General features: G+C 38.6%; 1 protein-coding gene and 2 pseudogenes across 4 annotated transcripts; 2 read left to right on the forward strand and 1 right to left on the reverse strand.

Annotated features, from left to right (window-relative positions):
- Window positions 1-19221: 19221 nt before the first annotated feature.
- LNPK (lunapark, ER junction formation factor) lies at window positions 19222-119307 on the reverse strand. 4 transcript variants are annotated; one of them, XM_062188186.1, is made up of 14 exons: window positions 119216-119307; window positions 112669-112757; window positions 110100-110141; window positions 108462-108649; window positions 91085-91143; window positions 81167-81207; window positions 71881-71964; window positions 71751-71802; window positions 53143-53352; window positions 33019-33124; window positions 28773-28843; window positions 27877-28047; window positions 26261-26343; window positions 20643-20736 (listed from the first exon to the last, which is right to left on the reverse strand). In XM_062188186.1, exons 2-14 carry the CDS (start codon window positions 112693-112695, stop codon window positions 20728-20730), a joined length of 1143 nt encoding a protein of 380 aa, XP_062044170.1. In that variant the 5' UTR covers window positions 112696-112757; window positions 119216-119307; the 3' UTR covers window positions 20643-20727. The 4 variants fall into 4 exon arrangements, with proteins under 4 accessions (XP_062044163.1, XP_062044189.1, XP_062044170.1 ...); XM_062188179.1 differs by lacking the exon at window positions 26261-26343 and having other exon boundaries at window positions 19222-20736; XM_062188196.1 differs by lacking the exons at window positions 20643-20736; window positions 26261-26343 and adding an exon at window positions 26366-26777.
- On the forward strand, window positions 65368-65453 carry LOC133768381 (U4 spliceosomal RNA; annotated as a pseudogene).
- A 13537-nt stretch (window positions 119308-132844) lies between the features above and the next one.
- Window positions 132845-133412, forward strand: LOC133763134 (large ribosomal subunit protein eL18-like; annotated as a pseudogene).
- Window positions 133413-144179: the final 10767 nt, after the last annotated feature.

Consider the following 144179-nt stretch of genomic DNA (forward strand, 5'->3'; position numbering starts at 1 on the left):
ACACCACTCTAGGGCAATTCTAAAATCTCCTTTTCACATGTTTTCCATGAAGTTACACAACGCAAGGGTTTCAAAGCAATCTCCCAAGTTTCCCAGAAAATAAATACATCTGATTTGAGAAATCTTACATCAGCAAGATTGTCCGTATATTATTTGTACCAGCTATTTCTTAAATAAATAAATAAAACCCCAGAAAATCTTTTTAAAACATCGTTTCAAATGCTACAAATAGAAATGTCACCTGTGTGGCATGGCTGGCTATTTCACTTGTACTGTGTCGCTGCTTCATATTCTGAACAAACAGAGGGGCGATTTTCCCCAAAGGGTTCAGGAGGGCAGGCGATTTCATTTCTTCAGAAAATTGTTTCTCAGGATTTCAATCTTCTTAGCTGGAGATGACAAAACATAATATCAGAAACACTTATGCTTCTTATCTGCTATATTTTCAAAGCATAAATAAAAGCTCAGTATACATGTAAGACAGGTGGATCCAAAGCTAGCAATAAATCACCTACATATTGCAAAATCATTTCATAGCATAAAGACATTTTAATTTTAAAATGTTAAGGAGAAGATTAATCCAAAAACTAAGCACGGTAAAAATATTTTTGCATTGTCACCCTTATTTCACTCAGGTCACATTCGATTTTCTAAATCTTAGGGTTAATGAGACAAGTGATAAAAAATTAAATTGGATTTTTAGAAGAGGGGATTCAAATGGGCACCATTCAGCTAAAGCTCCTTTTTTCTATTTCTATGCACAGTGGTGAGCACTATTTTGGTTTTCAACCTCATTACACTTCTATTCATAAAGCATGGTATAAAAACTTTAAACCTCAAATGTTTTAAGAATAAAACAAATCACGCATCTACAAAAAGATGAGCATAATGGCTTTTTTGTAGCATGCCTGGTGTGCCTCTCAACTGGTCTTGCCCACCATTAGCTGAGCAATTCCCATTAGCATTAATACGCTCTTAAGTTCCGACTGTCCTATCATTTAAGCAATAATTTGAAGATCAGTTCAATTTCATGGGAATTTCACTATTCCAGGCTGGTTTTGTGTAGGTGACAGAGAGAAATTTAGTTGTTGAGCTCACTCAAGGCTTTCTGGTCTTTTGTGGGGTAAGTGAACACATGTACACCCGTGACACCTGTCATTAAACCAGTATCACAGAGCTGAAACAGTTGCGACAACAGGCAGCCTCAGAGGTTTGCCTGTGAGTCTCCCTCCCTCTCGTCTCAGCTACCAGCTTATTCACAGACACCACAGCAAATAGGACATCCAGCAAAATATCATGTTGGTCTCTTCAAGACTTAAGGGACCCTTAAAGAAATACCTGAGTCCTCACCCCGTTTTGGTTGCCCCAAGAAGGTCTCTGGCAATACATCAATTTCTGATTGGAAAGAATTAACATAGTAGCAGAGACCCTTCCATGTTGTGGGTGTTCAGCATACGATATGCTTATTGTATTGAAATAGCACCCATGAGATCACATTCCTGTAACTGCTTTGCCCAATTAGTTATGAGCACAAGTGTCAGAGGACACAGCAAGTGTTTTGAGTGCTGGGTAGGGGATAGGGGAGGGAACAGGAAATTAAATCCCATCTGAAAAATTCAGAATTCCTATATAACTACAAAAGGTTTACAAAGGGGCTTCAGTGTCTCTGAGCAACTATATTCTTGATGCCAAAAATTATTTCTAATGTTTACAAGAAAGTTCATAAAAGTCACCCTCATATGCTTAGGCAGCATTTTGTGTATTCTCATTCGCTGGAGATGGAGAGGCAGTAAGACTGACAGCTTGTGACCTCAGATCTCAGGGCTGCTCTGGTAACGTCTTACTGTTAGGCTGTGTGTGGATGATTCAGCTCCAGTGTTAGCTAAGCTTTGTAGGACAAATCTGTTAAAACGGCCATATTAAAAACGGGCTCCTCTGCTATAAGGGATATATGTATTGCCAAAAAAATCTTTGCATACTGCAAAGTCACAGGACCCATAAGAAAAACAGGGTTAGAAGCAGACTATACAAAAACTTAAGCAACTGTGCAAATAATGAAAATAAACCTAGTAAAAATATTCTCAATTTAAAAAATGAATCAAGTTAACTTCCTGATTTAAAAGACTCTACAAAGGAATTTCTACCCTTTTAACGATAAATATTTTATCACAATGAAAGAAACAGAGAAAGAGGGAAGTTAGTTTGATGGAAGGAGTGAAATGGAGGATTGAGGTGGCTGGTTCTGGAGACAAGGGAATACCAACAGATTGAGGAGAAGCACACAATAAGTGCTCCTGGGACAAAGCACTCAGCCCAGCCATTCACGGCCTGATGGTTCTCTTACCTTGGTTTGGCCATAGTTTCTATAATCTATGCTCTTCCACCGCTTGTTGATTCAGTTGCTGCTGCTTTGTGACACAAAGCATGAATGGTCTGAAAAACATGACTTTAGGCTTACACTGGCCTCATTCTCCTATCTACCAGTTGCTTAAGAGTTTAAGCATCTTATAGAAACACATTTGTTGCCCAAATGTAAGGAATTTAAAAAAGGAAGGAAGGAAGGAAGGAAGGAAGGAAGGAAGGAAGGAAGGAAGGGAGGAAGGGAAGGAGGGAGGGAGGGAGGAAGGAAGGAGAAGATGTTTAAGTGTCCTGTGTGCATGGGTGCCCTAACAGCCTCAAGGCAGAAATCTGAATCTAACAACCTCCCAGACCGTGTGCCTCTTCTATCTTAGGAACGTTCAGTTCTGCAGGCCTAAGAGTGATTTACTTTTTTTAAATGACAGTTAATGGCAGTAACTGTAGATGTTATAAAGGTAGGTGACCATAGAGGTAGACACTCAATAGCGGGAGACTGTTAGTCCTTCAGCTGAAGAGGAATTCTCCATAGACAGGTGATAACTTTCCAATTCCAGAATAAGAAGACTCAGTGAAATGGAAGGACAATCAAGCCATCCATTAGGGCACAGGCATGCCTCTGGGAAATGTGTGTCCCAGGTCTTTTGGGGGTTGTAGACCCCAGAGAGGACCCCTTCATTTACAGCCTTTGGAAGCTGCATCCATGGAGTCACCGTTTTTCACCTTCTGCGATTGTTCAATTAATGCAGGGCCAACAGGCTATGTTTTACTCTACTGCTTTTCAACAAAAGAATGAATTTCTCTTGGCCTCTTTCTTAGGCTCATCTTGATTTTAAGCAGCTGACCCTTATAATCTATTTTATTCAGCACAAAATATGAAACACAAAATAAAAGCAGTGGTTGACTTCCATGACTGCCTTTTGTTCTACCTTGTTGGCCCCTGTTTGCCCTATTTGAACAGTGCTGTGTCTCCTTCACATTCCCTTCTTAATGAGGTTATCTACCTTGCATACCCAATGAGATTGTACCTTATATAATAAATTCTCTGCTCTGAGATATGTCTGAGGGGGCAGCCTACTCAGCTATTAAAAGGTGTAACCTTTAACTGAGAATGGTCTTAAGGCTGGACACGACTTTCATACTGAGCTTTCAATTACTTAAAGATGTCACCATAGCATTCAGAGGTGTTTACATTTACATATACTAGTAGATCAGCTTTACAAATACCCACTCACTAACTTTGCAAAATGGCTAGTAAAAAAAAAAAAGCTCACTTGTTTCTCCATGGATGTTGTTCTTGCTTGTGTGTGCTAATGAAACACATGTGTGCTAATAATGCAACCTAATCAGTAAAGAATAATCATTTTTAATGCACTGGAAGTGCTATCAATTATGTGTGCTAATGAAATACATGGAGCTACAATCAATATGGATGCTTCAAATTCCCTTTCAGCCGATAATTGTTCTCTTCTCACCCACCCTTGTACCAGAAAGGATAATAGTGACTACTTTAATGTCATCTTATTATATTCTTACCTCAGGAGGGAAACATTAACAAGCAGAAGCCAAAAGTCTAGAAGCAGAAAAGGGATGAAGAACAAATGAATGGCCTGGACAACCCCCATTCAGCAGTCAGCAATGGAGTACTGGTGGAGGCCAGGGGAAGGGGATTGGTGACTGGAGGCGAGGGGACATAGGGAAAATTATTTTATGAACTGATTTAGGCTTATGTAGATCATGGCACTTGAAGGTAACAATACAAATAATTTTATACATATTTATTCCCAAAATTCGACATTGACTTTTGTACATCTTACTTTCCAAGTCTCATCAACACTGCCACCCAGAATGACAAAGAAAACCACACTGCAAAGACAGACGGCTCAGACTGCTTTGGGAAGTGTCAGCTGAAACGGGCTGTGGAAGTGACTGGAAGCAGCAGGACAGCACACTTCCTCTTCATTCTCTGCCTGATTTTCCTGGGAGGGTCTGAGTCTCACAGCCCTGAACCACTTTTTTAACCTATCTTTTCAAACATCTGGCAATAATGTGGGACAGCAAAGTATGTTGGTAGAAGTTTGTAGAAAAGATAAATTTATAAACAGAACCATCACAAAGCAGGAATTCCATACAATAGGAGTCATGAAAACCCACATGGATAAGCTATAAAGGGCTAAAGGAAACATTGATACCGCAAATTCAACAAAAGGACATACAAAGTACTGGTGATGGAGGTGCCCGGTCCACACATGGTGGTCACAGAAGGAGTACAAGGCAGGCAGGTAAGAAGGGCCAAAGTAGATGACTTGTAGATCCTTCGTAGAACCAGGGCCTCCAGCCCAAGATGAAGTTCAGAAAGGCAGTTGTTCACCACTGTACCTATGCCTCCGGGTAAAGCTCAAAGGATGGGAGTGCCAAGAATGGAAATGGGATTTATGCAGAGCAACTTACAACCATCTCTCGTTATTACGAATCAATTCCATTCTCCACTGCATCACAGAAGAATCAAAGTCCACGGTGAAAACAGAAAGAATACACAATGCTCCTTACTCAGTGGAGGAGAGGCCAGCAAGCAGTACGAGATTCTTTTCTGGGTTCTTAAATAACAGTAACTTTCCAATAGTGCTTTGAAAAATCAGGCCAACCTGATTTGTGGTTGTCTTACCAAAGAGATTCTGCAGGTATCCTTCATTTCTTCAAAATATTAAACAGAAATATTACCATGGAACATTTTACAAGATCTTTCAATCACTTAAATGACATAAGCAAAGAGAAATGTTACTGGTAAAAAAAAAAATCAACTAAAACAAATGGATAAGAATGGAGGTTTTGTTGAGGTAAGCATTTGACTTAGCAGTTAAGATGCTGTTTAGAACACAGGTGCACCATATTGGAGTGCCTGATTCAAGTCCCAGCTCCTCCACCTCCAATCCAGCTTCCTGCTAAAGTGTGCCCAGAAGGCAGCAGTTGATAGCTGAAGTACTTGGGTTCCTGCCAGTCATGTGAGAGACCTGGATTAGGTTTCAGACTCCTGGCTTCAGGCTGGCCCAGCCCTGGCTGTTGCATTTGGGGAATGAATCTCTCTCTCTCTCTCTCTCTCTCTGCCTTTCAAGTAATTTGAAAATAAACAAAAATATTTTTAAAAAAGAATGAAGAATGAAGGCTGTGTGATTCATTGAAATGTTTATGGGCCTTATTCTGATTAGAATAACCTAGGTTCAAACCTTGCCCTTGCTAGTGAATAGGTGAGTGACCCTAAATGAGTTAATGAACGTTTTTAACTTTCGTATCTACAAGATAGACATGAAAATTATGTATTCAAAATAACTTTTAAAGAATCACATGACACTGTGCATATAAAATGTCCTAAAACAGGCTGGGTATGTATCAAGTGATTTCCCCACAGGAAACCTACACATCAGAGTGGCCTCCACTTATATGACTGCATGATTAGACACTTAAAATAACTACTCTTAAGAAAATACCTCTGTGGAATCTTTCACATACTGTAAATTTACCTGAATTCTAATCTTCTAAATGGTGAATGAAATTTCAGTTTCAGTTCTATTTCAAATTATCACAGATTCCCAATTTGTGAAGCATGAATCAGATTTTTGCTATGATCACGATCACAAGGCAATTCTAGATCAACCTGCACTAACATGTGTTATTGCATTCTGCATTGTGATCATTTCTAAATGTATATCAGATGGTAGCTTTAGGAAATTGTTTGAATATCCATAAGAAGCAGTCTTGATAGTGAACGTTGGTTGTGAGATTTCCAAAGAAATACATTAAGGGACCATCAAAGATTATGGTATGATATTGAGTATAACAAAGCAAGTACTTATTAGAAGACAAAAGCTTTGATTCATTTCTCTTAATTAAAGGGATTAATGAGCTGTGTATGTCTATATATGTGCACATAAAGGGAGGTGGTGAAATATGCAAATGTGTGCACAGGCCTTCATGCTAATCTACAAGCTGAGAACGCTTTATTTAAGTGCCTGGAAAAACAAAAATTATCTGAGCTACACAAATTCCTTCCCTAAATTATAAACATTAAGCATTCATTCCTATTCTGTATTTTCAAGGTAACAGAAGTTCTCTTATGTTTACTACTCAGATAAAAATTTTTTTCTTCTGAGACTTTGTCTTCCTTTTGAAGCTAAACTTAAGTCATTTTCCCAAAAATCTTTGTACATATAAAAATGTTCTGAATTTGGAACTATTAGCTACAGCTTGGAAATAACTCTGTAACACAGTGGCTTGTTGTAGCTTATCATAGTTTTCTTTTAACTTTAAACGTTGAAATTGCTGAAAGTAATCCACATCCTTAACATTTAATTTAGAAAATACAGGGGACAAAGGGAAGTCTTACCCTACAGCCAAAATATAGTCAGTTAAAACATTGTATGTCTCCTTGCAGTTCCCTCTATATATGTATGTATGTATATGAATACTTCAAAAACATGAAAAAATGGAATTAAAAGATGTTTATTTTGGTGCAAAAAAATTTTGAAATCTAGCATACAAGCATACATGTCTATATACTGTCAAGACCTATGACCAGACTGTACACACTGTGCAACCCAATAGCCATGCTTCTCTTAACAGTAAATCATAATCACTTTTCTCAGTTTTTAAACTTCAAAAATACTTCAAATGCATTAAACATCCTCTGCATTCCTGAGAATTTTGAGCACCTTGTTTTTTTTTACCACCATAAGTAACCCTGTGATGAACTACACTTCACAATGCAACAGGGTTTGACCTACAGAGCAGAAACACAAACTCAAAGTCACCATATACTGGATGGTGGTGGAGGACAGAGTTATTAGAGAAGATGTTAGAGGAAGGAGGCAGAGTAGGCATCCAAGCCCTTAGCCTGCCCAAGTAGGAGGAGGAAACACTCATTACCATTTATTTGACAGCTGCTCTGGGCTTGGCAGAAAGTTAAAGGGTCTCTTCCCGTCTCTTCCCAATGGCCAGATGTCCACATGGCTTCAAACGATACTGAGGGTTAGTAATTGACTCCTGAGTTGGATAATGGCAGTTGATGTGAGAGGAGCTAGAGGAAGCAGGAGCAGCTCCACACAGAGTACCTCACTCAGAGTTTGGGCTTAAACATGCAACTACGTACAAATCAATTTATAAAGCCCACCTTCTAAAAGGTCTAAAGGCTAGAAAGCCAAGGAAGAGAAAATAATTAATGTGTTTAATGTGTGATGATGCCAGAACACAGGGAAATGGCTTTTTACAATTTTTGTCTTGTCTTTGTACTTCATATTTCTAAGACCAAAAATGAAGAGAGAAAAAAGCAGGGAGGCATTTTATAGCCTCACTGTGTAAGCAGGAGTTTCCTAGGAGGGAAATCCTGGGAGCAATTGAAGCTGGGGGTTGGAGGGTAATAATATTTATAATATCAAATCCAGTATGGTACCTTTGATTCCTTATAATAGTCTCATCTGCCTTCAAATTTCACGTTCACTAGCCTGACAGATTTTAAGCTGTTCTCACTCTAAAAGTGATTTTTTTTTTTAAGGTTTCTTTTATTTGAGAGGGAGAGTCACAGAAAAAGGGAGACATGCACACACACACACACAGAATCTTCCATTAGCTGGTTCACTCCCCAAATGGGCACAACAGCCAGGACTGGGCCAGCCCAAAGTCAGGAGCCAGGAGCTTCATCCGTGTCTCTTACATGGGTGGTGGGGGCCCAAGCACTCAGGCCATCCCAGGCCCAATAGCAGGGAGTTGGATTGGAAGTGGAGCAGCCAGGACTCCAACTGGCACCCACACTGAATGCAGGCATAGCAGGTACCAGTTTAACCTGCTACACCACAATGCTGGCCCTTAAAAGTGATTATTGATAAAACTATCAAGATTTTCACTCTGAATATATTTTTATACTAATTTAGTTCCTGCTTCTTTCGAACATGGCATTATTATTTCTGGTCATGGAGAAACTTGGAAGGATTCCTTAATGCCCAAAGAAAGGGTACTGTACTTGAGAGTTGATTACATCTTTTACATGATCCATCTAATTGCACTACTGCGAAGTGATATCTTTGATAACCATCCTCCCGGAAGAGAGCTCAAACATTCCTACTCTGCAGACTCATGGTCCCCTTTGAAAATTAGATGAGAGCTATATCATCTCTTCCTGGAAAAAATGTGTGTGCACAGACACAAAATTCTGCAGAAAAATTTCCAGAAACCCTGGATTCCCTGCATCCCTGTTAACCTCTTTACTATAAAAACAAATTTACAGAGAAAAATCCTACCAGTAGTCTGAGAGTTGCAGAGATAAAGGAAGAATGTTTCCCATTCTGGAAATCTCACTTTGCATAGCAGCTCTGTACACTACCTGTTTTTTTGTTTTGTTTTGTTTTTGTTTTTTTTTGTCAAGGGAACTAAGGTTCAGAAAGGTGATGTAGCTTTCCCACAAGGTCATACTACTGGAAAATGTCAGGACCAAAATGTAAACCTGGTCTCCTGCTTTCCAGTCCAATGCACACTTCACTGAGCACTTACTAAGTGAACTCACTGCACTTGCATTTTGGGACTGCTCAAGATTGAACTGAACTATTAGACAAACACATCTACTATCAACTCCCAGAGTAGGGTCCATGTTTCATTCCTTTTATTATCTAGTATCTGGCAAGTAGAAGGCACTCATTAAAGGAGAAATGAATGAATAAATGAACACACTGGGGCATCAATCCCACTGACAGTGGCACACGCTACATGCAGTTGGGTGTTGCCACAATATAAAGGTCCTTATCATCAGTATATATTCCTTTAGATGAGCACTGGGTGTGGACATTAATATATCTTTCTTTCTTTAAAAGATGTATTTATTTGAAAGGCAGAGTTAAAGAGACAGAAGGAGAGATGGAGAGGGAGAGAGGGAAAGAGATCTTTCATCTGCTGACTCACTGCCCAAATGGCCACAATAGCCAGAGCTGGGCCAGGCCGAAGCCAGGAGCTACTAGCTTCTTCATTCAGGTCTCCTATGTGGGTGCAGGGACCCAGGTACTTAGGTCATCTTCCACTGCTTTCCCAGGTGCATCAGCAGGGAGCTAGATCAGAAGTGGAGCAGCCAGGACTCAAACAGGCTACCACATGGGACAGCATCACGGGTGGCGGCTTAACCCGCTATGCTACAACGCTGGCCTCAGATGTCCATAAATCTCAACACACATATGGTAAAACTCTTTTGTATTGAAACAGTGTTTAATCCTTTTTAAAAATAACCTATTCATAAAAAGTATCATTACATCATTTTGCCCATTATAAGACCACTAACATCCTTTGTTAGCTAACTATTGAATCTTATGAAAATGAAACTCATGCTGAACATAAATGAATAAATTGGGATTATTTCTAAAAGTACTGAATTTAAAAATTTTATAACTAGAATTTAGGCACATTTTAAATTTTTTGTTTGCAATAATTGTGCTGAAGATGAAAACTAAAGCACCATTTCAATGGAGTAAAGGTAATTGCTGCATTTACTGCTCATGTCATGTTGATGTATGACTACGTATCAAAGGTCACCCTTCTGTACTCATACATTATCAAATTTGAAAGCACAATATTTGATTCTGACCAACCTTTAAACTGCCCACAATGTGTGTGAAAAATAGACGGGAGTTCTACCTTGGGTTTTTAAAAAATGAACCCATGTTTCGGAAGCAGAAGGGTCAAGAAGCCAGTCGTAAGGTCAGATGTCAGCACTATGAATCTCATACTGTCTTAGCTTATCAATGGGGTCTACTACAATGATTACAAGCTACAATTGCTGTACTAATGAAGACAAAGGTCCAAAAAATTAAATAGCACAGGGCCTCTGACAGGAGCAGTTCCTGGTGGACAATAATGCAGAAATGAGGACATAAATCACTCTTTAGAGACAATAAAACCTATAATGCACAAATTGAATTGTTTACATGTCTATGGAAGGCACTGTTACAAACAGAAGTGCCAGTCACGGGACCTGAACGGAGAAGCCCCAAATCCAGCGTCTTTATTAAAAGGCCGGTCATCTTTTCCTACTCCGCTTCTCCGGCTCCAAATGCACAGCACTACTGTTCAGACACACAATTTAGTAGTCTTGTGCCATCCTGACCTAAGAGGAGTGCTGGACATTCACACTGGATTCAAACTAATATTTCCAATTTTTGCTAGGAGGATAAATTGATCTTACCAGAAGGCACTAAAACCTCAACAGCAGCTGTTCTCTCCCCTGCTGGATGGGGTACAATGGTGTGGAGGCGGCAGTCAAAAGAAAATGCACACTATGACTGTGCTTGTGTTTTGTTTTTTTTGTTTTGTTTTGTTTTTATTTTTTGTCAGGCAGAGGGGACAGTGAGAGAGAGAGACAGAGAGAAAGGTCTTCCTTTTCCGTTAGTTCACCCTCCAATGGCCGCTGCGGCCGGCGCATCTCGCTGATCCAAAGCCAGGAGCCAGGTGCTTCTCCTGGTCTCCCATTGGGGTGCAGGGCCCAAGCACTTGGGCCATCCTCCACTGCACTCCCTGGCCACAGCAGAGAGCTGGCCTGGAAGAGGGGCAACCGGGACAGGATCGGTGCCCCGACCGGGACTAGAACCTGGTGTGCCAGCGCCGCAAGGCGGAGGATTAGCCTAGTGAGCCGCAGTGCCAGCCATGTGGTTGTGTTTTGAAACAAATAAAATATAACTTAATGCTATCAAACCAAAGCACAGAAGTCTGCCTAATAGGAGAGAAGATTATACAAACAAGCAAAAAGAATTCAGATCTTCAAAAACCAAAAAAAAAAAAAAAGTTCTAAAACAGGAACAGGAAGAACCCAAAACATCTGCTCAAAATACATCTCAAGCATATCAGTTTTATTTCAGTTTGTTCTCAGGTTATTTTATTCTGAAAATTCATATATTCTTTAGCTATGCTAACACTCATAATTTAGAATACAAGCTCATTCCAAATACACTTGATTCCTTTTTGTTACTACAAAAAGATTTTTTTAAAAGTCAAACCACAGTAATTTAATAAAATGTCAATTCTTAGTAGATATGCAAAGTTTTAGAATCCTTGTTATAGACAGTAAAACACAAGTAGTTTTAAGTTTTAGAAAAAATTAATAACTTCATTGACTACAATTCATAAGACATGTTAGCACAAGTTCTACTTATGTTTGCATGTATAGCTTACAATTCCTTGCATTGTTTATTTGAAGCAAGTACTCAAGACCTGAATGGACCCTTATGGCTCATATACTAAGAAACATTCTTCAGTTACACTGCCCACTTGTGTGCGTGTGCATGTGTGTGCACATGTGTATATCCACACCTCATCAGATACATATGTACAAAAAGCACCAACATAATCCAGAATTTTCTTTACTGTTGCTCATAACATCAAATGAGTTAGAAATGAGACAATAAGTAAAAATCAATATAAAAACAAAAAGATATTTTAAGACCCCATCTTATGGTAAGTAAAATATGGGAGCAGGAAGAACCATTAAGGATCCTCAAGAATTTTGTTAAGCCATCCCAAATTAATTATTTTGTTCACAATTTGAACACTTTACTCAAATAATGAACTCATGAGAATTGAAGAACAGTTCCTGCACTATAATCCCACACGAGTACCTGCACTTGACTTAGGTCATCTACCCCCCAGTTCATGCATGGTTACTGTGTGTCTCCTGCATCAGACATTGAGGCAGAAAAACAAATGAATCCTCCCCCGACCCGATGTGCTCACAGTCTCTATCTTCTTACACCTAGAGCCTGCCTTCTCACATTCTGGTTCCAATTTAGTTACTTGTAGGGGTGTCAGGTAGTGTAGCACACCAACCACTGGTGCTGACAAAGTCCATCCATCACTTATTTATATTAATGCATGCTCTAAACAAATAGCAGGCACCATGCCAGGTTTGGATTTTGTTTTGCTTTGAGATCAAGAGGGAAAAAAAAATTGAGAAATACAGCCTAGCTTCTGTGTTCATGGCAAAATGAGGAAAGCAGACACAACAAATAACAAGAGGTCAGGAGACCACAAGTCACATATACAGGGTATAAAGTCTGCTGGGAACAGAAAAGTAACTGCTTAGGAAAGCTGAGGGAGATAAAGCTGAGTCTTAAAGAAATAAGAGTTTACAAGAACAGCATCATGGAAGAGCAGAGCATGACATTTCTCAGAAGTATGAAATAGTCATCTGTGGCAGGAGTAGGAGGAAGAATATGGGAAACAGGATGGAAAAGTGATTTAAATTCTGAAGGCATCCTTGCAAGCTGCCTAAGGAATCTCCTATACACAAATGAGTCTTAGAATAGAGATTTGCATTTTGGAAATCTCCAAAAATGGTGAGGACAAAGGACTGAAAGAAGCCAGAGGAACTGTTTGGAATTTGCTTAAATTTTAAGGAACAAGTAATATGGGATTTTTCTTACTCAGTAATTTAAAAAATGAGATTTGCAATCCCCATACTATGAGAACTGCACTAAGACCACATCAGTATTTTCCATTGTGTTGTGTGTGTGCGTGCACATTATTATCTATTCAACAGATGATACTGTCTTCTTATGCTACACACTGGGAATATACTAATGAATAAAAACAGATATGACTCTGTCTTTAAGAAGTTTATGGGGCCGGCACTGTGGCATAGCGGGTAAAGCCGCCGCATGCAATGCCAGCATCCCATATGGGTGCCAGTTTGAGACCAGCTGCTCTACTTCCTATCCAGCTCTCTGCTATGGCCTGGGAAAACAGAAGATGGCCCAGGTCCTTGGGCCCCTGCACCGCGTGGGAGTCCCAGAAGAAGCTCCTGGCTCCTGGCTTCGGATCAGCGCAGCGCCGGCCATTGTGGCCATCTGGGGAGTGAGCCAGCGGATGGAAGACCTCTCTCTGTTTCTCTACCTCTCCTTCTATCCCTATGTAACTCTGACTTTCCAATAAATAAATAAAACAAATCTTAAAAAAAAAAAAAACAACTATGGTCCGGTGCAGTAGGTAACATTACAGGAAAACATTTCAAAGGGAAGAGTGTAAGTGCGGAGTTTTGACTTCTCTTTGACTGAGATTACCCTGAAGAAGCAACATTTGAGTTCTCACAAAACTGTGAGAAACCAAAGGAACAGCAGTTCCTAGGCAGTGAAAAGAGCAAGAACTTAAAGATCCTAGGCTAAAATTCCATCCACGGCACCCATACACTAAGTGGTGTTGAGGAATGGATTTAATCTCTGCTTGACATACTCTGTTGCCTCACACGACTGACAGCACTACAAGAGCATGCAAAGCACCTGGAGTGCAGCGCTTGACCAAGAGGAGGCATTTTAGAAATGTGCATTTCAGTCCCACTTTCTTCACCCTTCAAAATCAGACTAAGAGAGACTTATTTTCATGAAAATGATTTTTTCAAGCTTTTTCCTATTTTCAAGTGCCAGTGATCTGGTAAAAGTCTTTGGCAACTGAAAATGTGGCCTATTCTCGCAGACTCCTGGACTGAGAATTTAAAAATATAATTTATGAGGGAGATTTTTGAAGCACTTTTTAGTCTCCACAGCATACTTCCAGCTTCTGTCAATTTTGCTGCCAAAGAAAAAAAGCAAAAGTATAAATACTTTTAAAAAAGTAAAAAAGCAGAAAACCTGGGTTTTAAAAAGCAACAAAGAGAACTACATAAGTGGGTAAGATTTTCTTCTCTTATAAATTAAATCATTTAACAGGAGACCTGGAGGGGAAAGAACGGAAAATTAAATGGAATCTAAGTTCCACACAAGAGCAAACTGATAAAAAGCCATTTTAAAATAGTATTAAAATAGAAAATGCAAATTAGTCTCTGAGGAGGAAAAAATTAAGCTGACCAATTAATAGTTTATGGATTGATTAAATTAGTAAGGCTTTAATTTTCATTGTTATGTTTACATTCTAACAAACGTACTTTTATATTTACTTGTCTGCCTCAATTTGGAGCCCAAATATTTTTACTTGACTGAATTAATATATTCAAAATGTTAATAAATTTGAAAGAAGCTAAATTATAAAACTAGGATTTAGCAGATCATCAGTTCACAAAAACATCTCTACCTAGATTCATTTTTACTTTGGTACTTGAATTATTTTTAATGGCTCTTTAGAAGTTCAAAATATCAGCTCTTGATCTCTTCTATTATTTTTCTAATCAAGTTATGACAGATAGTAATTCACTACTTATTTTCTTCCAATTTTTTATTTCATTTTTAAATTAATTTATTTTTTATTTTTAAAATTTATTTGACAGGTAGAGTTACAGACAGTGAGAGACAGAGACAGAGAGAAAGGTCTTCCATCCGCTGGCTCACTCCCCAAATGGTCATGACAGCCGGAGCTGCACCGATCCGAAGCCAGGAGCCAGGTGCTTCTTCCTGGTCTCCCATGCGGGTGCTGGGGCCCAAGTACTTGGGCCATCCTCCACTGCCCTCCCGGGCCTCAGAAGAGAGCTGGACTGGAAGAGGAGTAACCAGAACCAGAACCAGTGGCCACATGGGACGCTGGCGCCGCAGGCGGAGGATTAACCAAGTGAGCCTCGGCGCCAGCCCCTCTCCCAATTTTCTAAAGCACCTTTTCTCCATGACCATTTCAAAATAGCTATCCAGAATTATCTGCATTCTTTAATCCTTTGACTGATTTGCACACCAATCCAAAAGGTAACACTGTAAAGTAATACTGTAAAATAAAAGCTTTAGGGGCTGGCCCTGTGGCACAGCGGGTTAATGCCCTGGCCTGAAGTGCTGGCATCCCATATGGGCGCCGGTTCAAGACCTGGCTGCTCCACTTCTGATCCAGCTCTCTGCTATGGCCTGGGAAAGCAGTAGAAGATGGCCCAAGTCCTTGGGCCCCTGCAGCACATGGAAGACCTGGAAGAAGCTCCTGGCTCCTGGCTTTGGATCAGCACAGTTCCGGCCATCTGGGGAGTGAACCAGCAGATGGAAGACCTCTCTCTCTCTCTCTGCCTCTCCTTCTCTCTCTGTGTAACTCTGACTTTCAAATACATAAATAAAATCTTAAAAAAAAAAAGTTTTAATATAGTTAAGTAGTTACTGTCAGCCAGAAATATAAGTAGAAGAAAACATGTTATAAAGTAATCTGACCATGTTGAAAGGCAGTATAAAATTAATCTTTGAGATCAGAGTTCTGGCTTGGCTCAGCTGCCTACCATCCATTTGGCCTTGTATAAGTTATTTAGCATTTTTAAAACAGTATACAATAATTACTGGCATTCATTACATAATCAGAATCTCACTCAGGCTGTGGTGTACAGAATAGATGCCAAATGGACAAACTGGGAAACCAACTTAAGAGACAACCTTGGGGGCCAGTGCTGTGACGTAGTAGATTAAGCTTTCACCTGCGGTGATGGCATCCCATATGGGTTCAAGTCCTGGCTGCTCCACTTTCGTTCCAGCTCCCTGCAAATAGCCTGGGAAAGCAGTGGAAGATGGCCCAAGTGCTTGGGCATCTGCACCCACATGGGAGACCCAAAAGAAGCTCCTGGCTCCAGATCAGCCTAGTTCCAGCCATTGCAGCCATTTGGGGAGTGAACCAGCAGATGGAAGACCTGTCTCTCCCTCTCTGTAACTCTGCCTCTCAAATAAGTAAAACAGGACGGACGGACGGACGGATGGAAGGAAGGAAGGAAGGAAGGAAGGAAGGAAGGAAGGAAGAAGAGACAACTTTGGTAATTTAGACGATGGAGGCATGAATTAGAAGGCAGTAAAGTAAGATGCTGTGGCATAGCAGGTATAGCCGCCGCCTGCAGTATAGCAGCCGCCAGTTCAAGTCCCAGATGCTCCACTTCCAATCCAGCTCTCTGCTATGGCCTGGGAAAGGAATACAAGATGGCCCAAGTCCTAGGGCCCCTAAACTCACATTGGAGACCTGGAAGAAGCTCCGGCTCCTGGCTGCAGATTGGCCCAGCTCTGGCTGTTGCGGCCATTTGGGGAGTGAACCAGCAGATCAAAGACCTTTTTGTCTCTCTCTCTCTCTCTCTGTGCCTCTCTGTAAATCTGCCTTTCAAATAAATAAATAAATCTCTTTTTTTTAAAAGGGCCTCTGAACTTGTTCACTACATTTAAATCCCAGATTTTCTACTTATCAAGTGTGTCAGTTTGAACAAGCTACTACTCTCCCTATATCTGTTTTTCTCCTCTACAATGGAAATAAAAACCTTCACAGGATTGTTGCCAAAGAACAAATAAAACAAAACATATACAGCAGTTAGCATGCTGTATGGCATGAAATATAGAGTGCTAATGTTTATCACTATTAATGTAATGTGAATGGGTTGAGAACTGAGAATTAACTACAAAATGCTTAGGAGACAGGAAAGGACAGCTTGGATACAGGAAAAGGTGAGTAGACAGACCAGCTTGAAAGGGGGCTCTATTTGAAGAAATGAGAAACATAGAAGATGCTGAGTTTTCAAGGAAAAGAGTGCTTGCTCTTGAACACACTGAGATGTGCCAGTATAAATGGCTCTGAAATGAAACAGACCAAGACCAGAGAGCAGAGATTCAGGAGTCAGACAGTAATTAAACCCATGGCCAGTGATGAGCATCCCAAAGGAAAGACTATGCAAAGAAATAATGACACTAGGTAGAACCTAAGACACATCAACATCTAAAGAAATGATGGGCATGGAGAGGGCATTGTGCACTGCTTGGACATCCACATCCCGTATCAGAATACCTGGGATCAAATGTGGCCTCCACTTCCAATCCAGCTTCCTGCTAATGCACCTGGGAAGCAGCAGCTCAGATGGCACAAGTATCTGGATTCCTACCATCCATGGGAGCTGGATGGAGTTCCTAACTCTTGCTATTGGCTTGGTGCAGCCCTAGCTGTTGTAGGCATTTCAGGAGTGAAACAGTGAATGGAAGATCACTGTCTCTTTCTCTCTGTCACTCTGCCTTTCAGATAAGTAAATCAACTTTTTAAAAACAAAGGATGGGCAGGGGAAGAAAAGCCTACAAAGGACACAAAGCAAGAGGCTACAGAAGTTAGAAAACAGCAAGATATGTCAAAAGCCAAAATGTGATTCAAAGAATATTCAATAATGTCAATACTGCCAAGCAGAGAAATAAGAAAAGAGAATTTTCACTGGACTTCAGAATGAAGCTATTCATTCACACAATAAATGTCTCAAGCATTGTGCCAGGGCCTCCAGATACAGATATAAGTAAGAAAAATAAGATCCTTGGGGCCCGTGCTGTGGCAGTACGGGCAGGGCCATGTAGCGGCATCCCATATGGGTGCCAGTTTGAGTCCTAGCTGCTCCACTTCCGATCTAGCCCTCTGCTGTGGTCTGGGAAAGCAGTGGAAGATGGCCAAGGTCCTCGGGCCCCTGCACCCACGTGGGAAATGCAGAAAAAGTTCCTGGCTCCTGGCTTTGGGCAGCGCAGCTCTAGCCGTTGCAGCCAACTGGGGAGTAAACCAGGGGATGCAAGAACTTCCCCCACCCTCACCCCGCCTCTCCTTTTCTCTCTGTGTAACTCTGACTTTCAAATAAATCTTTTGAAAAAAAAAAAAAAGAAAGAAAGAAAAATAAGATCCTTGCAGACTTTGCGTTGTAAAAATAGATGGTACAAGAGCAAATAAATGAAATATAAACTGTGTCAAGGACCTATGTAGAGTGATATGGAAGAGTAAAAGGCAGAGGGTAGTTTTAGATAGGGAGTTTGGGACGGCAACCCAGAGGAGGGAAAATTTGAGCGGGGACGTAAGGCAGGAAAGGGCTTGATATAGTCAGAGAACTGAAGGGAGGAGGCCCATGTGACTACACAAGAATGGGAGAGGGCTGGACAGAAGCTAGAGCATGTTTATAGAGCATGCTGAGGGCATAATGAAAAGAGCTGGATGATCATTCCGTTGAACATTCTTACGCAGGGAAGGAAGTTAAGATCACTCTAGCTAAAGGTACTTAACAGTTTCATTTTCCATCATTTATATTAGTCTTAATAATCAGAAAAATGATACTTTACTACCTTTTCAAGCACTGGATTACATCAGCATAGACTCTCCATTTTAAAGGATACTACAGAATTATAAGCATGTTACCTGTTCCATCAGTTTTATTAATCCCCTTTTAAATTTTCCTACATACTCCTATTCCTTTCAAAGGTATTTCCTATAACATCTGCTTGATTTCTATAATTAAACCATATTATTCTGAAGCACTCATTTTCAAACAATGTACATGAGAACTTGAATGCTTTAATACACTCTACACAAATGTTTCTAAAATGTATATAAGCCAATCACACGCCAAAGAACTGAAGAAATTCATTTAAAAAATTGCCTTCATAGTTTGTTTCCTATTTCCTTAATCCATGTATTTACAAACACACATGATAAAATTGATACAGACAACTTTTGTTTCATTCTAAGTGGTTGAATTTTATGCTCATATTGTTTTTAAATTTTGTTATCCACAAGAGGAAAATGTATAGCCCTTCCATATTTATAAGGTTTTCAACAACAAATACAGTAAGTTACTTAATATCTATTAATTATCAGGCAATGAACTGGGTACATGACTTAAGTTACTTTAAATCATGCTAATATTCCTGAAAAATAGGCATTATTCTTCACATTTTACAGATGAGAATACAGGCTCATTGAAGTGGGATGACTTGGAAAAGACTGTAGAACTGGGACTTAAGCCCAGCTCTGTATGTTGGAAAACTCTGGTCACTATACCAGGATGCCTCATACTATTAACAGATTTGGTTTCTCAAACAACACTGTCAGATGTAAGATATTAAATCATAAAATGAATTTTAAATGATTAAAATACTTTATTCAATTTTTAATATTTTGTGTACAACTTTAGAAACATTAGCCATACACATCATTATTTTATAATCACCCCTTTGGCATAACAGCTTGATTTTAAATTTTTTTAATATTAGAGAAAAAAGATAAAAGGAAGCTATAAAAGATAATTACACTGTATTTAATGTCCAAGAAGTATCATCATGGATCAAAATGTTTTCCCAGCTTATCCTCAGAACATATATTAATTTCAGTGGACTACCATCAATTAACTGCCTATTCTTACAAAACATATTTGTCTATCAAAAATATAACAAATGGCCCAAGGTATTCTTCAACCAAAAAAAACCTAACCTCTGATTAGAACCTCTAAATGTCATTAGTCCTCTTAATTTGAAAGGCACCACATCTGAATACATGCATCATAATTCGCTCTAGCTGGATCTATGGATTTATTATATTGTGAGCTCTTCCTACTAAAACTTTTCAGATAGCCAAATCATCCACTAAGACACTAGAAAAAGTTTATACATATTAACAAAAAAAAATTGCTGCCAGATAATCTTTATTTTCCTTAACAAAATACACACAAGAGCACAAAATTCACTTATATATCATCATTATTTTACAAGTATAAATAATGCTCAGAATTCAAGTACAGTCAAGTGCAGGAGTATTTCCTATATGTTAATATGTAAACATAAACTAATTATATACATCATGTGCCTTTGGCCCGGCTGCAAAATAAAAGACACCAAAAAGAAACACTGCACTTGACTGTTCAATTGCATTCCTATTGAGAATTCGTACCAATGCCTATACAGTTACAGTTACAACTTTCATATCCCTTAATGTAAACAACTACATAGACATTTCCTCCCCTACTGGAAATATCTCAAGAGTTAAAATTCTATCCATTTTTAATGATAAAGTACTCCAAATTTTAAGTGTGTTTCATTTCCTTAAAAAACACTATTAGAGAACTTATTCCTAACCAAAGTTCTTCCTATGTCAAAATGAATATTATTTATGTTACATATATAGAAAACAAGAATACTATCATGTTCGCTTACTTTTAGAATGGACAAAAAAAAAAAGCTGTCTAAATAGTGTGAGTCTTTGTACATTCAAAACAATCTCCCTTTACTGATATCACGTGCTTTTAATTAATACCTAGCAGATACAACGTTGATATATTGAAATAGCTAGGCAATCTGAATTTGAATTACATCAAGCATATACTCAGAGGGGCAAAAGAAGAATAAAGTACCATCTAAAAACCAGTAACTGACATCAACAAGACTACACATATCCAGTTCAAGGCACGTAGAAGCATTTACTACTTTGTCATCAAAGATTCTCCACTCAGTTCAGGATTAGGTATAGAATCCGCTCTGGCAACTGTTGATTTGGATTCATTCATTGTTTCCTCATTTTCGGTCTCTTCTTGTTTCTCCTCTGGTTCCTCTGAGCCAGATGCTTTTTCAATCACTTCGTTTATCTGCTCTGTAGTTAATATCTCTTCATCTGCTTGCTCTGTACTAGTATCAAGAACATCTTGTTCTTCTAAAGATTCTGAAAAGATAAAAAGTTAAGACTTTAAGAATATCCAAATGTTAAAATTAATGAATAAGGTGAATAACACACACACAGTCTAACGTTACCCTTAAAAATCCCTTAAAATAAGGTACTTAACTTCCTAGAACATACCATTTATGAGTTATTACTGAAGAAAAAACTCTAGAATAAACCCATAAACCTTCTTTTAACTTAATACTCCGTATTTTCATTCCAAAAGAATTCTGAAAGATGCATTTCATGTTAAATGTCCAAAAATCAGAGTCCCAACAGAACTGGTATTACAAGAGTTCAGCAGAAAAAGCAAACGTATTACTTCCAAATTGTTTGCTGAAGAAACCATTTCCCTTGTGCCTGGGCAACCCCGTGAGCAACAATTGTAAATGCAAGTGTATGTGTGCAGGCAGGTAGGTAGTGCTTTCCTACACTGGTGTATATCTCCATTTTTCAAGAACTGGGGAAATCAGGATCCACCTTTCCCAAAGGTGTGACAAATCTCCCTCATCCACCTACAAAATGAGTCCTCAGCCAGAATATGTTAAGTATCTAGTATGCTAGGGAGAGAAAGTCAAAGGTCATTTCCCCTCATCTCCATAGTAGAAGTTAGGTAAGGGTCTTAGTCTCTATCTGAAAATTTACTCTAATTCTCTGAGTTTTATTAAATTTAAATACCTTAATAATTTTATAATTTTATTAAATAAGCTGCTTTTAATCCTTTAAAATTTAAAGGACAAAGCCGGCGCCGCGGCTCAACAGGCTAATCCTCCGCCTTGCGGCACCGGCACACCAGGTTCTAGTCCCGGTTGGGGCACCGATCCTGTCCCGGTTGCCCCTCTTCCAGGCCAGCTCTCTGCTGTGGCCAGGGAGTGCAGTGGAGGATGGCCCAAGTCCTTGGGCCCTGCACCCCATGGGAGACCAGGAGAAGCACCTGGCTCCTGCCATCGGATCAGCGTGGTGCGTCGGCCGCAGCGCGCCTACCGCGGCGGCCATTGGAGGGTGAACCAACGGCAAAGGAAGACCTTTCTCTCTGTCTCTCTCTCACTATCCACTCTGCCTGTAAAAAAAAAAAAAAAAAAAAAAAAAAAAAAAAAATTAAAGGACAAGACAGAGGATGGAATGACAGGAACAGGGAAGCTTTGGACTACCCAATTTCTGAGTAAAGAATAAAAATCTAGCTCTGAAGCATTTATTTGTTTTGTAATAAATAGCAATTAATATTCTTGCTAGGAGGAGTATGGTTAACTCACAGCAATTAGCAGAGCCCAAAGTCTTGCTAAATGAATATAATTAGTAGTTTTCCAAAGAAATTACATGTTACATGCATACATTTTAACATAAGTCTCCTTAACTAGATGTCTTGGACTCTGGTTTACAGAATTAATTACAACTACCTTCCTCCTTATAAAAGGATTCATATAGAATTAAAGTCCCAAATCCCACAGTTAGGGACATCCAAGTTAATGAGATCTTACTATATGAAATATTTACATGATAATGTTGATAAATCACGTTTGTGTCAAATATCATTAAAAACTCTAATTACATTTTAATATGGAACTTAAAATTGCATTGCTGCACCATTCAGAATCTTATAAAATTTCCATGTAGAAATGCAGTAAGTCATTTGAATTGTGCAATTTGAAAGTCCCCTGCAGAAAAGAAAAGCAGAAGTGGTGAATGAAACTCTATGGACATTTATAGACCATTTCTGCTACAACGGCAAGCCAGTACTTCCAAGGAACACTTCAGGAGTCACCAGTCATTTGTAATCTACCCTCACAATTTACCCAGAGTTAAATTTTTTGTTACAGTTTTGCACAACTCTCTAGCCATAGAACAATACTTTGCTGGCAAGAATTTTACAATTTGTTATATTTAGTTTAGTATACTAAAAGTCACACAAAATTAAAAATCAAGAAGCTCAGAATTCAGGATTCAATTCACCATTATACATGTTTAAGTGAACATAACCCCACATAGTTTGTCATGGCCCACATAATTCTGTCTGACAGATTATCTCAATACTGTACTGAAACAGGAAATGTATCAATGTTCAAGGTTTATCACATGAAAGTTTGTGAGGTTACTATTTTCAGGAAGAAACACTTACTACTAGTGAATGCCAATGAAATTTAAAAATTCTACAGTGACAAAGTTTTCCACTCAATATTATATTTCAGAGAATGTATGAAAGACAAAAAAAGTTGGTGAAATGATGGTATAGATTGAAAAGAGAGGGTAGAGGGAAAGAGAGGGAGAAGAAGAGAAGTATGGTCATCTTCTTAGAATTCTATCTATGAAATACATGAAATCAGTTCTCTTTCTATTAATAAATTTCTTAAAAAAAGAAAACAATCGAAGAGCTTATTAATGATTACTTTTCTTCCCCTGCACTGATTTACAGAAAAACAATTTTAATAGCAGTTGCACTACAAAAAGTTGCAAATATTGCAAATATCAGTTAATCTAAATGAGATAGGTATTTGATGTTTGGGTGTCAATGTCATTTTGTAAGAAACCATTCAAACAAAATTGAAGGAACTAAGTATAAAAGGTTAAAAGAGAATTACACATTCATTTAATAACTACAAGATTTCATAATCAGATTATAAAAGTACTTATTGTGTTTCTATGGGGAGAGTATTATTTGCCTATTCAAATTAAAAAATTGTAAATTTTTTCTGTCTATCTATAGTTTAAAGTAGCTTGGTAGATGGGACCGCAGCCTGCAGTGCCAGCATTCCATATGGGTGCCAGTTCAAGACCCAGCTGCTCCATTTCCAATCCAGTTCTCTGCTATGGCCTGGGAAAGCAATACAAGATGGCCCAGGTCCTTGGGCCCCTGGCTTTGGATCGGCCCAGCTCCGGATGGAAGATCTCCCTCTCTCTCTCTGCCTCTGCCTCTCTGTAACTCTGCCTTTCAAATAAATAAAATAAAATTTAAAAATAAAATAAAATACCTTGGTGGTATAAAAGACATTTTAGAAGATGTTAATATTTGGACATAAAAAACTAAAAGAGAAATCAGCCTTTATGAGTCACAATAATTAAACTACTACTCTTCCCTGTAGGGCCCAGTTTAAGAATAAGATATGACCTAATAAGAATGACCTAATTCCACCTGTAAGAAAAATTTTAAATTGACTTTGGCAGCCACAGTGCCACGAAAACATATTGCAGTGTGATAAAACACAAATGATTGATGGAATTTCTTTTCCCTTATCCTATACCAACATTCTTGAGAGAAAAACTTTTTCTATCAAACAGTAACAACTGGATTCCAGTTGTTTTGGCAAATCCTCAACTTAACTAGATAACTCAAACTCATAAAACTGGGTATGACTGTATAATGAATACCACTGCCTCACCTATAAAGCACACACATGCAAAAAAAAAAAGGCAAGAACTTCATCTTACCTTTAGATTTTTAACATAGATCTTGAAAGAATAACTTGGAAGCAAATTAAAGAATAGTCTGGCAAAACAATTTCATTTATTTTTGCTTTACTAATATATTAAATTATGCCCTGCTAACACATCAGTGCTCACTATATGCAAACTATAAACTGACCCAAAGGAACTTTGTTAAATTAAAATCAACAGTTTGTCTTTGAACTTGCACGTTTTAAACAAGGCAGCTTTTACAAGATTTTCATGCCTTAGGGAAAATCCAACTTATTAGGAGCAAAGGCACAGACTTCATCCCAACTCAACCTTATGACTCAACAAATAAAATTCAATTAAAGAGTAACCTACCTATGAGAAAGTAGCTAGTATTCAATATACAGAATATCGTTTGCCATTGCTGAACAAAGCAATTAACCAAGTTAAGAGTTTCATTATTAAGCAATGACCTAAAACTAAGCCACTATGTGAAGGTGTTTTAGTAAAGGGAGTCAGAAAGCCGAAAGATTTCTGTCTAAAATAAGAATGAACAACACACTACAGGCAAGTTCACATCCTGAGTAAGCAGCACATAATTAAATTTACACAAAGGGACTTTGGATCTGATAAATGCAAAGAATTCAACAAAATTTACATGATTAAATAGTTCAATTTCTTAGAGCATCATAATAAAAATACTAAAAATATGACTTCCCCTCTTCAATGCAAGCTAATGGTAACAGTATTTTGCATAAGACAAAAGGAGAGGACAGAGATCAGATTACCAAGATAAATTTCACCATATATAAATTTAACTTGTTATTTTTGTTAATATTGACTAGACTCCATGAGTTTTATTATAAGTGAGTTATATTCGGTCTAATAGAAGCTACTTTCTACTAAAATAATTATATAAGCCCCAAACAAACACAACTGACCCATGAAAACATAATAAATATTAACATTTTTTAAACAGCTAGTCAAAAACTCATCATACTGGCATACTAACAATGTATAAACCTAGTATTTAATGATTATCACATCTAGCAAAAAGAACATATATACCCAGTATTTTAGAAAGCATATTTTTTAAAGCCAAAGCTGATAAAACACTTCAATGTGACTTTACAGAGATTTAAGTATTACTGCATTACTCATGGAATCATAAAAGAAATCTAAGAACAGTTCCTTTATTAGCATATAATATCTAGTCTTCACAGAAAAAAATTAATTTGGGAAATTTCTTGTGTTTATCTATTACTATAGCATCTGTATACACAGTTCCAAGAAAAAAAAAATCTACAAATACAAATGAGTAATTAATGAGAGATATTTCTTCCAGGTCTCTTTGATGAAAACATCCCAAGATTTCATATAGTGTTCTAAAAAGTGATCCAGAATTTTAAAAGCCTTGTGCCTCATCATAAGTGCAAAATCTTCCAGTATCAGAATCCAGACAAAATTTAATTTTGAAGTCTCACGTAAAATTGGGAAAAAAATGTTTCTTCAATTAATTCTAGATTATTTACTCATTTAAGCAGTCACTGATATTTGTTGAAAGAAAAGTTCAGATGGAACAAAGCTCCCTTTGATTCCATTTGTAAATTCAATAACCTACAGTTCTTGCTGCTGAGGAACTGTTTTAATACTTTTCAAAAATATTAAAAAAATAAATAAAGTATTCTTTTCAGCTCTCAAAACTCTACATCATTGAAGAATTTAGAAATCAGAAGTTGAAGTCCCTGGGTACATTGACTATTAGCACAGAGTAGATGAGTCAGATGACATGGTCTTATTAAATACTTCCTTTTAATTGGGGTATACCACTGGTATTCAAAACAAATGCAGCTTCATCTGTTCATCATAAATATTTCCAGTTGTTTGCTAGAGAAATCCAGCTTGGAAGTGATAACTGTGTACCACAGTATTGAGAAAAAAGTCTTGGAGAAAAGTTTCAGTCTTCCGCAAAGCCCAAGAAGAAAACATGTTCATGGCCACTTTGATGAATCCGAAGAGGTATGAAAAAGTTACTACTATAGAAACTATCCTAACCAAATGGAATTATTGCTTCAGGTCTTTTAGCACTACAGAGTTATCAGACCCTGCCTCAAATTTTGCCTTCACCTTTTAACATTACCTTATTAGGGTTGAGTTTGAGCCAGTTAGACTTCATTCCGGAGATTTCAGACAGAAAAGGAGACATCTGGGATATTGCTCCTCCTAAATTAGATGAGAAGGAAAGGTATAGCTGGGTGTTGCTAACTATCCATCTTGACCTTAGCAGAAGACATAAGCATGGGACTTATCACGATTTTTATTTTGCTGCGTTTTTTTCCTTTCTTTTCTTTTTTTTTTTCCTCTTTATTTTTGGTCCCAACTATTGACTTTCAAATATTCATTTAGTTTTCATAAGCAAGTTACTCATGGAAAGGACTTCAATTTTTCCTCTAGGCATCTTCAGTATGAAACTCTTTAATTTTTCAGTTCCAAGAGGTTGCAATGGCAAGGCAGATGGTTGGTATGTGACAGCATGCAGCTCAGAGCATGATTTAAGCAAAAAAAATTTGACATCGTGTTTAGAGTTGACGTTGCCGACTTGGAGAAGACGAATGCATTGATTCAGTGTTGGAAGTATAAAGGCCTCTGTCAGCTATCTGTATTCAAATTCATTTTGATATGTTAGTAAGCCAAAAGCCAAGCCCAATTCAACATACATATTTAGGTTCAATCTTCAGTTTAAAATAAACTAAAAAGATTTTCAAATCTCACTAAATTTCTGACATCTAAAAATTTACTGCCTCATAATATTCCCAGTTAAAGCAATTTTTGTAATGCTCAATGAAAAATAAACCAAATACATGTAAATGATAATTCCTAAAATTAAAAGGATAAATACTGACAATTATGTGAACTAAATTTCTAGTATACATACCAGACATAGCACCAGAATATTATGGCCTATGTCAAAATTTTTGCAATCTTTATAATTCAGAGCTAATTAACAAGTAGCAAAAATTAGTTGACAATTAATAGTTAGATCTTCCATATCACCTTTTGATTTTTTAAGTTAAATTTCCTCAAAAATTCCTAAAACATAATTGCATGATACATTCTAAAACTCAACAAATTCCGATAAATTCTGTTTCTCTAAAATATGGTAAATTTTACATCAAAGAAATTTTTGTTTCAAGGGAACACCATTCCTATTGAAATAGTCATCCAAAAAAGGCAAGGATGACTTTCCAATTTCAAAGTTTCCTGTTTTCTGATAATTTTTACTGGTTCAAGTAGTAGACGCTAATCTATTTTATCCATGAATCTTACGTCTTTTATCAGTTATTTTCACAGTTCTAGTAATTTTCTTCACTCAGATAACTGAAAAAAATGAGCCCATGATGAGAACTAGTCAAATCTCCAACAGTTGTTAGAAGAGCTCACTTTCTAATCCATAAGCTGTACACTGGAAATTTATATTCATTAAATAAAAGTTAAAAAAAAAAAAAAAAAAGAAGAGCTCACTTTCATAAATGTTTATTTAGCTAATGCTATATACTGCCTCTCACAATAAAACCTGCATTTTAAAACTGAAACACATCACATGAATCACAAAGAAGGCCATATCAGAGCAATCAATGATCCATGCATTCTGCAAAATAATAAATTCAGTTTTCCCAAAAAGCATTATGCCTCTATTATTGTTAAAGAGTGCATTATTAACAGATAAAACTGTTATGATATATGATATATTCTTACCTTCACTGAATTGGTTCTCTGATGGAAGCGTACTTCCTGATGGCAAGGGACCAACCGAACTTGACTCTTCCACTACCTGCCTCTTCTCAAAACTAAACTCTGGAAGTCTTGGAGCCTGGGGTCTGGTTTTTCTTGCAGGGTTCAAGAAAAAACAGTAGGCACATCGAAAAGCTGCAGAGAAATTTTTAAAAAATAAACAAAATCACAAACCAAAAAAAGTTCAAGAACCAATTAGGTAACTTACAAAATTACTTTTGCAAAGAAAGAACACTTCAGAATTTATTTACCCCTTATGAAATTCACATTCTTTTAATAATATTATGGTAGGTGTTCGAAACAAAGATTATCTAAAGCATACTTATTAATTATTACTAGAAAAAGCATAACAAGCTACACAGCAGGTTAACTAATAGCAAAACAGTAACAATGACTTAAATGCTTCACTAGTCACCAGAATCATTAGGCATTTTAGAACCTAGAACTTGGCTCATTTGCCCAAGAAAATGCAGTAGTCTCTTTTCAGAAGCATTAATTAATTTACCACAGAAGTTTTTAATAGCAGTGTATAGGAGAATCATCTGCAGAGATTTTTAAAAGCGCTGATACATAGGCCCTACCCAAGATCAACCGAATCAGACTCTCTGTAGGTGAGTGGTTCTGGGTAGCTTTATTTTTTTAGTTTGTTAGGTGATTATGCAGTGCAGTGAGGTTTAAAAAAAAACTAGCTGTGCATTATATGAGGGAGAAATCTGAGTTGTCCTCTCTGCCCTATTCAGAGTACCTGGCCAATGTATACAGACACAACACCTAAAATAAAATGGTATTACAAAGGAAGTGGCATAAAATTAAATATTCAAGAGTAAAATATTTAAATCTAACTGTCCAATAATTCTTACCAATGTACTCAAATTCTTCCTTCAAAGCCATGCCATTATGAGAAAAACACTGCTGACATATAAGGGCATACCTACACCAAAAAGAAAATTCAACAGGTAAGTACAAATATAGACAAATATCATGGGAGAAGCTAAATAGTTTAGCTCTTGTGGCTAAACTATATTTTAACATAGCTAAATATGCCATAACATATTAGATAATAAGTAAACCATAAACAATACTCTAAACAAAAGCCAAGATTAACCAAAGTCATTTCAAACATTTAAAATGTTTTTTTTTTTTTAACTTTTATTTAATGAATATAAATTTCCAAAGTATAGCCCATGGGTTACAATGGCTTCCCCCCTCCCATAACTTCCCTCCCGCCCGCAATCCTCCCCCTTCCCGCTCCCTTTCCCCTTCCATTCATGTAAAGATTCATTTTCAATTCTCTTTGTATACAGAAGATCAGTTTAGTATATATCAGGTAAAGATTTCAACATTTTGCCCCTATAGCAACACAAAGTGAAAAAACTACCATTGGATTACTAATTATAGCATTAAATAGCAATGTACAGCACATTAAAGACAGAGATCCTACATAATTTTTTTTTCAAATTAATTAATTTTCTATGCCATTTCCATTTTAACACCAGGTTGTTTTTTTTTTTCATTTCCAATTCTCTTTATATACAGAAGATCAATTCAGTATATAATTAGTAAAGACCTCATCAGTTTGTGCCCACACAGAAACGCAAAGTATAAAAATACTGTTTCAGTACTAGTTATAGCATCACTTCGCTTTAGACGACACATTAGGGACAGATCCCACATGGGGTGTAAGTACACAGTGACTCCTGTTGCTGATTTAACAATTTGACACTCCTGTTCATGGCGTCAGTAATCTCCCTAGGCTCTAGTCATGAGTTGCCAGGGCTATGGAAGCCTTTAGAGTTCGCTGACTTCGATCTTATTCCGATAGGGTCATAGTCAAAGTGGAAGTTCTCTCCTCCCTTCGGAGAAGGGTACCTCCTTCTTTGATGGCCCCGTTCTTTCCACTGGGATCTCACTCACAGAGATCATTCATTTAGGTCTTTTTTTTTTTTTTTCCATGATATCTTGGCTTTCCATGCCTGCTATACTCTCATGGGCTCTTCAGCCAGATCTGAATGCCTTGAGGGCTGATTCTGAGGCCGGAGTGTTGTTTAGGACATCTGCCATCCTATGAGTCTGCGAATTAAAATGTTTTAATTTAAAATGTTTAATTTACACATCAAATTAAAAATACACTAAGCCAACAGTAAAATGAGTGTATCCTCAGCAAGTTAGCAGAAATATATTTGACAACTGAAGACTTTAAATTTTGATGTTTCCAAACATGCATTACTAGGGATAACAGCTCCCAAATCTGTGATAAGGCTAAAAAGAATAGTGGCAGGCATTTGGCCAATGGCTTAAGACACTAGTTGAGAACATCTGTATTGGAGTACATGGTTTCAAGTCCCAGGTCCACTCCCAATTCCAGCTGCCTACTAATGTGCATCCTGGAGGCAGCTAGCAATGGCTCAAGTGGTTAGGTTTCTGCAACCACCTGTTAGACCTGGACTGGGATCTCAGCTTCCAGCTTCTGCCTAGTTTCTGGGAAGTGAACCAGTAGATGGCAGAGCTCTCTGTCTACATATCTGTTTATCAGTCTCTCTGCACCTCAGAAAAAATTTGCTTTATGTTGGGAAAGATGGAGCCATAATAGACTCACAATGAACATTAAGACCTCTGAGAAGTACTGCAGAAAAGAAATAAATTTCAATGTGCTTAGTCTGGTCCAAAGATTACTTTCGATATATCATGATTCCTATACCTTTCTCAGCTGCACTTAAACATTTTCTTCATTTTCTTCTTATATACTTTCTCTCTTCTCTGTGTATGTAACTTAACAAATACTTGGCTCTAACAAACATGATTTTATCTGTTTTGAGTAATATACAATTTATTATGTTAACATAGAAATCTGGTCCTGGGCCGGTGCCATGGCTCATTTGGTTAATCCTCCACCTGTGGCGCCAGCATCCCATATGGGCGCCAGGTTCTAGTCCCAGTCGCTCCTCTTCCAGTCCAGCTCTCTGCTGTGGCCCCAGAAGGCAGTGGAGGATGGCCCAAGTGCTTGGGCCCTGCACCCACGTGGGAGACCAGGAAGAAGCACCTGGCAACTTGGTTCAGATCGGCGCAACACCGGCCATAGGGGCCATTTGGGGAGTGAACCAACAGAAGGAAGACCTTTCTCTCTGTCTCTCCCTGTCTATATCTCTACCTGTCAAATAAGAAAAAAAGGAAAGAAGGAAGGAAGGAAGGAAGGAAGGAAGGAAGGAAGGAAGGAAGGAAGGAAGGAAGGAAGGAAGGAAAGGGGAAGGGGAAGGGAGGGGAGGGGAGGGGAGGGAGGGGAGGGGAGGGGAGGGGAGGGGAGGGGAGGGAGGGGAGGGGAGGGGAGGGGAGGGGAGGGAGGGAGGGAAGAAGGGAAGAAGGGAAGAAGGAAAGAAGGAAGGAAGGAAGGAAGGAAGGAAGGAAGGAAGGAAGGAAAGAAATCGGGTCCCTTAATGAAAAGGATCATATTAACTAGTAAAAGTTGTCAAATACCTACTTTACTATCCTATTAATCTCTTTAAAATTCTATACTATATGGGGCCGGCACTGTGGCGTAGTGGGTAAAGCCACTGCCTGCAGCGCTGGCATCCCATATTGGTGCCAGTTCAAGTCCTGGCTGCTCCACTTCTGATCCAGCTCTCTGCTATGAACTGGGAAAGCAGTAGAAGATGGCCCAGGTCCTTGGGCCCCTGCACCCGTGTGAGAAACGCGGAAGAAACTCTTGGCTCCTGGCTTTGGAATGGCACAGCTCCGGCCACTGCAGCCAACTGGGGAGTGAACCAGCGGATGAAAGACCAATCTCTCTCTCTCTCTCTCTCTCTCTCTCTCTCTGCCTTTCCTTCTCTCTGTGTGTAACTCTGACTTTCAAATACATAAATAAATCTTTAAAAAAAAATTATACACTATGACAATTTCTCTACTCATATAATACTTATCTTCCTGGAGCTACTGTAAGGATCAAATAAGATAAAATTGGGAAGGCAGTTTGAGAACCCTGAGTGCTAAACAATGAGTACATTGTTCTCATCACTATCATGGGATTATAACCACCACTGAATCACCTATAAAACCCCATTTCAAGGGGCTGGCATTGTGGCACAGTGGGTTAAGCTGCTTCCTGTGACAATGCCACCCCATATCAGAGCCCTGGTACAAATTCTGGGTGTCCCACTTCCAATCCAGCTACTTATTAATGTACGTGGGAAAGCAAAGGAAGAGGGTCTACATGCTTGGGTCCTGCCACCCATATGGGGAAACCAAAAAGAGTCCCTGGATCCTGGCTTAGACCTGGCCTGGCCTAGCCCTGGCCATTGAAGCCACTTAGGGAATGAACTAGCAGATGGAAGATCACTTTCTCTTTCTCTCCCTCTTTCTGTGTCATTCTGCCTACCAAATAAATAAAATAAATCTTTAAAAATAAATAAACAAAACCCTATTTCATAGAATTTATCAGGTTTTCACTATTTTTATGCTTTTTCAATTTAAGAGGTTAAATTTTTCTAAAAATAATCATAAAGCAGAGTTAAGCTTATTTTTTCCAAATGGCTTTTATATAGGCTACTTTGTCCAAACTCCTCCTAAAAACCAATTAAAGGGACTGGCACTGTGGTGCAGCAGGTAAAGAAAGCCACTGCCTGCAGTGCCAGCATCCCATATGGGCACTGGTTTGAGTCCCTGTTGCTCTACTTCCAATCCAACTCTCTACTGATGGCCTGGAAAAATGGTAGAAGATGGCCCAAGTCCCTGGGGCCCTGCACCCATGTGGGAGATCTGGAAGAAGCTCCTGGCTCCTGGCTTCAGATCGGCCCAGCTCAGGCCGTTGTAGCCATTTGGGGATTGAACCAGAGGATGGAATACCTCTCTCTCTCTCTCTCTCTCTCTCTCTCCCTCTCTCTTTCTCTCCCTCTCTGCCTCTGCTTCTCTGTAACTTTACCTTTCAAGTAAACAAATCTTTTAAAAAATTAAAATAAAAAACTGAATAAATTGTCTTTTACAGGGCTATAAAATACTCTATTTTTGTTCTAAAAATTGGGAAATAGGAGCCAAAGACATCCAGTGTAGGCATACATACATTCTGACAAAAACCTTTTTTCATTTCCATTTATCTATCACTCTGGCAAACATTACCTGTTCTGTGGACCATCACCAACTAAATATTCAACAATTCTATCCAGAGCACCTCGTTCTCGGGGGAGAATGGGTCTTGCTAAAGGTGGACCTGGAGGATGAAGACCTATTAAAGAAATAAATACATAGAAAATGTAACTCAATTACAAGATCAATGTTTGTCAGAACTTTTAAAAGATTTTTAACTGGCAAAATATTCATTCTTTGGGACCGGCGCTATGGTGCAACCGGTTAAAGCCCCAGTCTGCAGTGCTGGCATCCCATATGGGCACCGGTTTGACTCCTGGCTGCTCTTCTTCCAATCCAGCTCTCTGCTATGTCCTGAGAAAGCAGTAGAAGATGGCCCCAAGTCATTGGGCCCTTGCACCTGAGTGGGAGACCTGGAAGAAGCCTGGCTCCTGGCCGCTGTGGTCATCTGGGGAGTGAACCAACAGAATGGAAGACCTCTCTCTCTGGCTTTACCTCTCTCCGTAACTCTCTTTCAAATAAATAAAAATAATTCTTAAAAAATAATATTCATTCTATAAATCTCTGTAGAACATTCAAATTTTCATTAAAACTACTGAACTACAAATAATGTATAATGTTTATAAATAATCTGTTAGGATATGAAATTATGTTAGGTTCCATGTAAGTTAATCTTAAAAATACCCCAACTCTTAAAGGTATTTATAATAATAAATTAAGGGATTTCTACTTTGGAAGATAACACAGTAATGGGTTGGATTTGCTTTCCTATCTAAAATAACTAAAAAAAATTTTTCAAAATATATGAATTAACAGTTTTAAAGACTGGATTTCAGGCAATGTAAGTTTATGTTCCCTTAGAGACTAAAAACAAGAAACATATTACAATTACCCAAGCTTATTACCTGCAGTTTGCAGACATCAACACAAGATAGACAAATGCAGGTGAAGTATAGCTGTCTTTCAGAGTTGAAGAGACAGCTGGAACTCTGGGAAGGTCAAAGTGGCCCAATTCATAGAAAAGAATACAAAAGAGGACAGAAGACACAGAGAAGGAACACCAAAGGTCTGCACAGGTCTCCCAGAGCATCCAGAGTACTGACAAGTAGCTTGTGTAACAAAACTACCTGAGAATAAAGAACCATCCAAAAGGATGAAAGGAAACAATGCTCACACAAGACCAGTAACACTGCCTGTATCCACCAGCAAGAAAGGAAAACCTGACACATGGGTCATTATATAAAGTATCTAGAATAGTTTTGCATAGAGATGTAAAAAATATTTGGCAACCAACAAGGTAAAATAAATAACATCTAGCACCAGATCAAAAATTAGTAACCACGTGAACAAGCAGGAAAATATCACCTAAAGTGAAGAATGATCAATCGACATTATACCAGAAATGACAAGATGACTGAATTAGTAGACATAAATAAGAGCTTTTACTATATAATCTATAGATGCAAAGGAGTCAGTAGGTTAAGTGTAGACATGAAAAAAATTAAAAACACTCAACCTGAACTTGTATAGATGAAAACTATAATGAAAATGTATATAGATGAAAACTAGTAAACAGCACTTTAGAAATTGAAGAAAAAAATTGGTGAATTTGAAGACATAGCAAAAGAAACTAAAAATGAACCAGAGAAAAAAGATTAAAAACTTTTAAGTGAACAAGGCCTCAGCAAGCTCTAGAACAACCTTAAGTAGCCTAATAAATGCGTAATTAGAGTCCATGAAGAGAGATAAGAAAAGGAAATACACATTTGAAGAAAAAATGCCAAGGCAGGCATTTGGCATAGCAGTAAAGTCACCACTTCAGATGCCCAAATTCCAAATAGAAGTGCCCAGGTTCAAGTTCTAACTGGTCCCAGTTCCAGGTTCCTGCTAATGAATACCCTGGGAGGCAACAGATGATGGCACAAAGCAGTTGGGACTCTGTCATCAACATGGGAGACCTGGATTGGATTCTCACCTCCCAGCTGTTGTGAGCATTTGGAGAATGAACATGTAGATGGAGATTTTCTCGCTCTCCCTCTTTTTCTCACCTTCTCCCTCTGTTTTTCAAATGAAAATAGGTTTTTAAAACAGGGTTGGTGCTGTGGCACAGTAGGTTTAAAGCCCCAGCCTGCAGCACTGGCATCTCATATCTGTGCTAGTTGGAGTCCCGGCTGCCTCACTTCCGATCCAGCTCCCTGAAGTGTCTGGGAAAGCAGCAGAGGATGGTCCAAGTCCTTGGGCCCTTGCGCCAATGAAGGGAGAACTGGAAGAAGCTTCTGGCTCCTGGCTTCTGCTTGGCTCAGCTCCGGCCAATGCAGCCATTTGGAGAGTGAGCCATCAGATGGAAGACCTCTCTTTCTATGTCTCTACCTCTCTTTCAAATAAATAAATATTTTAAAAAATAAAATAAACACACAAAACTTATCCAAATTTGATGAAAGCTATAAACCCATAGACACAATGGAAAGATACATTTTCAGTTCTGAAAGAGAATAAATGCCAATCCAGAATACTTTACCCAGCAGTGCTATCTTTTATAAATGAAGGGGAAACAAAGACATTTCAAGACAATCTGAAATTGACGGACTTCATCACCACCAGACTAGCTTTACAAAAGATGCTTAGGAAGCCCTATAGATGAAAACAAAGAAAGATAATTACCATCCTGAAAAGACCTTGAAAGTATAAAACTTACTAAAGAAAGAATAATGAATATTAAAAATAAAAATAATTATTTTTAAATGACAGGTCTAAGTCATTACCTATCAATAACAACGCTGAATATATGAACTAAATTCCCAAATTAAGAGATACAGACTGAATGGATTTAAAAACAAGACCCCAACACTATACTATCTATATGCAACTCACTTCACCTAAAAAGACACAGACTGAAAAGATGAAAAAAAGATATTCCACAGTAATGGAAGCCAAAGTCAAGCAAGAATAACCATACTTTATACTACACAAAACAGATTATAAGATAAAGCCTGTTAAGAGACAAAGACTATCAATACATAATGATCAAGGGATCAATTATTCAACAAGAAATATGGAAGTAGTAAATGTACATGTACTCAATACTCAGAACCCAATTTTGTAAAACAAACTTACTAGATCTCAGGAGCAATCAAGATCAAATCATTTAGATAAAAAAATCAACAAAGAAACATCAGAATTAAACTATACTATAGATCAAATGGATCTTCAGACATTTTTAGAACATTCTGTGCAACAGCTGAGGAATGTACGTTCATTTGCACATGGAACATTCTCTGAGACAGACCACAAAGTAAGTCTTAAATTTTTTTAATCAAAATCATTAAGTATCTTTTCTGATAACAATGGAATAAAAATAAAAACCAACAACAAGGCCGGTGTTTCAGGGCAGAGGGTTAAGCCACCATGCAGGATGCTGGGCATCCCATTTAAGCGCCAGTTCCAGTCCTGGCTGCTTGCTAATGTACCTGGGAAAGTAGTAGATGTTGCTCCACCATACTTGGGCTCCTGCTATCCCTATGTGAAACATGATAGAGTTACTGGATCCTGGCTCTGGCCTGACGCAGACCCGGCTATGGCAGTCATTATGGAGAGTGAACCTGAGGATGGAAGATCTCTTTTCTGTCTCTCACTCTCTCTATAACTCTGCCTTCCAAATAAATTAAATATAAAAAATTCTTTCAATTTCTGCTTGTTATGAAAGTTCTTTATTTCACTTTCATCCAAATAGAGCTTTGCTAATTACAATTCTTTTCAAACTATTCAAAACAATTAAAAGGGAGGAAACCCTGCCATACTCCTTCTATGAAGCCAGCATCACCTTAATTTAAAAACCAGAAAAGGATACAAGAAAGAAAGAAAGAACCATAGACCAATATCCTTGATGAACATAGATTCAAAAATCCTCAAAAAAATTAGCTAATTGAATCCAACAACACATCAGAAAGATCATTCAGCCAGAACAAAAGATTTATCCCTGGTATGCAGGGATGATTCAATACACACAAATCAATAACTGTGATATCATATTAACAAATTGAACAATAAAAGCCATATGATTATTTCAATAGATGAAGAAAAAGCACTTGATAAAATACAACATCCTTTTATGATAAAAACCTTAAACAAACTGCATATAGAAGGAACATTCCTCAACACAATCAAGGCAATATATGACAAACGCACAGCCAGCATCACAGTGAATGTGGGAAAGCCTGAAGCATTTCCACTAAGATCTGGAATCATACAAGGATGCACACTTTTGACATTGCTATTTAATATAGCTCTAGAAGTTTTGGCCAGAGCATAGGCAAGAAAAAGAAATCAGAAGGATACAAATGAGAAAGGAGGGAGTCAAATTATCCCTGTTTGCCCATGACATGAAACTATATATCAGGGGAACCAAAAGACACCACACTTCGAGACTGTTGGAACTCACATGACAGTTTAGTAAAGCTTACAGTAAATAAAATTAGCATACAAAAATCAATAGCTTTTGTATACACAGACAATGCCATGGCAGAGACAGAACTTGCAAGATCAGTCCCATTCACAATAGCTACAAAAAATTTTAAATACCTTGGAATAAATTTAACTGAGGAGGTGAAAGAACTCTACAATGAAAATTACAAAACATTAAAGAAAGAAACAGAAGAAGGGACACACAAAATATGGAAAAATCTTCAATGTTTATGGATGGGAAGAATTAATATCGTCAAAAAGTCCCTACTACCAAAAGCAATTTACAGATTCAATGTGCTCCCAATCAAAATACCAACGACATTCTTCTCAGATCTAGAAAAAAACGATGCTAAAATTCAAATGGAAACACAAAAGAGCCCAAATAGCTAAAATAATCTTAAACAAAACAAAGCCAGAGGCATTACAATGCCAGATTTCAAGGCATACTAAAAGGCAGTTATAATCAACAGCCTGGTACTGGCACAGAAATAGACATGTAGACCAATGGGACAGAATAGAATCCCCAGAAATTAATTCATGCACCTATAACCAACTAATATTTGACAAACGAGGTAAAATCAATCCCTGGAGAAAGGACAGTCTCTTTAACATGGTGTTCATTGGGGCCAGCACTGTGGCATAGCGGGTAAACTGCCACCTGCAGTGCCAGCATCCCATATGGGCACCAGTTCGAGTCCCGGCTGCTCCACTTCTGATCCAGTTCTCTGCTATGGCCTGGAAAAGCAGTAGAAGATGGTCCAAGTTCTCAGACCCCTGCACCTGCGTGGGAGGCTCAGAAGAAGCTCATGGCTCCTGGCTTCGGATTGGTACAGCTCCAGTAGTTGCAGCCAATTGGGGAGTGAACCAGTGGATGGAAGATATTTCTTTGTCCCTCCTTCTCTCTACGTAACTGACTTTCAAATAAATAAATAAATCTTTAAAAAAAAAATGGTGCTCAGAAAATTGGATTTCCATGCACAAAGTATGAAACAAGACCCCTACAAAAATCAACTCAAAAGAGATCAAAGATCTAAATCTATGAAGTGATACCATCAAATTACTAGAGGAGAACACTGGAGAAACTCTGCAAAACATTGGCATAGGCAAAGACTTCTTGGAGAAGACACGAGAAGCACAGATAATCAAAGCAAAAGGAGACAAATAGGATTACATCAAGCTAAGAAGCTTCTGTACCACAAAAGAAACACTTAACATACTCAAGAGGAAGCCGATAGAATGGGAGAAAATATGTACAAACTATGCAACTGTTAAAGGATTAATATCCAGAATCTATAAAGAGATCAAGAAACTCAAAATAAAAAAAGGGCAAAGAACTTGAGCAGGCATTTTCAAAAAAGGAAATTCAAATGGCCAACAGACAAATGAAAAAATGTTCAGGATCACTAGCCATCAGGGAAATGCAAGTAAAAACCACAATGAGGTATCACCTTACCCCAGTTAGAACAGCTCTCATACAGAAATGAAAAATAAATAAATAAATACTGGTGAGGCTGTGGGGAGAAAGATTCCATAATCTACTGTTGGTGGGAATGCAAGCTAGTACAGCTATTATGGAAGATAGTATGGAGATTGCTCAGAAAGCTGAAAATAGAACTACCATATGAGCCATCCATCCCACTCCAGGGAATTTACCTAAACTAAATGAAATGAAATCAGCATATGAAAGAGTTATCTGTATCCCCATTTATACTGCAGCTCAATTCACATTGGCTAAGATAAGGAATCAACCCAGATGCCCGTCAACCAATGACTGGATTAAGAAAATGTGGCACACATACACTATGGAATAATACTCAGTTGTAAAAAAGAATAAAATCCTGTCTTTAACAAGAAAATGGATGCAAGTGGAAATCATTATACTTAGCAAAATAAGCCATCCTCAAAGGACAAATATGTTTTTCCTGCTCTGGGGTAACTAATAAAGAGTACAAAGAAAGAAATGTACAATTATTTGCAATGCAATCTACATAAAATATTCTTGTGCATAAACTAATGAGAGGAAGTGCCTTAAAGTCAAATGAAGTTAATTATAACCACATGGGGAGTATTTAGATGTTACATCATTAGTTTTATTTCATTGAAAGAAATTATGAATGACTAATTACCTAAAAAATGTATATGGGTGAAATGGCCATTTATACATTCAATTATTGTTTATGGCCATTGTCTATATTCTAACTAATGTCTTTTTACTTTTTTAATTGTTAAGCTTCTTATCTCGTGAACTATTAAGCTTTTTTACTGCATGAATTTAAGATATGTTACCTCAAAAACTCAAAAAAAGATAGGAAGAAAAGTAGAAAAAAGGAGGGTGGGAGGAGTGGAATATCATTATGTTTTTTTTTATTATTTTTTTTTATTTTTTTGACAGGCAGAGTGGATAGTGAGAGAGAGAGACAGAGAGAAAGGATATGTTTTATTTTTTAAAGATTTATTTATTTGAGAGGCAGAGTTATAGACAGAGAGAAGGAGAGGCAGAGAGAGAGGTCTTCCATCTGTTGGTTCTCTCCCCAAATGGCAACAATTGCTGGAGTTGGGCCAATCTGAAGCCAGGAGCTTCTTCCGGGTCTCCCACACAACTGCACGAGCCCAAACACTTAGGCCATCTTCTACTGCCTTCCTAGGCCATTAGCAGGGAGCTGGATCAGAAGTGGAACAGCTGGGACTTGAACCAGCACCCATACTGTAGTTGGCTTAACCTACTACACCACAGTGCTGGCACCATTATGTTCTTAGACTTGTATCTGCAAATCATATTGATCTGCTAAAAATTAATTTAAATGAAAATGAAAAATAAATAAATCAGTAACAAAACACTAAGTGTTATACAAACACATGAAGCCTGAACAATAAGCTTCTGAATAATGGCTCACTGAAGAAAAATGAAGAGAAATTAAAAAGTTATCTTGAGGGAAAAATATTTAGTCTAGTAGTTAAGGCATCTGAATCCCACTTAAGAGTGCTTGGGTTCAACTCTCAACTCTGGTTCCAGTTCCTGATCTGAGTTACCTTTTAACGCAGTCCCTGGTAGGCAGGAGCTGCCTCTCCAGTAATTAGGTTGTGCCACCCCCTTAGAGACTTGGATTAATTTCCCATCCCCTTGTTTCAGTTCTGGTGATGCCCCAGCCTTTGCGAGCACTGAGGAAGTAAACTAGTGGCTGGGATCTCTATTTATCTTTCTCCCTTTGGCCCTCTCTCTCACACACATAAATACATAAAAATACAAAGAATTATTGGGGACTATTATAAACAACCACATGTCAACAAACTGAAAAATCAGTAAGAAATTTCTGGCCATATAACCTACCAATATTGAAACATGAGACATAGAAAATCTCAACAGACCAACAATGAATACTGAGATAATTAGTAATCAAGTCTCCCAACCATAACAAGCCCAGACCAGACAACTTCACTACTGAATTCTATCAATCTTTTAAGTTAGAACTAACAGCAATTCTTTTCAAGCTATTCAAAAAATTTAGACAGGGGAGATCCTTCCAAACTCATTCTACAAGGCCAATTTTACCTTAATCCCAAGCCAGACAATGACACAACAACAACAACAACAACAAAACTAGATCAACATCCCTGATGAATATAGCTACAAAAATTCTACACAAATTACTAGCAAATCAAATACATAGTAACACATCCAAAACCAATCATATAACATTATCAAGAGGGATTTATCTTACAGGTTGTAGAGACACAGTTCAACATCCACAAATCACAAAACATAATAGACCAAAATCAACAGAACAAAAGATAAAAATCATATGACCATCTCCATAGATGTATAAAAAGCATTCAATGAAGTCCAGTATCCATTCATGACTAAAACCTGAACACCTTATAGAAGGCTATAGATTGGTCAGCACCGCGGCTTCTACTCCCAGTCGGGGCACCAGATTCTGTCCCGGTTGCCCCTCTTCCAGGCCAGCTCTCAGCTGTGGCCAGGGAGTGCAGTGGAGGATGGCCCAAGTCCTTGGGCTCTGTACCCGCTTGGGAGACCAGGAGAAGCACCTGGCTCCTGCCATCGGATCAGCACGGTGCACCGGCTGCAGCACACCGGTCGCGGCGGCCATTGGAGGGTGAACCAATGGCAAAGGAAGACCTTTCTCTCTGTCTCTCTCTCTCTCACTGTCCACTCTGCCTGTCAAAAAAAAAAAGAAGAAGAAGAAGAAGAAGAAGAAGAAGAAGAAGAAGAAGAAGAAGAAGAAGGAGGAGGAGGAGGAGGAGGAGGAGGAGGCTATAGTTAGAACATATAGATATTAAAGGCTATGTGTGACAAACCCATAGCCAACATCATATTGAATTGGGAAAAGCTGAAAGCATTTCTTCTAAGATCTGGAACCAAAGACAACTACTCTCACCATTTGTATTCATTATAATCCTGGAAATTTTAGCCAGATCAATTAAGCAAAAGAAAGAAGTTAAAGGCATACAAATAGAAAAGGAGGAAGTCAAATTATCCCAGTATGTAGCAGACATGATTCTATATAGACAGAAACCAGAAGACTCTACCAATCAACTATTAGAAATAATAAATCAACTCAGTAAACTTGCAGGATACAAAATGAACATCCAAACTCAAAAGCATTTTTTATATTCCAATACAAACTTGCCAAGAAATACTGGGGCAGGTATTTGGTACAATCATTAGGATACTGCCAGGGACACCTGCAATCCATGCCAGAATGGCTGGGTTCAAGTCCTAGCTTCTACTCCCAATACCAGCTTCCTACTGATGTGTACCCTGGAAGACAGCAGGTGATGGATCAAGTTCTTGGGTCCCTGCCACCAATGTGGGAGACACAGATTGAATTCCTGACTCCTAGTTTCAGCCTGGCCTAACTCTGGCTGTTGCAGACAGTTGAGAAGCAAACTAGCAGAAGGGAGGTCTCTCTTTCTGCTTTTCAAACAAATGTTAAAACTTAAAGATAATTCCATTCATAACAGCTACAAAAATACACAATAAAATAAATACCTTGGAATCATTTCAACCAATCATGAGGAATACATCTACAATGAAAATTACAAAACACTTATCAAAGAAATGGAAGAAACACAACAAAGTGGAAATACCTCTGATATCCATGGATTGGAAGAATTAATATTATATAAATGCACATTCTACACATAGAAATTTACACATTCAATGCAATCCTCATCAAAATCACAGAACTAAAAAAATATATATTTTTTTTTACTTTTTTTTTTAAAGATTTATTTATTTATTTGAAAGTCAGAGTTACACAGAGAGAGGAGAGGTAGAGAGAGAGAGAGAGAGGTCTTCCATCTGATGGTCTACTCCCCAGATGGCTGCAATGGCCGGAGCTATGCCAATCCAAAGCCAGGAGCCAGGAGCTTCTTCCGGGTCTCCCACGCGGGCGCAGGGGCCCAAGGACTTGGGCCATCTTCTACTGCTTTCCCAGGCCAAAGCAGAGAGGAGCAGCTGGGACTAGAACTGGCGCCCATATGGGATGCAGCGCTTCAGGCCAAGGCGTTAACCTGCTGTGCCACAGCGCCAGCCCCGAAAATATAAACTTAAAATACATAGGGAAGTACAAATGACTGAATAGCCAAACCAATCTTAAAAAGTATAAAGTTGGAGGCATCACAATACCAGATTTCAAGATTTATCACACAGCTATCAAAATCAAAAATGACATGGAACTGGCATAAAGACAGATACATGGCAAACGGAATACAATAAAAGTTCCAGAAATGAATTCACACATCTACAGCCAATCCACCTTTGATGAAGGCATAAAAACATATCCTGAAGAAAGGACAAGCTTTAATAAATTATGCTGGGAAAACTCACTATACCTATATAGAAGACTGATATAACTCCCTCATTTCCATCACCTTATATGAAACTCAATTCAAAAGGAATTGCAGATCTAAATTTAAAACCAGAAACTATGAAATTAACTAGAAGAAAACAAGACTTTGGTATAGGCAATGACTTCTTGGATAAGACCCAAAAAGCACAGGTGAAAAAAGCAAAAACAGACAAATAGGATTATATCAAACTAAGAATCCTGTGCACTGGAGAGGAAACAATCAGAAAATGAAGAGGCAACCAATACAATGGCCAAAAATATTTTCAAACTATTTACTTAAGAGAGAATACCTAGACTATGTAAGGATTTCAAAAAAAAAAAAAAAAAACTCAGAAAAGAAACTATTCAGTTACAAATGGGAAAAAGATTTGAAAAGGCATTTCTCAAAAGAAATGCAAATAGCCAACAAATGCATGAAAAAAAAAGTTCAACAATACTAGCTATCAGAAAATTTTAAATCAAAACCATAATGAGATATCTTGCTTTATTTAGAATGGTTATTATCTAGTTATTATCCAGTAATAATAATAATAATAATAATAAATGCTGGTGAAGATGTGAAAAAAAAAGAAGCCCTTATATATTTTCCCTGGAAATGCAAAAATATGTAATATATAGTCATTATGAAGGACAATATAAGGTCTCTCAAAAAAATAAAAATAGACCTCCCATTTGACCCAGCTATCCCATTTCTGGGTATATATCCAAAAGAACTGAAATTAGCAAATGAAAGAGGTATGTGTACAGCCATGTTCACTGCAGCACTATTCACAAGGCCAAGATATGGAATCAACCTAGACGTTCATCAATAGATGAATGGATAAACAATATGTGAAAGAGAATATTATTCAGCCATTAAAAAAAAAAAAGAATAAAATCCTGGCATCTACAGCTAAATGAATGGAACTGGAGATCATATTAAGTGAAATAAGCTACTTTTTTCCTATGGGAAAGTTAGATACTTGATCTGTACTTAGAATAGTGATTACTACATGCTAGGCAAGGCAGGGAGGAGGGAGATAGAAGGAGGTCAGATATCAGGTACCAAAACATAGACGTTAACACAGTAAAACAACACAGGGAAATGACTACAGCTCACAACAGTATATTATATATGATATAAAGAACAGGAGAAGAGTTGCTAGGCTCTCAACAGAGGAAAAAGATAAGGAGATGGAAAAGATGGTTGCCTGGCTTTATTGATTCATGCTGTATGTATGTATTGAAGTATTGTACCATACCCTATACAAATGTTTAACTGTAAGTTGTTAGTCAAAAATAATAAAAAAATTTTTAAAACCCATAGATCCAAGAATATTAACAAATCCCAAGCACAGAGACACAGTTTTACACCAAGATAGGACATGATTAAATGGCTTAAAATCAATGATAGGGGTCGGCACTATGGTATAACAGATAAAGCCGCCACCTAAAATGCCAGCTCAAGTCCCAGCTGTTCCCACTTCCAATCCAGCTCCCTGCTAATTTGCCTGGGAAAGTAGTGGACATGGCCCAAGTGCTTGGACCCCTGTACCCATGGCTTCAGCATGGCCTAGCTCCAGACATTGTGACCATCCAGGGAGTGAATCGGCAGATGTAAGATCTCTCTTTCTCTCCCTCTCTCTCTGTAACTATACGTTTCAAATAAATAAACCTTTAAAAAAAAAAAATCAAGATACACACAAAATCTTTAAGTAGCCAGAAAAAGATACATTACATACAGTGAAAGAGACAAGAATGACAGCAGACTTCTTACCAGCATATATGTATGCCAGAAGACAGTGAAACAGTATCTTTAAACCTCTGAAAATTCCACTGTAAATACCTTTTCAAAATGAAGAAAAGGAAGACTTTTTCAAACATATAAAATTGAAAGTATTCATCATTAGCAGTACTATATTACAAGAAATATTACAAGAAGAAGGAAAGTGGCAGCAGACAGAAAACTAGATCTACATAAAGGATTGAGGAGTTATCTGACTGGTTACCACATGGGTAAACAAAAGACTTTTTATTTTTAAAATCACTTTAGGGCTCAGTGATGCGGCATAGCAGGTTAAGCCTCCACATGCAAGTGCCAGCATCCCATATGGACACCAGTTCAAGTTCCGGCTGCTCTACTTCCAACACAGCTCCCTGCTAATGAAGCTGGGAAAGTAGAAGATGACCCAAATACATGGGCCCCCACACCCATGTGGGAGATCCAAAAGAAGCTCCCGGCTTCTGGCTTGGGGCTTGTCCAATCCTGGTCATTGTGGCCATTTGGGGAATGAACCAGCAAATGTAAGATTCATTCTCTCCCTCTCTCTCTCTCTCTCTCTCTCCTATTTCTGCCTTTCAAATTAGTAAATAAATCTTTAAAAAACAAAAATAAAAATCACTTTAAAAGCTAGTTCACTGCAGGGCTGGCGCTGTTGCATAGCCAGTAATGCTGCCGCCTGCAGTGCCGGCATCCCATATGGGTGCCAGTTTGAGTCCTGGCTGCTCCACTTTCAAGCCAGCTCTCTGTTGTGGCCTGGGAAAGCAGTAGAGATGGCCCCTGCACCAGTGTGGGAGACCCAGAAGAAGCTCCTGGCTTCAGATTGGCACAGCTCCAGCTGTTCAGCCAGAGGACAGAAGACCTCTCTTTCTCTCTGACTCTCCTTCTCTCTCTGTGTGTAACTCTGATTTTCAAATAAATAAATAAATCTTCAAAAAAAAAAAAAAAAAAAAAGCAAGTTCACTGCTTAAAGGAAAAATAATTATTACTGGGTTAAAACAATATAAATATAGGACAAATGTAGCACAAAGGCCAGGGGTAAGACATGGAAATTATACTATTGTTAGATTCTTCAAAACCTTTTGTGATGTCGTATTATATCATTTAAAGGAAAACTGTGATAAATTAAAGATATATACTATAACCCCAAAGCAGCCACTAATAACCCCAAAAAAGTGTTACAGCCAATAAGGCAGCCAAAAAGAATAAATGTAATCAGAAATGATACTCAATCCAAAAGAGGGTAGAAAGTGAGGAAAAAGGTAACAGAGAACAGATAGGAAAAACAGAAAAAAAATAAATAGAACACTTAAACTCAAACCCAAACACACCAATCATGATGTTAAATGTACGTGACCTGAATACTCTTACGATTGCCAGGATGAACACAAAACAAAGCTCAACATATGCTGCCTATCCAAAAATTACACTTTAATAAACAGGCTAAAAGCAAAATTACAGAAAAAGATGTAAGCATGCCAACACCAATCAAAAGAAATGTATAATAGCTGTACTAATATCAAACAGAATAGATGTTAGAGCAAACAATATTACCAGGGTTAAAAATGGTAATTTCATAGAAACAAAGGAATCAATTCATCAAGAACACACAAAAATCCCAAAACACATATGTGTATCACAACAGAGTTTCAAAACATATCAAACAAAAACTAATCAAACTACATGAAAAAAAAAAAAAACCAAACCAGACAAATAAGTACAGTTGGAGGTCTCAACATTCTTCTCTCAACAATTAGGAGAATAAGCAGATAGAAAATCAGGAACAATACAGAGGATTTAAGCATTGCTATCTACCAACTTGACCATCATTGATATTTATACCTCTACCCAACAGAAAACATATTTTCAAGTGAACAGAAAACATTTTCCAATATATGACATTCTGGAACATAAAACAAGTTTCAATACATTTAAGATTAAAATAATACAACACATGTTTTCAAACCCATACAGAATTAAATTAGAAACTGGCAACAGAAAAAATTCTGAAAAAAAAATCTCATATATTTGGAAACTAAATAACATATCTAAATAACTGAAGATTCAAAGAAAAATCAAAAGGAAAACCAGAAAGTATTTTTAATGAATGAAAATCAAAAAACATAACAAAATTTATGATATACAACCAAAGAAGAACTTGCAGGAAAATTTTAACATGAAGTACCTGTTTTACAAAAGAAGATAGGATTTTTACATGCTTTCTACTACCTTAAAAGAAGCTAGAAAACAGCAAATGAAATCTAAAATAAACAGAATCAAAAATAATAATAAAGAAGAAAACTAATAAAGTAGAAATACAAAATAATAGGGGAAAGCTATTAATTAAAGTTCTTTCAGAAGATTAATAAAATTGACAAATCTCTAGCCAGATGAATTGGTGGAAAAAAGAAAAAACAAAATACTAAAATGCAGGCATGGATGTTGGGTCTAGCAGTCAAGACACAGATTAAGGATTCCTGAGTCCTAGATCAAAGTGCCTGAGTTTGATTTCCAGCTCCCAACTCTGGTTCCTGAATATAGCTTCCTACTGATGCAGACTCAAAAAGGCAATGGCGATATCTCAAAGCCATTAGGTGCTTTTCTTTCACTAGATTAACTTAGGGGTTGGGGATAAGCCACAAGTTGGAAAGTATCCATGCTTTCTCTGTCTCTCTGCCTCTCAAAAGGCGGGGGGTGGGGAGGGTGGTGAGATACCAACAACATGTAAAATAGTGTAATACATAACTATATTAAAGATAACAAGGGAACATGATAACTTTTTGCAAAATAAGTTCTACAAGTTAGATATGGACAAATTCTTCAAAAGACTACCACATTATTTAAGTTCACTCAAGAACAGAGATAATGTGAATTCACCACTAAAATTTTGCTGAGATTTTTTTTATGTCTATTTTTGTGTGACTATAACCCTACAGGATTTTTTAAAAGAAACGGAATTTTTTAAAATTATTTAGGAAAAGAAAATTTTTTTCCACAAAGAAAACTCCATGCTTCAACTGGTAATTCCACCAAAAGAGAAATCACACTAATTAAAGAAAGAATAATATCAATTATTTAAGAAAGAAATAATACCGGCTGGCGTCACAGCTCACTAGGCTAATCCTCCGCCTGTGGCGCCAGCACCCCAGGTTCTAGTCCCAGTCAGGGCGCCGGATTCTGTCCCAGTTGCTCCTCTTCCAGTCCAGCTCTCTGCTGTGGCCCGGGAGTGCAGTGGAGGATGGCCCAAATGCTTGGGCCCTTGCACCCGCATGGGAGACCAGGAGGAAGCCACAATGCGCTGGTCATAGCAGCCATTTGGGGGGTGAACCAACGGAAAAGGAAGACCTTTCTCTCTGTCTCTCTGTCTAACTCTGCCTGTCGAACAAACGAATGAACGAACGAATGAAAGAAAGAAAGAAAGGAAGGAAGGAAGAAAGAAAACCAGGAAATACTTACTCACACTATGAGGCCTGCATTAATCTGATATCAAAATATGAAAGAGTGTAAAAGGAAAAAAAATATTTTAAACCAGTATCTCTAAGGAACATTGATGTAAACACTTAAAGAGAACATTAGCAAATTAAATCCAACTATCTGTAATGTATATAAATACACATATATAAGTGTGTGTGTGTGTGTGTGAGAGAGAGAGAGAGAGAGAGAGTGAGAGAGAGAGAAAGACAAAGATGACAACACATCATGACCAAGTGATATTTATTCCAAGAAAACAAGGTGGCTTAACATTTAATTAAATAATATAACTCACTACATGAACAGACATTAAAACTAAATGCAAAATTCAATACAAACATCTCAACAGGTGCAGAAAAAGCATTATCTACCATCTGCTGATGAAAACCTTCAACTAATAGAATAGGTCAATTCTTCAATCTGATAGAGGAATTTATTACAAAAACTCTGGAACTAGCATGATGTTGAATAATGAAAGAGTAATTAATTCTCCATGAAATGAACAACGATGTCTGCTCTCATCACAAAGGGTCTAGCTAATATAACAAGATAAGAAAAATGAATAAAAGGAAACCAGACTGGAAAGGGAAAAGCACTTTTTTCCACAGACATTGTGATCATCTAAGTAGAAAATACCATGCAAAACCAAAAAGTGAGTTTAAGGAAGATCACAAGATGTGAGATCTACATACAAAAAAAAAAAAAACTGTTTCTACATAGAAGAGCAACGGAAATGTTAATGAAATAATGTCATTTACAATAGCAACAAAAATATGAAATAGATGTAAATTTGACCCTAAAATGTATAAAAGCTATATACTGAATACTATAAAACATCATTAAGAGAATTAAAGAACTACAAATGGAGAGATATACTATGTTAATGTAATAAATTAGGCAGTACCAGGAGATATTAATATACAGTTAGGAGTAGAATAAAAACAAAAATTTAGGTAATGATTTATATTACTATATAAAAATAACAAAAACAGCTATATAGTCAAACTATGTCTGTTGTAACTCCATGACCTCTGAAGACTGAAAGAGAACTGTTTACAGATATACTGAATTAAGAGACAACACACTAGAAGGCATTGAGAAGAAAGTGAGAAAATAAAATAAATAAAATGTGTTGTTTGAATTTGTAAAATAAGGCAAGATGAATTCTAAGAATAAGTTGGGTAGCAATGGAGATTTATATGGAGAACACATAGAAAACTCTGCAAGAAAATGGGACAAACTTTGCTATACAAAGATTCAAGGCTTTCAAAATGGCTGTGACCAAAACTTTAAAGCATTCTAGACTGGCTTTACATTCTAATAGCAATACTATTTTAATATTTTAAAAGAATAGTAAAAACATTTTTTTCTGGAAATAATTACAAACCCAAAAGCTATCATTATGTAAAATAAAGAGTAATGGATATCAAAATTATAGCTATAGTAAATGAAATCTAGGTTCTAGAACAAGTTCTTAGTAGAAATCAAGAATATTTTTAGGCTGGCGCCGTGGCTCAACAGGCTAATCCTCCGCCTTGCGGCGCCGGCACACCGGGTTCTAGTCCCAGTTGGGGAGCCGGATTCTATCCCGGTTGCCCCTCTTCCAGGCCAGCTCTCTGCTATGGCCCGGGAAGGCAGTGGAGGATGGCCCAAGTCCTTGGGCCCTGCACCCGCATGGGAGACCAGGAGAAGCACCTGGCTCCTGCCTTCGGATCAGCGAGATGCGCCGGCCACAGCGGCCATTGGAGGGTGAACCAACGGCAAAAAGGAAGACTTTTCTCTCTGTCTGTCTCTCTCACTATCCACTCTGCCTGTCAAAAAAATAATAATAATAATTTAAAAAAATATTTTTAAGACAGCGAATAAATTATTATTTATTTGTGCTGATAATATTCATTTATTATTGAAAAATAAACTGGGGGCCAGCATTGTGGCATAGTAAAAAAAGCTACCACCTGTGAGGCCACTCTGACATATGGACACCAGTTCACGTCCCAGCTGCTCCACTTTTGATCAAGCTCCCTGCCTGACAAAAGTAGCAGAAGATGGCCCAAGTTTTTGGGCTCCTGCACCCCAACATGGGAGACCCAGACAAATTCCTGGCTCTGGCTTCAGTCTGGCTCAGCTCTGGCCATTGCAGCCATCTATCTGGGAAGTGAATCAATGGATGGAAGATTCATATTTTCTCTCTCTGTCTCTCTCTCTCCCTCCTGCTCCCTTTCCCTCTCTCTCCCTCTCCCTCTCCCTCTCTTGCCCTCCTTCTCTTTGTAGCTCTTTCAATAAATAAACCTTAAAAAAAAATTTGGACACTGTCATCCCTAATTATCATATTTTCTAACTGAATTAATATGGCAAAATAAATTTTGAAAGCATTTCATCTAACTTAACTTTTGCTGAAGTAATTTATTTCTACATATTTAAAGTGAGCTTGTACACAAAGAAATCTGGACACATAAAAAAGATCTCATAAAAATATCTTACAACCCTTGTATACTAATAACCTTTAAAATAATATATCTTCATACTCATGCTGTTATGGACAGTAGTAATTAATACAAACATCAAAAGTAATCATTGTAGGAAAACTGGTCATTTTTACACAGCTTGGCAAACTATCAAGTACCTGCTGGTTATTAATTTTCAAACATATGGGAGCCCTGTGGTAATACACATTAAACTGATTCACTTACACAAATGAGGAATAATGAAAAAATGAATTATTAATACTCTATAATAAATCATTTAACTCATTCATATTTTGGGCAATATATGATTTAAACACAATCTCTCACACAGAAATTGTTTAAAACATCATCATAATATGTTATGGCTACCTGATAATGAAACTGAATTCATTATTCTTTCTATAGCTCCATACATACACAAACCATACAGTTCTTCTTATTATTGAAAGGTACCCCAAAAAGTTTGTGGAAAAATGTAATTAAAAGCATGAGTTTATTTTGTTGTAAAATCTTTTTCATAATACATTAAAAATGTATATTACTTAAAAAGTATGAATTTCAAAGTTGTTTTTACACCAAAACAAACTCATCCCTTTAATTCTACTTTCCATATTTTGATGAATCCCTTGTATATATGTTGCTAAACTTTCATTTCCTAAAAATCTGTTGGAATTTCTTTAAACCAGAACTTTAATTGATAAATCATAGGTATCTCAAATCAACTGAAAGTTGAATAATTTTCAGTTTAGCATTTTTCAGTTTTACAAAATATATGGCTGCCTTATAGTGATGTCATTATCCACCAAATTTGAAAAGTTTTTTAAAAAGAACTACTTAAGGCCGGCGCCGTGGCTTAACAGGCTAATCCTCCACCTTGCGGCGCCAGCACACGGGGTTCTAGTCCCAGTTGGGGCACCGGATTCTATCCCGGTTGCCCCTCTTCCAGGCCAGCTCTCTGCTATGGCCCGGGAAGGCAGTGGAGGATGGCCCAAGTCCTTGGGCCCTGCACCCGCATGGGAAACCAGGAGAAGCACCTGGCTCCTGGCTTCGGATCAGCGAGATGCGCTGGCTGCAGCCGCCATTGGAGGGTGAACCAACAGAAAAGGAAGACCTTTCTCTCTGTCTCTCTCTCTCACTATCCACACTGCCTGTTTGAAAAAAAAAATATATATATATAAGGCTGACATACATTTAATTTGTAGTCAGTCTTATTTGTTTATAAATTGGTAGTTTTTTAGTCTTCTAAAATTGTATGCTGTATTTTTGAAGGAAAATGGGAAAAAAATCAAACATAATAAGTAATATTTAGATTTGATTACATAAATGCTGAATAACTAATAAAGATTTCTGCCAACATCAAAATCATTATAAATCATGTTACTAATTAGTTATGAAATACTACTGTAAATTAGCATTAAGTATCCTAAAATAAAATAATTTAATATCCTATTCAATGATGACATATAAATCTACACAAAATAATATGATCTACTAAGGCAGTGGACTTCTATGCCCCAGCCACATTCCAAAAAAAACAAAAACCATGGGTAATATGTTCTACTCCAGAACAGACTCTTCTCTTAAAGATCCACTCCACTGAAAGAGAATGAAGAAATAAAATAGTAAAGACAGTATGTTAAAAGAACTTTGTAAAATATCAGAAAATACTATGGTTCTATTAAAAAAAATCTACCAGCTCTTATGAACAAAGGAATATTGTGCAACACAAGGCAGGAAATATTCTTCCCAAAATGTTGTCATGTTTAAAAATGTATGTGCAGGGTTTGGTAAAAGCGTTCCATCTCTATATTATATAAATCTGGAGTCATCCTAATGTTAAATATAAAAAGATATGTTATATTGTTGACTACAAAATACTCAAAGTTTTATTGCCATTTAAACAAAGAAGCCATAACAGTTAAATGAGCTCAAGAAATAGATTTCAGTATCACAAGGTGCCAGCTGTAAAGAGTTATGGCTAATTGAATATGGAACTCCTGCTTAATCAGATAACTGCTCTGCTATTTCCAAATGAAATGTTATTTCCATGCTGTCTGAAAATGGCCCATTTTATTGGTAACCAGAGAAAACAATATAAACTGTAAATAACATTAAGTGCTCTGTTTACCCATTCCAGGCACAGAAGTAGCAGGGGATCCAAGGCGTCTTGGTAACACATTTGACGGTACAGCTGAAGTAACAGTTCTTTCTGGGGGTCCACCAGGGGCTGAAGTATCTTTTGGTGGTGCAGGAGATACTGGAACTGGTGAAGGGCCCTGGTTAGAGGTTGGTGGTGCTGGAGATAGGTTTCTTTGAGCTGTAGTTCGCTGACGAATCTCTGAGAAGAGTAAGCGTATACTAGATTTAATAAATATCATACCAAATCAGCAACAAATGACTTACATTTATTAAAATATTGTGGCACCAGAAAGTATTAAAGAGTAAAAACTGCACATAGTAAGAAATTTATATAACACCTAAACAGAGTACTCCACTTCTGCACCTACAATCCAACTGCAGATTTTCATACAAGTCTATCTGCTGATATGACTTTTAAAAATAAATTCCAAAAAGAATCATTCAATTCTGTGTCACATCTTTTTTACAATAAAATTCCCAATTATGATAAAGAAAAGAAAGTTAATCAGAATTAGCAATAATTTCAAATCGTTAATCATTTTTCAAACTTAAAAAAAATTGATCACTTTAAGAAGCATATTCTGGAACTACCAAAAAATCCATGAAATAATTAAGTAGTTACAGAAATGTGGAAAAAGTATTCTTTACTTTTAGATACTCATTTTCCTTTATGTTATTGCCGTTTTTTTGGGAAAATTTCTTTTTGCCAATACATTCAATAAAGGAAAACTTCCACTCTGCAAAAACAATGTGCTGCTGTAAATAAATCTTAGCTTTTGGTTGTAGAACAACAGGGATCTGCGAATGTGCCAAGTCCAGGCTGCCGCCCCTTTTTGTTATTTTATTGGAACAGAGCCCTGTTCTTTGTTTACACATTGTCTATGGCTGCTTTCGAAGAGTTGAGTAGCTGCAACACAGACCATATGGCTCTCATAGCCATTTACTATATTTACTATCTGGCCCTGCACAGAAAAAGTTTCATGATCCCTACTCAATAAAATAAAATCCTATCATTCTTTCCATTCCCAACAATATCTTATTTGAATGTCAATGGTAAGATCTCAAATCAAGAGGCCCTTACAACTTTTTAATTCCATTATTATATTAAATTATCACAAATTCTGATTTAGCTGGTTGAAACTAAAAATGTAATATTTGAATCAGCATGAGTAGTAAAAAAGCACATTCCCAGAAGCAAAGTGTTTTATTTGGAATCTATTTGACACTTAAAATATTTTCATAAAAAGTTCACTGCAAATCAAAGCAGAGCTCTAGTGTCATATCTCAATTCACCACAATCTAGTCTACTAGTTAAGAACATAGGGGCCTCCAGATGTAGCACAGCAGGTTAAGCTGCCACCTATGATGCCAACATCCTGTTATCAGAGCAGTGGTTAGAGACCTGAATGCTCCACTTCCAATACATCTCCCTGCTAATGCACTTGGGAAGGCAGCTGAAGGTGGCCCAAGTGCTTGGGCCCCTGCCACCCATCGTGGGAGACCCGTATTGACTTCCTTGCTCTTGACTTCAGCCAGGCCCATTTCTTGCCACTGCAGCCATTTGGGGAGTGAACCAGAGGATGGAAATGTGCTCTCTCTCCCTCTCTGCCTTTCAAACAAGTAAATAAGTCTAAAAATAAATAAATAAACAAGGCCGGCTCTGTTTCACAGTGGGTTAACGCCCTGGCCTGAAGTGCTGGCATCCCATATGGGTGCCGGTTTGAGACCTGGCTGCTCCACTTCTGATCCAGCTCTCTGCTTTGGCCTGGGAAAGCAGTAGAAGATGGCCCAAGTACTTGGACCCCTGCACCCTCATGAGAGACCAGGAGGAAGCTCCTAGCTCCTGGCTTCAGATTGGCGCAGCTCTGGCCATTGCAGCCAACTGGAGAGTGAACCAGCGGATGGAAGACCTCTCTCTCTCCCTCTCTCTCTGCAACTCTGACCTTCAAATAAATAAATAAATAAATCTTTACAAAGTAAATAAATAAATAAATAATACCTAGATGCTGCCACCAGATAGGTCTGTCTGGAGTCCTGGCTATAGCTACATGATCTCAGATAGGTAACTTAACTACAATAAACCAGGTGTTTCTTTGTAAAATTAGAATAGTGATATTCTTTACTCACAAGATTGATTTCAGGATTAAATAAAATAACGTCTGTAAATTTATTTAATACTTATTATTTTAAATGACAATGCTTTCACACAACTATTTTCAAATGATTTTAGCTATAATTGCTGGGAAAACTGCTTTCCACTGGCTTATAATTTAGTCTCTAACCAAGCTACTGCAATAATAAATAACAAACCATTATAATTATATAAATGGAACTATATTTGTGGTTGCTTCTTTCCATATAGATTATACAGAAAAGTTCAGATACTACTTTAACTAATCATTACCTAACACCTCCTGCAAATTAGCAGGCCATTTAATTATCATTCACTCACAGGAATATGGTTGAATATTACGAATGTCATTAAATGCTGCAAAAGGTATAGAGATCAATGAAATCATAATAAAACCTGGCAATTTAAGTTAATTAAAAAATTACAAGCATCAAATACTGTAAATCATGTTTTAGCCAATTTCCAGGTAAGACATATCTCAAAAATGACATTTTTCTTCTAGATAATTAGAAGTTTAGCATTTATTAGGCTGTATTAAAGGAACTATTATCCTTTCACTTCTTGAACAAAGACTGTGATTGCTTCCTCTGAATGTGCCTTTATTCTGTGAAAATTTACTAATATACTCTTTAATTATCACTTGTATGTTACTGAAAGGTGAGGTCTATAACTAGTTAACAATACCAAGTCTAGCATTCCATAAAGAGACATAGCTTAGTAATTTTAAATCTAAATTTAGAAAAGGGAAAAGTGTTATAGAAAAATCAAGAAATGGGCCGGCGCCGCGGCTCACTAGGCTAATCCTCTGCCTTGCGGCGCCGGCACACCAGGTTCTAGTCCCGGTCGGGGCACCGATTCTGTCCCGGTTGCCCCTCTTCCAGGCCAGCTCTCTGCTGTGGCCAGGGAGTGCAGTGGAGGATGGCCCAAATACTTGGGTCCTGCACCCCATGGGAGACCAGGATAAGCACCTGGCTCCTGCCATCGGATCAGCGTGGTGCGCCGGCCGCAGCGCACCAACCGTGGCGGCCATTGGAGGGTGAACCAACGGCAAAAGGAAGACCTTTCTCTCTGTCTCTCTCTCTCACTGTCCACTCTGCCTGTCAAAAAAAAAAAAAAAAAAATCAAGAAATGGAGAAATGCAGTTTCATTATTTTCAAAGGAAAAGAAGGTAGCAAAGGGTTACAATATCACCAATAGTTCACAGTAGTTGGTAAATGTTATGAAATATTCTGGTAGCCTTAATTTGAACATCTAAATTATTTGTTTTTAACTAGTTCTCATTCATTTACCAACATTTTATATGAATTATTCTAAAGTCCCTAGTACTAAAAAAAAAAAGTCATATCATTTAATCAAAATTTCCAATGTTCGAACGTGAAACACAATCTGTCAAAAATGAGTTACCATGCATTTCACATCAACTTCAGAAAATATCATTAAGGAATGTTCTAGAAGATCAGGTCTTAAGTGAAGGATGTTTCCATTCCCATCAACAACCAACCAACCATTCAAAAATAATCACACTCACCAAATATGAGTACACATCTATATTGCTTTTAAATTCAAAATGAAGCAAACAGAACCAAAATATCAAAACAAAAATCTGGGGCCAGCACTGTGGTGCAGCGGGTAAGAGTCCTGGCCTGAAGCGCCAGCATCCTATATGGGTGCCAGTTCTAGTCCTGGCTGCACCTCTTCCAATCCAGTTCTCTGCTATGGCCTGGGAAAGCAAGTCCTTGGGCCCCTGCACCCACATGGGAGACTCAGAGAAAAAGCTCCTGGCTCTTGGCTTCGGATTGGCACAGCTCCGGCCATTGTGGCCATCTGAGGAGTGAACCAGTGGATGGAAGACCTCTCTCTCTGTCTCTACCTCTCTCTGTAACTCTGTCTTTCAAATAGATAAAAAATAAATCTTTAAAAAAAAAACACACAAAAATCTACATTACAGCAAACAAAAGGAAAAAAACAAAGTTCAAAACAATGGCAAAACACTTTGGAAATTTATATTCATTAAATAAAAGTTTAATAAAAAAAAAAGAAAGAAAGTTCAAATCAAAAAAAAAAAAAACAATGGCAAAACAGCATAGTTGTACAAAACAGACTCTAGGGTCGAACCATCTTACTTTTAGCTCTAGTCTGTTTACTAGATGTGCATACAGCCTTCTCCAGGTTAATGATATCTCTCAATTCAGCTTCCTCATAATGACAACTTCCTTATGGCTGGTGTAAAAAATTAAGTAAGAAAACCAACACAGAGTCCAAGATTGCTTAACAGCGAAAGGACATGCTGACTTTGACCATGGGATGATAACAGTAGAAAAGCAGAGGAATTTCATTCCAAGGGCAGCGTTGGAGAAAAGTTTACAATAGAAATTCTACAGAAAGGAGAGACATGCCATGAATCAGCACAGACAGTACAAACACAGCAGTGAGCAGATACACCACCAGCAACTCTGCAGTCAGGAGTGCAGCAGACGCCCTCTTCTTGTCTTCTTGGAGCAAGATGAGAGGTGTCTGCAGCAGCCCATGTCACTGACAGAGAACTTTGAGGACCACAAGGTGCTCTCCTAACCCAGTGAAGGGAGATTATATCGCTTTCTTCCCATCTCCACCCAGTGACTAGCAGGGAGGAAGCATCATCTTAATAAGGCAAGTAGAGGCTGCTTGCGGCTTATGTGCATACAGCAAGGGGATTTTATCTGAGAGATGAATCTACAGTCCCACTGACTTTGAATCTGGCCTGGAGGGTTAGCAGTAGGCACTTAGGCCTGTGAGGCACTCCTTTCTATCACTGAATCAAACTGCCAAGGCAGAACAGCAACAGGCAGCTGCCTCTGGGAATATCTTGGCTCTCTCTGTGGATGGGGAAAGAATGTGGGTCTCAGAACAGATTCCCTCCTCCCTGTGACTGAGGGAGCTCTGCATGCCACATGGGAATTCTGTGAGTTTACAACAGGGTGTGGGATAGAGTTGGGTCTCTGGATAATCACTGTATCTGGCTGCAGATGCTCAGAATTCGCTGAGTGCCCGAGGTAGGTCACTGCAGAGGGTCCCCTGCTCACACTGAGGATTGCACAGATCATTTGTGTGGTTCATGCACTGGCATGAATGGAGTGCATAGCCTCTGTGAGCTCACCATGGGCACTGATCACCTTAGCAGGGAGGAGGTGAGACTGTGAGCATGCAAACTAAGGTGAACATACCGTCCCTCCTCACAGTAGAAGGGATCTACCACGCTAAACCTGGGTGTTTCCCTGAACACTTGTCCACCCCCCCTACAAGCACTGACCAGATTTTCCTGTCCCTACCCAGCACACGCTTTTGGCTATCCACCAAAGGAGCACACAACCCACTAAGCAACAGGGTCATCTAGGAAAAGCCAACAAATGTTTCCATAAATGCACAAAAATAAACATAGAAATACAAGAAACGTGAATAAAGTAAAGACAATATGACTCAATAAAAGGAACATAACAACACTTCAGTATTAGAACGTGAAGACTGAGGCTGGTGCTGTGGCATAGTGGGTAAAGCTGCTACCTGCAATGCCAGAATCCCCTATGGGCGGGCACCAGTTCAAGTCCCAGCGCTCCACTTCCAATCCAGCTCTCTGTCATCACCTGAGGAAACAGTAGAAATTGGCCCAAGTGCTTGGACCCTGAACCCACGTGGGAGAATCAGAAGAAGCTCCTGGCTCCTGGCTTCAATTGGCCCAGCTCTGGTCATTGAAGATATTTGGGGAGTGAACCTGTGGATGGAAGATCTCTCTCTTTCTCTGTCTCTGCCTCTCTGTAACTCTTTCAAATAAATAAATAAATCTTAAAAAATAAAAAATAAAAAAAGAATGTGAAGACAAAGAGATTGGTGAAATGCCTGAAAAGAAATTCAAAAGAATGATCATAAGATTACTCAAAACAATGAGACGCAAATTCATGAGTTAAAGAATGAATGTTAAAGAATGAGTTAGGCCAGTGCCGCAGCTCACTTCCTAGTCCTCTGCCTGTGGTGCCGGCACCCCAGGTTCTAGTCACGGGTGGGGCGCCAGATTCTGTCCCGGTTGCTCCTCTTCCAGTCCAGCTCTCTGCTGTGGCCTGGGAAGGCAGTGGAGGATGGCCCAAGTGCTTGGGCTCTGCACCCGCATGGAAGACCAGGAAGAGGTACCTGGCTCCTGGCTCCTGGCTCCTGGCTCCTGGCTCCTGGCTCGGCGCAGCGCACCAGCCGTAGTGGCCATTTGGGGAGTGAACCAATGGAAGGAAGACCTTTCTCTCTGTCTCTCTCTCTCACTGTCTAACTCTGCCTATCAAAAATAAAAAAAGAATGAGTTAAAGACTGTCATGTCCATAGATGACATGGCTGAAAAAAAATTTTGCTGGGAATTAGAGATACAGAAGAGAAATCAAACTGAAATATTAGAAAATGAAGAATTCAATATGTCAAATAAAAAGTACATTGGAAAGTTTTAAGACTTAAGCCTTGGTGAGGCAGAAGAAAGAATATCCAAGCCAGGCGATAAATCTTAGGAAATAGCTCAGTCACACCAAAAAAAAAAAAAAAAGCCAGGAAACAAATTGAAAATAATGTTCAGAATTTATGGGATACCATCAAACAACCTAACATACGTGTCCTAGGGGTTTCTGAAGGTAAGAGAGAATAGATTAGAAGACCTATTTAGTGATATAATACCACAACAGTTCCCCAATTTAGAGAAAGATGGAGACATTCAAGTACAGGAAACACACACACAACTCCTAACAGAAATGATGAGGAAAGATCTTCACTATGACACAGGACAGTCAAACTATCAAAAGTAAAACATAAAGATTCTAAACCGTACATGAGAGAAACACCAGATTACCTTCAGAGGATCTCCAATTAGAATGACAGATGATTTCTCATCAGAAACTCTACAGGGTAGGAGAGAATAGAGAGACACAGTCCAAGTCCTAAAAGAAAAAAACTATCAACCCAGAATGCTGTACCCAGCAAAGCTCTCATTTACAAATGGAGGTGAAATAAAGACTTTCCAAAACAAACAGAAATTAAAAAAATGTGTCACCATTCATTCACCCTTACAAATGATACTTAAGGTTGTGCTAAGCACATAAAGAAAGACAGTCATCATCATGAAAGAATCTGAAAGGCAGAAAATATCCGAGTAAAAGTACAAAAGAAATCCAAAGCAAACGATAGGAATATTTATGGGAAAATGGAAGGACAAATCATTACCTATCAATAATAACCTTGAATGTAAATGGACCAAATTCTCCAATTCAAAGATACAGACTCCACCAAGAGACAAAAGGAACATGTAGAAAAGTTTGGTAAAGTGGCAGGATATAAAATCATAACACAAAAACCAACAGCCTTTGTATACACAGACAATGTCAAGGCTGAGAATGAACTTCTAAGAGCAATCCTCATTCACAAGAGCTACAAAAAAAAAAAAAAAATCAAAAACCTTGATATAAATTTAACCAAGAATGTCAAAGATCTCTACAATGAGAATTACAAAACATTAAAGAAACAGAAGATACCAAAAAATGGAAAAATCTCCCATGTTCATGGATTGAAAGAATCAATATCATCAAAATGTCTATTCTCCTGAAAGCAGATTCATGTGATATCAATCAAAATACCAAAGAAATTCACCTCAGATATAGAAAAAATGATGCTGAAATTCATATGGAAACAAAGGAGACCTAAAATAGCTAAAGCAATCTTATAAAACAAAAACAAAGCCAGAGGCATCACAGTACCAGATTTCAAGACATACTAAAAGGCAGTTATAATCAAAACAGCCCGGTATTGGTACAAAAACAGGTGGATAGACCAACATATTTGAAATGCCAGAAATCAATCCAAGCTTCTACAATCAACTTATATTTGACAAAGGAGCTAAAACCAATCCCTGGAGCAGTGCTGGGAAAGCTTGATTTCCACATGCAGAAGTATGAAACAAGACCCCTACCTTACACCTTACACAAAACTCCATACAAAGTGGATTAAAGACCTAAATCTACAACCTGACACCATCAAATTATTAGAGAATACTGGGGAAACCCTGCAAGATATTGGCATAGGAAAAGAGTTGTGAGAAAAGACCCCAGAGGCACAGGCAATCAAAGCCAAAATTAATACATGAGATCACATCAAATTGAGAAGCTTCTGTACTGCAAATGAAACACTCAGGAAAGTGAAGAGGCAACCGACACAATGGGAGAAACAACTGCAACCTATGCAACTGATAAAGGATTAATAACTAGAATCTACAAAGAGATCAAGAAACTCCACAACAATAAAACAACTCAGTTAAGAGATGGGTCAAGGACTTAAAGAGACATTTTTCAAAAGAGGAAATTCAAATGGCCAACAGATACATGAAAAAATGTTCAGGATCACTAGCTGTCAGGGAAATGCAAATCAAAACCACAATAAGGTTTCACCCCAGTTAGAATGGTTTTCATACAGAAATCAACAAATAAAACAGATGCTGGTCGTGGTGTGCCAGCCACGGCGGCCATTGGAGAGTGAACCAACGGCAAAGGAAGACCTTTCTCTCTGTCTCTCTCTCTCTCTCACTGTCCACTCTGCCTGTCAAAAATTAAAAACAAAACAAAACAAAACAAAAAAAAAAACAGATGCTGGTGAGGATGTGAGGGGAAAGGTATCCTAATCCACTGTTGGTGAGAATGTAAACTGGTAAAGCACTATGGAAGAGAGTATGGAGATACCTCAAAAATCTGAATATAGACCTACCCTATGACCCAGCCACCTCACTCCTGGGAATTTATCCAAGGAAAATAAAATCAGTAAACAAATGAGCTATCTGCACCTCTATGTTTATTGCAGTTCAATTCACAATAGCTAAACATGGAATCAACCTAAATGCCCACTAAATGAAGACTGGATAAAGAAATGATGTAATGTGTACACTATGGAATACTATACAGTGGTTAAAAAAAAATGAAATCGGTCATTTGCAACAAAATAGATGAATCTGGGAAAAATCATACTTAGTGAAGTAATCCTGTCCCAAAGGGAAAAATACCATATATTCTCCCTGATCTGTGAGAACTAATAGAGAACCTGAAACGAAACCTGTAAAAGGGAAACTGACACTTCGAGAAGGGATGACTTGAGCTGCCATTATCTTTACTGTCGAGGAGCAGTTTTGTTTTCTTTGTTTTTTCATCTTCTTTTTCTTGACACTATTTATTGAACTCTTTAACATAGAGTTAATCATATGTGTATAAAGTCAACAAAACAGATCTCAATAAAAACAAGAGTGGGAATAAGAGAGGGAACGGAAAGTTTGTTAACTGTAAAGCTGTATAATTCTGCATACATTCCTACAGACTTACTTCTAAGAGTACATTTTAAAAACTTATCATGGGACTCCAAATCCCATTAAACTTGGGGGTAAAATTGCCATCTTAATTGTTAAAGTGATCATATTAAGGGTTAAAGTGAACATATAGATAGATAAAGTGTTAAAGAGATCATAATAAATACTAACAAGTGCCTGGTAATAATAATAGAATTTAAAAGGAGAGAATTCCAACATGGGAAGCAGTCTACACAGCAGACTCACAGAATGAAAATTGCTTTAAGTTAACACTCTGACCTCAGAATCAGTCCTTAAGGCTTTCTAGTCTGGCCGAAAAGCCCATAAGAGCATTTCAGGCATGGATAACTAAGAAACTGTGGTAAAAAAAACATTCTACATGAAGGATCTCTTTGAGTGAGATCCCTGTGGAAAGAAGTGGTCATCGAATAAGGATGTACTTTTCTCTAAAGGGAAGAAAGAATTTCGACTTTGCTTTTGGCCTTGTCCAAATACTGACAGAGTTTGTGGACTAAAAGGCTTCCATAGCCTAGGTAGCTCATTTCAAGAACCTCAAGTGGTCACTGACATCATACATAAGAGTGTTAATTGTTAACAACAAGAGTCACTATGCACTAACTCCCCATGCAGGACCTCTGTCCTCAATGAGTTGGATTGAGAGTTAACTGTAAAACCGGTTCTGAGTTTTGTGTGTGTGCATGTTTGTGTGTGTATATTTGTGTATGTGTGAAATCCTTACTTAGTATAGAGTTGGTCTTCTGAGTAAAAAGTTAATTGAAAATGAATCTTAATGGAAATGGGACCAGCAAGGGGAGAGGGAGGAGGAGGAGGGGTGGGAGTGTAGGTGGGAGGGCTTATATGGTGGGAAGAATAACTACATTCCTAAAGTTGTACTTAGAAAACTTGCATTCTTTAAAAAATAATTTTAAAAATTTTTTAAAAAAAGAACTAATCCCAATTCTTTCCCAACTATTCAAAACAACTGAAAGGGAGGAAATCCTCCATACTTCTTCTTTGAGACCAACATCACCTTAATTCCACAGCCAGAAAAAGACACTACAAAAATCTTTAACAAAAATCCTCAAAAAAATACTGGCTAATCAAATCCAACCACATATCAAAAAGATCATTCACCCAGAAAAAGTGGGATTTATCCCTGGTATGCAGGGATGGTTTAATACATGCAAATCCATAAATGTGATATCACATTAACAACTTGAAGAATAAAAGCCATATGATTATCTCAACAGATGCAGAAAAAGCACTTGATAAAATATAACATCCTTTCATGATAAAAATCTTAAGCAAAATGCATATAGAAGGAACTCCTCAACACAATCAAAGCAATATATGACAAACACACAGCCAGCATCATAGTGAATGGGGGAAAGCCTGAAGCATTTCCACTAAGATCTGGAATCAAACAAGGATGCTCACTTTTGCCATTGCTATTTAATATAGTTCTGGAAGTTCTGGCCAGAGCTATAGGCAATAAAAGAAATCAGAAGGATATAAATGAGAAAGGAGGAAGTCAAATTATCCCTGTTTGCTGATGACAACCAAAAGACACCACACTAAGAGACTGTTGGAACTCACATGACAGTTTGGTAAAGTTTGCAGGAAATAAAATTAGCATACAAAAATCAATAGCTTTTGTATACACAGACAATGCCATGGCAGAGACAGAACTTGCAAGATCAGTCCAATTCACAATAGCTACAAAAAAATTAAAATATCTTGTAATAAATTTAACTGAGGAGGTAAAAGAGCTCCACAATGAAAATTATAAAACATTAAAGAAAGAAACAGAAGCAGGGACACACAAAATATGGAAAAATCTTCAATGTTTATGGATTGGAAGAATTAATATCATCAAAAAGTTCCTACTACCAAAAGCAAATTTACAGATTCAATGTGATCCCAATCAAAATACCATCAATATTCTTCTCAGATCTAGAAAAAAAGATGATAAAATTCATATGGAAACACAAAAGACCCCGAATAGCTAAAACAATCTTATACAACAAAAACAAAGCCAGAGGCATTACAATGCCAGATTTCAAGGCATACCACAGGGCAGTTAGAATCAAAACAGCTCAGTACTGGAACAGAAGGAAACATGTAGATAAATGGAACAGATTAGAGACACCAAAAATTAATGTACACATCTACAAACCAACTAACCTTTGAGATATGAGCTATAATCAATCCCTGGAGAAGGGACAGTCTCCTGAGCTTGGACATGAAGCTGGGAAACTCAGATCTACATGTACAGAAGTATGAAACAAGACCTCCACCTTACATAAAAAATAAACTCAAAAGGATCTAAATTTACAACCTGACATCATCAAATTACAAGATGAAAACATCTGGGAAAGTCTGCAACACAATGGCATAAGCAAAGACTTCTTGGAAAACACTCCAGAAGCATAGGCAATAAAAACAAAAGTGGACAAATGGGATTACATCAAGCTAAGAAGCTTCGGTACTGCAAAGGAGACACTCAACAATGTGCAGAAGCAACTGACAGAATGGGAGAAAATATTTGCCAACTATGCAACTAATAAAAAGTTAATATCCAGGATATTAATATTCATTAATATAAAGAGTCAAGAAACTCAATAACAACAAAACAAACAATCCAGTTAAGAAATCTGCATAGAACATGAACAGGTTTTTTTTTTTTTTTTCCAAAGGATAAAACTGAAATTTTTCAAAGGATGAAGCTGAAATGGCCAAGCTTTGTGCAGTGACAGTGTTGTAGCCAATGAGGTTTATCCGAGGCGTGATTATTGCTAACTGAAATTTAATGGCCAACAGACACATGAAAAAAATGCTCAGAATCACTAGCCATCAGGGAAATGCAAATTAAAACCACAATGAGGTTTTATCTCATAGCAGTTAGAATGGCTATCATCCAAAAATCTAAACAATCAATGCTGGTGGGGACCTGGGGGAAAGGCGCCCTAAAAAACTGTTCGTGGAAACATAACCTAGTACAGCCATTAGGAAGACAGTATGGAGATTCCTCAGAAATCTGAAAATAGATGTACCATTTGAACCAGCCATCCCAATCCTGGGAATTTACCCTAATGAAATAAAATCAGCATATGAAAGAGTGATCTGGACCCCCATGTTTATTGCAGCTCAATTCACAATAGGTAAAATATGGAATCAACCTATATGTCCATCAACTGATGACTAGACAAAGAAGATGTAGTATACATACACTATGGAATACTACTCAGCGATAAAAAAAAAAATGAAAGCCTGTCTTTTGCAACAAAATGGATTTAACTGGAAGCCATTATGTTTAGTGAAATAAACCAAATCCAAAAAGACTAATATCAAATGTTTTTCTGGTATTTGACAGTTAATATTTTCTCAATTTAATTACCATCAAGTCCTGTCAATCTACTCTTAAATTATGTCTTAAATCTCTTCTTTTCCACAAATCTATTGCTATAACTTAATCTAACACTGGCTCTTTATCTCCTATGTCATTATTGGATGACAATTTGGGCCCTTAAGGTATCAAGCTGTTCCTTTCTTCCTGACTACATGTGGCATAAATGCTTTACTTGAAAAGTACTTTTCCAACCCTGCTCTCATAGCAAATTATTAAAGTTATAATGCACTGTGATTTGTGCCTCCTTGTGGTCGTTTGTATAGAAGATTATTTATTTACATCTGTATTTTCCTTTTAATCAAGAATTAATTGATGGCACCTTGTAGCCTTAGGATGTGTCAAAGTAACTGGCAACAAAGGATGAGCTTAATAAAGATTTACCAAAGGAATCCACTTTGGTTTTGCATTTCAATATTAAGTTTGTAATTACCTTTTAAAAGATTTATATGATATGGTAAGAGAATATTGGTTTCCCAAAGATGTCCACATCTTATTGCCATAACCTGTAAATGTGCTATCTCACATGCAAGAGAAATTAAGATCATACATGGAATTAAGGTTGCCAGTCAAATTTGTGTTGCCTGCTGCACTAAGCATCACAGTCTAGGGGCCAGCGCTGTGGGGCAGTAGGCTAAGCCTCCACCTGTGGGGCCAGCATCCCTTGTTGAGTGCCACTTCATGTCACAGCAGCTCCTCTTCTGATCCATCTCTCTGTTACGGCCTGGTAAAGCATAGAAGATGGCCCAGGCTTGCAGCCATGTGTGAAACCCAGAGGATGCTCTTCGCTCCTGACTTCAGATTGGTTTAGCTCTGGCCATTGAGGCTATTTGGGGAGTGAGACAGCAGATGGAAGACCTTTCTCTCTGTCTGTCTGTAACTCTCTCTCTCAAAAAATTAATAAAATCTAGTGTAGCAGATTTAGCTGCTGCCTACAGTGCTGGCATCCCATTAGGGTGCCAATTCAAGTCCCAGCTGCTCCACTTCCAATCCAGCTCTGTGCTAATGTGCCTGGGAAAGTAGAAGACAGGACAAGTACTTGGGCCCTTGTACTTATGTGGGAGACCTGGAAGAAGCTCCTGGCTCCTGGCTTTGGCCCAGCTCAGCCCTGGCTGTTGTGGCCATTTAGGAAGTGAACCAGTGGGTGGAAAATCTGTCTCCCCTTATCTCTAATTCTGCCTTTCAAATAAATAAATAAATCTTTTAAAAAAACTCAGCTGCGGTAAGAAACAATCGACTTTTATTCTGTTCATAACTAGAAAGTGCAGGGTTATGTACAAAACAAAAGAATATATATAGGTGGTTTCCTTTTTAAAATTATATAGGATGGAGCTGGTGTTGTGATGCAGTGAGTTAAGGTGCTGCCAAAATGCCAGCATCCCATATCAGAGCTCCACTTCTTATCGTTCTTATTGAGTTGCGGTCATTTGAGTAATCTCTCTCTCTCTCTCTCTCTCTCTCTCTCTCTCTCTCTCTGCTTTTCAAATAAATTAAATAAATCTGAAAGAAAAAAAAATTCCTCTGAGGATGCCCTTATCCCAAACTGTAGTGCCAGGTTTGAGTTCTAGCTCCACTTCCAATTACAGCTTCCTGCTACTAATGTGCACTCTGGGAATAGCAGGTGAAGGTTCAAAAGTACTTAGGCCCCTGTCACCACAGGAGAAGCCTGTATTGAGTTCCAGGCTCCTGGCTTTGTCATGGCCCAGCATCAGCTGTTGCAGGCATTGAGAAGTAAACCAGTGGATTAAAGATCTCTGCCCCTCTGTCTCTAGCTGACTGCTTTTTATAGAGGTAAAAAAAAGGTTTTTTAATATTTAAAAAAAAAAAAAAACCTTCCATTTGCCCTCACTCAAGGTACTTCCTATTCACCATCCTTTATTTTCTCTATTTAACACTAATTTATTGTCTTTCTCTCCACACCCCCCATCAGATGAAGTATTTCTTAAATAAACTTTATTTTGGAGTAATTTCAGGTTTTCAGAAAAGTTGCAAAGAGAATATAGTGAGATCCTGTACTTTCACTTATTTTCTCTTAATATTAAATACATTTGTCAAAATTAAGAAATTAATATTTAATACATTATTAACTAAAGCCTGAATGTATTCAGATTTTACCAATTTTTCCACTTACATCACTTTTCTGTTCCAAGATGCCACATTACATTTGGTCATCATGTCTCCTTAGGTTCCTCTGGTCTGTATTAGCTACTTTTCATATCCTCAATAGCTTTGAAGAACATTGTTTGGGTATTTTATTTATGTCCTTCATTTAGAAACTGTCTAATGTTTTTCTCATGGTAAGACTGGGGTTACAGGTTTTGTGTAAGAATTCCCCAGTAATGGCCCTCTTAATGCATTTATCAAAAAAAAAAATCAATAAATCAGAATATAGTGCATAAAAATCAAACTTACTTCTATATAAAAAATCTTGAAAAGAAATTTAATCTGGGGCCAGCACTGTAGCCCAATGGGATGTAGCCCAACCTGTAGTGCCAGCATCCCATTCAGGTGCCAGTTTGAGACCCAGCTGCTCCACTTCCAATCCAGCTCCCTGCTAATGCACCTGGGAAAACAGCAAAAGATGGCCCAAGTGTGTGAGTCCTTGCACCCACGTGGGAGACATGCATGAATCTCTTGACTCCTGGCTTTGGCCTAGCCCCCTGGCCAATGCAGCAATCTGGGGAGTGAACCAGCTGATCGAAGAACTCTCTCTCTCTCTCTGTAATTCTTCCTTTCAAATAAATACACAAAATCTTTAAAAAAGAAAAAAAAAAAGAAAGAAAGAAGTGTAATTTTTTGCCATCCTCAAATATAGATTTCTTTATCCTACAGAATGAATTTGTCCTATTCAGGAATTTATACTAAGGCAAATTCCATTTTTCATCTAATTTCCAACTTTATTATTTTTTAATCTAATAAGGATATAATTTCCCAGTCCATCCATGATTTCTAAAGAACTATAACACCACTATTCAATGTGTATATCTACTTTTTATGCTTACTCTTTTATAGCAAAAAATGACAATGATTTCCTAAGATGAAGCATTCATTGATAAAAATTCCTTGTAAGAAATTATCAGCTGGTGATCAGGATGGTAACCATAGTGAGTGTTGGTGTATGGAAGACTAAATAACAAACTCATACTCTTGCATCTGAGGGAGGAGGAGGTAGAGGCTCAGACTAGGTCTGAGAGAGGAGGGATCTAAGAGTCTGGACTCCTGCCATCAGGGAAGGGGGGCAGGGCTGAGATCTTCCACTCATGAATCTGAGGGTGAAAGCAGCTGAGAGTTTAACTTCTGGTTCTGACAGGAGGAAGGAGCAGAGTGCCCATGCTCCTAGCTCTGAGGGAGTGACAAAAGGGCCTAGGATCCCAGAATCTCAGATATAACCCTGTCAGGTCATAGGAACTCCAACTCCCAGAATCCTCCGAGTGTAATCAACAACCAGTTCTCCAGTCTTTTGCCCCAGTATCTGATGCGGGTTATAGAATCTTGGGCTCCCAGCCATTTGGGAACCTTGGATTATTGGGTGGTGCAAATGGTACCTGAGTTCCGGGTTCTGTGTGCTGGAGAATTTGAAGTTACTTAATGAGCCTTCAGCACAGAGAGACAGTGTTGAGAACTAAAAGGGTGTCAGTGGTGAGGGGAAGAGGATAGGGGCCCAGAAGCTGAGAATCTTATCATGGGACTCTTGACTACTACAGTATTTGCAGCATCTGATATAAGATGCATGTTGGTGTGAATGCTTAGTAAATTATCACCTAAACAAAAAAAAAAAGTTATTTTAAGAAATGATTAGGGCAAAACTATCAAGATCATCAAATGCAAAGAAAAAACTCTGAGAAGCTGTTACAGCCTAAGAAGCCACCTAAGAAGGCACAACAGTTAAATGCAATGTAACAATAGTGATGGGATCCTGGAAAAGTAAAAAGGACATTAGGTAGAAACAAAGAAAATCCAAACTTTGGTTAACAATAGTATATCAAACTTCAACAAATGGACTACACTGTTGTTAAGATGTTAATAGGGGAATCTTTGTATAAGACTATTATCTTTGTATAAGACTATCTAGAAACTCCTTGTACTAGAGCTCTGTAATTTTTCTATAAACTCTAAACCTGTTCTAAAAAATGAAATCTATTAAAAGGTTGCTGGTTAGATAGGTTAACTGCCCAGTAAACATGATACTCCTCTTAGTGGAAATCTAAGCAAATCAATATTATCTTCAAAATTTATAATTACTCTGAGTATAGCAGATATCATTAGCAACCCAGTAACAAAAAAATAAAAGCTGCTTTCACACAATTAATAGTTCTGGCTCAGCAAGAGAACTAGTAAAATAAGGATATCATAATTAGAGACAGATGCTGTGGTGCGGCAGGTTGTAAGGCCTCTGTCTGGGTGACAACATCCCATATCAAAGTGCCTGTTTGAGCGCTTGCTACTCTGCTTCTGATCCAGCTGTCTGCAAATGTGCCCACAAAGCAGAGGATGATGGCTCAAGTACTAGAGCTCCTGCCACCCAGGTGGAAAACCTGGCTCCTGGCTTCAGCCTGGCCCAGCCCAGGTTGCAGCCATTTAGGGAGTGAACCAGCAGACAGAAAATCTAATCTGTGAGCTCACTCTCTCTTTGTCTCTCCCTCTCTCTGTAGCTCTGCCTTTCAAATACCTACATAAACCTTTGTTTGTAAATATGCATTTTTAATCTACTTCTTGAAGATTCTTCATATGTACTTACATCAAAATAAGTTTATCTTTTAATTCCATTTTTCATGAAAAAAGTACTCCCATATGCCTATTTTAATCATATAAACTTATTTTTATCAAAAGAGTAGGTTAAAAAAAAAAGCTAAAATTTCTCTAAGCCAAAACCCTACTTATAGAAAGATGGAGAAGTTTATTTAGTTTATTTAGTATCCATGGCTTTGTGAATATTTATAAAAGGATTTGCTTTTCCAAGTTCCAAATGTAATTCTAACTTTACAAAGCAGGCCACAGTTCTGATGAGCTTGTAAGAATGGTAGTTAAAATTTTTAAAGTAATATATTCTATATTGCAATAAAAGCCTTACAAACTGTAGGAGTCTAGAGAAAAGAACAAAGATGAAAGCCAATGCAAACTCAAATATATTTTTATATGCCAGTCTCGGGACACTTTTATATAACCACTCAAAATAATGATGCTTAAAATTTTACATAATAGTTAATGATATAATACATGGTTTCACTAATAATATAGCAATGCAAACTAAAGAATAGAAAACATTATTATATAGCAGTAATTCAATTTTTCTCATTTCTAAATTATTTTTCTTCCTAAATAAAATATTTAGAAGAAACTTCAAATTTGATAGAAATTATCACTATATACATAAAAATAAATTAAAAATATAAGGATGTTAATCATAATAGATATTCCAAAAAATTATCATTTGAAGGGGAAAAATCTCACAAAATATTGGTGAAATTAGTTCAATTACAAAAACATTAAAAACAATCATGTATTTAATCTCAACAGGTATTTGACATCCTAACATATATTCCCACAAAATACAATTATTGGCATCTACCCCAAGTAATAGCCCAAACTGCCAAATATAAATTAACATAAGAGCATTCTATCTATGTTTTTACACACCACCAACACACTTTAGAACTCACTTGGGTAAATATGGATCTTTCCAACAGGAGCAGCAGTTTCTACAAAGTTATTTACCTTGTCCAGGTCTTGCAGTTACAGATGCTCCAGCAGATGGCGGCTCAAATTCCTGTCAATTATAATAGTGTTATTATAGTGACCTATTACAACATGCAGTTTTATTATAGTAGTGATACTGGAATCTTACCTTTGCTTTCTTTGAGTCTGGATCAAACCTTTCAAGAATTAATTTAGCTGTCTTGTAAGTTTCTTTTTCCATGACTTCTTCAAGCTACAAACAAATTTTTCCATAAATTATCACATTTTAAAACAAACTCTACTTATTTTTATAAGTCCCACTCAAAAAATATTCAAGTACAGGCTTAAAATAAACAGCATATAAATTATCTAGATATAATTAAAGAGTTCCTACATGTAAATAATTAAAATACAGATTCTAAAATGGCTACTAACCTCTAATATGTTACTTGTATTTAACAGCTTTACAGCAAGAAAATACCAAATATTGCTAATTGTTTACATATAATGAGGAGAATAATTACATGCACCAACTTCAATAATGGAATGTGCAAAAATCTATCAGCCATCATTATTGGAAGTTATTAGACATGACAAGCAAATGACAGGCAATTCCTCAGATTTATTTCCTCATAGCACTTAATGCTATTAATTTAAAGAAGGTCGTTAGCCAAGAGCTTTACAAAATAAAATCTCTGTGCCAATTAACTGCTGTCAGCATCGATTTTAGATTATTTATTAACAGAAGCAATTAGCTTGCTGCAAATGTAGGGAAAACTCACTGGCTGGGAGAGCAGCCACGGAATTTTCTCAAATGACTATAAAAACTAAGCCCCCCCCTCGTTTTTTATTTATACTTAAACAACTTTAGAGGAATAAACTAAACACAGAATTTAAGTAAAAATTTTACTGAGTTATAGCCTACACTAGGGACTATAATTAAAACACTTCATTATTATAGCATTGTACTTAAAATATAATCAAGTCACTTTACAACTTAATACAGGGGTTTAATTTAAAAAGTAATCACTAGTAAAGCTTCATATTAGTAGTTATGGTGCAACATCAAAAGAAGCTGAACTTTAGTACAAACAGACATAGTTACGAAAAATAACATATAAGATAAAATCCTCTTGAAAAACTGGAACAGGACCTTTTCCTTCTCAGTGACCTCTGGTAGTCAATTAAATTCATTAAATATCATATTCATTCTATAGGGCATTTATTTTAAAATGCAACCCAGAGCATATTTACTGTGTTAAAAATGTAATTAAAAATATGCTGCCACAAAAGCAGTTAACAGAGTCTTCATTAAAAACTCAACTCAATATTTAAGAAGTTATAAATGTTTAAATGAATGCTCTACTAACCTTGGTTTGTGAACTAAAATATTTTTCAATTATTTCAAAATTATCATAAATTCTCAGAATAAACAAGTTGAATTTTCTGATGTGAAAGAAATACTGCAACACTTTAGAATTGAGAAAAAAATAGAAATGGGCATAAAGGGAGGGTGTCTTAGAATTATACCCAAATCAACATACTCTTTCATGGAACATCAAAGAACCAAATCTCTGATAGCTTACATTAGACATTTGATTTTAGACTAATATTGTGCAACAAAACATTATGTTATGATTGAAATGCTCTGTACAGACATAATAGTAAGCCATTGAGCCAATGTGAGCACTTAAATGTTGCTTGAGTGACTGAGGAACTGAATCTGTAATTTTATTTCATCTTAAATAATGTAAATTTAAATAATCACATAGGGTTAGTGGCTACTGATTTGGACAACACAGCTCTAGACTAAGAGCATTTCAGGTTTAAAAGGCAGATTATATACAACTGTGAGCTTTAAAACAATACCCACACGCAAAACCAGAATAATACTAAATCATATGATTGCAATTCTTTCTAGATGATTCAGTTAGGACTAAAATCATTTTAAAATCCTTTTTAAAAGCACTGAAGGATACAAATCTAATCTCCTTTTCTTTTGCATTACTACTAAGAAAAATGTTTCATGATAGCCGAAATTAACACACCCATACATTTCAAGTGAAATTTTAAATAAACAATATGAACAGTGGAAAGAAAATAAATTTGAAACTTCAAAGTCAGAAAAAAATCTGAGTTCAAAGTACATTTCCATTCTTAAAAAGACCACATGCAAGTCTATGTCTCAGTTTCTCCTCTTGTTAAGATATATTAATACTTTCTTCAAAGCACTGTTGTGCAATTTAAGTAATGTAGGAGGAAAGAGTCTACAGCAGTCCCTAACACAAACATAAATTTCAGTGACACTTCAACTATTCAGTATGAGTCTAAAACAAGCAGTTTTTCTAAATACCCAACATATTAACCTCAGAGTTCAAGAAAGGGAAAATGGAATTCTTGGGAATTTCCTAAGTCATAAGCATTGAATATTCGGTAGTATTTTTCAAAATATAATATTTTAAATTAGTAACATGACAGTGAATCATTTTTGGGAAATGATTATACTAAAAGTTTCAGGGGCTTTTTTATTTTAAAAGATAGAATATGTGGTTGATTATTGTTAATCAAGATTATTGCAATAAGATTATATACTTCAACAGCATAAAAATTATTTCTAAGTGATAGAGCCATTTCACCACAGAAAATATTAAAAGGGAATCCTAACAAAATTAATGTCAAGAAAATCTTTTAAATTTTGAAAGATAATTCTATGCATATTTAATATTAAAATTTCAGAACATTTTAAGAAGCATTAATTTCCCTATCCAATATTAATCTTTAGTTTATGACAAATATTCCAGATACAGAAAGTTTCTTTCATTTTGCACTGATTTTGGTCAAATCAGGAGTGCAACCAAAAATGTCTTCAATACAAAGCATTACGGAACATGGAACATTACACAAACTCATCCTTTAATAATGATGAAAATATTGTTTGCTTACTATGATTTTGATTTTTGCTGTTGAAATTGATAATGTTTTTACTAATTAAGATTTTATATCATTTTTGGATTTCCTATAGAAGTAATTCACAATAGTCATATCTTTCCCTATACTCTAGCATATCATTAATATTCAAACATGAGAAAACACCAGCAAATATTATTGGGTAATATAAAAATATAACACTTGAAACTTCTAGGGATGTAAACAGAATTACAGAGAATCACATGTTGAAAATGCCAATTTGTAGATTTCTTTGGCTTCCAAAACCTATTTCATGGAATATCATTCATAGGAATTTTTTAAAGTATGTTATGCATTTGTACATGCATTTATTAATATTTATTTGCAAATACTACTCACAATTAATAAGATCCAAGGTCATAAAAGCACCTTTACAAAATTGCCACAAAAACCACCAAACCGATTAGCTTGTGGGACTTCTCTACATGTTCCTGTCCTGTTTTGTTTTTTTTCTGTCCTGTTCTTAGAAATTAACCTACAACATTAAACTGCAGCTCAGCATGTCAGTATTTCTTGCTGTGCTTTCAATTGACATTAGTGCATCCCTTTGAACCAGTAACATCATTAGTTGATTGTTAAGCTTTAACTCTCAAAGAACTCTATTTTCCTACATGTTTCCAATTTCTTAAATGATTTTTCTCTGAATTCAGAAGAACATAAATTTCCTAAGGAAATGCCAGAAAGAAATTATCACATAAAAACACTATTCTGGGGCCTGCGCTGAGGCGTAGTGGGTAAAGTTGCAGCCTGCAGTGTCGGCATCCTATATTGGCACCGGTTCTAGTCTAAGCTACTCCACTTCTAATCCAGCTCTCTGCTGTGGCCTGGGAAAGCAGTAGAAAATGGCCCAATTCCTTGAGCTCCTGCAACTGAATGAGAGACCCAGAAGAAGCTCCTGGCTCCTGGCTTTGGATTGGCACAGCTCCAGCCATTGTGGCCATCTCCAGAGTGAACAGTAGATGGATGGAAGACCTCTCTTTCTCTCTGCTTCTTCCTCTCCTTCTCTGTAACTCTGCCTTTCAAATAAAATAAATAAATCTTAAAAAAAAAAAACCACTACTCACTACTCTGGAAAAGTACTTTCATGAAGCCACTAAAATAAGTAATCTTGACTCATGTGTTTTGAGGGACCTCGATTTTGAACTGTTTTGAAGGAATGATGATAGATGCAGAGGGAATAACTATTGCACAAATTTTTCTATGATTAAAAAACTACTTTTTAAGATTTATTTTTTAAAACACAAAAAAGAATAGCAAAATGTATACATGAAGAAGGGAATTTTTTAGACAACTAAAGAATAATATCTACCTTTATTTTAATAAATTAGATACTTAATATCAAGCTCTTAAAATTTAAAACACTGTTAAAATGCTACCATTAGCTTCTTACTCAATAGATAAGTCATATTTATCACAACAAATTACACTATTATAAATTTCTAATCACAACACAAATCTACTTAGATTAAAGATGCATCCCTAAGGAAACTGTCTATATAAAATATTAAGTAGTAAATATAACAAAATTTTGCTAATGAAAGAGAAGGATTGAAACTTTGATTATTTTTTATTTATAAAGTTACTTTTTCTGTAAGCATTTCAACAATAAGAGCATTTTTTAAACTATAAAGCAGTTTTAAACTTAAATACCAACAAAATGTTTTATGTTTACTCATTTTTTCCTTAAAAATGTGTCATTCTTTGCATCTCACTAATAGCACTGTGCTCCAAAGTGTAAAGCTACTCAAGGCTTGAGCCATAAACATTAGAAACTAGCTCCCAGAAGCAACAGTATCATAACCAACTACAACCAAGCCAATACAAAGTGTTATTTTTCAATTAACAATGTGAGATACAACCAATTCATTTTTCTTTAATCACACTGCAAAAGAAATGCCATACTGAACTATTCTGTAATATTGATGCCTCATGAACCATTTAGACAGAGCTATTGAACGCTGAACTAAATTTCTCAACTTATACTTTATGAAGCATCTTTTATGTTGGGATTCTTTCGAGGAGTATTAAAGAAGTAGAAAATAGTCTGGCTTGCACTGTGACAGAATTTTCTAAATCTGTTGTGTTACTCCATGAAGATTTATCCCAATCACTTGCTCTTCAAGATTCTGTTTTCTGGGGTGGGCATTTGCCTCAGCTGCTAAGATGCTGCGTGGGCCACCCAAATCCAATATTGGTGTGCCTGGGTTTCAGTCCCAGCTCCACTTCACATTTCAGCTTCTTGCTAATGAGCACCCTGGGGAGAAGCAGGTGATGGCTCGAGAACTTTGGTCCCTGTCACCAACATGAGAAATTGGAACTGAATTCCAGGCTCCTGGTTTTGGCCTGGTCCAGCCCTGGCTATTGCAGGTGTGAACAAAGACAGAAGATCTCTCTCCATCTGTTTCTATGCCTCTGTCTTTCAGATAAATAAAAATAAATTTTTAAAAATAAAATGTACAATTCAATAATTTTTTAAAAGATTCTGTTTTCTAATCATGTGATGCCACTAACACTGGTCTAATTTTAATCATTTAGAATTTGTTTTTTCTAGTTTTTTGTTGTGGTTTTGGTTTTTCTTTTTTTTGTCTTCCTTGTCTTTTATAAAACAATCCCACCTTATATTCACTGGGAACATTCCAAGACCCTTAGTGGATGTCTGAAACTGTGAATATAACTGAATAAAAGCAAGTATATACTATGTATTTTTCTATATACAAAAGTACTTCAAAAGTTTGCAGAAAATGGAATCAGACGTTTATTTTGTGCAAAAAAATTGAAATCCATGCATACACAGGGACTTCAAAAGGTTTGCTGATATGTACATTATGAAGAAATTATGCATGGATTTCAAAATTTTGCACCAAAAATTTTCAAAGCCTTTGTGAAGCACTCTCTCGTATGTAAGTATCTATCATAGTTTAATTTACAAATCAAAGTAGGAAAGTAATAACACTAATAAAATAAAATAATTATAACAATATCCTGAAGTAAAGATTTAAAACGTATTATTATTTATTTCTGGAATTTTCCATTTCTATTTCTGGACCACCACTGACAATGAGTAACTAAAATCATGAAAAGCAAAACCACAGATAAGATAGCATTACTGTAATTTAATCAATATTAATCCATTTTGGTTGGATCAGGATATAGCTGATCACAAATGGGTCTTTTTTTATCTTATCAGCAAACCAAACCAATCATATGACAACTTCTATAATACTCAAACTATCAGTATCTTCTGGCTTTGAATTTCTGAACTTGTAAAACATAGAGAATGGCAAAACATACAAAATATAATGAGCATATTCTGTTTCAACTGAGGACAATCAAAATAGCCATGCTATTTTGAAAAATACCTCATAAAACACTGAAGAAATAACAAACAGATAAGGAAAATTTTTAGAATTAAAGTAAACTTACTTTTCAAGTACTTTACATCCTCAAAACTATTGTCTTTTATTACTGATTCACGGAACAATTTTTAACATTTATCTTAACCTTTATAATTTCTATTAATTTCATACATAATTATTGCTCATTATATTCTAGACTAAAATACATTGAATTGATCAATTTGACTTGATTAAATTCCACTGAGTAAATTTCCATGTAGCATGATGATACTATAAACAATTATATATATTATATATATAATATACACATATTTTTGAGATTTACTTATTTATTTGAAGGGCAGTGTTACAGAGGAAGGGAGACAGAAAGAAGGATCTGTCTTTCTTTCAGACCAGGCCAAAGTCAGAAGTCTGGATCTCTATCCAGGTCTCCCACATGGGTGGCAATGGCCCAAGCATTTGGGCCTTCTTTTTAGCATCTTTTGGAAGTGCAGCAGCTGGGACTCTAACCAGCACTGATATGGGATGCTGGCATCTCAAGCAGTGGCTTAACCTGCTGGGCCACAACACCAGCCCCAGCAATGATCGTCTTCACACTTCTAAAATTATCACATTAAAAAATGAGATCTTTAAAAAGTTCATGGAAAATGTATATTATAAAAAATTATACATGAAATTCAAAATTTTTGTACCAAATTTATCTGTTAATTCCATTTTTCTAAGAACTTTTTGAGGCACCTCTGTATGTAAATCCAAGCCATACATCAAGTTCAATTCTCATTAGAGACCACTGTTAACATGAATCTTCAAAAAGTTCAGGGAAAGGAAGTCACCATTTTGACACAGAGCCAGTTTGAGATCCAGCTACTCCATTTGCAATCCGGCTTCCTGTTAATGTGCCTGGGAAGATCTTGGATTATGGCCCAAGTGTTTGAGCCCCTGCCACTCATGTGAGAGACACGGATGGAATTCATGGCTCCTGGATTCAGCCTGGTTCACACTTGGCTGTTGTGGCCATTTGGAGAATAAACCAACAGATAAAAGATCTCTATTTAGCCCTCTCTCTGATGCTTTCAAATAATTTTTTTAAAGTTCATGAAAAGTACTCATTTTGAAAAAATTACATACAGATTTCAGATTTTTAAAAATTTGTTATCAATTATTTGCAAAGCAGAAAGAGACTGAGACAGACAGCTGGAGATTTTTCATCCACTGGTTCACTCCCCAAAAGCCTACAACAGCCAAAGATGGGGCGGAGTAAAAGCCAGGAATCTGGCAGTCCATCCAGTCTCCACATGGGTGTCAGAGACCCAAGTACTTCTTCACCTGCTGCCTTCCAGTGCGCGCATCAGCAGGAAACTAGATGAGAAGTAAAGTAGCTGGGACACAATCCAGGCATTGCCATATGGGATACAAGTTACTCAAGTAGCAGCTTAACCACTGCACCAAACATCTGCCCAGATTTTAAAATTTTATGCACTAAAACAAATATCTTTTAATTCCATTTTCCACAAACCTTTTAAAGTACCCTCATATATCAACCTCTGAATACCCAGGGCCCTGCCTCTCTAACTGTACTTGGCCCTTTTCCCATACATCCAAGGGATGCTTTTAACTGGCTCCATAATAGATATTCATGGGCTGGCACTGTGGTTCAGTGGGTTAAAGGCCAGCCTGCATCACCGGCATCCCATATGGGTGCCAGCTCAAGACCTGGCTGCTCCACTTACAATCCAGCTCTCTGCTTTGGCCTAGGAAAGCAACAGAAGATGGCCCAAGTCCTTGGGCTCTGGCACCTGCATGGGAGACCTGGAAGAAGCTCCTGGCTCCTGATCAGACCAGCTCAGGCCATTGCAGCCATTTAAAGAGTAAACCAGTAGATGGAAGAGTTCTCTCTCTCTCTCTCTCTCTCTCTCTCTCTGCCTCTGCCTCTCTGTAACTCTGCCTTTCAAATAAATAAATTAAAAAAAAACTTCCATCTGCCAGTTCAGCCCCCAAATGCCCACAATAGCCAGGGTTGGCCAAGCTGACACCAGGAGCCTGGAACTCAATCCAGGTCTGCCATGTGGGTGGCTAGGAACCAAGTACTTCAGCCATCATCTGCTGCCTCCTAGGAGGTGCATCAGCAAGACTGGAATGGACAGCAAAGCCAGTACTCAAATCCAGATACTCAAATCCAGGATGCAGGTACCACATGCAACAGTTCAACTGCCACACCAAATGCCCACCCCTTCTGGGATACTTTTTAAAGAGTGTAATCTTTTGCTAATCACAGTTTTTGTTTTCTTTTTTAAGATTTAGTTATTTGAAAGGCAAAGTGACAGAGAGAAAGAGAGGAAGAGAGACAGGGATAGAGACAAGGAGAAAGAGATCCTCCACCCACTGGTTTACTCCCCAAATGGGCACAACAACCAGGGTTGGGCCAGAATGAAGCTGGTAACCACGTGGGGCCCAAGTACTTAAGCCATCATCTGCAACCTTCTCAGGCATATTAGCAGGAAGCTGCATCAGAAGCAGAGCAGCCAGAAGTCAAACTGGCACTCTGATATGTGATGTAAGCATCACAAGCACTGGCTTAATCCATTGCACCACAATGTTGGCTCTGTTGATTGTGTTTTTAATGAAATCTGTTCTTGAAAAACAAAAGGAACAAAAGGGGAGTGAGGAGAGACCAAAGGGGAAAAAATGCTCTGTTTTGCTCTTCTCCCTTCTTCAGTCTTTTAATGCTGTATCTGACTCTTACAATCAATATTCTTGATTTCTTCTCTTGGGCTTTACATTGTCAAGAAAATATGAGAACTATGTAGAACCTATGTAGAGGTTTGGTCCTTTTATGGCTCTACTAAATAATTTAGGCACCTACCTTTTTACTTTCTCTTTGCCTCATTCAGTCCTCCAATATGGTTCATCATCTTCCACATGACACAAATTCTCAGAATCTCAAAAGTCCATCTAAACTACTCTTTTCTGTCAATCATTAAGTAGAAAAAGTATTCAAAACTTAACTTCACCATTAAAATGCTACCTAAAAGCACACTTGTTCCTTGGAGAATCAGCAAATTATAACATATAAACAATAATTATTCAGTTCTTAATTTACTTTATATAAATTAACTTTAAACATTAACTTACTATTTTTTTCTTCTGGGATTTTAAATCATCCAATGCTTCATCTAGAAAATAAGATTTAAATCAAAGCTAAATCAGATACTAATAAATTTAAATACATGAAAAAAATCATGCCAAAGGATACACAATAAGCAAATGCAAGAAAACGTGCTCATTTGACGATTTCTCTAAATCTTAAGTGATGTGTACAGACAAAATTTATCTCAATCTTACCCATACATGATTCGTATTTCTGCTGTTTTTATATGACAAGCCATTCAGAAAAAAAAATGAACTTTATATAGCATAAAAATGAACTTTATATAGCATTTTTAAATTTCTAAATTTAAAAAGATATATCTTTTAAAATGTTTTGGAAAAATTCCTTTGTATTATTTCTCTTTCCTTTCAACACCTCACCCACATTCTTTTACAAAGTTCATATCCAATCCTTTATATATTGGTAATAAAAATCTTCTGCTTTTTTTTTAACCTAGATACATTTTATTTAAGGTATACAAACTTTATGCATTTCATAAATACAAATTTAGAAACATAGTGATTCTTCCAACCCTACACACACTCCTACCCTTCTTCTCCTCCTTCTTCTTCCTTCCCACTCTTATTTTTTACAAATATCTATTTTCGATTAATATAAGGAAAGAAATACATAATATGTTTTATTAAATTAGTCAACTCTCAAAATATTAAGCACTAATAAAGAAGTTCTTTTGAAAATCAATAAGAGGTCTTCAAAAAGTTCACGGAAATAGGTATCACAAAGAACAATGCATGGATTTCAAAAATTTTCACACCAAAATAAACTCATCATCTAATTGCATTTTTCTAGCAACTTTTTGAGTATCCTTGTATTTCTAGAGGACTGGAAAACCTATTAAATTTACGAAGCAGACACTGACCATTCATAAATCATATTCTTTGAACTGACTCTCAGGAACCAATTCATGCTAACCTAAGTAAGCAGTGAAGTGTTTATATGTTTAATTTTGAAATAATTAAAATCCCTTTTCAAGACCTTCCTCAGATTTAACAATATGACAGTACTTCAAAGTTTGTATAAAACTAGAACTAAAAGTTAATTTTGGTGCAAAGCAATTTTGAAACCCAAGCATAGTTGTTTTCATAATATGCATTTCCTTGAACTCTTTAAAGATTTCTCACATTTAACTAGTGCAAATTGGAATACAATTCCATATGAAAAAGAGTTGCAACTCGATTAAACATTTTATCCAATGGAAGTAATTCTTATTATTTAAATTCTTAAACAGTATTATCACTTCTTCATTGATATTCTAGGCAATAAATACCTGAGTACCCAATTCAAAGTATTTTATCTATATAAACGTCAAAAAACACCAACATGCAAAAATAATTTTATAATAATTTTTTAAAAAAATATGTTGTAGTCTTTCATGTGCCAGCAGATTTATTGCTAATGGGGCTGAGGAAGCAGAAGGAATCTGTTGACATCTTTAAAGAGGTTAGATAAGATAAAGCCAAACATCTACTCTCTAATATAGAAATAAGCAAATTTTTTCTGTAAAGGATTAGCTGATAAATATTTTAGGCTTTATGGGCAAAAAGGCACAATTGAGTCTACACTTTTAAAGGAAAAGATAAAAAAAAATGCCACAAACCTTTAATTGACAAATAATAACACTTGGATTCAATTTTTTTGTAAAATAAGTCAACCAATGAACTGAATGGAATTTGGGAGAAGGGGGATAATCATCCACTTAATTGAAGATCAGAGTTACGTTCTCTATCATCAAAATTGATTATAACTGTTAATCCCTTAATGATAATCTGTAATGAGATTTTATACATTTGATTTTTGAAAACCATCTTTTCACACAGATAGGTACTACCAAATACTGACATCAATTCATGGGTATATAATTTTCATTTGAGCATATTCATTGTTTGGAAGGCATTTACAAAATTGTATTAGATTTTTCTCTTGATATTTGCCTTTTAGTATGTCATTACATGGCAAATTAATCACTTCCAATTGAATATTAGTGGAAGTTCCTCAATCATACAGTTTAATGGCTTAGAAATATGGAAATCTCCTTTGCACTTGCACTGAGGTCTAGAAAATGACACTGGAACTGCAGTTTGAGCTAAGATCATACATCTGTCATAAATTCGTATGGGAACTGAGATCCTGCTTCCTGTTTTAATTTTTCATAGCACTTTTTTTAAAAAATTATTTTTCATCATTACAGTGTTAGCTGTTTTCTAAATGACTTTATATAGTCTAAGTTTTGCATGTATGCATTATTTTGCCTTGTGATCCTAGGTTGAATTCATTAAACTGTTACCAAGTCAGCAGTAAAGCTAGCTTCCAAATCTACTCTTAGTGGCTGAAGGTGGCTCTAATCATTCAGAAATAGTTTAATTTGGATTCTGAGATCACAATAAAACATTGTTATCACTGCTATGCCATCAAACTGCTGTGATGTAGGGCAAGTCAAGATATTCAGCTTCTGACAAAAGTTCACGTAAGTGACAATGATTAAGTCCATGAGAACAAATGAAGTTCCCCTTGACACTACAGGTTCAATAGCACAACGATAGATTTAATTACACTCTGCAAAGTATCTGCTGTTGAATAATATAATAAATAATCAATCATAGGATTTAAATACCTTACAGTTTCACCAGCTCAGTGTTTATATATTTTTATAAGTTATATAACACATCTTAGCAGATTCCACTTCAGGTTGTACTGAATTAGTGCTTTCTTAACTTCTATGAAAATATTCTCACCTAAAATTATTCCACACAGACAACTAATTATAAAGGCTAATTCTTCAGTCCCTTCAAGCTTGGAGCTGATTCCTCAAACAAACCACAAATAAGCCATTATCAGTACTATCTGTCAACTCATCAAGAGCTAAGGAAAAATATGTAAACTTATTTGCCCTTTTTAAAATTGACTATCCACTTTTTTGCTCCCAATTTTCTCAATTCTTCAAGCAACTCTTCTCTTGCTGAAAGACTACAAGTCTTAAACATGTATCAGAACATATTTCTTCTGCTAATGCAATCAAACACAATTTAAGTAACTCACCATTGGTAAATGGCTTTCACTGCTTCACAAATAAGCCACTTAGAAACTTACTTTGACTGAAGCCCCATTTTCATTTTTTATTTTTCTGAAGAAATTCTGCAATGATGAGATATTCCATTTTAAATTTTCTAATTTTTAATGACCATTACTTGTCTTTGAATTGGGAATATCATGAGTAAATCATATGATAATATCAATATATATTGCATTCTTTTGGCACAGTTGGAATGTCACTACATAATAAATCCAATGCTTTGCATTTTGATAACAAAATTGGTCGACTCCATTGTGCCCTAAAAATGCAACATTCAAAACTCACTTTTCTCTCTTCTTGTTTTATATGATAGTTATGCAGTGCTTATAAAATGAATAAAATTGTCACAGCATAACAATAAGTGGCAGTTAAAATGCTGTCGAGTTATAACTGCATTTTGTGAGTTGTCATGCAACAGTCTGAAATGATGCAATGTGACCTGTTCTATAAAAACAATCTGAAGTGATGAGAGTACCACATATAGTCTGTCACAATTACTCAACTCTGCCACTGTAAAATGAAAACAGTTATAGACAATACATAAATGAATGGACACTGGTTATCTGCCAATAAAAACTAAAATTTGGATGTCACGTTACTTAACATAACACAAAATAAGATTTCTTTGCCATTCTTACGTCATAAGCTATATAAAGTGGTGGGCAAGACTTGGCTACAGGGTATAAATTGTCAACTGCTACTTTTATCTACTCTGGGTCCACCTCTTAAACTAAACTAGAAAACTAAAATTAATAAAGGACATGACCAATAACCAGATTAAAAAAAATCATGTAGGGGCCGGTGCTGTGGCGTAGTGGGTTAACACCCTGGCCTGAAGCGCCGGCGTCCCATATGGGTGCCGGTTTGAGACCCGGCTGCTCCACTTCTGATCCAGCTCTCTGCCATGGCCTGGGAAAGCAGTAGAAGATGGCCCAAATCCTTGGGCCTCTGCACCCACATGGGAGACCCAGAAGAAGCTCCTGGCTTTGGATCAGCACAGCTCTGGTTGTTGCAGCCAACTGGGGAGTGAACCATTGAATGAAGACTTCTCTCTCTCTCTCTGCCTCTCCTCTCTCTGTGTAACTCTGACTTTCAAATAAATAAATAAATCTTCAAAAAAAAATCATGTACCTAATTTTAAACTTTAAAAATGTATAAGACTGCAAGACAATCTTTTATAAAGCCTATCTTAAATCTATGTGAAATACCTATTCAAATGAATTAGTAATATTTTAATAAAAAAGGCCCTGAAATAATCTTAAAGTAAAAAAAAAATCTTTGCATGTAACAGGTACATGCAGATTTACCTGTTTATAAATTAAAATATTCACAAACTTGATTACCTTAAAGAAGTATTCCTGAGGATTCTTTCAAAATGGTATTTTTATATCTTTCCCTATTTTGTGACTCTTTGAAGTCAGAATGAATATTTACTTTAAACTTCATCACTTCCCAGCCTTTTGGCTAAGATCGAGTGTTTTAAACTTCATCCTGTTTCTCCTATTATCTACTATATTACCAGTTCACTGAAAATAATACCATGAGCTTAATTTCTTTAACCTGGTAAGTATCATTGTTTTTAAAAACCACAGCAAATATCAAATTTAATGGTAAAATATTAAAAGCATTTCCACTGAAAGAAGGAACTAAACAAGGATACCTGCTATTTCCACTTCAAGCCAATATTGTAATAGGCCCCAACAAATTTAAGACAAGTGAATAAAAAAGATTAGAAAAAAAGAATCAGGGGCCAGAGTTGTGGCATAGTGGGTTAAACCACTGCCTACAACGTCAGCACCCCACATGGGTGCCAGTTTGCATCCTGACAGCTCCACTTCCGATCCAGCTCTCTACTAATGACCTGGGAAAGCAGCAGAGGATGGTCCAAGTTCTTGGGTCCCTGCCACCCAACGTGGAAGAGCCAGATCCAGCCCTGACCATTGCAGACAACTGTGGTGTTAACCAGCAAACGGAAGATCTCCCTCTCCCTCTCCCTCTCCCTCCCTCTCTCCCTCTCCCTCTCTTTCCACTCTCTCTCTCCTCCCCAACTCTGACTTTCAGATAAGCAAATTAAAAAAAAAATCAGTACCATCAGCTCATATTTGTAAAAAACCTAGCAATTTTATATGATTTCAAATATAATTATTTTAAGTGTTTGCCAAAGCAAACATTTCTGTTCCCATTTCATAAATTAAGAGAATTTGTATGTAGGACAAAAAGATGGTTAGAATAGCTAGAGAAAAAGTGAAAAAAAGGTCAGTGGGAGAATATGAAGTCAGAGAAATGGGTGTAAATCAAACAGTTAGGATAAGGTTACAGACTTTTATTCTAGTTGCAATAGGAAGCAATTAGAGAATTTTAAACAAAAAGACACAAGGTCTGATTTATACCTTAATAGCACATTAGTAATCCACCGCAGCAGTACAAGCAAGAGCTGAAAATTATTTAAGTTAGAACTACAATAGCAGGGAAGGTCAGAATTGGTCATATTCAAGATAATTTTTGAGCTAAAGATGATAAGACTTGGGGCCGGCGCCATGGCTCACTCTGCCTGCAGCACCAGCACCCCATATGGGCACCGGGTTCTAGTCCCAGTTGCCCTTCTTCCAGCCCAGCTCTCTGCTGTGGCCCAGGAAGGCAGTGGAGGACAGCCCAAGTGCTTGGGCCCTGCAGCCGCATGGGAGACCAGGAGAAGCACCTGGCTCCTGGCTTTGAACTGGCACAGCACCGGCCATGGCGGCCATTTGGGGAGTGAACCAACGGAAGGAAGACCTTTCTCTCTGTCTCTGTCTATAACTCTACCTGTCAAATAAAAAAAAAAGAAATACCTATTAAAAAAATATATGATAAGACTTGCTAGTAAGTGAACAGATATGAAGAAAGAATCAAGAATGCCTCCCAGACTTTTACTCTTAAGATGGTCAGTTTTATGTGTTAACTTGTCCAGGTATTTGGACAAACAGAATTTTGGATGTCTGTGAGGGTGATATGGGGTGTGATTAAGATTGGAATTGGTAAACTGAGTACTTGCCTCAGGGAGGGAGGTGACCCTCATATAATCAGGTGAAGGCCTGAATAGAAAAGGCTGATCCTCCCTCTACTGATAGAGAATTTCCTATGCCTGACTGCCTTGAGCTAGAACATTCAATCTCTTCCTGGCTTTGGACTCAACTGAAACCTTGATTCTTCCTGCTTCTTGAACCTATAGGTTTCAGACCAGAAAGTATGCCATTGGCTCTCTTGGTTTTCAAATTCAGATTGAACTAAACAATTAGTTCTCTTGGATCTCCAGCTTGCTGACAACAGATCTTGGGGACTTTTTAGTCTCCAAAATTACAGGAGTCAATTCCATATACATATATAATATTATTATATTCTATATTTTACTTCATTTATGTTTATATCCATAAACATATTGCTTGCCTGATTGAGATGGTGAAGGAAGACACAGGGAAGAGCTACAGAATAATATGAATAAAGGGGAAAAGCAATACTATTAATTCTATTTTAGCCATGTTAAGTATGAGATATCTGTTAGACTCCCAAGTGGACATATCAAGTACCCAGTTAGGTATACAAGCCTGTGACTAAAGGGAAACATCTGGACTACAGACTTAGATTTGACAGTCATTAACAAATACAAGATTTTGAATCTGTGAGAATGGATTAAATTACCTAGGGATGCACTATCCAATAGCCACATGGAGCTACTAAATTTAAATTAACTACAAAGAAATAAAATGTAAAATCCAGTCCTTCATATCCACTAACCATATTTAAGTGCTCAATAAATACAAATAGCTAGCAGATACCATATGAGACGGTAGTTAACATTATTTTTACCATCACAGAATGTTCTATTGGACAGCAGAGCTAAGGAAATTTTTGAAAAGGATAGATTTTTAGTAGAGAAGGTAGGAAAATACAACTAAAAAAGAAATGACTGACAAAGTATTGTCAAAGTTGCTTAAAGATAATAATGCTGGGGCCAGCACTGTGGCGAAGCAGGTAAAACCGCCACCTGCAGTGTCAGCATCACATATGGGTGCCAGCAGAGACCCGGCTGCTCCACTTCAGATCCAGCTCTCTGCTGTGGCCTGGGAAAGCAGTAAAGGATGGCCCAAGGGCCCCTGCATCCACGTGGGAGACCTGGAAGAAGCTCCTGGCTCCTGGTTTCGGATCAGCACAGCTCTGGCCGTTGCAGCCAATTGGGGAGTGAACCACTGGATGCAAGACCTCTCTCTCTCTCTGCCTCTCCTCTCTCTGTGTAACTTTCAAATAAATAATTCTTTAAAAAAAAAAAAGATAATAATATTTCAAGACAAAAGTGGATAGTTGAATTAATTCAAATGCTTATTAAGAGGTCAAGTTGGTTGAGAAAAGAGAACTGCATTTCTGGCTTTGACAAGATGTACATCATTAGTGACCTTGAAATAAGTCACTGGGAAAACAAAAATAGAGTGGAAACAACTTAAAGTAAGGTTGAGAAAGAACGGGGGTGGAGAGCTGTAGGGGGGGAGGGTGTCGGCAGCAGGCTAAAGCCCTAGCCTACAGTGCCAGTATCCCATGTGGGCACCGGTTTGAGTCCTGGCTGCTCCACTTCCAATCCAGCTCTCTGCTATGGCCTGGGAAAACAATAGTAGATGGCCCCGAGTCCTTAGGCCCCTGCACCTGCATGGGAGACACGGAAGAAGTTCCTGACTCGTGGCTTCAGATCAGCTCAGCCCTGCGGCCATCTGGGGAGTTTTATATTTTAATAGTTTTATATTTGACATGATATTAATAATTAAATAATTCCAGCAAATGGAATTCCTCTCTCTTTGGCTCTACCTCTTTCTGAAACTTTCAAATAAATAAAGTAAATCTAAAAGAAAGAAAGGAAGGAAGGGAGGAAGGGAGGGAGGGAGGGAGGGAGGGAGGGAGGGAGGAAGGAAGGAAGGACAAACAAGAGAGAGAGAGAGAGAGAGAAATAACAGGTCGGGGAGGTGGGAAAGGAGATACCAGCAATGTACAACTTTTTAAGTAATTTTCCTTGGAAGGAGAAAAGAAATAGGGAGTAACTTAAAGGTAATACAGGGTTAGAGAAGATTCCCCTCTACCCAAAAGGTTGTATTGAGGCAGAATTATATGTCAATAGAAATAACCCAAAAGCAACAAATGATGCAAAAGAGAGTATAAGTGGAGGAGATAATAACAAGTCTACTGAGATGGTCATAGTATTTAGAATACAGAATATAAATTACCATTAACCATAGATGTGCTCAGGACCAGTTTTCAGAATATCATGAAGGATAAAAACAGCTAACTTGATATACTTGGTGGTGAGAGCAGCACTCATCTATTTACATCTATAGTCAGTATACAGTGACATTTTAAGTTATGAGAGAATAGGTAGCTTTTGTAGAGTTTTGGTTCATTGGCTTGTGGCTTTTGGTTTCTTACTTGGCTGCCTGGTTTTCATTTGGTTTGATTTTTACTTTTTTGGTGGAGAAAAAGATATTAGTGAATATAGGAGAAATATCAAATATTACTCTGAGATTAAAAAGTGAATTTGCCAAGGAACTGTACCAGGACCCTATAAGCAGTGTTGGGTCACGAACAAAGAAGCAGTTTAAAAGCATATATTTAGGGGCCAGCACTGTGGCACAGTGGGTAAAGCTGCTGCCTGCAGTGTCGGCATCCTATGTGAGTGCCAGTTCAAGTCCCAGCTGCTCTGCTTCCAATCCAGCTCCCTGCTATGGCCTGGGAAAGCAGCAGAAGATGGCCCAAGTCCTTGGGCCCCTGCACCCACGTGGGAAACCTGGAAGAAGCTCCAGGCTTCTAGCTTCGGATCAGCACAGCTCCGGCCCTTGCGGCCATTTGAGGAGTGAACCAGCAGATGAAGACCTCTCTCTCTGCCTCTGTCTCTGTAACACTCTCTTTCAAATAAGTGAATAAATCTTTTAAAAAATAGTATATATTTATACCAACCTTATTTGGATCCTGAGTCAAACAAAGAAAATATGCTTTTCAGGCAAATAACACTTATATGAAATAACTAAAAATTTAATAGTTTTATATTTGACATGATATTAATAATTATATTCTAGGTATGATAATGTATTCTGTTTACACTTTTTAAAAATCTGCTAGGAACAGATATATCTGGAATACATTCAAAATAATAAAGGAGGTAAAAAAAACTAGATGGAGGTAAAAATAAAATAACAGTGACCAGTTTAGGTTGGATGATAGATCTATATAGGGTTATTATAGGAATCAGTCTACTTTTGTATATGTTTAGAATTTTCCATAATAAAAAATTAAAACAAATAAAGAAAAAAAAACAAGTCAAAGGTTCCTTTGAAATGAAATTCATAAATCTCTGGTTAATTATAACACACAGTTTTAAGATCTGATAATCTTTAAGGCTTATATATAGAATACAGAAGGAGATTTCACCATAATTTACATATTTCAATTAATACAAAAGTCAAGGGGCTGCTGAGTTAAGGAGATTGGTGTAATTAATAGCATAAATCAAAAATATGCAATGTTATTTTGTTAACAATGGCTTCTACAAAGACCAATTTAATTAATATAATTTCTCTTAATTTAAAGTAATATTTTGTGTAAATAAAATTCTAAAGGAGCAAGACAAAAATAACATCAAATAAAAATAGAACCATCTTGATCACTTACAATCTTTCTTATGCTTTACAGTAAACAACTTTTCAATATTCACAATGTCATCCCTTGAATATGTAATTTCACAAATGCCGTTACAAACTGACAAACTATAAAACAGATTTTTAAAAAATTTATAACTTACTATTTCTCTCTGTTCTCTTGGAAAAGAAGAAAATAAGGACTGTTCTTATGCTCCAGATGCTAAAAGGGGAATCAAAATTCAGAAACAGAAACCATGATCAGGATAAGAGAATTAGAAGCCATATAAAAAGAAACAAATATTTCCAAGGAGAGTTATGTAAGTTTCCCTTTACATATGGAAAATCAACAAGCACTTCTTTCAGTCAGAAGTCTGCCTGTGTTTTAAAGTCCTCAGGTGCTTCTAGGTCCTCAACCTAAGTTCATGGACCTTTCTGAGAGTTCCTTGAACAGTAAAATTGCCTTTGTGCTCATAAGTGAATTTCTCTAGAGAGACTATTGCTCTCATCAATTCCAAAGTGGTCTCTGAACCCCCTAAAAGATTAGGAACAATACTATAGTATCCCAGATCTCAAGCAGATATTTCTTTAGCTATCAGCATTAGAAAGGAATCAAAGGATATTAAAAGAATTAAATTCAAAGAATGGTACCAATCACAAATTTATTAAAGTCACCTCTTAGGTTCAATGTAAATATAGCAAAATATCTTTTTCTTCACAGAATATAGCAGAAATAAGTATACAAAAATAATATTTTAATAATATTTTAAATAATCAATACATTGTATCCCAATAAAAATTCATTTCATATGTAGGAAAATTAGTTTATTTTGAAATACAGCACTGCTTCTGGGGAGTCAGCAGTGATCCCTGTCTCCTGGTATTCACAGCTTTATGTAATCCTCCCCACCAATATTGGACTGTATGACCAATACCATGTGGCAAAAGTGGCAATATGTCACTTCAAGACTAAGTTACGGAGCTGGAACTGTGGGGCGGTAAATTAATCCTCTGCCTGCGGCGCCGGCATCCCATATAGATGCCGGTTCTATTCCTGGCTGCTCCTCTTCCAATCCAGCTCTCTGCTGTGGCCCGGGAGGGCAGTGGAAGATGGCTCAAGTGCTTGGGCCCCTGCACCCACGTAAGAGACCAGGAAGAAGCACCTGGCTCCTGGCTTCGGATCGGCGCAGCTCTGACCATTGCGGACATTTGGGAAGTAAACCAACAGAAGGAAGACCTTTCTCTCTGTCTCTTCCCCTCACTGTCAGTAACTCTACCTCTTAAATAAATTTTTTAAAATACTTAAAAAAAAAAAAAAGACTAAGTTACTAAAGGCCACAGGTTCCATTTTGGGTCTCTCTTCACTTGCTACCTTTCTCTGCTGGATCATGACATGAGAACAGCCTGGGAAGTCTATGGAAAGGACTATGTGACAAAGAACAGAGATGTGTGATTACTAGACCTACAGACTATTAACAACTACATGCCTAAGCTTAGCAGTAGATTTGGAGGAAATTCACCAAAATATGCAAAATCCACAACAGATGTCATCTTTGTATTTTGATTCAAGTTATTTTGGTAGCGTCAAGACAACTGGCATCAGCACAATTTATGACACCTTGGACCATATTAAGAAAAATGAACTAAAAAACTTGCAAGACAGGCTATAAGAAAAAGACCTCTAGGAAACAGCAAAAGTAACACAAAACAATCACAGGGATTGCAAAGGCCAATGTTGGTAATGGCAGAAAGAAATGCAGTAGTAATAAAAATTAAATTAAAAAGAAAAAATAATTTAAAAAAAGAAATGCAATATGAATGGTGAGCTGGAGATTAGACCACAGCAGAGGGAGTAACGCTTCTGCAGTGATTTATCTGCAGTGATTGTGTCGACTTAGTTGAGTCCTGACATGACTGCACCATAGCCTATAGCTTACCTGCTATGTATATAACAAAAGACACTGAGCCAGAGCCACCCAACTAAGCTGTTCCCAGGATTCCTGTTCCTCAGGAACTGTGAGACATAATCAACATTTGTTATTTTAAGCCACTAAGTTTTGAGGCAATTTGTTAAACAGCAATAGATAATGTTTTTATATTGTGATAATTTTTATTATATAAAACCACCAAATAACTAGCACCAGATTCCTACAAGGTACTTGGAAAAGTACACAAACAGTAAAAAAGACACACTGAGCATTGTCCTTAGCAACAGAATGGAGATGAAAGAAAAGGTTAGGCATAATGCTCGTAACTCTCAAGAATCCTAAAACAACAAAGTCCCATACAATACTTGCCCCTAATCCATGGTTTTACTTTCTGCAGTCAGTTGTGGTCTAACAATATTAAATGAAGGGCCATCTCTGTGGCGTAGCAGGTAAAGCTGCCGCCTGCAGTGTCAGCATCCCATATAGATGCCAGTTCGAGTCTCGGCTGCTCCACTTCCAATCCAGCTCTCTGCCATGGCATAGGAAAGCAGTGAAGATGGCCCAAGTGCTTGGGTCCCTGCAAGGGCATGGGTGACCCAGAAGTTCCTGGTTCCTGGCTCTGGATCGGCACAGCTCTGGCCGTCGCGGCCATCTAGGGAATGAACCAGCGGATGGAAGACCTTTCTATCTATCTCTCTCTCTCTCTCTCTCTCTCTCTCTGTTTCTCTCTCACTGTAACTCTGCCTTTCAAATAGACAAATAAATCTTTAAAAATAAATAAAAATTAAAATATTAAATGAAAAACTGCATAAATAAACAAGCTACAAGTTTTCATTTTTTAACATTTATTTATTTATTTGAAAGGCAGAGTTACAGTGAGAGAGAAACAGAGAGAGAGAGACACAAAGACAGATCTTCATTCAGTGGTTCACTCCAGAAATGGCTGCAATAGCCAGGGCTGGGCCAGGCCAAAGCGTGAAGACAGGAGCTTCAACCAGGTCTCCCACCTAGGTGTGGGGACCCAAACACCTGGACCATCTTTTGCTACTTTTTCCAGGCCATTAGCAGGGAGCTAGATCAGAAGTAGAGCAGCCAGGACTCGAACCAACGTCCATATCAATTCGGCATCAAAGCTGTGGCTTAACCCGCTACACCACAACACCAGCCCCAAAACATAAGTTTTAAATTAGTTTTAAACCATCCTATGTGATGATTTCTTACACCATCCTACTCCTTCACACCCAGTATGTAAATCACTCCTATGTCCAAATCTCCACACTGTATCTGCTACCTGCCCATTAGCTATTTAGTAGCCATCTTGGTAAACAGACTGACTACTATAGTATCACACAGTACTTATGTTCAAATAATCCTTAGTTTATTTCATAATTGCCCCAAAGTGCAAAGGAAGTACCAAAGAATAAAACATGGAAAAGACGAATTAACTCTAGTACTACATGGTAGCAATGCAGGAAAAGACAAACATATATCTATCTATCTATATACAGATTTTACTAGCATTCAAGGTTTTGGGCACTCACTAGAGGTACTTACCAAGAATAAGGGGGGACTACTATACTATTTCTCCACTGTAAATGCATTGAAATAGTAACAAGCTCATATAGATTTAGTAAAACATTACAGAGAAAGAAAATGAGACAAAAGATAAGAAATCACAGGTAGTGAAATAGAATTCTATGGGAATTCAGTATGTTTTCTTAAATGACTGTATACTTTTAAAAAGCATATATAATTTTCAATGTGTAAAAGCTATAATAATTGAAATATACTTCTTTCAAAACAAAACTAATTAAATATTGTGGCAAATAAACTCATCTTTTTGTTTTTATCAGAACGATCCCTGGGGAAAAGAATATATCAAACAAAACAAAGAACAAATAGAATTTATTATTCTTTGGGGCTAACTTAAATGAAATTCTTTTTGTATTTTTAAAATAAAACTCGGGAAAAATTAAAGTATACCAACAATCTATGTTCAAGTTATCTCTCTCATTCTAATAAATATAATTTATGAAAATATAGCAACATGCTTTAAAAAGATATCATAGATAGTATTATTAACTTCCAGTTTGAGAACAGTGACATAATTTTCATTTCCCCCTCTTTTTAGAAATCATTCTAAGTAACAAGGAGAACAAAAACAAAAACGCAAACTCCTTTTCCGGTAAAATTGAGATACAACTAAAGTCTTCAAATATGTAGAAGGACTCTCAAAAGCAGATAAAGTTTCAAAAGCATGGAAGTAGAAAAGGAAAACTGCACACCTCCCCAGGAGGTAGAGTAAATTGTTCCAAAAGTAAAGGCCAAACCCTTAATTCTAACACTGAGAACTGGGGCCAGTGCTGTGACACAGCGGGTTAACACCCTGGCCTGAAGTGCTGGCATTCAACATGGGGTGGGTTCGAGACCCAGCTTGCTCAACTTCCAATCCAGCTCTCTACTATGGCCTGGGAAAGCAGAAGAAGATGGCCCAAGTCCTTGGGGCCCTGCACCCACGTGGGAGACCCATAAGAACCTCCTGGCTTTGGATCGGCGCAACTCCGGTCGTTGCAGCCTCTCCCCTCTCCTCTGCCTCTCCTCTCCTCTCTCTGTGTAACTCTGACTTTCAAATAAATAAATAAATCTTAAAAAAAAAAAAAAAAAACTGAGAACAAGATACAAAGCTACTAGCAGAAACTCTGGGATTAGTTCCAATAAGGAAACAGAAAGGGCAAAGGGTAGACACTTGGCACAGCAGTTAAGGCATTACTTAGAACGCCTGCTCCCCAAATCAGTGCTTGAGCTCAAATCCCAATTCTACTCCTAATTCCAGCATTCCTGTTAATGCACACTATGGGAGGCAGCAGGTGATAGCTCCAGTGCTTAAGTCCCTGCCACCCACAAGGAGACTCATTTTGAAGTCCCAGCTCCTAGCTTCAGCCTAGCCCAGTCTCAACTATTGCAGGCATTAGGGGAGTGAACCAGTAAATAGGATATATATCTCTCCCTACACTGTGCAGTCTCCCTCTCTGTCTTTCAAGATATCTTTTTTCTAATTTTCAAATAAATAAATAAATATTTTTAGAAGCCATACAGATACATATTTGCTGCTTGGAAATAACTCTTAGATTACAATACTCCTCTTAAAAAAAAATGACTCTCAGGGCCAGCTCTGTGTGGTAGCAGGTAAAGCCTCCACCTACAGTGCCAGCATCCCATATGGGCACCGGTTCGAGTCTAGAATGCTCCGCATCCGATCCAGCTCCCTGCTAATGTGCTTGGGAAAGCAGTGGAAGATGGCCCAAATGCTTGGGAGCCTGCACCCGCATGGGAGACCCAGAAGAAGCTCCTAGTTCCTGGCTTTGGATTGGCCTAGCTCCAGCCATTGCAGCAAAGTGAATCAGTGAATGGAAGACCTCTCTCGCTCTCTCTCCTTCCGCCTCTCTGTAATTCTGCCTTTCAGATACATAAATAAATCTTAAAAAAAAAAAAGAAAAAAGAAAAATCATAGTCTCTAGAAACTAACCACAAAAAATCACTAAATATCAAGATTTGTGGCATAAAGCCAAAGTAGTAGTCAGAAAAATCACAAACTTAAATACATACATGTACAGTGTATTGTGCTAATGAGTAAAAAAGTAAGAAAATAAGTATATTAAGCATCCAATTTAACTTGTAAGAAAGTCTAAAAAACAAATAAAAGAATTAATAAAAAGCAACAATTTTGAAAAGCAGATTCTTTTCAGAGGAAAAAGTTAAAAAAATAATAAAGAGAAAGTACAGGAAACAAGTACACAAAGAAACAATATGGAAGCAATAATCATGGATACAAAGAAATTTTTTAAATAAGACTATTTAAACTATATATATATACATTTTAAAACTAAGATTAGGTAATTATATATACTCACATAAAAATAAGTATCTATGTGTATACATATTTTTTTTTTTGACAGGCAGAGTGGACAGTGAGAGAGACAGAGAAAAAAGTCTTCCTTTACCATTGGTTCACCCTCCAATGGCCGCTGTGGCCGGCGCGCTGCGGCCGGGGCACCGCGCTGATCCGAAGACAGGAGCCAGGTGCTTCTCCTGGTCTCCCATGGGGTGCAGGGCCCAAGCACTTGGGCCATCCTCCACTGCACTCCCTGGCCACAGCAGAGAGCTGGACTAGAAGAAGGGCAACCGGGACAGAATCCAGTGCCCTGACCGGGACTAGAACCTGGTGTGCCGGCGCCGCAGGCGGAGGATTAGCCTAGTGAGCCGCGGCGCCAGCCTACATATAATTTTTAACACAACTAACCACAGAAGAGACAGAAAACCTAAAAGAATAGCTTCTATTGCAATTTAAGAGTAGCAGTACCTTCTCTAAAAAGCACCAAGGCCAAAAGGTTTCAAAGGGAATTCTATCAAGCTATAAAGGACAGATCATGACAGAACTATTTAAACTGTACCAGAGCATTAAGAAAGAAAGACTTTCTGGTGTTGTTATATAACAATCATAACACTAAGAGTAGAAATTTTCTTGGAATTTAAGACTGACTCAAGGGGCCGGTGCTGTGGCGCAGTGGGTTAAAGCCCAAGCCTCCAGCACCAGCATCCCATATGCTCACTGGTTTGAGTCCTGGCTGTTCCTCTTCTGATCCAGCTCTCTGCTATGGCCTGGGAAAGCAGTAGAAGATAGCCCAAGTGCTTGGGTCCCTGCACCCACGTGGGAGACCTAGAAGAAGCTTCTGGCTCCTGGCTTCAAATCAGCTCAGCTCTGGCTGTTACGGTCATTTGGGGAGTGAACCAGCGGAATGGAAGACCTCTCTCTCTCTCTCTGGCTCTACCTCTCTCTGTATCTCTTTCAAATTAAAAAAAAAAAAAAATTGTTTAAAAAAAAAAAGATGTCTCAAAATTTAATATAACCCATCTTTCTTCCTCCAGATACCCTAGTTCATTGCTCTTAAATTCTGCCTTCCACAAAGTTATAGGGCATGGACAAAATTCATCCCAGTTCGTTGCCAATTTCTAACAAGAATGGCCTTTATTCCAGTTTCTCATATTCTACTCCTCATTTTCATCTAAGACCTCATCAGAACTGCCTTATCTGACAATATTTCTACCAACATTCTAATCAAAAAAATTTAAGAAATCTCTAATTTGCTTTTTGTAAAATGAGACAGACAAATGCAGTGGGTGTCATCAAAGCAGTGGACACAAAGGATGCTAGAGGTGAGGAGGCCATCAATTGCCCAGAAGGCTAAATGAGTATTATCCATAATACCTGCCATTCCAGTCTTAATCAATGGTGGAAGATGACTATCAGAACTATTGATCTCAATTGTCATTCAAATATAATAATCAATGACTAGTTAAAGATAACAATACATTGTTAAATCATCAAAAGGAGAATATTTTGTGGCCTATTGCTGGAGTTTTTTGTGCTGGGCAGTTTTAAGTTATTACTTTTTAAAGGCAATATTTTGTAACAGAAACAACTTGACCAAATTCTGTCCCAGAATTGTAAGACCCATTAAAACAAAGTTTAGGGGCCAGCACTGTGGTGCAGAGGGTTAAAGCCCAGGCCTGAAGCGCCAGCATCCCATATAAGTGCCGGTTCTAACCCCGGCTGCTCCTCTTCCAATCCAGCTCTTTGCTATGGCCTGGGAAAGCAGTAGAAGATGGTCCAAGTCCTTGGGCCCCTGCACCCATGTGCGAGACCCAGAGGAAGCTCCTGGCTCCTGGCTTCAGATCAGCACAGCTCCGGCCGTTGCAGCCATCTGGGGAGTGAACCAGCAGATGGAAGACCTCTCTCTCTGTCTCTACCTCTCTCTGTAACTCTTTCAAATAAATAAAATAAATCTTTAAAAAAAAAAAAAGTTTAATGAGAAAAAAATAAAAAGTTTTAGACTTTCCCTACAGCTGCTATCTTCTTCCCTACCAGAACAACCCTTGATGCTCTGCTCACAGCAATAGAGGCTTTCTCCAATATTCACTTCAGCACTACTCCTGTCCCTATCCATTTCCTAATTCCAAAGATGCTTCACATTTTTAGGAGTTTGTCACAGCAACCACCTCACTTCTATTATCAATTTTCTGTTTTCGGCCGGCGCCGTGGCTCACTAGGCTAATCCTCTGCCTTGCGGCGCCGGCACACCGGGTTCCAGTCCCGGTCGGGGCGCCGGATTCTGTCCCGGTTGCCCCTCTTCCAGGCCAGCTCTCTGCTGTGGCCAGGGAGTGCAGTGGAGGATGGCCCAAGTGCTTGGGCCCTGCACCCCATGGGAGACCAGGAGAAGCACCTGGCTCCTGGCTTCGGATCAGCGTGGTGCCCCGGCCGCAGCACCAGCCGCAGCGGCCATTGGAGGGTGAACCAACGGCAAAGGAAGACTTTTCTCTCTGTCTCTCTCTATTACTGTCCACTCTGCCTGTCAAAAAAAAAAAGAAAAAGAAAAAAACAATTTTTTTGTTTTAGTCCATTTTGTACTGTTATAAAAGAATACCTGACTAGGTAACTCATATACAATAGAAATGTATTCTCATGGTTCTGGACATAATGTTCAGTATCAAGGTACCAGCATCTAGTGAGGGTTTTCTTGTACATTATTCAATGGCGAAGTTGTGGAAAAGAGTACAAAAGGCAGGGCAAACTCTTGATTTTAAAATGAACCTACTCCAGCAATGGCATTAATCTATTAACTCCATCCTCATGCCTTGATCCCACCTCCCAACACTCTTCACTTTGGGGATTAAGTTTCCAAAACATGCTTTTTGAGGGATACATTGAAACCACAGCATTATTGTTTCAAAAGATGTTAGCTGTGCAATCTTATGCCTATATCCACAGATAATGAAACAGTATTTAATAAAATTCGGTAAACTTTCTTGATTAAAAAAACTAAATAAAGGGGTCGGCACTGTGGTGTAGCAGGTAAAGCCACCATCTTCAATGCCGGCATCCCACATGGGTGCCAGTTTGTGTCCAGGCTGCTCCACTTCTGATCCAGCTCTCTGTTAACAGCCTTGGAAAAGCAGCAGGTGACCCAAGTGCTTGGGCCCCTGCCACTCCTGTGGGAAACCCAGAAGCTCCTAGCTCCTGGCTTCAGCCTGGCTTAGCCTTGGCCATTGCGGTTATCTGGGAGTGAACCAGAGAATGGTAGATCCCTCTCTCTCTGTCTCTCCCTCTCTATATATAACTCTTTTAAAATAAATAAATCTTTTTAAAAAAACTAAAATAATAATCACAAAAATATTTAATATAATCAAATATATGTAAATCAATAAACTAAATAAAATAGACACAAAATTCCTTAATATGATCAAACATGTCTAAACTCAAAAGTCAGAATAATAATTAGGAGCATTCCAAAAAAAAAAAAAACTACCAAGGATGTTCACTATTTTCTCTATAGTTTAGCATGGCCCTGAAGTTATTAGCTAACAATCAAGATTAAAAAAAGAAAATCCAAAAGGAGGTAGCAAAATTAGTGCTATTTCTAGACACTAAGCCTTATTTCATAATTCTTTTAATTTCAGAATTCTATAAAATATCTATCAAGCATGGGATGCTTATAAAATGATTTTCTTACCTACCATAACCAAGAGCAAAAATTCTCCTAAAGCATAAAGATGTCACAGAAAACATCTCCTTTAAGAACCAACTGTAATTCATGAAAGATATTTTGCATTCTCATTAGATTATCATGAAACAAATAATTAGCTTCTCCTCAAAAGGCTATAAATTTTGTTTGTCAAATTTCTAGCTGAACTGAGGAAGTATCTAGTACTTTATAGTTGAGGGAAAAAGGGAAGGAAGCATGAAATTTGTGTTAAGATAAAAGCCATATCCTTAAATGCTTTTAATTTAAATACAAGAAAAGAAAGGAAATGGGAACATATCTCAATTCCCTCCAACCCTATTACAAGAGGCAAAGGACAGTGGATAAACATAGCACTTAAGACACCAACTGGGATGCCCACATGGATAAGATCTCCCCCCCCCCCGACTTTATTTTTATTAAATTAACAGTGGGTTAAAGCCCTGGCCAGCAGTGCCAGCATCCCATGAGGGTACCAGTTCAAGTCCCAGCCACTCCACTTCTGATCCTGTTCCCTGCTAATGCACCTAGGAAAGCAGCAGAGGCTGGCCCAAGTCCTTGGGCCCCTGCACCCACATGGGCAACCCAGAAGAAGCTCCTGGCTCCTGGCTCAGAATCAGCTCACCTCCAGCCATTGCAGCCATCTAGGGAATGAACCAGTATATGGAAGACCTCTCTGTCTCTACCTCTCTCTGTAACTCTGTCTTTTAAATAAATAAAATAAATCTTTTAAAAAAAAGAATAGTAGAGATAAAAGTTAATGGTTTTTCAGCTAGAAAATGAATCAACTCTCAAAGTGATGCATATCTACCAGTATAATACAAAAACACAAAATTATAACTGTAACCCAAACCTCTTCTCACTGTAGCACAAAATCTTAATGATTCCTACAAAATAACTGGATATTCTGATTATAAATTTAAGTTTCAGTAACAGCTAAAACTATTAGAGAGATATAAATATCCTATTTAGTCTGAAAGGCTGAAAAATAAATGTAATCACAAGTTTTTCCATATTATATCCAGGAGAAGATGTTATAAAATCTGAAAGCATCTTACATGGAATATTGATATTCTACCATAAGGATAATTTTGGAATAGTTGTGATTATGTAATTTATGCTCAGGACTGATTCATAACCTCTCTAATAAAAAGATTTGGGAGACTGGGAATGCAGCAATAAACATCATTTCCTTTAGATTTAGGTACATTTCTAAGATATGATCAATGTAGAAAGTGAAGAGTAAAACAACATATTTTACTATTCCTTCTGCTTCCAATTCTTTGATGTAAATCTTAGTCCAATATTCAAAACTGTTTCAAAAGAAAAAAAGTCCAGGCAATAGCTCACATTACACACATAAAAGAAAATGCATTGTGGTGAGTTCTATTTACCACAAAGCCAGCTTCACATCATTGCATTTTATTTCATGTTTTCTTGATTGTCATCTATCAGAAAACAATTCTATTCTTTGTTGGATAACTAGTCTATGCTTCCAAAAGCGAAGAGCTCACTGAAATAGAAACTGCAACAGCTGAGAATGAGGGTCACAAGATGAACGAACAAAGTGAGAAGTGGCTGCGAAGCTTAACAAGCCAAGAAATATTAGATGCAGGTGATGCAGAATAGTCAGAGGGACACAGCAAGGTTAATAAAGCTTCATACATGAAACAGTGGAAAGATTCAACTGAAGAAGTTACATGTTTAAGAACTGAAACTTCTATACTTTTAAATTTATTTATTTATTTGAAAGTCAGAGTTACACAGAGAGAGGAGAGGCAGAGAGAGAGAGAGGGAAAGAGAGAGAGAGAGAGAGAGAGAGAGAGAGAGAGAGAGAGAGAGAGAGAGAGAGAGGTCTTGCATCCGCTGGTAGAGAGAGAGAGAGGTCTTGCATCCGCTGGTTTACTCCCCAAATGGCCACAATGGCTGGAGCTGTGCCAACCCGAAGCCAGGAGCCAGGCGCTTCTTTCAAGTCTCCCACGTGGGTGCAGGGGACCAAGGACTTGGGCCATCTTCCACTGCTTTCCCAGGCCATGGCAGAGAGCTGGATCGAAGTAGAGCAGCCGGGTCTTGAACCGGCGCCCATATGGGATGCTGGCGCTTCAGGCCAGGGTATTAACCCACTGCGCCACAGCGCCAGCCCCTGAAACTTTTATACCTTTAAAAAACAAACAGTATATGGTATTTTTGCCAAAAAAACTTTCTTATGGGTCATAACAACAAATCTAGTGAACCACAATTTCTGGATAGCCATTAGAATGGGCACCCTACTGGATACTACAACTAAGTGCAAATCTTTTATAATCACAAAATCAATTCCTATATTGAAATTGATGTGAAGTCATTTTGTGGATTTTTTTTCCAGATAGTTATCCCTTGGTATTCATGGGGGATTGGTTCCAGGACACTAAAATCCACAGATTCTCAAATCCCTTATATAAAGACATAGTATTTGCATATAACCTATGTACATCCTCCCACATTCTTCAAACCATCTCTTCTTATGATACTTAAGAAAATGTAAATGGTAGGCAAATAATTGCTACACTATATTGAGTAATGACAGGAAAAAAGGTACATGATAGGTATAAACTTTTTTTTTTAATGTTTTCAATGTGCATTTGGTTGAAGCCATGGATGCAAAAGATACAGAGGGTTGACTGTATTTACAAATGCATAATTGGGGCCAGCATTGTGGCATAGTAGGTAAAGCCACCGCCTGCAATGCCAACATCCCATATAGATACCACCAGTTCAAGTCCCAACTGCTCCATTTCCAATCCAGCTCCCTGCTAATGGCCTTGGGAAAGGCAGTGGAAGATGGCCCAAGTATTTGGGCTTATGGCAACCACCTGGGAGACCTAGAAGTTGTTCCTGGCCCCTGGCTTTAGCCTGCCCCAGCCCTTGGCCATTGTAGACATTTGAGGAGTGAACCAGCAGATGGAAGATCTCTCTGTGTGTGTCTCTCCCTTCAAATAAAAAAATAAATCTTTATTGAAAATATAAAAATCAACCATTTTTTCCCTTTCTAAATTTCTTTTCTCCATTCTTTATGAAAAGTAAAAAGAAAACAAGGGAAGGGGATTTCGCGTTATAAAATCCACTACCATTCCTGGGATAAAAAGCATGCTAAAAGATTTTACAAAGAAAGAAAATAAAGAAGTTAGCAGACAATCACAGTTTTAAGTATGTAATTTGAGCTCTTGTATTTGAACAATGTATGTTCAAATTCATACACATAAATTTAAAAGTTTATGAGTTCACGAATTTCAATTTCAAAATATCCTTGGGAGCCAGCCTTGTGGCACAGGGAGTTAAGCCACCGCCTATAACACCATTATCCCACATAGGCACTTGTTTAAGTCCTGGCTATTCCACTTCTGATCTAGTTCCCTAATGCACCTGGAAAAGCAGCAGAGAATGGCCCAAGTGCTTGGGCTCCTGCACACATGTAGGAGACCTGGAAGAAGCTCCTGGCTCCTGACTTCAGCCTGGCCCAGTCCTGGCTATTGCAGCCATTTGGGGAGTGAATCAGTGGATGGAAGACTTCTCTCTGCCACCCCACCCCCAGCCCCGTAACTCTGCCTTTCAAATAAATAAAATAAATCTAAAAAACAAAAAGTTCTGCACTGAAGATAAAAGAAACACAATCTCTTTTACTACAGTAATCCTAAAGAAAAAGATCCTACTGCCACAAAATTCCAAATCAAAACTTTAAATATCACCCTTGATTTCTCCTTTTCCCTTACCTCCCATCAAATTCTATCAGTATTACTTTTAAAATATTGCCAAGTCATCTACATTCACTCAAGTATCACTGGGCAGTCATCTTTAGATTAAACTTCAATAACAACTCCTACCTGTTTCTACTCTTGTTCTCTTCTTACCCAATCTCCACAGGGCAGTATGAGACACCCTTAACTTGAATCTCATCATGCCACTCTTCCACTAAGACTTTACAAACCTCCCATTTTTCCCAACTTCAAACTTCTAACCCTGAGCCTCCATGAGGTGGATCCTGCCTGATTCTACAAGCTAACCTCTCTCTTATCACTTCTTCCTCTCCATCACACATTTCAGATATATCTATTTTTTTGGTTCTTAAATAAATCATATTCTCTCCTACTTCACAGCCTTTGCATTTTATGTTCTCTTAGAAAGATACTCCCTCAATTACTACATTTTTTATTTTAGGATATGAAGAACACATTGATACCAACAAATTCAAACAGCAAAAAAGTATATGGCAAGAAATAACTAAGATTCTACCACCTAGAAAGAATACTCTCAATATTTTGAGGATGATCCTTCTATATGTCTCTCTGTAGATCAATGTGCTATTATATATAAATAATCTTTCATAAATTCTAATTCTTTCCACCTGGTTCTTCCTCATACTTCAGTTCTGAACTCAAAAACCACCTCTTCAAAAGGGGTCTTCCAAAACCATCCATCTCCACTGCACTTGTCTCTCCCTCCCTCTCTATCTCTCTCTCTCTTAACTATGTCTTTGTTTTGCCTGTCTCTATTTTTTGTCTTCCCACCCTAGCAGAATGTAAGCTCCATGAAGACGGAGACTTTATTACTACTTTCTCTATCATTAGTGTCTAGCTAATAACTAACACATTGCAGATGCCTAATATTTAATGCATGAAGAGAAGATGACTTCAGTTAACGTTTATAAGGTACCAAACACTAAAGTCGTATCTCCCATTCAGATTTCTCCTGTGATCTTCATATTCAAACATAACCACCTACTTGGCAGCTCTATCTGAAAAGCACACAGGCAAATGGTGGGTCACTAAACTTGCTCCTCACAGTGCTCCCTATTTAGTTAGGCGACACTACCACCAGCCAAATTTCCCAAACCACAAACTTAAGTTTTATCCTTGATAAGGATTCTTCCCCTTTAGCCCATGTCCATTCACCATCAAAGCCTCTCCACGTAACTTCAATTCTATCTCCTAAATCTCTTCAATCCACCTATTTCATCAGTCCATCTGCTTCTCTTCAAACTTATCACTCAAGTTCAAATCACCACCCATCGTTTCTCTCCTAGACAATTATAACACCCTTCAGACTCGTGCTCCAGATCCATTTTATTGCTGTCAAGTGGCTACAATGGCTTCCTACTACTCTTAGAATGAAATCTAAAATTCTTATTACATATTATAAGGCCCACGTGAAATATCCCTATCAGCTACCCAGCTTTTTCTCTATGATCAAATCTTTGGCCTTCTTCCCATTGTTTACACTGACCATGCTCTAGCCTACCATGTGGCCTTCAAAAGAATACAGCTCTTCTACCTAAAACACCATGTCATACCACCCTAGATACCCATACTCATCTTTCAGTTCTCAAACACAAACACTGCTTCCTCAGAGAGTTTGTGGTTGACAGAATTCTAAAGATATCCTTCCCCTATCACAAAGATTTCCATCCTCTGGTTACACAATCAAACAGTAATCCACATACTGCTGTGAAGGAACTTTGCAGAGGTAATTAAGGTCATTACTCAGTTTATTTTAAAATAGGGAGATTATCCTGGTGGATCAAATATAATTCACTTAAGTTCTTATAAGCAGAGCTTCCTCCTAGCTACAAGCAGAAGAGAAAGTCAGACTTGCAGCAGAAACTAGCCTACAACCTGGTTGAGCCTGAAAGCAGATTCCCTTCAAAGACACCACACAGGGGGCAGGGGTTAAGCTGCTGCTTCGTACTCCAGCATCTCTTTATCAGAGTGTGGGTTTGGTTTTTTGTTTGTTTTTGGTTTTTTTTGTTTTGTTTTTGTTTGTTTGTTTGTTTGTTTGTTTTGACAGAGTTAGACAGTGAGAGGGAGAAAGGTCTTCCTTTTCCGTTGGTTCACCCCCCAAATGGCCCCTACGGTCCAAGCTACGCCGATCCGAATTCAGGAACCAGGAGCTTCCTCCTGGTCTCCCACGTGGGTGCAAGGGCCCAAGCACTTGGGCCATCCTCCACTGCACTCCCGGGCCACAGCAGAAAGCTGGACTGGAAGAGGAGCAACCAGGATAGAATCCGGCGCCCAAACCAGGACTAGAACCCAGGGTGCCGGCACTGCAGGCAGAAGATTAGCCAAGGGAGCCATGGCACTGGCCTAGAGTGTGGGTTTTAATCTGTGTTGCTCTACGTTGAATCCAGCTCCCTGCTTAATGTGCCTACGAAAGCAGCTAAGGATGGCCCATGTCGTTGGGCCCCTAAACTCATGAGATGAGAGATGAGGAAGAAGCTCCTGGCTCCTAACCAGGAGCCTAACCCAACCCCATTTTTTGAGGAGTGAACCAGCGAATGGATGATCTCTCTCTCTCTCTCTCTTTCTAACTCTGCCTTTCAAATAAAATCTTTTTAAAAAGAGACTAGTATGGTGTTCCCAGCTCCTGGCTTCAGCCTGGCCCAGGCCTGGCTGTTACAGCCATTTGGGAAATTAACTAGTAGATGTCTATTTTTCAAATAAATGAATATACCTTTAAAAAATAAAAGACTCCAGATAAGATCCCAGGCTGCTGATACCTTGATTTTGGCCTGTGATATTCTAAGCAGAGAACAATGCAAAGCCAACTGAACTTCTGACCTGCAAGAACTACGATTTAATAAGTGTTGTTATAAGTTACTAAATTCATGGCAGCAATGGAAAAAATAATACAGAGGCTCTTCCTTGAGTGTTATTTCCACCCTAAGCTAGGTTGCGACCTGTATCAAATGTTCCCATAACTTTTTGATAATATTTGTCATACTTATTACATAATATATGCAGTCTAACAACTACAGTTAGCCATTTAACATTTTTCTAACCATATGCCATTATAATCCAATGTCTACATAATCGGTTATCCATAAATGTTTGTTGATTGGATGAACAAATTTTTTATTCAATCGTATCTCAAAATTCTCAATCAAGGGGTCAGCACTGCGGCATAGTTGGCTAAGCCTCTGCCTGCAGCGCCAGTATCCCATATGGGTGCCATTCGTGTTCCAGCTGCTGCTCTTCCAATCCAGCTCTCTGATATGGCCTGGAAAAGCAGTAGAGGATGGCCCAAATGTTTGGGCCCCTGCACCTGCAAGGGAGACTTAGAAGAAGCTCCTGGCTTCAGAATGGCCCAGCTCCAGCCTTTGCAGCCATTTGGGGAGGGAGCTGGCAGATGGAAGACCTCCCTCTGTCTCTCCCTCCCTCTGTAATTCTACCTCCCAAATAAATAAGTAAAACCTTTAAAAAAAAAAAATTCTCAATCAAAACACCTCCTGTAAAGTGCTATATATTATACTTTCATAATAAAGGTCAATGGAGAAGAGTTCCAATGAATGGAATATATCTAGAACCATTCGGGCAATTGTTCTGTTGGTTTTACAAACCCTCCTGTATGGGCCGGCGCTGTGGCACAGCAGGTTAAAGCCCTGGCCTGTAGCGCCAGCATCCCATATGGGCGCCAGTTTGAATCCCCGGTTGTTCCACTTCCAATCAAGCTCCCTGTTAATGTACCTGGGAGGGCAGCAGAAGATGGCCCAAGTCCCTGGGCCCCTGCACCCACGTGGGAGACCTGGAAGAAGCAGCTCCTGACTCCTGGCTCCGGACTGGCTCAGCTCCAGCCACTGTGGCCATTTGGGGAGTGAACCAGCAGATAGACCTCTCTCTCTCTCTCTGTCTCTACCTCTCTCTGTAACTTTGTCAAATAAAATAAATCTTAAAAATAAATAAATAAATAACCCTCCTTTACCATTATTTCCCACCACTTCATGCTCAATGTTCCCATCTAACAGAAAATCACAGAATATTGTCACATAGAGCCATCATTACTAATAGCTCTGAATAATAGTCCTCAGATATGTTGAATTATAAATAAACACTTAAAACAACTGTTCTATTAAAGATATATTTTTCAAACTGCACACAAGGTTCAGCTTTTCAGTCTGAGACATTTCCATCTAATAATAAAAACATATTATATGAATATATTAAAGCTGAATATATTAAAGCTATCTGATCAAGAAAAGAAAAGGTCTACTTAAACAATATACTTACATCAATGGAAATGCAAAAAATGGGAGTGTCATGGCAAGTCTTGCTGTAAATTCATCAGGAAGATACCACAAGTACACAATTAAGCATGTAAACAGATAGAGAACTGAAGAATAAAGAATTAATCTTCCAACCCATAATTTTTGTAATCTCTGATTTTTTTCCCTAAATTCTTCCAATGCTTGAATTTCCTGTTAAGAGAAAATTATTTCACATTAATAAATCTTAAACATCATTTGAAAAATGCTAAAAATTCTTAACATGGAAGGTTATACAGAAAGAACTCTTAAAACTCAATGAAATATAATATTCTAATAATTTTAAATAGAACATAAGATGAAAAACTAAAAATGAAGCTAAAATTTTTAAATGCCTACTCTGCCAAGTCACTGTTTAAAATGCAAAATTACTACTTTTAACCTATAAAATAGGCAAAGATTAGAGAATGAAATTGGCATCAATAAATAATACTGATTGAATCAAACAACTAATGATTCTCTTAGAATGAGACCTAAAAAACATTGGTAATTATAAAATATGGTGACTGGTGCTGTGGCATAGTAGGTTAAGCCTCTGCCTGTGGCGCCAGCATCCCATATGGGTACCAGTTTGAGTTCTGGCTGCTCCACTTCTGATCTAGCTCCTTGCTAAATGCTCTGGGAAAGCAATGGAAGATGACCTCAGTCCTTGGGCCCCTGTACCCAACGTGGGAGACCTGGAAGAAGCTCCTGGCTCATGGCTTCAGGTCGGCCCAGCTCTGGTCATTGCAGCCATTTGGGGAATATATCAGTGGATGGAAGATTTCTTTCTTTCTCTCCATCTCTCTCTCTCTCTCTTTCAGTCTCTCTCTCTCTCTCTCTCTCTCTTTCTCCCTCTCGTCTATAACTCTGCCTCTCAAATAAACAAATAAATCTTTAAAAAATAAAAATTAATGGGGACAGTGTTGTGGCTCAGTGGGTTAAGCTGCCACCTATGATGCCGGCATCCCATATAAATGCCAGTTCAAGTCCTGGTTGCTCCACTTCCAATCCAGCTCCCTTGCTAATGTGACTGGGAAAGGAGCAAAAGATGGCCCAAGTATTTGGGTCCCTACCACCCACATGGGAGTCCCAAATGGAGTTTGGGCTTCTGGCTACAGCTTATGGCCATTTGTGGAGTGAACCAGCAGATGAAAGACCTCTCTCTCCCCACCTCTTACTCTCCCTCTCCAACTATGCCTTTCAAATAAATCTTAAAAAAAAAAGAAGAAAAACTGAAAGTGATCCATAGTAGATTCTTCTAGTCTATTTACCACTTTTAATATTCCTGAGAAATAACTACTTTTGATGGTAATATAAAAACTGTGTAAATGCTGTAGACTTAAAAATTATTGAACACTCTTATAATTATTTTATCCTATCTTTAATATTGAGTTCATGCTGTTGATCTAATTTTATTCTTAAAGATTCTATTACTTGATACAGACTTAAGTCACTGATAGACTGGATTTTTTTGAGATCATGTAACATTAAAGTTCTCAGACTTACTCCATGTCATCTCTAAATTCCCATGCCAGATTTAGTCTCCACAATTATACATACTAAAATAATATTTAATAGTTAAAATGAATTAAAATGAATACTTCACCAACAAAGAACATACCTTATCTATACTTTCTAGCACTTCTACAGTTGAAGGTTTTGTCTGTTATGGAAACAGAAATGAGATAGCATTAAAACTTATTACTACAAAGAAAAAGAAAAATTTTTATTTACATAGTCATAAAAGAACATTTTAATCAAATATTGTTTTTGCAAACATTATATAACATGTATTCCTGCTTATTTATAATGATTTAAATAAAAATTATAATTACAAATACAACCTCATAAGATTAAAGAAACAAGCATTTCTCTATTTAATTTCTTTAGTCCCAGAAAGACTTTCAACCCTGATAGCTTAACTCTTCCCATTCTAAACCTCAATAGAGCATACTTTCAGAGAGAGAAACAATTTTGCTCCAAGAAAAATGTTCTTAGATATTATTATTCCAGAAAATGGTCTAAAGATGGTCTGATGCTAAAAGTTCACTTATGACTCTAGGGGTCAAAATCAATAGCTTACTTTCATTCTGAATTCCTAAGTACTGTTTTGAAGATCAGGTTTTTAAAGGGCATCTCAGAATACTTCATTATAGCAGAGTTTGTTTGCCAAAGTTTTTTTAATACCATCTAAAACAAAAACCAGCCAAAATGGCTCTTATAATACTTAAGAAAATATTTACCAATTACATACTCAACAATCCAAGAGGGTAATGAATATCAGCTCTTTGTACTTCCCAGAAGAGCTGTTAACATTAGGTTGAACTGTATGTGATTGCCATTTTTATAAGTACTTAAATATTGGCAATTTCATACAGTTTAACCTAGTAAAAAAGAGAACAGAAGAACAGATAAATCTGATACTTAGACAGAACTATCACAAGATTTTTACAAGGGGAGTCACCTCATTCATATGTGAAATCCAAAAGAACTCATCTCATGGAATTAAAGAGTAGAACAGTGGTTACCAGAGGCTGGGGAAATTGAGGGAGAGGGTTGTTGAAGAATATGAAATTACAGTTAGATAGGAAGAATAAGTTCAAAATATCTATTATACCCCATGGTGACTGCAACTAATGATGATGCATTCTTGTATGTCAAGTGTTCTTACCATAAAACTGATAGCTATTTGAGATAATACATCTTTTAATTGGCTGGATTTAGCCATTCCTTAAAACAAACACATACTTCAATATATACAATTTTATCTATCAATTTAAAAAATAAAGGAAAGAAAAAAGGCAGAGTCAATATAATGCCAATCCAAAATAATGCTGTTCTACCAACAGTTCAAAAACTAAGGGGCCAGTGCTGTGGCACAGCGGGTAAAGCCACCACTTGCAGTGCTGGCATCCCATATGGGCACTGGTTCAAGTCCTGGCTGCTCCACTTCCGATCCAGCCCTATGCTATGGCCTAGGAAAGCAGTAGAAGATGGCCCAGGTCCTTGGGCTCTGGACCCTCATGGGAGACCAGAAGAAGCTCCTGGCTCCTGGCTTCAGATCAGCGCAGCTCCAGCAGTTGCGGCCATCTGGGGAGTGAACCAGTGGATGGAAGACAGCTCTCTCTCTCTCTCTCTCTCTTTCCCTCTCTCTCTGTTTCTGCCTCTCTGTAACTCTGCCTTTCAAATAAATAAATAAATATTTTAAAAAAACACTAAATTTTGTACCAAGTATTGCTAGACTCTATTGTAATAATATAGAAGCAAAAAATAAACAATTTGTCCTAGGTTATATTATCGCCTCTTACATTTATATTTTCTAGCTCTAAATTTGAGATATTTCCTCTAAAGACTTGGCCAATAAAATCAAACTGCATTTTGAATTTTGTTTAACCTAATTCCTAAAAGTGTATTTAGTGTGATTTTAATAAATATTTGTGACAAGTTTTAAGTAAAAAAAAATAATCTTTAAAAAATATAAGTGTAGAGGCCAGTGTTGTGGCACTGAGTGTTAAGCAATGGCCTACAACACCAACATCCCATGTGAGTGCCAATCTGAGTCCTGGCTGTTCCACTTCTAATCCAGCTCCCTACTTAATGTGCCTGGAAAAGCAGTGGAAGATGGTCCAAGTACTTGGACCCCTGCCACCCATGTGGCAGATCTGAATGGAGTTCCAGGTTCCTGGCTTCCAGCCTGGCCCAGCCCCTGCTGTTGGCCATTTAGGGGGTAAACCAGCAGATGGAAGATCTTGCTCTCTTTCTCTCTGTGTGTCTCTCACTCAATCTATAACTCTGTCTTGCAAACAAATAAGTAAATCTTTAAAACAAAAACTTCAAGTATGTTGTAGAATATTTAACTTCTTCCACCTTTCAAGTAAGTGAGAAATGTAAGCAATATGAGAAGAAAACATTTGCACAAAAACACATGAAAGCAGAAATAAAATGTCCTAAGTCAAAGTGAAACAACTTAGTCAAATAAACAGATATCTATAGAGCAAATAGAATTTTTAAAATAAAATCCAAGTAAAAAAGCAATTTATAGAGAAGAAAAAAGAAATTAAGCAAAGTGAAAGATAGTATCAAACTACTACTGAAGGCTATACCACAAAGGAAACTTTTACAAGCACCATTATGTAACACTTTCACATTAAACTTAAGAACTAGCTAGATGGTAAAGAAAAATAACTTACCCTCCATCGAGAAAATAATCCACCCATCTTTTACTCATAGAAATTGGGCACAATGGCAAATATCACCAACTGTCCAAAAGAAGTCACAGCTAGAAATAGAGCAAGTATTTTTAAATGTTAAGTTAAACATACAACATATCCACTCTAAAATTTAGATAGTGCAATATTACCTAAAAATACTACAAAATAATTAATTTCTTTATATGCTAATTATGTGGGATTTAAATTCAATCATTGGGATGTATGCCACCTTTGGAAGATCATTTCTTTGGGGCCAGCACTGAAGCATAGCAGATTAAGCCACAGAACATGATGCCAGCATCACTGGCATCCTACATGGGCACCAGTTCATGTCCCAGCTGCTCCAATTCCAACCTAGCTCCCTGCAATAGCTTGGGAGAAACAGCAGAAAATGTCCCAAGTTCCAGGGCTTCTGTACCCATGTGGGAGACCTGGAAGAAGCTTCTGGCTCCTGGCTTTGGCCTGGCCCAGCCATGGTCATTGCTGCCACTTGGGGAGTGAACCAATGAATGAAAGACCTATCTCTCTGTAACTCTGCCTTTCCAATAAAAATAAATATATCTTTAATAAATTGTTTCTTCATAGTGAGAACATATTTAAAAGTGGAAATAAAGCTGGAAAGACTTTTTAAATGGAAAAGAATTTTTGAAGTATATATTCATACCACTTTGCAATTTTCTATTTTTTTAAGTAGCTTCCCTATGTTGTCCTTGTAATGGAAGCTTTATTATACTACTTTCATTCAATCTACTTTTTTTTTTTTAAAGATTTTATTTATCTGACAGGTAGAGTTACAGACAGTGAGAGACAGAGAGAGAGAAAGGTTTTCCTTCCGTTGGTTCACTCCCCAAATGGCTGCAATGGCCGGAGCTGCGCCGATCCGAGGAGCAGGAGCCAGGAGCCTCCTCCTGGTCTCCCATGTGGGTGTAGAGGCCCAAGCACTTATGCCATCCTCCACTGCTTTCCCAGGCCGTAGCAGAGAGCTGGACTGGAAGAGGAGCAACCAGGACTAGAACCGGCGCCAATATGGGATGCCGGCGCGGCAGGCGGAGGATCAGTGCACCACGGTGCCAGGGCCTCATTTAATCTACTTTAAATAACTATTTCTGCCATTCATCTGTCTCCCCAGGTGAGCTAGTTATTTGGAATTATGGATGTTTTACAATGTTTAGAATAATATCAAAGCCAACTGAATTTTGAATAAGAAAATAAGGGTTACAAGGTTACCTGTGATCTTAAGTAAGTCATTTAATAATTTGGAGCCTTGACTTTCTTTTCTGTAAATTACTGTTAATATCAACCCCTGCTCACAGTTTAGCCTTCAATATTAACATCTTACAGATTTAAAAAAAAACAAAAATAAATGAAAAGAATGATTAACCCAATAAACCAGGAGAAACATGAATTTAAAAAGCCCTTCTATCTTCAGACTTCTGCTTCCTATTACTAAATACTGCAGTCCAATACCCAGATAAGCATTTCTCTCTGAAATTTTGTCTAAGTCCCCCCAGCCAGTTGATCTTCATGTCAGCAAACTATATATCTTTAGGTGTTTTTCTATGACTCTACAATGTTTTGTAGTAGACAATATTATACTCTAAATCAATTTATCTTCAATAATATTTTTTATTTTTAAGTTGAAATATTGAAAGTATACTTTTAAAGTGACATTCTTAACCAGATTACAGCTTGTACTTGCCAATGTATGGAACTACTTCATTGTCCCCCATCAAAAAAAAGTATCTGCTCACATTTTTTTAACTACAAATATAATTACAAAATACCAGTACTCAATAAGAACATTCACCTGCAACACTATTTATATAGAGGAATTAGCATAAGGCATATCTATATTGGAGTTTCTTACAAAAGTAACAAAGTGTCTAACTATGATACTCTTACTTACAAAGTCATTTTTAAGGACAAAGTATCTATAAAGTTGATAAATATAATGAATGTCACAAGCCAATGTAAGTTATAATCCAAATATTATTAACTCTTTAATATTACCTCAGTACTCAAATTTCTAAAATGTGGTTCTAGGAAATCCAAGAACTTTCATGAACTAAAGTGTAAATTTGAGTCAAGACATCAAATAAATCTCAACTTTTTTTAAAAAAGATTTATTTATTTATTTGAAATTCAGAGTTACACTGAGAGAGAGAGAGAGAGTGTCTTCCATCCGATGGTTCACTCCCCAAATTGCCACAATGGCCGGAGCTGTGCCGATCCGAAGCCAGGAGCCAGGAGCTTCTTCTGGGTCTCCCACACAGACATTGGGGCCCAAGGGCTTGGGCCATCATCTACTGCTTTCCCGGGCCATAGCAGAGAGCTGGACAGGAAGTGGAGCAGGCGGGTCTTGAATCAGCGCCATGTGGGATGCCAGCGCATCAGGCCAGGACGTTAACCCACTGCACCACAGCACCAGCCCCTCTCAACCTTCTTAAGGTGCTAAAAATTATCACCAAGAAAGTTTAGGGGCCTGGGGCCCGTGCTGTGTCACAGTGGGTTAAAGCCCTGACCTGAAGTGCCAGCATCCCATATGGGCACCGCTTCAAGTCCCAGCTGCTCATCTTCTGGCCTGGGAAAGCAGAAGATGGCCCAAATCCTTGGGACCCTGCGCCCACGTGGGAGACACGGAAGAAGTTCCTGGCTCCTGACTTCAGATCAGCCCAGCTCTGGCCGTTGCGGCCATATGGGGAGTGAACCAGCAGATGAAGGACCTCTCTCTCTCTGTCTCTACCTCTCTCTGGGACTCTTTCAAATAAATAAAAATAAATCTTTAAAAAAAAAAAAAGAAAGAAAGAAAACAAAGGTGAGGGGGCTGATATTCAGAGGAACCACTCAACTTGGTATATTCAAAGTATACATCATCACACTATTTTGGAATTGGTGTATGGTATCTACTACAGTGTTGGTACTCAATTGACCACATTTTTATTTATAAAAGAATTATATGCCTCCAAATTAAGTTTGTAGCCATCACACACTTGACTGAATTTTCAATATATGAAATTAATAACAAAACCAGTATCATTCATTTAATCTCTAGCTTGCACTAAAACAAATGTTTTACATGAATTCTATCATTTAGATATTACTCCCCCCCCCCCCATATTACAAATGAGTAACATGAAGCTAGAGAAGTGGAGTAATTTGCTAAGGTCCTAAAAACATTAGGTGGCAGAGGAAGATCTTTTTTTTCCTAAAAACCAATCATTTATTTTGAGTAACACAAAATCAGAAATGAAGTCTGATTCATATAGATTAGATTGGAACAGTTATATATAAGAAAATACCTATGACATTCTCAAAGAGTTGGTAAACAGAACTACTGAAGTGGAAAGGGAGTTATAAACACAAGAGACAGTGTTAAGTACAATGTATCATGTAACCCAATTCCTTTATCTGATTAAATGTGAATGTTTAAATCTCCATTAAAGAGAAGCTAAATGATTGCCAAAATCATGTAGTTCCAGACAGAGGCAGAGTAAGTACTAGAAGTCTACAAGTGTTGCCCTTGTTTACTGCATGTCACTCTTAAAATAAGCACAACATGAAATACATGCATAATATCACAATTAATACTAATTTTGACATCAATTACTTGCTTGGAGAATTGTTTTGATGCTAATGAAACAATTGGGGCTGAGCTTCACAGATTCTTTGCAGCAAGGGATTGTGCTTTTAAATCTGTGCTCTAAAACAACATTAGGGTGATAGTCCTAAAATGCCATATCCATGCTTTCCTATTCATAACCAAAGAAATAGTCAACCTTTATTGTTCCAACAATTTTTCGATCAAATTTGGGTATTTGCTAAATAAGTTGATTGATTATAATGCACATGTAATGAGTGGTACTTTCCAACAGGCATGAAAACATAACAAAATTAAATAATTAAATATTTCTTTAGCTTTAATTTCACATGTCTTCTATTTTCAACTAATGGTTCTCTCTTGTCAACCCAAAAACCTTAACTCAAACTCCTGTGGCCAATCACTTTACTATGAAACCTTGGACAAATAAGTTACCAAACCTCTCTGTTACCCAATTTCCCCATCTGCAAAAAAGGGATAAATAGTCAAGGACCCTCTTTACCTTCTGAAAAGTTTATATGACATAATGTATTCTGAACTGTTTCAACAGTGCCTGACACATAACTGTTCAACACAACTTGTTTTTATATCTATGATCATTGTTGTTTTCTCAACAGATCTGCTTCCTTTCAGATACGTGTACATGGAAAACACAGGGGAGTCAAATAACCCTAGCATTTCCCTCTGAAGCATAAATCAATTTGCTTGTGCTCAAGTGGACAGATGGCTCAACCTCAAATGGGTTGTTCCCAGGAACTCTACTATGGCATGTACAGAGTGTCTTTCCACTTTGATATCACAAAATGATCTGGCATGAAATCTTAAGAGCTGGGTGCATTTAAATGTGTTTTTTAATGAACAATAACATATTTTTTAAAATGCTTTCTACCAACTACTATTCACTCAGGTTTGAGTGTCAGAATTTAAAATCTTGAGAAATGTTTTTCTTAAATCTTCAGTTCACTTCATGCAACGTTAATATAATGGAATAACACAGACCTGTATTTAAAATATAGGTCAATCTCATATTGGTGATTATGTGATCTTGGGCAAATTACTTAAACTCTCTATTACTCAGTTACCTCATTTATAAAATGGTGACAATATCTACACATTGTATAATTGGTGTATTAAATGAAATTATGTATCATTTGGCACAGTATCCAACACACAGTAAGTGCTTAATAAATCATAGCAATTATTATACTATTATAAGAAAACACGTGTAGTACTTACTTAAAGCACCTTTCCAGCTTCTTACAAAGCACCTACTTCATATTTTTTAAATTGTAAATAAAATTACAGATCATATTTTTATTAAATTACATTGCTATTATTTTCTCTAATAAAAAAAGTAAAATATCCTGCAGACTCTTCCATTAAAATAACCCAGTAGGTCTTTCAGAAAACAGCAATGGAAATTTAGTTTTAGCCTTAATTAATCCTGTTCCAAACTTAAGTATAAACTTTTTCATCACCATCAAATTACCTCCAAAACACACTGTATGAGGATTATACAATTTAAATTTAAAGGTGATTTGCTCTTGAACTCTCTCAAATATTCTAATTGAAATGGGAATTCTGAAATATTCCAAAACAAACTGTCCAAAATTAAAAATCAATGAAAAGAAGTACACCTCTAAAAGCACTTTCACTACACGATGATTATTAAATGGTTGCTTTCATGGTTGAGTCTGTTTTCATCCTAAAATAAATGCTATCAAAATAATTTTGACTAGAAAGATTTTTACACAGAATCACACCTTTATGGTAGCCATAACTGCTTCCTCTTTTTATGTTCTCTTTCAAGTTAGTAATACATAGACATTATATAGATGTATTAACAGCATTACAGATCTGATTTAAATAAATGTCAAAGAACTTTTAAAAATCTAACTACAAACGCACCACTCCTGGTTAAGACAAAGTGTTCAAAAATCAATTGGGTCCTCCTAAGAGAACTGGGGTCAAGGGATTAGCATTCCCTGCAGGTAGAACACAGGAGTATGCCTGATACCAGGCCTACTCACAACCACCGGAACGTAGCTGAGCGGGGTCAGTCCTGACACTGAGAAAGGAGGAAAGAGTAGACACCAGCACCACAAGCCAGAAGCTACGTGGGAAAAGCGGAACATGCGAAACTCAGTGAGTCACAAGTCCTGCTCAGAACCGTGCGCGCACCATCAGCAAAAACTGAGTTCACCAATCCCAGCGCGCTCTCGATCTGCGCACACACGACGTTCAAGGCCAGAAACTGACTGATGCTGGTTAGGTTTGCTTGCCTTCCTCGGCCACGCCTGGGACACCTACGCATCTTCGCCCTCCCGCCCCACCCCTCAAGCCGCCCAGCGCCCCTCCGTAAGGACAATGGTGCTAGGGCCGCTTCTGCGAAGTGGCCCGCAATCCACGCCCACATGCCGGGGCTGGGCGGCGTGACTCTGACAGTTTTCAGTCCCCGCGGATCTTTCCAACTCGTGCCTCCTCCGCACAAGTCCGAGACATTCAAGATGGGCACAACAGTCAAGGCGCAGAGTCTACCTCGGGATCTGCTCGTTTGGGGCGTTTTGAATCTTTGCCCGCACCTACAGACGGGCCAAAGAGCTGAGGCTCAAGCCAGTCACCGCTCTGAATCTCCGAGAACAGCCCCTGGGGTGGGGGCGGAGACCGCAGGACCGGGGTCTCCAGCACCCCAGAGCCACCCCTGCCGCTGGGCTGGGAAATCGAGGGAAGTAGGCGGCGAGACCCTGTCGGCGCACACCCCCGCGCCAGTCTGAGTAGACACCGCCTCAGAGCCCCTAGGCCACGGGGCATGCGGCAGGAGCGCCGGGGGAGGCGAGCCGGGAAGCCGGGAGCGTATTTCCTCGGGCAAGCCTCAGCGCGCCTCCCCCTCCCAAGGCCTCACAAATGCCCTCATGTCGAGCGCTTTACCTGCGAGAAGCGGGCGCAGCCCAGCCCCGGCGTCCACCCCTGCCAGCCTCGGCCGCCACCGCGTACACAGCCTGCCTCCTCAGCACGCAGCGGCCGCCACTGACAGAGCCCCGGGCCGAGCCAATACCTTCCCATCAAACCCCGCGCTCCCGCCGCCAGCCAATCGGCGCCGCTGCCGACGCGCGCCGCTCCCCGTCACGTGACGAGCCAGGGCGGGCAGTTGGGCAGGGCCAGCAGGGCGGTTGGTCCGGGGTCGCTTGTCTGTGTGGCCTCCGCCGCAGATCTGCGCCGCTGGTTGTCGCGCAGGGGCGTGCTTCAGTTAATGAGGACCCTTAGCGCTACAGTTATCTCTGACTTCTTCCCCTGCCTCCTCTTCCTTTAAAGCCTATTCTGCCAAGTCTCGCGGGAGAAAGAAAACCCCGAAACTGGCCCTGGTGGTCGCAGACCGCAGCAGGAGAGGAGCGTGGTGGGCCCGACAAAGGTTGGGGAGAGTGGAGGTGGGTGTGCGTGTGCGTGGAAAGGAGTCGGACCTGAAGAGGCCCTGGTCGCTGTCATCCAGCCGGTCGAGAAAACCCAGCGGAGACCCGGAGAGTGCTGGGGGCTTTTGTCACTCGTGAACGTCACAAAGGGTCATTTGATGACTCGGCGCTTACCTCACCCCAGGAGAAAGCCAAATGAGGTTGATTTCAAAGCTGGGGCTAACAACACAAGCAGAGTTTTCAAACCTAAGAACACTCTCCAGAGGCCCTGATCCCCGGGCCCGTGAAAACCTCCCGGGCTATATTTGGCTCAGATTTGAAATATTGCCTAGATGGTGTTAGGTTTCCTACTCAATTGCCAAAACAAAAAACAAATAATACTGGGATGAAAAACAAGAGTTGTGCACACGGTCAAGAGGAAATAGGGAATCTTCAGCGAGGGCCTGTACCATGTTTTACCCGTATGCAAGCATTTTTCATGTTTTTTTTTTCTTATAAAATGTTTATGAGTTTTAAAGAGTGTAAGTTTTAATATGCTACGTTTCAACTCTGACAACACCAACAGGCAAAGAAAATAAACTGGCCATAGTATCTAGTTGATAAAAATAATGTACCATTATACTGGAAGCTACCAGATGATTCACTGTGGAGTTGCTTGTCCTGAATTATAAAATCTTTCGTTACAGCTCAATAAACTTAGAACGATGGATGTAAGTAAGAACTAAAATGTGTGTTCTGTGAGCTGGGCACTTTATAAATGTAGAAGAAAATGAACAAGCAGCTCAACTGTTTTGATAGGGAAATCTGACCATTTTGTTTTTCAGCCTTTACTGTTGAAAGTATTTGAAGTCCTGTGCAGCTACGCAAATCCATCCCACCACTGGAAGATCTCCTTTCTAGCGAACAGGAAAGAAGGGCTTGTACACTTGCAAATAGTTTGTCCTCCAGTTTGTACTTTTATAAAAGGGTGCAAAACTGGATGGCCGAGATGAAGAGCCAACTGGATTGGAAGGATTCCAAAAATTTAATCCCGAGATGAGACAAGATTCCCTAAGGAATGGGAGAGCTATGACCTGGCAATGGGAAAAGAGAAGAATTTAGTCATGAACTCTTTTAATCCTCCCAACAACCTTTTAAGAAAAGTATCATTTTTCGAATGAAACTGTAAAAAAGAGATTAAGTATGCCTACATTGTTGAAGGTAACACTATATCCTGCCTCCTTTATACCAAGGTAAGAGTTTGTCATACAAAATGAGGGGATGGCATTACAAGCAGAGAAATCAACAAATGCTCTATATCACTGGATGACGGGCTACAGGGTGATTCCAAACATTTATAACAGGCCTTGCACTGGGGGTTGAGTATTCAGAGGTACGTAAAACGGCTGTTTAAAGCATCTGACCATAATGAGAGAAACCTTACACACACACACACACACACACTCAGTACCTTACAGGGTAAGTAAATGCTGGGCTAGAGGCGATTGTTCACAGTATTGGAAACTGGTAAGGCAGCAGCAGCCAGGGGAAACATGAACGCCTAGGAAGGGGCTGCTTCCTCGGAGTCCAGGTGTGACGTTCTCCCCTACCGATACTAAAGATGCTCTGGCAGAGTCTGAAGCAGCGAATTCTGCAGAACACCAGAGAATACTTTGAAAGAGGAAGCAAACTTTCGTAGCCAATGATCTAATTCAATAAATTGAATTTTTTCAATAAATTGAATCTTTTAGAGTATGCGAGCTTAGAGTAGGGCCATTCACTGTTCTGGTCAAGGAGATTAGGGAAGGCTTCCTGGAGGAGGAAGTCGCATGCAAAGATCTTAAGGATGAGGAACTGAAGGAGGGAGGAAGGGAAAACAAGTCCTTTGTATAAAGGACTTCTTGTCAGTAGGGAACACTGCAAGCCTGAGGGACTGCAAGATGCCATTGTAGCCACAATCGGCTGCAGGGAGAATGCCAGTGTTTCACTGGAGCACACTAAGCAGGATATTGGCCCTGTCTAGAACGTTCATTTCCTTTAGAGAGAGGGGCCTTGACGTGTTCAGGTCTGTGTTTTGAAAAGATCAGCTGCAGTGTGGGAACACAGGAAGAGCCAGTGTTGGACAAATTAGGGTCTGCGGTAGGTAGTGTGCTAGGTGGTAGTAGTTCAAGTGGATTGAGGTAGGAACCAAGTAGGGCAGGGAAGGGAACAATTTAAGAAGTAAAATGGGGTGTCTTGGGAATGGATTCACTTACGACACATGTGGCGGCGTGGGATGGGGATCGAAAGAGTGCGAAATGACTCAGAATTTCTAGCGAGTCCGGTGAAGACAGTAAGGCCATCGTGGAGATATGGGTAATGCTGGAAGAGAGCCGGGGAAATGGTGATTTCAGTTTGAACACGTTGAGTTCAAGATGGCTTTGCGACTTCAAGGGGAGACATAAACAAAGGGGATCTAAGGGTCTGTAGTACTGAGAAGTGTGGTCTGGAGGGAAAAATAAATATGTAACAGCTTGTAGTCTTTTGTTCTCTACTGAAGAGAACTTTTTCAAAATGCAAGTGTCACTATAAGTACATTTTATTTTAAAATATATTGAGAAGAATAAAACAAGTGGAAGTCTCTAGAGCAGGTTCCCAGACGCCTCTGAGAATACTGAGGAACCCTTGACAAAAAGCCAAAATCTCGGGCCGGCGCTGTGGCGGCAGGTAAAGCCATCGCCAGTGCAAGTTCTCTGCTGACTGATGACTGTTGTGTTTGAGCAGCAGACGGCTCTCAGTGGCTGCAGTGACAGCTTTCCTGGCTCTTAGCCCAGGCCTTCTGCCCTGTCAGCTGCAACAGCATTCAGCTGGAGCTCAGAGACCACTCTTGTCCACCGTCCCCATGGAGACTCATCTGCCCCCCCTAGTAGTCTTCATAGTTCTTTCTCGGCTCCCTGTTTTTCTGCTTCCTGCCACTTGGTAGGTTTCAGCTAATCTCCCTGGCCAGGACTCAGAAGGAAATAGCATCAAATCCCTCAGCGAGGATTTTTTTTTTTTTATTCCTGAGAAATGACTTGGGAAATGTTTTTCAAAACTGGCTGAGCTATGCAGGGGAGAAAACTTTTCCCCTACCCTCTTATGTTCTGACCTTGGAGCCTATAGATTAAACTGACAAAAGGGGCCGGCATTGTGGTGCAGTTAGTGAAGCTACCATTTGTGATGCTGGCATTCCACATCACAGCCCTGGTTTGAGTCCCAGCTGCTCAGCTTCCAATTCAGCTCCCTGCTAAAGTGCCTGGGAAAGCAGTGGATATTGGGCCAAGTTTGGGGGCCCTTGCCATCCATGTGGAGTTCCTGCCTCCCAGCTTTGGCTTGACCCAGCCCTAGCAGACAAAGCCATTTGGGGAGTGAGCCAGCAGATAGAGGATTTCTTTTTCTCTCTGCCTCTTCTTCTCTCTGTCACTCTGCCTTTCCAATAAAAGGCTTTAAAAATATATGTATATTAATAAGAAAAAACTAGTTACACATATACATACATACACAAGCATTGACAAAGTAACTCAGAGAGGTGGTCAGAATTTGAGCTTAGCCACCATCCTAGTAAGGGGATGGAGAGGAGCAGAGGAGAAATTCTCGGAGAACAAATGACTTCTTCAGAAGAGAAGAGGAAGAGGAAGTGCACTTATAGAAAAACAGATGACTTTTTGGAAAATTAAATGAGCTCTTAGGAGAATTAATGGAAGACAGAGTTTTGTAATAATGTTGGAATGTGGTGCCTACTTCTCTCCAGGGAGAGACTGTTAGAGCTGGTCCCCAGGAAGGGATGTTTGATAATTCAGTTATTTGGGGAAGATCTGCCTTCAGGTGATAAGAGATTTCAGAAATTCAAATGCTTTCAGCTCAGAATAACTTTTATGACACAGTGGCTTCCTCTGGACCCCTTCAGCTGATATCTTTGTGGTCTTGCTGTAACAATGTTAAGTCTCTGAGACACTGTAGATGCTTCTGACTAAGGGAGGAAACCGGAAGTATGGAGGAAAAGAGAAGATTAGACTTTTTTTGTGGTGTCAAACATACAGAAAATTCGTAAAATAGAAGGGTACTAGCTGAAGACCATAAAATAACACTAATGTAATCGTGGCCCAGAATTAGAATATTACCAGCACCCCAAAAGTCCCCAGTGTACCCCTGTTCTAATAGTTTTCAAGTGTCTAGAGATAGCCACTATTATGATTAATATCAGATTCAGTTTTTGCTCTGTTTTACAGTTTTACTGCCTGATTACTCATGCTTTAATAATGTAGTTTATGCCTGTTTTTGAGTTCTGTATAAATGGAACCGTAGAGTTAGGTTCTTTGTGTTTTAGCATGTCTGGAATTATTCAACCTTATTTCTTTAACATTTACTCATGTCGATGTGACTTTATTCATTTTCATTACTTTATGTTACATGGATGTATCATGATTTATCTCTTCTATTGGCTATTTCTAACTTTGGGCTGTTATAACTAATGCTATTAGGAAAGTTTATATGTGCGTGCACACACACACATACACATATATCCCAAAGGACACACACACTGATTTCTATGGAGTCTTTACCTTGGTATGAAATTCCTGGCTTTTAGGACATGACATATCTTCAGCTTTGCAAGATCATGCCAAACTTTTGCTAAATAATTGTACCAATTTATATAACCAATAACATCATGTAAGTTTCTTTTGTTCCACATCATCATCAACACTTGGTATTGTCAGACACTGGATGTGTATTGCCAATTTGTTATGGCTCTGTTTTGCAGTTCCCTCATTTTTAATGAAAAATAGCACCTTTTCATATAAGAATTTTTTCATTGTTCAGGTATTTCCCATTTTATATTGGGTTGTTTGTGTTTTTCTTATTGATTTGTACTAGTTTGTTATATAAGGATATTTCAGAAGTCATGGGAAAAGTAGAATTAAAGGATAAATTTATTCTGGTGAGAAAAAAATTTGAAGCCCATGCATAGTTTTTTCATAGTATGTGCTTTCCAAGGACTTTTTGAAGACCCCTCATATAATCAACAGTCTTATTTCAACATTATATGAGAGTATTTCAAAAAGTCCATGGAAAATTTGTGTTATGAAAAAACTGTGCATGATTTTCAATTTTTTTGCATCAAAATAAACATCTTTTAATTCCATTTTTCCATAGACTTTCTGAAGTACTCATGTGTGTGCCCTCCAAATGTTTTTCCTATTCAGGGGCTTAGCTTTTCACTTCTTAAATGTCTTTTGATGCAAAGAAGTTATGAACAGAGTCAAATTCATCACTGTTTTCCTTAATGATTGGTGGTGTATGTGTTCTACTCAAGAAGCTTTTTTTATATACTAAGACCATTAAGACTTTTTTAAAAATTATGTGAGAGAAGACAAATCTTCCATCTGGTTCACTCTCCAAATGCCTACAATGGCCTGGCTGGACCCAGATTGAAACCAGGAGGTGGGAATTCAATCTGAGTCTCCCACATGGGTGACAGGTAGTCCGGTACTTCAGCCAACACCAACTGCCTCCCAGGGTACAAGTTAATAGGAACCAGGAATTAGGAGCCAAAGCCAGGATTCAAACTTGGATATTCTGCTATAGCCCACCTGCATCTTAACTACTAGGCCAAACCCTTTAACACCTTTATATTGTCATCTAAATTTTTTTTTGCTTTGCTTTCCAAATGTTGTTCTAGAAAGTTCATAAACTTTTTATGTACAGAGAAAGGGAGCGTCTGTAGTTCCCCACCCCTCATCCAAATGGAAAATTAAACTAACACCAGATAATGAAAAATAACCCTCTCCACGCTACCCTGCAGTGCTATCTCTGTCATAAACCACGTAGTCATATGTGTATGGATTTGTTTCTGCTCCTGGCATTCTTTTCCATGGATCTATTACCTCTTTTATGTATTATTGGATTCAATACACTAATATTTGTGTTTAAGACTTAGAAGACTCTTGTGAGTGAGACTGGCCTATAATTTTTCTTTCTTGTAATATCTTCCTCTAGATTTGGCATCAAACTTGTACTAGCTAAAGTCATAAAATGAGTTAGAGAATATACTTTATTCTTCCTAGTCATTTGTCATTATTTTTACAAATTTATTCTTGTCTTTAGAATTAAGTTTTCAAGAATCTCCCACAAAACCATTTGGATTTTTATCAAAGCTTCCTTGCATATATTAATTTCAGGAAGAATGATATCTTTCCACATGAGCCTTTCCTTTCTAAAACACAATCTGACTCTACATTTGTTCAAGTGTCCTAATATATTCTCCAAAAATTTTTTTCATGTTCATCTTATAGTTCTCATATCTTAAAGTTGTCAGAATTCTAAAGATTACCACCCTTGATTAGTCAGTGGAACATGAATCCTGGGAGCACTATGAAAGGAATTTACAGATGTTGTTAAAGTTATAACCCTTAACATGGGAAGATGATTATTCTGAATATTCTGAGTGGGCCCAATCGAACCAATTGAGCCCCTCCTTGCAAACAGAGAGCTTTTTCCAGCTAAAGTCAAAGAGATGTGACGGAAGAGTGAGGTTAAGAAAAGATGAGGTAGAAAGAAAGGTCAGAGATGTTCAGATCTTAAGAAAGACTGGAACCATGATTGCTGACTTTGCAAATGGAGCAGAGCAGCCACCAGCCCAGGAATGAAGGTGGCCTCCAGAAGCTAAGCATGCCTCCTGACTGACGGCCAGCAACCAGACGGAGGACTCAGAGGAACAAAATTCTGCCAGCAACTTGAATGAATTCAGAAGGGGATTCTCCCTCGGAGCCTCCAGAAACACCCACAACCTTCTGACACATTGATTTTGACCTCTGGGAGCCTAGGGAAGAGAAAGCAGCCACACTGCACCTGGTTTCTGACCTGTAGGAACTGCACACCAGATAATAAATAGGCAATCATGCATTGCAGCAGGAAGGAAGCACACACCTTTTATTATTAGGCAAAAACATTTATGGTCGCTCATCAGATGAGCTTCTACACTAACTAGAATGATACTGGGAAGGTCACCCTGCTCAAACTCTGCAACTGAGATTCCCTCATCTTCTAGAATTCAGATGAAAAATTCCCATCTTCCTGAGGCAGTTGGCATTAGAAGCTGCTATCATCCACAACCTAAAGGTGAGTTTGGTAAGCAAGATAGATACTACTTGGTAGGGGCAGCAAAATGAATGGCAGAGCTCTTCATCCTGGCTTACTTCAGATTTGAATTCACCCATCACATACTCCTAAAGGCACTATGTGCTAAACATTGTTTCCATGTCCCAGTAACAAAGCGAGAAGATAAAGCCCAGCCCTCTGTGAAATAATTAAAATAATCCAACATATGTTGATATTGGCATTTATCACATCTAACAAAGATTTCTGGCCAGCGCCGCGACTCAATAGGCTATCCTCCACCTTGCGGCGCCAGCACCCCGGGTACTAGTCCTGGTCGGGGCACCGAATTCTGTCCCGGTTGCTACTCTTCCAATCCAGCTCTCTGCTGTGGCCCGGGAGTGCAGTGGAGGATGGCCCAAGTGCTTGGGCCCTGCATCCACATGGGAGACCAGGAGAAGCACCTGGATCCTGGCTTCAGATCAGCGCGGTGCACCGGCTGCAGCGTGCCAGCTGCAGCGGCCATTGGAGGGTGAACTAACGGAAAAAGGAAGACCTTTCTCTCTCTCTCTCTCTCTCTCACTGTCCACTCTGCCTGTCAAAATAAATAAATAAATAAATAAATAAAAAGATTTCTATTACCATAAGTGGTACCTAATTCCAGAGATGATTTATGTCTAAAAGGCATGATTTAAAATTAGGATACAAGGTATTCTACCATGAAGATCTGTTCAAAACTCCATGTGAACTCAGCGTAGTTACTGAAAAAGAGTAGAACGTTTTCTTCTTACAATAACAAAAATCTTATTCTGAAATATATATGTATATAAAGATATCTATAATACATATATATTAAGTGGGTTAAAGTACATCCTAGTGCACTAGCAACTAAGTGCATCTTAGTGCCTAGTAGCTCCAAAAGGTGGTGTTCCAATGCTATGTAACCAGTAATACACAGGACAAATCAGGTAGCTGGTAAAACTTGAGTCTCCTCTAGTGTGTATGAAAAGCTTATATGTAAAACAAGGAAGATGTAGCTTTAGCTAATTCATACTAAGATTTATTGTTAATAGGAGTCGTAAGAGCATATGGAGCTTTACAAAGCATAAAATATGGAAGACAGGTTTCCTGCCCTAGGGAGCTTAGCAAAAAACGTGCAGGCAGTAGCTAACAGGAAAAATATTAAGTCGTGGTGATTTACAAAGTGATCACCAATGGAAAGACTTGGTACGAGGCAGATGTCATAAAAAGAGAGAATAGGAAAGTACTTGAGAAATGAAAAGATTCTATTGCAAAAAAACTTGAAGAAAAAAATTAAAAAGTGAGAGAAATGAAAGTTAAAGTTCTGAGAAATGACAAAACAGAAAAACTGAATGGAAAGATGGAGAAATAGACTCTGGTTGCTATAAAAAAAAAAAAAAAAAGAGCCAATACATGAATTATAGAATGCCAGGTTGATTGGCTTGACAAACCTGTGAAATGAGGCAACTGGAAATTCTATCTAACTTATTTCTTAGAAAATTTAAGGGGAAGTTTTCCTAAAAAACACTAAACCAAACCTCTTGTTCAAGCTGTATTATGCCATCAGTAACATATGAACATGTAAATAAAATTCCATACAGATCCATATCAAGCTGACTTGTAAATAGAAGTGTAAGATTTTTTGAGCTATAGTATGATGTGAACTTCATTATGGAAGATACATTTAAGAGCACTAGTTTTCTTTATGTATATACTTACTTGTGTGCTATGGAGACGTCCCAGTGCTGCAATAACACTGAAATCAGACCCAATATTTCCCTTCAAGATGAAGACCAGGAGCAGGCGTTTGGCATAGCACTTAAGATGACAGCACACCTGCATTGCATATAAGAGTACCATGGTCCATCATGATTTAGTTTTGTATAAAATGTGAGATATGGGTTAAAATATACAATGTCAAACTGCTTCAGCACCATCTGTTGAAAAGATTATTCTTTTCCCATTGAATTGTCTTTGTACCTTCTTCAAAAATCAGTTATGAGAGGCAAACATTTGGTGTGCCTGCTAAGATGTCGCCTGAAGGCATCCCCTGTGGTGCAGTGGGGTTAAGCTGCCACCGGTCCGGGGAGGGGGATGCTCGCATCTCATATCTGATTGCCTGTTTGAGTCCCAGCTGTGCCCCTTCCAATCTAGGTCCCTGCTAGTGCACCTGGGAAGCAGCAGACAATAGGTCAAGTACCTGAGTCCCTGCCACCCATGCAGGAGACCCAGATAGAGGTCCTGGCTTCTGGCTTTGGCCTGGCCCAGCCCTGCCTGTTGCAGGCATTTGAGGAGTGAACCAGCAGATGGAAGATCTCATTTTCTCTCTCTCCCCACCCTCTTCCTCTCTCACTCTGCCTTTCAAATAAATAAATCTTTTTTGTTGATATCAGAAAGGCTCTTACACAGCAGTTAATTTGCATCTTGGGATTCCTGCATCCCATATCAGAATGCCTGGTTCCATTTTCAATTCTTTCACTTCCCATGCAGCTTCCGGCTAATGCACATGCTGGAAGGCAGCATACCGTGGCCCAAACCCTTGGGCCCCTGCAACCTATGTGAGAGACCAGGATGGAGCTCTTGGCTTCTAGTTTCAGCCTTTCCCACACCTAGTTATAGTGGTCATTTGGGGAGTAAACCAGCGGAAGAGAGGTCTCTCTGTGTCTCTATCTCTCCCTTCACTCAATCTTTCAAATAAATAAATTTATATCTTTTTAAAAAATAAAAGAAGTCTTGAGCAGGGGCAGGCATTCGGCACAGTGGTTAAGACACTGCTAGGATGCCCGCATGCCATGTCAAGTGCCTGGACTCACATCCTGGTTCCACTTCCAAGTCCAGCTTCCTGCTCATGTGCATCCTGGAGGCACTTGAGTCCTTGCCATCCACATGGGAGACCCAGACTAAGGTCTCAGTTCCCCCCTTCAGCCTGGCCCAGTTCCAGCTGTTGTGGTCACTTGAAGAGTGAACCAGCAGATGGAAAATCTCTATCCATCTCTTTCTCTCACTCTCTGTCTCTTTCTTCACCCCTTTTCAAATAATTATAAAAAAGGAAGAAGTCTTGGGGTCAGCATTGTGGTGTAGTGGGTGAAGCTGCTGCCTGAAGTGCCAGAATCCCATATGGGCGCTGGTTCAAATCCCAGCTGCTCCACTTCTGATCCAGCTCCCTGCTAATGTGCCTGGGAAAGCAGCGGGAGATGGCCCAAGTGCTTGGGCCCCTGCACCCACATGGGAGACTTGGAAGAAGCTCTTGGCTCCTGACTTTCAATTAGCCCGCCTCCAACTGTTGCGACCACTTGGAGAGTGAACCAGCAGATGAAAGACCTCTCTCTCTCTCTCTCTCTCTCTCTCTCTGTCTGTCTCTGCCTCTGCCTCTTTGTAACTCTGCCTTTCAAATAAATAAATATATCTTTTTTAAAAAAACACAAAAGAAGAGAAGTCTACAGACTTTGCCCTCAAACCACACAGTTCTACAAACTCCTCAGTTTGATTGATTAGCATATCAATTGTTTTAAGTTCAGAGTACAAGTTTCAGCTCCCCTTCTGTAGGTGATGGTCCAGTGTTATTTCAGGTATTTGTTTTTGTTCCGTATTTTTTAGTAGTTATTTATTTGGGGGGAGGGTACTTGGCAGTTGTGTTTGTCTCACGTACCACCTAACCATTGCTATCAACTTTTGAGATTTGTAGTTGAGTTCTCAAAGCCTTTACTATGTAGCTTTGGGTCTATCCCACACATAAATGAGACCCAATATGATGCTGCTTTATCTACAGAATTTGGACATCATTTTTGCCAAGTCTCTCTATTCCAAGATTTATTCCGTATTGTCCACAGTGTGGGAGTCGTTTGTTCTGATCTGGCCAGAAACACAGGATTCCTCTGGGGCTTCCAGCTGCCAGTGATGCAACACGGTGCTCAGAATTGGAGCCACCATAAAACAAGGTTGGGGGGGGGGCGTTGTAAAAACAGGAATTATCCTTCTGCCACCCTGCTTTCAAATAAATAAATCTTTTTAAAAATAATAATTAAAAAGCAGGAATTCTCTAGCCATCACATCTTTCTCTGTCATCTCCTCTATCCAGAAGCCAAGGGGACACATCAGTTCCACCATAGGCCAACTTTTTATAAACCAAAAAAGTAAAAAAGTAAATAAATAAATAGAAGTTGGAGAGAGGGAAATAAAATGTGTGTGTGTGTGTGAGAGAGAGAGAGAAAGAGAGAGAAAACTACCCCTATGCTCTCTGGCCCACCGCAGTCTCTCTTTTCCCAGACAGAAAAAAGGAGAAAGACAGGAGTTGTCTCCGAGTTTTGGCCATCTGCAATACAGATGACCCACCTCCATCAAGAGCACACCTTTGACTTAAGACCAGGAGCAACAAAAGGGGGGAAACCAGGAAACTCACCCTCCCACGGCTCACCCCTCTAGGTTTTGACCCTCCTCCCCATCTGTCTGCTGTGCTTTGCTTTTCAAACTCTTCAGAAGACACACTTTTGTTCTTAGTGGGACTGGGGAATGTCTGGCCCATGGGCCATGTAAGACCCACAAAATCATTTGGTCTGGCCCTGCCAATACACCCACAGGTGGGACACAAAATTCAAAACATCTATAGCAGGCTAATTTTTAACCTGCTATAGATACTTTTTTAACTTGATAACTTTGTATAGCCTGCGAATGATGTTACAAATATCCAAAAGGCCTTGACAGAAAATAGCTTCCCAGTTCCTAGTAGAGTTCTTAGCTGTAATCATCAAAGAGATAGGCCTTTGTGGGCATACTCTATCTTGGCAACATCAGAAGTGCAGCCTACATACTTTATTTTTTTTTTTTTTTTTTTGCTGATTTCTTTATTATTTGAAAGGCAGAGTTACAGAGAGAGGGAGGGACATACAAAGATAGAGACAGAGAGAGGGGTTTTTCATCTGTTGATTCACTCCTCAGTGGCCACAGCAGCCGGAGCTAGGCCAGACCAAAGCCTGGAGCTTCTTCCAGGTCTCCCACGTGGATGGCAGGGGCCCAAGCACTTGAACCATCTTTTGCTACTTTTCCCAGGCCATTAGCAAGGGGCTGGATTGGAAGTGGAGCAGCCAGGACACAAACCAGCACCTGTAGGGGATGCCTGCCTCAAGGGCCATGGCTTTACCTGCTATGCCACAATGCCAGCCCCAGCCTACATACTCTTTGAACATTTTTTTAAGATTTCTTTATTTATTTGAAAGTCAGAGTTACACACAGAGAGAAGGAGATGAATAGAGAGAGAGAGAGGTCTTCCATCTGATGGTCCACTCCCCAACTGGCCGCAATGGCAGAAGCTGGGCCAATCTGAAGCCAGGAGCCAGGAGCTTCTTCCGGGACTCCCACATGGGTGCAGGGGCCCAAGGACTTGGACCATCTTCTACTGCTTTCCCAGGCCATAGCAGAGAGCTGGATCAGAAGTAGAGCAGCCAGGACTTGAACCACTGCCCATATGAGATGCCAGTGCTGCAGGCAGTGGCTTTACCCACTGCGCCACAGCACCAGCCCCAAAACTACATACTTTTTGATCACTTCTTTATCAGACAATGATTTTGTAATTAAATCTTTGGGTTCATTAAAAAAATTTTGTATTATTGACAATTTGGAAAACATTTTAACTCTCTTAATATCAAGTAAATTTTTAAGAAAGCCACCAAATGTGGGGAAAGAACCATCAGTTTGCAGTAAGACTCTTTTTTATTTGTGTATTTTAAGATAGGCTTCCCAAGTTTTCATGTGCGGTGATTAATCTGAAATGTTCTTTGAATCAACAATTATTACCCATCCTTGATGCACTTGTGGTATTGATATATTGAGTTTTATATTACTTTTTTCAATATACAACCATTTTCTGTCAACTCAAGAAGAAATCTGAATCCTTTTTCCATGTGTTCATATGATTCTCATTAATTGGATTAGCCAACACTCCAAGAGCCTACTCACTGCTTCCACTTGGAACGTATCCCTTCTAGTAAAGTCCTGCTTTTGGTATGATCTCTCCAGACATGGCCAGGCAGCAGGCGCCATCATGGGGGTCGACATTCACCAGCACAAGGATGGAGAGGTTCCACGCAAGGAGCCCACGGGCCAGGGCCTGAACCTCAGGCAGTTGGTCAAGCTCTCCAGGTTTCTGGCCAGATGAACCAACTCCACCTTCAACCAGGCTGTGCAGAAGATGGTGTTCTTGAAGCACACAACTGACTGCCCCGTCCCTGTCCAAATGATCCTGCAGATGAAGCTTCCTGGCCAGAAAAACAAAACAGCTGTGAGGACCGTAAGAACCTATGATGTGCGGGTTCAGGAAGTGTCCAAACTGAGGGTGCATGGCACTGTGTGTGCCATCCATCCTCAAGGCAGGGGGCAAGACCCTCCCCTTCCACCAGCAGGCCCTGGACTCCCCCAAGGGCTCCGGCACTGTCTTGCTCTCAGGTCCTCCCAAGGGCCAAGAGGTGCCCTGGCATTTCCACAGGGCCCCAGGACCCCCACACAGCCACACCACCAGGGTGGCTGAAAGAAGGAGAATTCCTGTTGGCTCCAATGGTAGGAAGTTGGAGCGCACCAGAGACAGACCAGCCAGCCACCCCTACAAAAACTAACCCTGTGCCCTGGGCTGTATGAAAATATTTAGGATGCTACAAAAGAAAACAGAAAATGCAGTCACGATTTACTTATTGTTGTCAGAATAATTTCAGTTGATTTCCTTGTTTATCTTTTCTACATTTGTTTCATGCTCCATTAATTTTTATCTGAACAAATGATGACAAAAGGAAGTCTCCTTCGTATAATTCAAATAAGTAGATCATAATTTCTTTTTATTTTTGACAGGCAGAGTGGACAGTGAGAGAGCGAGAGAGAGAGACAGAGAGAAAGGTCTTCCTTTGCTGTTGGTTCACCCTCAAATGGCCGCTGCGGCCGGCGCACCAAGCTGATCTGAAGGCAGGAGCCAGGTGCTTCTCCTGGTCTCCCATGCGGGTGCAGGGCCCAAGCACTTGGGCCATCCTCCACTGCCTTCCCGGGCCACAGCAGAGAACTGGCCTGGAAGAGGGGCAACCAGGATAGAATCCGGCACCCCGACCAGGGTGCCGGCACCGCAGGTGGAGGATTAGCATATTGAGCCGCAGCGCTGGCCATAATTTCTTTTTTTTAAGATTTATTTATTTATTTGAAAGGCAGAGTTACAGAGAGGCAGAAACAGAGAGAGAGAGAGAGGTCTTCCATCCACTGGTTCACTCCCCAGATGACCGCAATGGCCAGAGCTGCGCCAATCTGAAGCCAGGAGCCAGGAACTTCTTTCAGGTTCTCCATGTGGGTGCAAGGTCCCAAGGACTTGGGCCATTGTCTACTGCTTTTCCCAGGCCATAGCAGAGAGCTGCATCAAAAGTGGAGCAGTCAGGACTTGAACCGGCAACCAAATGTGATACCGGCACTGCAGGCAGTGGTTTTACCTGCTACGCCACAGCACTGGCCTGATCATAATTTCCTTTTTTTTTAAGATTTATTTTATTTATTTGAAAGACAGAGTTACAGAGAGAGGTAGAGACAGAGAGAGAGGTCCTCCATCTGCTGGTTCACTCTCCAATTGGCCGCAACAGCCAGAACTGCACTGATCAGGAGCCAGGAGCTTCTTCCAGGTCTCCCACATGGGTGCAGGGGCTCAAGGACTTGGGCCATCTTCCACTGCTTTCCCAGGCCGTAGCAGAGAGCTGGATCGGAAAAGGAGCAGCCGGGACGAGAACTGGCACCCATATAGGATGCCGGCGCTTCGGGCCAGGGCTTTAACCCACTGCACCACAGTGCCAGCCCTCATAATTTTTTAAATATCTCACTGGATGTTCCAGAGTATCTCGGAACTGCCGTTAAAATGATGCATTTGATCTTAATCAACTTTTAAAATAAGGTTTTGCATTTTTTATGTTGGGGTTTTTCTTTCAAGTCTTTTAAAAGATATTAAACAGGATTCAGCACTGTGGGATAGAAAGTTAAGACAGCCATCTGTATGCCAGCATCTCATATGGACACGGGTTCCTTGCCCCACTTCTATTCCTGCTCCTTGCTAATGGGCCTGACAAATCAGTGGAAGATGGCCCACGTCCTTGGAACCCTACACCCACGTGGGAGACCTGGAAGAAGCTCCTAGCTCCTGGCTTTGGCCTGGCCCAGCCCAGCCCTTGCAGCCATTTGGGTAGTGAACCAGCAGATGGAAGATCTCTCTCTGTGGGTGAGGGTATATATATCTCTGCCTTTCAAATAACTCTTTCTTTAAAAAAAAAAAAAAAAGATTAAACTTGAACCATGTTGCATGATTTGATTCTATTCCCACCATCCAAGTACCATTCACAGTATGATAAGTATCTGGCCATGAGTTTTTGTTGATGTTGTTGTTGTTTTGACAGGCAGAGTTAGTGTGAGAGAGAAACAGAGAGAAAGGTCTTCCTCCCGTTGGTTCACCCCCCAAATGGCCGCTACAGCCTGCACGCTGTGCCAATCCGAAGCCAGGAGCCTGGTGCTTCCTCCTGATCTCCTATGCAGGTGCAGGGCCCAAGCACTTGGGCCATCCTCCACTGCCTTCCCGGGTCACAGCAGAGAGCTGGACTGGAAGAGGAGCAACCGGGTCAGAACCGGTGCTCCAACCAGGACTAGAACCCAGAGTACTGGCGCTGCAGGCGGAGGATTAGCCAAGTGAGCCGTGGCACTGGCCTGGCTATGAGTTTTCATAGCACAATGTCAGGTAAGTTGGCACAATGGGCAATTAGGCCAGCCCTAACCACAAAAGTAGCTACAACCCATACAATACATCCCTGTTAGGCCCAAAAAGACACATCTGTAATTCAACTATCTCTCAGTTGGATCTCCAAAATGCCCAAGAAATTCCGAAGCCACCTAATACCAAGGGGAATAGTGCTGGGGGAAAGTCAGAACGCAAAGACTCAGCAGACATCGATGATCGGAGTTAAAATGCCTTACTTGGCTGCATTCTGCTAACATTCCTAATCTAGGAAACACATCATTAGAGTCTCTGCCAAGAAGCCTTCGAAGAGCTTTGGCTAAGGGGTTCTGAACTTCAACCTCCTTAGCTTTAGACTAAACCGGCCTCTGGAAGTTTCGTCCAGGCTTAATTCCTACTTCACCTCATTGCCTGGCAAATCGAGACTCTTCTTTTGGCGCTTGATTCAAATGTTAATAATTCCCCAAGAAAGGACTTAGTTTATTTTTGGCCTTTATCATAGACAGATCTGGGTTTCAGTCTTGGTTGTGTGATGTGCTATTTGTGTGTCATAAGCAAATTACTAACTTCTCTGAGTCTCAATATCTTCATCCATAAAAATATAAGATCGTACACCTTGCTGAGTTGTGAGAACATTTAGAAATTTAGTACTCGTCAATCCAATGTTTTTATTTTAATTGCTCTCATAGAATAGTGTGAATATTGACAAAATGTGCTTAAGAGAGGCTTAAATTATGGGGCAGGTGTTGTGGCTCAGTGGGTTAAGCCTCTACTTGGGACACCTGCATCCCTATCAGAGTGCCTCATTCAAGTCCCAGCTACTCCACATTTCCAATCCAGCTTCCTGCTAATGCACCCGGAAGCAGCAGAGAATGGCCCAAGTACTTAGGTTTCACTTGTCTGCATGGGAGCCCTGGATAGAGTTCCTGGCTCCTGGCTTCAGCTCCTAGCCTCTGCTGTTGTAGGCATTTGGGGAGTGACCCAGCGGATGCCAGATCTCTCTCTCTTTTACTCTACCTTTGAAATAAATAAATAATATTTTTATAAAAAAAAAGAGAGAAAGGCTAAAATTATTTCTCTGCTAACATTTTATTATTTAGACAGCAACAAGACTGGAACTAAGTAGGATTAAGCAGATGAGACATTTGCCTCAGGTACAAAATATGAGGGTGTCAAAAAGGCTCAGTAATCAATATAAATAATATTTTAATTCAATATTTCTTAGATCAAAGCAAAAAATCTATGATATACAAAATATCAAAATCTTAAATACAGGCAGGGTCTGTGTTATCGACTTCTTTTGCCTCAGGCTTTAATGTGGCTTAGCTTGATACTAGTGATGAAAATTTGATGGAAATATTTAGAATATCATTTCTCTATAATTCAGAGGAAACGTGAATGATTTTCTTTATTTTCAGTTGCTTTAACAGATGCCAATATTATTTTTTGTAGCATTAAAGTTGACAGTGGATAAATGTAAGTATATTGTCTTTATTTTAATCTTTAAAATTTTTTGTACTTTTAAAAAGTATCTTCTTATTTTGGGAATCTTCTAACAATTCCTATTGGAGACGAAGCCACTGTGTGTCTTCCTCCTCCTCCTAAGTCACATTTTTATTTACACTGAAGCCTTTTAAATTTCACTCTTAACTTTTACAAAGTGATTCATTTCAGAATACTTCAGACTTCCTTCACACTTGCGTTAGGCATTCTACCTAATCAATAAATTGTTCTTATTTTCCATCTAAATTATTTAGCCAAAATTTATTTATGACTATTTTTATGAGATGGTGGAGATACTGCAAATGTTCTCCTTTATTTTTTAAGTCTCTGTTTATATACTTACTTATTTTATTTGAGAGGCAATAAGACAGAGAGAGACAAACAAACATCCCATCTACAAGTTCACTCCCGAAACAGGTTCACTCACTGGGATCTGGAAACACAGAGTCTTCCACATGGGTGGCAGGGACCCAACTACTTGAGCCAACACTTGCTGTCTCCTAGAGTGTGCATTAGCAGGAAGCTGTGGTCATGAGCCAGAGCCAGGACTTGAACTCAGCACTCTGATTTGGGATCTAAGGGTTCCAACCAGGCTGTTAGCAGCTGACCTAACACCTATCCCTATTCTTCTTCAGATGTGCTGTATAAGAAATACTCTCAGACACAGCTGATGGAAGTATAAACATATATGTGCTTCGTGTCAATTGAAAACAACTCCTAAATTTTAAATATCATGACACATGCTATTTTAATAGTTTTTTTAATAAGTAGTTTCATCCTGTTCTCTCTTTCTTGGTGAAAATATATTGGGTTGCTGGCTTCAGCTACCTTAAACTGGGAAGGTGAAGGAGAAAAGACTACAATTTTTACATGGGGTGATATTTTAATGTTGTCTTGGGGTGTGTTTCCTTATTTTAAATATTGATTATAACCACAATTATAATCCAAACAGAAAGTGTTGGCAAAGTCTAATACATTTTGGAATTGCCTTAATTCTATACTTTGAAAATGAAGATAATGGGGCAGGCACTGGGGTGTAGTAGGCTAAGCCTCTGCCTGCGACGCTGGCATCCCATATGGGAGCCCATTCATATCCCAGGTGCCCATCTTCCAATCTAGCTCTCTGTTTATGGCCTGGGAAAGCAGCAGAAGATGGTCCAAGTGCTTGGCCCCTCCCACCCACATGGGAGACAGAAGAAACTCCTGGCTCCTTGCTTCAGATCGTTCAGCTCTGGCTGTTGCAGCCATTTAGGGAGTGAACCAGTGAATGGAAGATCTTTCTGTCTCTCCCTCTGTCTATCTGTAACTCTACTTCTCAAATAAATGAATAAGATATTAAAAGAAGAAAATGAAGATAATTTTATATCAGATGTAAATAAATCCTCAAATGAAGAATAAATGAGTCATTAGACCACTGAAAATATTTCTCTTTTTTAACCTCTGTTGTTATTTTTTGAGATTTATTTATTTATTTAAGTGAGATCTCCAGAGAGGGAGAGACAGAGACAGCATCCACCAGATCACTCCCCAGATGGCTGCAAGGGCCAGGACAAACTCAGGAACCGAGAGCTTCTTCCGGGTCTCCTATGCGGGTGCAGGGGCCCAAGGACTTGGGCCATCTTCTTCTGCTTTTCCAGGCCTTAGCAGAGAGCTGGATCGGAAGTGGAGCAGCTGAGACATGTGGGATGCAGGCATCCCAGGTGGCGGCTTAACCTACTATGCCACAATGTTGGCCCCTGTGTTATCCTTTGAGTGGGTAATGTATGCATATAATACAAAATTCATAATTTGCAAAAGCGAGTACAGTGAAAATTAGGTCTCTCTTCCCTCCCCATTTCCTCAAGACTCACAGTTCCCTTTCCAATGGGAACAGAAGTGTGACCAGTTCTTAGCTTTTCAGATGTAATTGTGTGCCCATGTGTGTGTGTGTGTGTATGTGTGTATATACGTGGACATATATTTTACACAGAGTAGTTCATTCCTCACACTATACTGATTTATTCTCATGCTTTTTTAAAGGCTGTGTTACATTCAGTTAAAAGGATGCTGCATTTTTAACTTAGTCTCCTATTGATGGGCATTTAGCTATTTCTAGTCTTGTCCAGTTGCAAACAGTACACAGGACGCAGGTGTCCCACGCAGCAGCTTGATCTGCTGTCTGCACTGTCAATTTGAAATCATCATCCTTCCATCACTGCTACAGAAATTAACGTAATTTAAGAAAGCATAGCACTAGAAACACAGCATTTGGAAAGTCTTAGGAGTTCCCCAGTTACTTTGTAGTGGTCATGTGGGAATCTTAAGAGTTCTAAGAGGCTGGCGTCGTGGCTTAACAGGCTAATCCGCACCGGATTCTATCCCGGTTGCCCCTCTTCCAGGCCAGCTCTCTGCTGTGGCCCGGGAAGGCAGTGGAGGATGGCCCAAGTCCTTGGGCCCTGCACCCGCATGGGAGACCAGGAGAAGCACCTGGCTCCTGGCTTCGGATCGGCGAGATGCGCCGGCCGCAGCGGCCATTGGAGGGTGAACCAACGGCAAAAAAGGAAGACCTTTCTCTCTGTCTCTCTCTCTCTCTCACTATCCACTCTGCCTGTCAAAAAAAAAAAAAAGAGTTCTAAGAGCAAAATATACTTTTGAATATCATTATTTTGGGCGCTAGTATTTCTACTCACTACTCCCTACACTGCCAGCCTCACCTAGAGAAACAACTCTCTCTAGTTACAAATAAGAGATGCCGGCCCATAAGTCAGACGGAGTGATGGAGTGAAAGATGTCACTGCTGAGCCCCTGGCTGCCCTGGCTGGTGGCACAGACTCCTGGAATTGAAAGAGAGCTCGCTGGAGGAGTCATTTAACCCAGAGCTCTCTTCCTGCAAGGCTGTGCCTGAAATGTCTAAGACAGATGGTTTGTCCTTAAAATTCACCAGAGACAGAGGTTCTACAATATTCCTCGGGAGCCTTTTCTAATGTTTAATCACTATTACTGTCAGGTCAGTTTAAGCTCTTTCCGCCCAGTTTTTCTCTGCCAACACAGAAAACTATTGGTCAGCAACCCCCTTATAATCATCTTTCCAATATGCAAGAATGGTTACCAAGGTGCCCTGCAGTGTTGTTTTCTTGAGAATATATCATTTTATCTCATTAATCATTTAGATTATTTTCACTAATCTCTTTCCATCTATTACACACATATATAATGTATATATATAACATATACTATATTATATATATATCACTCCTAATGTGGCATTACAGTAAATTCTGAATTGCAATGTGTTTTATTTTAATAATTATAGGGCACTTTCACTTATTCACTAAGTACTTATTTTATGCTAGCATGAAAAAGATAGGCAAATCTGCTCACATATAATATATAGTCTAGCAGAAAAAAAACAATACTACATCCATAGGCATGTATATCACACAGTAGGCATATCCATAGGCATAATATCACACAACATTATATGACTAAAATGACTTGTATTACCTAGAAAAAGGTTAGGCTGCTGTGATACAGGAAATCAATGATAATTCAGTAGTTTGAAAAACAGATTGGCTTCTCTTATCTATCAAGGTAAACATTCCAGATCATCCAGAAGCTGTGCTCCATGAAGTCATTCAGAGCCCCCACCCCCGCCCCCCAGCATGTTTCATCACCATTTCCTAAGGTCATTTTCACTGTGGCTTAGGATAAGCTCCCATCAATAGCAGGGAATAAAATGTCACGGATGAGGCTACCCTAAGGCTCAGAAATAGCACATACCACTTCTGATCCATTCTACCAGAGAGAACACAGTTACATGGCCATCCTTGGCAAGGGAGGCTGGGAAAGGCAGCCCAACCATGTTCCTAGGAAAAAGACAATGGATTTGGGCCCTGGTTGTATATTGCAAGTAGCCTCAATAGTTCTTCCCAGACCCCTTTGTGTTTCACCTCCAACAGCAAACACCAGGCTGTTTCATAAAAGATGCCCTTGAGACAGTGGATCCCACTTTGTCAACACTGGGAAGTGCCTAGAAATTGACTTTCCCCCATTCTAATCACCCCCAAAAGAACTGATAGGTGCAGAAGTGTAAAAGACAGGCTCCTTTGCCCTCTCAGGAGGAAGCTCTAAGGCATGACTGCCTCCAGACACGGGCTGAGGCTGCCCTTTACGGGGCTGCCTTCTCTTCCCTGTGCTGCTTTGCACTGTCCCCGAGTGGCTCCCCGGGAGTTCTTTATTAATGAATCACTCACCTGATGGTGAGCTTCTAGGAAATCTAAGCTAAGACACAAGATAAATTGTTGAAAGTGATAGAAGGTGCTGGGTCATCTCTAGCAGCTTTGCACATAATGTCAAAAGGAATATTTAGATTCCTATGAATGACTTAGTTCAATCACCACTACCATGGGGGGAAAAAAAAAAAACCCTTAACACGGTTTTTTATGTTTTGTTTTCTTTTCTTTTTTTTTTTCTTTTTTTTTCTTTTTTTTTTTGACAGGCAGAGTGGATAGTGAGAGAGAGAGAGAGAAAGGTCTTCCTTTTTGCGGTTGGTTCACCCTCCAATGGCCGCTGCGGCCAGCGCATCTTGCTGATCCAAAGCCAGCAGCCAGGCGCTTCTCCTGGTCTCCCATGGGGTGCAGGGCCCAAGGACTTGGGCCATCCTCCACTGCACTCCCGGGTCATAGCAGAGAGCTGGCCTGGAAGAGGAGCAACCGGGATAAAATCCGGCACCCCAACCGGGACTAGAACCCGGTGTACCGGCGCCGCAAGGTGGAGGATTAGCCTGTTAAGCCACGGCGCCGGCCGGTTTTTTATGTTTTGTTATTGTCACATTCATTTATATGAATTCAGCCTTTGTGAAGAGGACATCTACACCATGTTCAAAAAGTGGACGTTATCTATATTTGTATCCTACGTTAAATTACGCTTCATGAAAGCTTTGGCTTCCAGTGGGATTTTGAAGATGAAGGGCATACAGTTTAGTGAACAGAGTGAGTGAGCAACAAGACATCTCAGAATGCAGCACAGCATGGATTCTGACGTAGCTAAGACAGAGACGACAGCTTTCTGCGGGCCAAACGTGTCACACACAGTTATTTTTCACAAGTGTACCAGTTGCAGAACCTGATTCAATATGGTGGCAGGAAGAGAAGGTGAGGAAGGAAGACTCCCAAAGGAGCAACTGGCGAAAGAGGAACTGACTGAGGTCTCACTTGACCAGCTATGATGATCTCAGATGATCCTCGTGTAAAAACCAGCACACAGAAGCTTATGCTACACAATATTTTACAGTTGTGAAGTATAGAAATATCGGATTCATTTGTGTGTTGTGGAGTTATTAAATTTTACATGCACGTCTCAGGAAGAGAATTTTTAAAAACAGATTTCTAATTTAAAGTATCACCCTTTTTTAAAGATATATTTTAAAGGCAGAGTTACAGATTGAGAGAGGGAGAGACAGTGAGAGAGGTCTTTCATCTGCTAGTTCACTCCCCAAATGGTCACAATGGCTGGAGCTGGGCACATCTGAAGCCAAGAACCAAGAGCTTCTTCCATGTCTCTCAGGTGAATACAGAGGCCCAAGCTGGATTGGAAGTGGAGCAGCTGGGGTTGAGATGCTGGTGCCACAGGTGGAGGCTGTACCTACTACACCACATCGACAGCCCCATAAAGTATTACCTTTGATAAATAAAAAAACCATGAGACATATAAATGCTACTTAAAGTAAAATTAGCGTATACAAATTGTGCTCTGTTGGAGCTCTGCAGACTGCCCCGTGACTCTGAGTGTGGTTACAATTGTACATTTCTTCTTTACTTAGTATACACTAAGTTGATCTTCTGTATGTAAAGATAATTGAAAATGAATCTTGATGTGAATGGGATGGGAGAGGGAGTGGGTGATGGGATGGTTGCGGGTGGGAGGGAGGTTATGGGGGGGAAAAGCCGCTATAATCCAAAAGTTGTACTTTGGAAATTTATATTTATTAAATAAAAGTAAAAAAAAATTATACATTTCTTTTTGTGATCATTTGGTTAAGGCCTGTCTCCATCTCTGAACAACAGATCCATTAAGGCTGGTTTTGATCATTATTATAAATCTCCCAAACTAAACATACTGCCTGATACATAATAAGTATTCAAAAGCCACTGGTTGACTGAAAAAAAAATCAATGATCATATAAATACAGAAAAACTTATATTAATTCCCCAAATAATAGCCTTACTATCTAAAGTGCATAGTGCAAATATTATTTGTACTAGTAAATTGCAGAAAATGGATAATACACTGATTCTTATCCATAGAAATGCAAATGAATTGTGTCTAGTAGGATCCAATTAATTATTGTTGTATGAATAGGTCAATTTTGCATCTATTTGTAAATGTATATGCATTGGATCTATTTTCAACATTCCTTATTGCCCATATGTGTATGTTTCTTTCAATTCTTTGAATTGATTATCACATCTTTCTTATTCCCTCATTATTATTCATTAAATAAGATAGTTGGCTGTGTGTTCATTTTATGTTTGAATGACAGTCATGATTTCACCTTCTTTTAGAAAATAACCTTGGGGCTGGCACTGTAGCGCAGCGGGTTAAAGCCTCCGTCTGCAGTGCCAGCATCCCATATAGCCACCGGTTCTAGTCCCAGCTGCTCCTCTTCTGATCCAGCTCTCTGCTATGGCCTGGGAAAGCAGTAGAAGATGGCCCAAGTCCTTGGGCCCCTGCACCTACGTAGGAGACTGGGAGAAAACGCCTGGCTCCTGGCTTCAGATCGGCGCAGCTCCGGCTGTTGTGACTATCTGGTGAGTGAACCAGCAGATGGAAGACCTTTCTCTCTCTCTCTCTGCCTCTGCCTCTCTGTAAATCTGCCTTTCAAATAAATCTTTAAAAAATAATAACCTTTAAAGGCTTAACAAATGCCTTAATAACACTTTCAATAATGCTACTAGGTTACTCTACACACACAAAAATATGTTGAGCATGAACTCCATGAAGAGCCCTGAGCTGTGCCTGAACATAGTAAACAGCAGCGTGGTGGTGGAAACTGGGATAAACCTCAGGGCAGAAGCTGAATACCGTCATAGCACTTCGTGAAAAACATTTACTAGTCAAGCTACAAAGAGATTAATAAAAGAATTATCCATGCACA

This window comes from Lepus europaeus, chromosome 1, assembly GCF_033115175.1.
Source record: "Lepus europaeus isolate LE1 chromosome 1, mLepTim1.pri, whole genome shotgun sequence".
Taxonomy (NCBI): Eukaryota; Metazoa; Chordata; class Mammalia; order Lagomorpha; family Leporidae; genus Lepus; species Lepus europaeus.

Bases quoted from the DNA above. Each gene is read 5' to 3' on its own strand.
- LNPK (XM_062188179.1), bottom strand. From the start codon at position 112,695: ATGGGTGGATTATTTTCTCGATGGAGG. The intron at 108,650-110,099 runs GTATGTTCTTTG...TTCTCTTAACAG, and splicing joins TGCTAGAAAGTATAGATAAG to GAAATTCAAGCATTGGAAGA. The intron at 71,803-71,880 runs GTAAGATTCCAG...TATAATTGACAG, and splicing joins CAGACTCAAAGAAAGCAAAG to GAATTTGAGCCGCCATCTGC.